This window comes from Cajanus cajan, chromosome 11, assembly GCF_000230855.2.
Source record: "Cajanus cajan strain Asha chromosome 11, NIPB_CcT2T_4, whole genome shotgun sequence".
Classification (NCBI taxonomy): domain Eukaryota; kingdom Viridiplantae; phylum Streptophyta; class Magnoliopsida; order Fabales; family Fabaceae; genus Cajanus; species Cajanus cajan.
In genome coordinates this window covers 8,060,069-8,204,247 of record NC_138527.1, presented here as the reverse complement: position 1 = coordinate 8,204,247, position 144,179 = coordinate 8,060,069, and the positions used below count along the sequence as shown (strand labels likewise).

The 144,179-nt window shown below is 34.9% G+C and overlaps 6 protein-coding genes, 4 long non-coding RNA genes and 1 pseudogene across 10 annotated transcripts; 7 read left to right on the top strand and 4 right to left on the bottom strand.

The window, feature by feature from the left end:
* Window positions 1-5,192: 5,192 nt before the first annotated feature.
* On the top strand, window positions 5,193-6,231 carry LOC145953330 (mitochondrial import inner membrane translocase subunit TIM17-2 pseudogene; annotated as a pseudogene).
* A 2,842-nt stretch (window positions 6,232-9,073) lies between these two features.
* LOC109803387 (uncharacterized) lies at window positions 9,074-10,262 on the top strand. The gene is made up of 2 exons (XR_002240167.3): window positions 9,074-9,582; window positions 9,985-10,262. It is a non-coding gene; the product is annotated as an uncharacterized LOC109803387 (long non-coding RNA).
* Window positions 10,263-19,284: 9,022 nt separating this feature from the next.
* LOC145953116 (uncharacterized) lies at window positions 19,285-21,849 on the bottom strand. The gene is made up of 3 exons (XR_014430666.1): window positions 20,131-21,849; window positions 19,937-20,036; window positions 19,285-19,846 (listed from the first exon to the last, which is right to left on the bottom strand). It is a non-coding gene; the product is annotated as an uncharacterized LOC145953116 (long non-coding RNA).
* A 2,212-nt stretch (window positions 21,850-24,061) lies between these two features.
* LOC145953092 (uncharacterized) lies at window positions 24,062-25,859 on the top strand. Its single transcript, XR_014430640.1, has 2 exons — window positions 24,062-24,610; window positions 25,600-25,859. It is a non-coding gene; the product is annotated as an uncharacterized LOC145953092 (long non-coding RNA).
* An 11,923-nt stretch (window positions 25,860-37,782) lies between these two features.
* Window positions 37,783-43,170, bottom strand: LOC109815217 (uncharacterized). The gene is made up of 2 exons (XM_083067042.1): window positions 42,991-43,170; window positions 37,783-40,104 (listed from the first exon to the last, which is right to left on the bottom strand). Exon 2 carries the CDS (start codon window positions 39,806-39,808, stop codon window positions 38,870-38,872), a length of 939 nt encoding a protein of 312 aa, XP_082923168.1. The 5' UTR covers window positions 39,809-40,104; window positions 42,991-43,170; the 3' UTR covers window positions 37,783-38,869.
* LOC114916974 (uncharacterized) lies at window positions 42,361-43,341 on the top strand. The gene is made up of 2 exons (XR_003805649.2): window positions 42,361-42,767; window positions 43,165-43,341. It is a non-coding gene; the product is annotated as an uncharacterized LOC114916974 (long non-coding RNA).
* Window positions 43,342-57,863: 14,522 nt separating this feature from the next.
* LOC109815216 (cationic amino acid transporter 1) lies at window positions 57,864-77,238 on the bottom strand. Its single transcript, XM_020379864.3, has 3 exons — window positions 77,061-77,238; window positions 60,505-60,917; window positions 57,864-59,489 (listed from the first exon to the last, which is right to left on the bottom strand). Exons 2-3 carry the CDS (start codon window positions 60,914-60,916, stop codon window positions 58,075-58,077), a joined length of 1,827 nt encoding a protein of 608 aa, XP_020235453.2. The 5' UTR covers window position 60,917; window positions 77,061-77,238; the 3' UTR covers window positions 57,864-58,074.
* A 10,226-nt stretch (window positions 77,239-87,464) lies between these two features.
* CSLD1 (cellulose synthase-like D1) lies at window positions 87,465-95,223 on the bottom strand. Its single transcript, XM_029274743.2, has 7 exons — window positions 94,812-95,223; window positions 94,261-94,675; window positions 92,723-93,152; window positions 91,738-92,121; window positions 90,569-90,944; window positions 89,672-90,083; window positions 87,465-88,873 (listed from the first exon to the last, which is right to left on the bottom strand). Exons 1-7 carry the CDS (start codon window positions 94,816-94,818, stop codon window positions 87,922-87,924), a joined length of 2,976 nt encoding a protein of 991 aa, XP_029130576.1. The 5' UTR covers window positions 94,819-95,223; the 3' UTR covers window positions 87,465-87,921.
* Window positions 95,224-97,857: 2,634 nt separating this feature from the next.
* Window positions 97,858-104,323, top strand: LOC145953329 (uncharacterized). The gene is made up of 5 exons (XM_083067270.1): window positions 97,858-98,293; window positions 98,342-98,469; window positions 98,575-98,997; window positions 103,331-103,753; window positions 103,889-104,323. Exons 1-5 carry the CDS (start codon window positions 97,858-97,860, stop codon window positions 104,321-104,323), a joined length of 1,845 nt encoding a protein of 614 aa, XP_082923396.1.
* A 13,970-nt stretch (window positions 104,324-118,293) lies between these two features.
* LOC109815221 (glycerol-3-phosphate acyltransferase 9) lies at window positions 118,294-128,933 on the top strand. The gene is made up of 14 exons (XM_020379870.3): window positions 118,294-118,449; window positions 119,519-119,596; window positions 121,552-121,743; window positions 121,904-121,961; window positions 122,314-122,432; window positions 122,947-123,046; window positions 126,128-126,223; window positions 126,325-126,421; window positions 126,806-126,893; window positions 126,972-127,068; window positions 127,237-127,322; window positions 127,406-127,525; window positions 127,623-127,721; window positions 128,728-128,933. Exons 3-14 carry the CDS (start codon window positions 121,622-121,624, stop codon window positions 128,774-128,776), a joined length of 1,131 nt encoding a protein of 376 aa, XP_020235459.1. The 5' UTR covers window positions 118,294-118,449; window positions 119,519-119,596; window positions 121,552-121,621; the 3' UTR covers window positions 128,777-128,933.
* A 2,864-nt stretch (window positions 128,934-131,797) lies between these two features.
* LOC145953328 (uncharacterized) lies at window positions 131,798-132,364 on the top strand. Its single transcript, XM_083067269.1, has one exon. The coding sequence runs from the start codon at window positions 131,798-131,800 to the stop codon at window positions 132,362-132,364; it is 567 nt and encodes a 188-aa protein (XP_082923395.1).
* Window positions 132,365-144,179: the final 11,815 nt, after the last annotated feature.

Sequence of the window (144,179 nt, the reverse complement as noted above, 5' to 3'; positions counted from 1 at the left end):
TTTTAATTTGTGGAGGAAGCCAACCCGAGTCACTCATGATCACAATTGGGTCACAAAAATTGCATTTGTCTCTTTAGACACGCGCGTTTTCGAACATACATTTATCTTATTTTATTGTTTACCTTAATTTTTATTTTACCCCAATTTAGGGAAAATGAAGATTTTGTAACATATCTAAACAATTGAATAGTACTTTAATTTATTTTAGTATATTCTATTTTATTTTATCTGTTTTAACCAATTCAACATAAGGCATTTGTTGCATGTGCAGTGAAATGGGTTGACTATTTCTTGCAGGTATATTTGAAGCACATTAAATTTCACCTGCAACGGAACTCTCCTCATTGTGAGTAGTTGAAAAGTGACTTAGGTTCAAATCAAACTTGCACAATTTTCAGTAAAGTGAAGTTGGAATTTTTGGGTAATGTGTAACATTTGTCAAAGTGAAGAAAGGTGAGACTAATATTGAAGAAATAATATAAAGAAATGGATTAAAGGTTGATAAGACACTAAAGTCCAAAGGTGAAGTCCAAATTGATCATCGGCTCATCAAATTGGAAGCAGTGCACTTTCAAACACTATATTTGGCCAAGGATGAAATTTTCACTTCAATTTGAAAACTTACATTCTCTTCCTTCTTTGCCTGACTCTGCCTCAAACAAACCTGTCTTTGGAACCTTCCAAAATGACCAAAAAACCCCTCTCTTCCCCACAACATGTAGGAAGAAATGAGTTCAAACACTATGCATCTGTTTGCTTTTCTTATTTTACACACATTTGTCAATAAATTAACGTCTAATAAAATAAAATAAAAATGCTGATATTGTTATTACTTAATTCATAAGTGCATCACGCTTAATCTACACCTTCAAATCTAAAAAGACATTCAGAATACCCCACCCACCTTCAAATCATCAAACTTTTAGCTTGCATTTTATTATAATATATATATATATATATATAAGAAGTCAAATTGTTTCAAAAATAATTTTTAGTAAAGTTATTTCACTTAATAACTTATAAATTTATGGTATATATTGAATTTTAATAATTTAATAGTTAAATAAAAAAATTTATGTATAGATTAAATTTATAATTTTTTTTAAAATTTTAAGATTCAAATCAATTATAAAATATTAATTTTTATTATTATCTATCCCTTTGAATTAATGAAATGAAGCATGAAATAGTTTTCAAAATTTTTAAAATTTTATAAAATTGATTCATATATTAAGAACTTTTAATTTAAAGGTTAAATTTTTTAAATTCAATATATATGTACCATAAGTTATTGATTGGAGTAATTTGATCACTTCCTACACACATTTAAAAATTTGCTGACTTGGTTTATAAATTTAGAACTTTTAATTTAATGGTTAAATATTTAAAATTTTATATTAAAAAGAGATAAACTTAAAAATACTTAATAACGAATAATTATAAAATTATTTTATACATTAACTTAAATATGCATAACAAGTATTATATAACTTTCAAAAAATTTAAAAAATTATGAATTTAATATATATTAAAAATTTTAATTTAGTAAATAGATGATTAAATATGATGTACAACCTAAGTTATATATATACAAACAGTCACATTTCTCTATCAGGTCTTCTCGATACACAACAACCGAATTCCACACCTCACCTGCTTAATTTGTTCTGTTCTTGATTTTTAATGTCATCAACACATCATAGGGTAATGATGGCGCTATTTAATCGCGAGGAATCGATTTTAATTAATAGTATTATAAGAATTATAAAAATTGTTAAAGGTATACTCAAAGGAAAAATAGTTAAATTAAGTATTTTAATTGAAATTATTACTAATAGAAAAATATTAAATATATATATATATATATATATATATATATATATATTTTTACGGATTCAGAGTATCTCTCAACTAAAAAATTAAAAATTAAATCTTTAAAATACTCACTATTAGAAAAACACCATTTAATGTTAGGACTTTTTACAGTAATTGTTAACAACCGATCATGTAGAAGATAAATCTGTGATAATTTTGTAATTAAGTACATATTTTCTAACTATCTTACATCAGTCCTAATTAGGATCGATATAAAATGAGAGTATTCAACATTTAGTCTTAATTAGTAAATCGAAGAAGTATTCACACTCTCATTCTTCTGCCATTCATAGATATATTTTTAAAGATTGAATCCTAATGTAAAATTGTCAACTATGTGAAACCATTGTGATTTAAAATTTTACAACTTTCGGTCATGCAAAATAAGGCAATTAATCATTGATGGAAAGAAGTTCGGCCATACGCATTTAAACAACCCATTTAAATTAGTATAAGGGCCACATTATAAAACTTTGACCATAACCATGACAAGTCACAACTTATCCATTTGCAATTCAATAATGGATTGCCTTTGATACTCCTTCTTCGGGGAAGTATATTATACTATGGAAGGATTCTAGTTACTCAAGCAATATTAATTATCGATAACCCTTCAATAATTTTATGTGTATATTAAATTTATTAAGTTAATTATTTAATAAATTAATGCAATCCTTATATGTATCAAAATTTAAATAAATTAGAAATTTATAGTTATATAATTTTACAATTAACATTTATTTATATTTTCAAAAATATATTATATGTTGAATTGAATTTATTTAATAAAATGTAATTTTAAAATTTTATGAAAACTTATAAATTTGATCTATCAAAAAAAAACTTTTTAATTCAAAGATTAATAAATTTTAATATATATATATATATATAAAGTTTTTGAAAAGAATATAATTTCACCAAAAATTAACTCCTAGAGTATTTTTTTTTTTTGTATATGAGAAATATGTGTGTGTAAGCATAGTGAATATATTGGTGAAATTAAAATATAATACATATAATTTTTAATTAATCATACAACAATTAATTATTTTAAATTTTAATCATTTATATATTATTTTAATTAATTTTAGTCTTCACGGTTCATTTAAATCATATGCTTTTATATATTCTCCATGCAAATTGAGCCACAAATTTTGGTTGGCGGGGTGAGAGAGTGACGTCGGGGTCATGAAATGCAGATAAGAAAGAAAGAAGAATGGTGGAGAGAATACGCATCTAATGAAGAGATACAAGAGAAGACCAAAAAGGTTACAACTTACAACTAGTGCAATTAAAAGCAAACTCTTCATATATAATTGTTAATTAATTCACTAACACCATTTGTAATCATGTAAACCAACTTAATTACTCTAACTATGGCTAGTTTGATTAAACTTCTTTTTCTAAGAAAAATAAGTACTTTTTTTCTTATAAAGTTAGTCATTGAAATTTTATAAAAATATTTGGATAAACTCTTTTCAAAGATCAGAAACAGAAAAAAAAAATAGAAGAAACTTTGTACTATATCTAAAAAGAAAACAATTCAAGTACTAATGGAGAGAAGGTTTTTTTTTTTTTTTAAAGTACATTTTAACGATGAAATAAAAAGCAAATCAACTTCTATTTCTAAAAAGCTTTCTTAAAAATAAATCACTTTTTTTTAAGTCTAAACCAACAATCCTATATAAATTTGAATTAATAATACTAGTAAGTCGATCATTAATTTAGTCCCTAAAATATAACGGTGAATGAAATTAGTATTTAAAAATAATAAAATGATAAAATAATTCTAAGATTTTAATATTGGTTCTGCAAATAAATAAAACGCCCTAAATTTGTAATTTATCAATTAATTTAGCTCTTAAATTTGTAATGATCAATCAAGTTGAAGGAAAGTAACACATGATGTATAAATTAAAGAAATCAATATATGGAAATTGTTTCTTTTGTTTTCTAATTCTATATATCGATGATAGGGAGTCGCTACCAATGTTATTTTTTACGAAAAACATTGAAAAATCATAAAAGAAAATAGTCTACGAAAATTAAATTTTTGAGTTTGAGAGTTGGTTACGTGTGAGGAAGGTATTAGTACCTTACAACGTTTGTCCTAAGACGATTACCTTTAATTAATTAAAAAAATTATTTATAATTTATAAAATATTTATCTCACTAAAATGATTAAATATATTTTATTTATCTAATTTAACTAATGCATTAAAAAAAGGTTAAAATTATTATTGTTATATAAAAAGGAAGATAATATATTTTTTTTTATTTTTTGGCTCGACAAGATTTATTTCTTGCTCCTACGTATCTCCATGTGTAATGAAGAATCAGAGTTACGTAATTCTTTGGTAGAAAATATTTGTGTGTTACTATTTTTTAATTAAATTTTATTTTTGTTAAATATATGATTCTTGAACTATCTCAGCTCATTCACCCTAAGAAAAAAAAATTGACTAAGGTGTACACCAAAGTCAATTCAATAAAATTTTAATTATAATTATTGTTACAGATATTATTGTTTTAAAATATTTTTTGGTTGGACATTTTGTTTTTGGAGAAAAAATTTAAAGATATCAAGTTGTCACAACTTGTATTTTAATTCAAAGGTTAAAAAGATGTCACATCTAATTAACCATTCCTCCAATAAAATATTTTTATATAATAATTTCAAATATTTATGTTGAATATGTGGTAATATTTTGATATTTAATTATACATTTTTGAATAAAAAAACTTTAAGAAAAAAAGTTGTCACAACTTACATCCTTAAGTTTTAGGATTAAAAGAATGTCACATTCAAATAATCTCCCTTAGATATAATTAATACTAATATTGATAAGAGAATATGACAGTAATTATTATTATTACTATTATTATTATTATTATTATTATTGTTTAAATGGATTAAAAAATTATGTAAATATCTAACACATTTGTATAAAGAAATAACTTAATCAAATAAGATCAATTAAGCTAATTTTGTTAAAACAAGAAACAAATACCATCATCTAATATTAAGGAAATGCCACATAAAAATAACTTTTTTTAAGAAGATAGATATTAATAATATTGATATTGATAAAAAGTATTGTTATCATTATTATTATAGTAACTATTATTATTATTATTATTATTATTATTATTATTATTATTATTAATAATAAGGTTACGTAATAACCTAATATAAAATTAATTAAGAATCTATTATATATATTAATTACGTATACTACTTGTTATATACATGTATATAACATTATTATAATTATAATTATAAAATATATTATTTTAGTAAAATATATTATCTGATTACTCTTTTTTTTAAAAAATAAAATAAAATAGTTTGTTAATTGTATGTTAAATGGGCTTAACTCATATGCTGGACCAAAATAATTAATTAATGGCAAATGATAAACATACCTCCACTCTCATATAAATACACCTCCTTTTTAAAAAAAAAATATAAAATGTCTATATTATCCTTAAAAAAAATTTCTAAATTTACACCCCCTTTCCCTGCACCCTCTTCCCCGCACCCCCTTCCCCTCACCCCACACCCTCCTTCTCCGCGCAATATATAATAAATAGGAGCAGTAATATATAGGTTTAATTACTGCTACATTTCATGGCTTCTCTCCTCGTCCTCACCACTGTCCAACCTGGAACTCATTGGAGCGGTGGTGCCGAGGTTGAGATACACCAACCTTGAATCCAAGTTGAGGTTACTTGTTGTTGTTGTTGCCGCTGCTGCTACTGTTGTTGTGGTCCTCGGTCATAGGTGGAGGGTAGATGGGTGCCGCGGAAGAAGGAGCATTGTTGTTGTTGTTGTTGACATTGCCTTCTTCTCGCGACATGACAAGAGCCGCGCGGGGGTCCGCCTTCCACTTCCTCAAGGGTCTCTACAACGCTCCCAAGGGCCACCGCCTCCTCGCCGCCTCCCAGGCCCTCCGCCTCAACGCCCCCCGCGTCGGCGGCAGCTTCGCCGTCTGGGGCGGCCTCTTCTCCACCTTCGACTGCACCATGGTCTACCTCCGCCAGAAGGAGGACCCCTGGAACTCCGGCGCCGGCGGCTTCCTCTCCATGCGCCAGGGCCTCCCCGCCTCCACCCGCTCCGCCGCGTTCGGCGGCGTTCTTCTCGCCCTCATCGAGGGCGCCGGCATCATGCTCAACAAGTTCCTCAGCGCCCAGCAGCCCATGCCCATCATCATCGACGAGCCTTTACCCCCCAGCGGGATGCCCGCTCCTCTGACTCCGCCATCTGACTCCGCTGTGCCGTCGTGGCTCGGCGGCTGGTTCGGCGGCGAGAAGAAGGACGAGCCTGTGGGTGCTGGAGGAAAGAGGTTTAGGTAGAAGAAGGGTGTGGGGTGCGAGAAAGGGAGGGTGTGGGATGCGAGGAAAGGAGGTGCGGAAAACGGGGGTACCGAGAAGAGAAGGGAATATAAATTTAGAAATTTTATTTTTTTTAAGGGTAATTTAGATATTTTATATATATTTTTTTAAAAAGAGGGTGTGTTCATAGGTGAGTGGAGGTGTGTTTATCATCTGCCTTAATTAATTGTTTGTTGAATTAATGGGCTTAACCAATATGCTGGCCCAAAATGGAAAGCAAAAAAAAAAGGAATCAGATGGCACTTGGCCATTTCACTAGAACCCTATAAATAGAAAAGGGTGAGGGGAGTGGGGGAGGCTTTGCTAGGGTTTTGCGCTTAGCCTCCCTCCACAGACGTCGACGGCGCGGCGGACGCTGCCGTGGCGTCGTCGCAGCTAAGGTGGTTGGTGGTCATGCGAAGGGAAGCAGAAGACGGCTAAAGAGAGGAACAGAGGACGACAAAAGGTTATGGCCGCCACCGGAAGTCGTTTCTGACGGTGGTGCGTAGTGGTGTTATGACAGTTTGTCTGTGTGGTGACTCCTCGTAAAGGCGCAACAAGGGTGAGAGGAAAAAGATAAAGGAGTGCAATCGCTGCCACCAGAAATCGTCTCCGGCGGGCGATTAATAAAATTAGTATTTAAAAATAATAAAATGATAAAATAATTCTAAGATTTTAATATTGGTTTTGCAAATAAATAAAACGCCCTAAATTTGTAATTTATCAATTAATTTAGCTCTTAAATTTGTAATGATCAATTAAGTTGAAGGAAAGTCACACATGATGTATAAATTAAAGAAATCAATATGTGGAAATTGTTTCTTTTGTTTTCTAATTCTATATCTCGATGATAGGGAGTCGCTACCAATGTTATTTTTTACGAAAAATATTGAAAAATCATAAAAGAAAATAGTCTACGAAAATTAAATTTTTGAGTTTGAGAGTTGGTTACGTGTGAGGAAGGTATTAGTACCTTACAACGTTTGTCCTAAGACGATTACCTTTAATTAATTAAAAAAATTATTTATAATTTATAAAATATTTATCTCACTAAAATGATTAAATATATTTTATTTATCTAATTTAACTAATGCATTAAAAAAAGGTTAAAATTATTATTGTTATATAAAAAGAAAGATAATATATATTTTTAATTTTTTGGCTCGACAAGATTTATTTCTTGCTCCTACGTATCTCCATGTGTAATGAAGAATTAGAGTTATGTAGTTCTTTGGTAGAAAATATTTGTGTGTTGATATTTTTTAATTAAATTTTATTTTTGTTAAATATAAGATTCTTGAACTGCCTAAAAAACATAAAATTGATTAAGGTGTACACCAAAGTCAATTCAATAAAAGTTTAATTATAATTATTGTTATAGATATTATTATTTTAAAAGATTTTTTGGTTGGACATTTTTTTTTTGGAGAAAAAATTTAAAGATATCAAGTTGTCACAACTTGTATTTTAAATTCAAAGGTTAAAAAGATGTCACATCTAATTAACCATTCCTCCAATAAAATCTTTTATATAATAATTTTGAATATTTATGTTGAATATTGTAGTAATATTTTGATATTTAATTATATATTTTTGAATAATTTTTTTTTAAGATAATAAGTTGTCACAACTTACATCCTTATGTTTAGGGGTGGACAAAACGAACTGAACTGAACTTATAAAAACTATACTGAACTTAAAAGTAGTTCATATGAACTGAACTAAACTAAATATTAGTTCAGACGAACTGAACTGAACTATTTTTTTGTGTCATTGAATTGAACTGAACTATACTATAAAAACTTGAACTGAACTGCAATTTAAACTGCACTAAACTGTTATGATATTTTGAATTGAACAATTTTGACTCATTTATCTATCAAAATAGGACACATTTGTCAACTTTACTTTATTTTCCATTTTATTTAAATTTTTCAAAGGAAAAAAAATATAAAATTAAGTCAAACAAACTCAGTGAATTTTAAGCCTAAAAATAAGTAGTTCAACATAGCTCAATTGATCTGTTAAGTTCAACAAAATTGATACAATTTTTTTTCAAATAACTTTTTTTCTAAAATTTTGGTTATTAAACTATCGAGTTAATCTATTAAGACATAACATGTTAAACACATTTAATTTTTATTTTTTTATAAAAATAGTTCAATTTTTATAATTCAGTTCAGTTTTTATAGTTCAGTACAGTTCAACTTTACGACAGTTCAGTTCAGTTCAGTTTTTTTTAAACAGTTCAGTTCAGTTTTTTTTACAAACAGTTCAATTTTTTATAGTACAGTTCACCACCAGTTTAGTTTAGTTTTTTTTGCCCACCCCTACTTATGTTTTAGGATTAAAAGAATGTCACATTCAAATAATCTCCCTTTAAATAGATATAATTAATACTAATATTGATAAGAGAATATGACAGTAATTATTATTATTATTGTTGTTGTTTAAATGGATTAAAAAATTATGTAAATATCTAACACATTTGTATAAAGAAATAACTTAACCAAATAAGATCAATTAAGCTAATTTTGTTAAAACAAGAAACAAATACCATCATCTAATATTAAGGGAATGCAACATAAAAATAATTTTTTTTAAGAAGATAAATATTAATAATATTAATATTGATAAAAAGTATTGTTATCATTATTATTATAGTAATTATTATTATTATTATTATTATTATTAAGGTTACGTAATAATCTAATATAAAATTACGTGAGAATCTATTATATATATTAATTGCGTATACTACTTGTTATATACATATATATAATATTATTATAATTATAATTATAAAATATATTATTTTAGTAAAATATATTATCTGATTACTCTTTTTTAAAAGAAATAAAATAAAATAGTTAGTTAATTGTATGTTAAATGGGCTTAACCCATATGCTGGCCCAAAATGGAAAGAAAAAAAAAGGAAATCAGATGGCACTTGGCCATTTCACTATAACCCTAAAAATAGAAAAGGGTGAGGGGAGTGGGAGAGGCTCTACTAGGGTTTTGCGCTCAGCCTCCCTCCACAGACATCGATGGCGCGGTCGCAGCTAAGGTGGTTGGCGGTCATGCGAAGGGAAGGAGAAGACGGCTAAAGAGAGGAACAGAGGACGGCAGAAGGTTATGGCCGCCACCGGAAGTCGTTTCCGACGGTGGTGCGTGGTGGTGTTATGACGGTTCGTCTGTGTGGTGACTCCTCGTAAAGGTGCAACAAGTGTGAGAGGAAGAAGATAAAGGAATGCAATCGCCGCCACCGAAAATTGTCTCCAGCGGCGGTGCACGACGGTGTTCACAGGAACCACCGTCTAGTCGCGTTTCCAAGTATATTTCACTCACAACTTTTTTTATTGTTTTTATTTTTTCATTGCGGCTGGATTTTTAGTTGCTGGGTGGAAAACCCTTGACTGAGGGTTTCAGTTGGTTCAAAGGGGAAGGGATTGATTCACAGCAAGATTAAATATTGAGTTGCATACGTATTATTTTCAAAAAAAAAAAGAGAAAAAAAATGACCCTATATAGAGAAAGATTAGAGAAAATACTGATACCCCAAATTTGATTGCACGTTGCTTCTTATTCTGCTTCCTTGTTCTACTTGCTTCTTGCTTGAGCTCTCTCTCTTGATCCTTGGTTCTCTTTGTTTTGAAAATTTTCTCTGCCCCCTTTTGTTCATGTTCTGTTCTATTATATATAGACTCACTATTGTTTTTAATTGTTCTTTGGCAGTTGGTCCAAGCTCATGCTTTTGGAAGCATATATGGAAGAAACATGCTCTTGGGGACATGTTGGTGGCTAGGGGAGAGGAGCTCAGCAAGCTTGTTGGAGGAGAAATAACCGTACAGAAAAGTGTAGGATGACAGAGATTTTGAGTGCAGAGGAAAAGATTATTTTGTTATTTTCTTGTCTTTTTCTGTTTTTCTTTTATTATTTATTTATTTATTATTTATGCTTATTCTGTGTAGTTTTTGAGTTTAAATCTAGTTTGTAAATTATTTGTTCTTGAATCATTAATTTGAAAATTTTGGGAAATAAATTAGTAGAAAAATTAGTGGCATAAAAATTGGTGTTTACAGTTGCCCCTCTTTACTTAAATTTTACTAAAGAATATGAATAATAATATTTTTCATATAATTGTAGTAAAAGATAAGTAAAGACTTAAACTCCAATTTTGTCTAGGACAAAAGTTACGTGTATTCGCCACTTAGAGGAAAGATAGTCATGAGGATTTAACATACATTGGAGAGTATAAGAATCTTAAAGTAATAACCATAGGGATCCTAAAATATCAAAAGAAAAAGAATAGTGGACTTTGGGATATAAAATATTGGAAGCAAAAAGCATGATGACTCAAATATGAAAATAGTGGACTTGGGGACCCAAAATATTAAAAGCTAAGAGCATGGGAACTTAAAATATGAAAAATAGTGAACTCAAAGATCCAAAATATTGAGAATTAAGAGCACATGGACTTCAAATATGAAAACAGTGGACTCAAGGATCCAAAATATTGAGAATTAAGAGCACGGGGACTTTAAATATGAAATAGTGGACTCAAGGATCCAAAATATTGAGAATTAAGAGCACGGAGACTCAAAGTATAAAAATAGTTGACTCGGGGATTTAAAATATTAAAAATTAAGAGCATTGGAACTCAAAATATGAAAAATAGTGGACTCGGAGATCCAAAATATTGAGAATGAAGAGCACAGGGACTTCAAATATGAAAATAGTGGACTCAGGGATCCAAAATATTGAGAATTAAGAGCACGAAGACTCAAAGTATAAAAATAATGGACTCGGAGATCCAAAATATCGAGAACTATGCGCATGGGAACTCAAAATATGAAAACAATGGACTCGGGGATCCAAAATATTGAGAGTTAAGAGTGCAAGGTCTGAAACATTAGTAGAGTGAGTGTAAAGGCTTGAAACATTAATAGAGTGACTATAGAGACTCAAAACATTAAAAGCGTGAGCTTAGAGGCTCAAAGCATTGACTAAGTGAGTGTGAAAGCTCAAAACATTAAAAGAATGAGCATGGGGACTTGAAACATTAAAAGAGTGAGCGCGGGGGCTTGGTGCATAAAAAGGGTGAGCATGAGGCTCGAAACATTAAACCGAGTGAGATAGTAGTCAAGTAAGTATAAGAAAATTTAAACTTAATGCTCGATTGGTTCATGATTAATGAAATGTATGCACGATATGCTATGCGAAATGATCTTAGTGAAAATAAATAATAATAATAATAAAATAAAATGAGTTTTGGCTTTTCATCCTTCTTTTGCATCGTTTTTCCGACCTTTGACCCCTTACGAGTGTGAGTGTTCAAGTCGACCTCTTTTCAAATTATGGCGTCGCCAAATAAGCTATCTTGCTTGATTAGAAGAGTACAATTCAATTCAAAGCTTTCAACATCCATAATCTTCTTCAGTAGAGTTAGCTAAAGATCTTTCATTTCTTTATGACTCTCAGAATCAAACATCGTAATTGAAATACTCTAATTTATTTTTAATTTTATTTGTTTGTTTTTCTTGCATCACATGTTGCACTTTTAGCATATAATAATGAAGTAAACACACAAAAATGACGAATGTGGGGAATATGGACTTTTATTGCTTCAAGGAAGAAAGTACAAGTACATGAGAGTAGAGATAACCAAAACAAGGGGAGAATAACAAATCATATTTTTAGGGAAGCAACACTAATTCCCCATATCAACAACTTTGAGAACCCTATTAATTGGCTTCTAAAGGTATCAAGTGCTTGCTGAGCATTTTGAACATTGCCTTGATCTTCCAATTTGCCCCAACTTCGTACTTTGGTTGTAATATCTATTTCCTCCTTCTTCACCTTCCTATAGAAAAGTTGCTCTAACATTTGCCTAAATTGCCCTTTCAAGTTTTCAGCCCAATGATCCTTTCTTTTTCTTTCATTTGTTTTTATTTTCTTTTTAGACCTTAACTTTTTGTCTAGGCCGCTCTTTTCGAGTTTTCAGCCTACCAAGTCGCTCTAAGTTTTACCTAAGCTGGCTTTTCAAGTTTTCAGCCTAGCGAGCTTTTCTTTTTGTTATTATTTGTTTTCATTTTTCTTTTTAGACCTTAACTTTTTCCTAGGCCGCTCTTTTCGAGTTTTCAACCTACCAAGTCGCTCTAAATTTTTCCTAAGCTGCCTTTTCAGGTTTTCAGCCTAGCGAGCTTTTTCTTTTTGTTATTATTTTGTGTTCTCCTTTATACATAATATTTCTTGACTGCATCAGAGTTTATTGGGTTCAATAGATCTTCCCCATCCATATTCGTGAGAATCAAAGCCCCTCCTGAGAAAACCTTTTTTACCACATAAGGCCCTTCATAATTCGGGGTCCATTTCCCTCTATGATCTCTTTGAGGTGGCAATATCTTTTTTAATACTAAATCTCCTTCTTGAAAATCTCGCGGATGAACCTTTTTGTCGAAAGCCCTCTTTATCCTTTTTTGATATAATTGACCATGACATAAGGCATTCAATCTTTTCTCTTCAATGAGGTTCAATTGATCATAGTGAGCCTGAACCCATTCCGCTTCCTCAAGTTTGGTTTCAGCCAATACTCTTAGAAAGGGTATCTCAACCTCAATGGGAAGCACTGCTTCCATACCATAAACCATAGAATATGGAGTTGCCCCAGTAGAGGTGCGAACAAAAGTTTGATATCCATGTAGGGCAAAAAAAAGCATTTCGTGCCAATCCTCGTAGGTGACCACCATTTTTTGAATAATCTTTTTAATATTCTTGTTTGCTGCTTTTATTGCCCCATTCATCTTAGGGTGATATGGTGAAGAATTGTGATGTTGAATCTTGAAACCTTCACACAACTCTTTCATCATCTTGTTGTTCAGATTGGTCCCATTGTCAGTAATGATACGACTTGGCAACCCATATCTACAAATTAAATTTCTTTTAATGAATTTGACCACCACATTTCTGGTCACACTAGCATAAGAAGCTGCTTCAACCCATTTAGTGAAGTAGTCGATAGCAACAAGAATGAATCGATGCCCATTAGATGCTTTTGGTTCTATTAGAACAACCATGTCTATTCCCCACATTGAAAAAGGCCATGGAGCAGCCAATACATTCAAAGATGTTGGGGGAACATGAATATTATATGCATAAATTTGGCACTTGTGACACTTCCTCACATGGATACAGTAATCAGCCTCTATGGTCAACCAATAATAACCAGATCTTAGGATCTTTCTTGCCATTACATGTCCACTTGCATGTGTTCCAAATGGACCTTCATGGATCTCTTCCATGATTTCCATAGCTTCTTTAGCATCAACACATCTAAGCAATACCATGTCATGATTTCTTTTATAAAGTACTTCTCCATTTAAGAAGAAACTCATTGCTAATCTCCTTAAAGTTTTCTTGCCATTTTTTGAAGCTCCGGGAGGGTACTCTCTGTCTTTTAGATAGCGCTTGATGTCATAGAACCATGGTTTTCCATCTGGTTCTCCCTCTATTGCTTGACAATATGCTGGTTGACCTCGATTCTGTATTCTTATCAATGGAACCTCTTTTCCTTGACTAATCTTGAACATCGAAGACAATGTAGCCAGAGCATCAGCCAATTGATTTTCCTCACGAGGGATGTGATGGAAAGTTATTTCCTCAAACTGTTCCATCAAAATTTTGATGTATGAGTGGTATAGAATTAATTTAGAATCCTGAGTTTCCCATTCATCTCTGAGTTGATGAACAACCAATGCTGAGTCTCCATAAACCTCTAACACTCTATCCTTAAACTCCAAAGCTACTAGAACCCCCATTGCACATGCTTCATACTCTGCCACATTGTTAGTGCAATCAAAACCCAACCTTGCAGTGAAAAGGATTAATCGGTTCTCTGGAGTAATCATCACTGCCCCAATTTCATGCCCTAGTGCATTAGAAGCTCCATTAAATAACAACGTCCACTTCTTTCCATTTATGGACTCTCCATCCTCAAATAAAGCCATGATATCTTCATCTGGAAAATCATATTGCATTGATTGATAATCTTGTATGGGTTGATGAGCGAAATACTCAGCCAATGCACTGCCTTTAACAACCTTTTGGGTTACATATACAATATCATACTCTAACAACAATATTTTTCAGCGAGCAATTCGACCAGTCAAAGCAGGCTTTTCAAATATATACTTGATCGGATCCATCTTAGACACTAACCATGTAGTATGACTTAACATGTATTGTCTCAAACGCCTAGTAGCCTAAGCCAAAACACAACAGGTTCGCTCTAGCAAAGAGTACCTTCTTTCACAATTTGTAAACTTTTTGCTCAAGTAATAGATTGCTTGTTCTTTTCTTCTATATGCATCATGTTGCCCCAGTGCACAACCCATAGATTCATCAAGTACCAAGATATTCAGAATGAGAGGTCTCCCTGAAATGGGAGGTACCAAAACTAGAGGGTCTTGCAGGTGGCAGTTAATTGAGATATGAACCTGGCAATGTAGTTCAACCTACCCAAGAAACTACGGACTTCTTTTTCTGTACTAGGAGCTAGCATTTCTAAAATTGCTCGCACTTTGTCAGGATCCACCTCTATACCTTTTTCATTAACTACAAATCCCAACAACTTGCTTGACTTCACACCAAAAGTACATTTGGCAGGATTAAGTCGGAGCTTATACTTCCTTAGCCGCACAAATAGCTTTTGTAGATTTGTGATATGCTCTACCTCTGTTCTTGACTTAACAATCATATCATCGACATAAACTTCAATCTCTTTGTGCATCATATCATGAAACAAAGTCACCATAGCTCATTGATAGGTTGCTCCAGCATTCTTCAATCCAAAGGGCATCACTTTGTAACAAAACGTTCCTCATGATGTAATAAATGTAGTTTTTTCCATATCTTCAGGAGCCATCCTTATTTGATTATATCCTGAAAAATCCATCCATGAACGAAAACAAAGCATGTCAGGCAGTGTTATCCACTAGAACATCTATATGTGGCAATGGGAAATCATCTTTGGGACTAACCCTGTTAAGGTCTCTGTAGTCAACACACATTCGAACTTTTCCGTCCTTCTTTGGAATAGGAACTATATTGGAAACCCATTGAGGGTACTTCGCCACTACAAGGAATCCAACATCAAATTGTTTCTTCACCTCTTCTTTTATCTTTAAAGAGACCTCTGGCTTCATGCGCCTCAATTTTTGCTTAACTGGTGTGTATTCAGGGTTCAATGGCAAGTGATGCTCAACTATGCTAGAATCCAACTCAGGCATGACTTGGTATGACCACGCGAAGACATCGACATAATCAAATAACAACATAAGCAACTTATTTATTTCTTCTCCTTTTATAACAACTCCTACTTTTATTTCTCTTTTATCATTTTCATTTCCCAAATTAATCACTTCAAGTTCTTCCTCATGGGGTTGGATTACCTGATCCTCTTGTTCCACCAACCTTTCCATTTCTGGTGGAGTGCTCAAGTCATCATCATCCTCCTCAGCTTTATTAATGGGGTGATCAAAATTGTAACATGGGATATTAGCGTTATTATTTTTGGCATGGTTATTATTGGATCTACAATTTAGGGTTGACAAAAGAAAATGAAGGTTTGAGCAATAAATGAAAGAAAAGAAAGATTAAAGGATAAAAAGGACACATGATAGAATATCAAAATGAATTTCATTCATATGATATACTGACAGACAACATGCACGTCTGTTAACAAAAAAGTCATACTAAAATCATGGGCATAATCATAGAGTTTGTGTTACAATTACTTTGAAATTGAATTAAGAGTCACATGAAATTCAACGATCTTTCAATTGTGGAGCTCTTCACATGGGTCACACGGATATACGAAGTTGGCATGATTATCATCATCATCTTCCTTAATCATAGCCACTTGATTTGCGTGCACCACCCCCCACTTTGAAAGCTTTGATAAAGGTGACAAATGAGAATCCTTTGAACTTTAGGCTCTCGATTCTCTAGACGAGCCAACCTTTTCTCTTTATTCTCCTCTACCATTCTTCTTTTATCGGTTTGAGTAGGTTTGTACCTATCCCCCATCGATTCTTGTTTTTTGGCAATTCTATCAATTTCGTAACTCCTTCCAAGCATTTTCCCAACCCAAGTCCTGGCTGGTACCCTTCATTCATCATGACCTTTGCAACCATCATGGATGCGTTTGATGGTTGTGGACTTCCCATTGGAGATTCAACATAAGCAGTACTAATTATTTCCAATGACTGAAATGAGGTTTCCAAAGCCTCCTCAGTTGCTTCAATATAACGAGTGGGAGTAGGACAACTCATCAACATGTCTTCCTCACCCGAGACAATCACTAGCTTGTCCTCCACAATGAATTTCAACTTCTGATGTAAAGAAGAGGGAACAACCCCAGCTGAATGGATCCATGGCCTTCCCAACAAACAACTGTATGCAGGTTTAATATCCATGACTTGAAAAGTCATGTTGAAAGTGAATGGGCCAATCTGGATAGGGATCTCAATCTCTCCCATAACTTCCCTTTGAGATCCATCAACGATCATGGAACTTGGTTTCATATATGTCCTGGCACAAGGCAATTGATCCAATGTTAACTTGGGCATCACATTCAATGAGGACCCATTATCGATAAGCACCCTAGCCAAAATGTGATTTGCGCATTTCACAGAGATGTGTAAAGCCTTGTTATGCCCTCTTCCCTCAACTAGGATTTCATCGTCTGTGAAAGTAAGGTGATTGTTAGTTGTAATGTTACCAATGATGCCACCAAATGTGTCTAGTGTGATGTCATTGGACACATGAGCTTCGTTTAAGATCTTCATCAACAAATTTCTATGACTATCAGAATTCATCAACACTGATAACACACTACAAGAAAAATCAGCATTATCTACGGAAAAAATCCGTAGATAATGATGAAAATCCGTAGATAACTGATAATTATCTACGGATTATCTACGGAAAAAAATCCGTAGATAATAAGGTCGTAGATAACGTTATCTATGGAAAATTTTCCGTAGATAACGTTATCTACGGATTTTATCTACGGATATAAAATTTATCTACGGATGCGTTTATCTACGGAATTTATCTACGGATGCGTTTATCTACGGAATTTATCTACGGATACGTTTATCTACGGAAATTTCTGTAGGTAAGTTATCTACAGAAATTTCCGTAGATAACTTACCTACGAAAATTTCCGTAGATAACTTACCTACGGAAATTTCCGTAGATAACTTATCTACGGAAATTTCCGTAGATAAGTTACCTACAGAAATTTCCGTAGATAAGTTATCTACGGAAATTTCCGTAGATAAAACATAAAATAAAAAAAATAAAAAAAAACAACAATTTCTCTTAGATTATCAACAGAACTACACAAGCACCAGCAACGCAACTCAAAAACAAGATCCAATCAGAAAAAAAAATGTAACAAAAAACTGCATAACAATAATTAAAAATGAAAACCAGCACCAAAATATCTAATAGCAACTCAAATTCAAAACAGTCAAACAATTCAAATCAAATAAAATAAAAGAAAATAAAATCCGCTTCAACAATCAACACAATTACACAAGCACCGGCAACAAAACTCGAAAACAAAATGCAATCAGAAAAAAAAATGCAGCAGAAAATTGCATAACAATAATGAAAAAAAAGTGTGTATATATGATCATGAGAAGATCATCAACTTTAAGATTTCATGCACTTAAGAAAAGAACACAGCAAATATTAGATAAAAATAAAAAATAAAAAACTACCTTGTGGATATTTCTATATGATTGCATACAAAACCATTACTGATAAAAAAAATATTAATTATCCAGATTTTTACGTAACATACAAGCCTTTTAAATTACAGAAAATATTGACAGGGTGAAAAGAATGAATGTACATCTGGGGAGGAGTAAAGAAGAGCCTGAATTTCTCCTTCTGTCAACTATCTCTTCTGCCTCTGATTGCAAGCGGGACAAAAGCTTATCTCTTCCATATATCTTTGTGTCTGGGTTATTAGTTCTCCCCACGTTATCATCCACATCCACCCATGATGAACCAAGCTTTCTGCCTTCTAGAGCTGCAGTAGCAGCTTTAGCTGACCAGAAGATAAAGAGAATATCATTGGCACGAAAATATTCTGCCCATTTCTCTCTGCAGGGAAAGATAAGACAGGACAAAATAATAAGCCATGATACAATAAAGGGCAATATTTGGTACAATATAAACCTCTTATGGGAATCAGACAACCAAACCTGATAGAAGCAGGTAAAAGATCGGCCTTGTTAACCAAAAGCAATGTGCGTTTGTGCTCATCAACCTCTCGTGCATAAGCCTGTCCCAAAGTAAAATTGGAGCAAAACTGGTCATGATTGGCATACACAATAGTGATTCTTAAAAAGAAATGAATGAAATATATACGAAAGATCCAAAGTACGCTACACAGATTAAAGATGTACAATGTCTGGTTAAATCTATCTCACTATTGCTTGTTACACTTTTTACAGAGATTAAAGTAAGTTACGATGTTTTAAAAAATAGAAGTAGGGACTCTGAATGGCTGCTGCGACTGTTTTGAACTTCATTGCATTAAAGCTGCCCTAAAAGAATATCCATGATCCCAAGTTCTCTACCAGAGCATCTCAAAGTTGAAAAATGAGATTGTTTTTAGGATTAGGATCACTTTTCAGTTTGCAGCTAATGATGCAGGTCCAACTTGTTTGGCCTTTTTCCTTTGTTTTTGTTTGAATAACAAGCCAAATTAAAAAAGGGCAGCTAATAATCTAATCAATGTGATCAATACAGTGAAACAGGAAACAATAACAAAAAACTGCACAGTATTGTGGAATTGTTGCTGTATCTATCAACATACTAGTAACAACCATCTAAAATGGAAAAGGGGGGCAAAAGAGTTGCAACAGGAGTATAAGTTCAAGCCAATAAAATAAAATTCTTTTATTACTTTCAAGAATGGAACAAAAGAACATCTTCTGTTCTATGTTTGTGGTAAGGGTAGATAAATCTGGAGCTCATTTAATTAATTTAATCTCAACTTGGTATCTTTGAGGCAACAAAAGGTTGAAGCAATTAGAAACCACCAACCACTATATGGTTCTTTGGATAAGCATAATTTGGGAGGGAAAAATAATATTTTTCATAAGTGTTGGATATAAGTTTCAAAAAAAATATATAAATTTCCTAAACAAGCATAGCACTACAAATAACCTTTTAAAAAAGTAGAACTAGAAAAGTTGTTTCCTACTACATTGCTAATTAAATTTAAAGACTTCAAGGTTGCTCAAACACTTTCAAATAAATTTAAACCAAAGAAAATATATTTGCTAACTCTAAAATATATGAAAAGCTAATATGCAACTAAATCAATTTTATTATAAACTTAATAACATTGAGGTGAAAATAAATACCTCCATCAGTGGAGTATCAATACTTTGGTGAAAGAAGTGAAAGAACTAACCAAAATATCAAAATCTAATTCTTTTGGTGATTTTTCATCCGTTATAGGAACACGTTCATAATCAACAAGATATCCCTCCACTTGCAATTCCTGATACACCTACAGCAAAGAAAACAACCTTGATGCATTTCTATCAGAAAATTGATTGAGAATTATGACACTCCCAAAGCAAACAAGTTTCAGCCATACCTCTAGTGGTGTCTTCACATAATTACTTGACACGGGCTCCCATTGGTCCACTATCTGCCCATCTGGCAGTTCATCAGTCACAAGGATCTTATTTCCATATCTGTTGCATCCACATGCAAATAAGATAAACAGTAATGAGTAAAGACAAGCACAAATTCAAAGGACAAGCTGCAGTTAACGCATCACATAAATACCTTGCAGCTTCCACCAGAATGTCTTCTTTCAAACGAGCTTCCATTTGCTCAACCCTCTCCCTATTAATTCCCTAATTAAGCACAGAATGCCACACAACTCAACAAACTCAATCATTCAACCAAATTATAAGCAAAGCATCACACTAAATTGACAGCCAGCACAACATACCGTATACTCAAGGTTGGAGAAGGGCCTCTCCACATCTCGCAAAACAAAGGGACGGCCATTAATGTACGCAAGCTGATTCCAACAAAGGAAGAAAATAAAAAAAAATAAAAAAAAAGTTAGGAAAGACCGAGTTAAAGTATTAAAGCTGAACTAACGAGTCCATGAATCGAGCGCCAATGTGGTTGAGAACGACAAATAGTTTCGAAAAAGCAGAACAGACCGGCTCCTCGCGAAGGCTAATCCAGAGAACTTTGAATCGAGCGCCAATGTGGTTGAGAACGTTCCGTATTCCATGAATCGTGGGAATGGCAACACCATGAACATGCAAGGAGTCGGATGCCTAAGAATAACGGCATTGAAATGAAATGAAGAGCAGAAAAAAAGCGAAGAAGAAGACCTACCTGGCGATAATTGGGAGCGCCTTCGATCTGAGGAGACAGACGCTTGTTCTGGCAACCAGGGAAATGCTCGGTCTTGAGAATGGTTTTCTTCCCCAAGACACAACCGCCTCTCATCTTCATCACCTGCTCCGGCTCCTTCGGTATCATCGACACCTTCTCACTCAAATTCCAATTCAAATTTTGAGCTTTCTGAAAGTGTCGTGCCTCTCTTCTCTGTATATTAGGGTTTAAAATCGTGCCTCTCACGAACCTCGTGCCTCTCTTCTCTGTATATTAGGTTTAAACTTTGCCTCTCTTCTCTTCTTTGTGACGTTTTGTGTTTTAAGAATATATTTTTTATTTAAAAAAAAAACTACCATTTTAACTCCTATAAATAATAGGAAATAAATATCTTTAAAATACAATTATTTTTAAAATTACTATATTATATTTTTTATTAATTAAATTAATATATAAATAATATTTTAATTTAAACTTGAAAATAATGATTAATATAATTTAATTTAAATGCAAAATAATAGTATTTCAAATTTAAAATAACAATATATTTATAATAACAATAATAATAGTTCAATTTTGAAATTTTAACAAAATCTTAAAGTTTTATGTATAACACTTTTTCTTTGAATATAAAAAAAATTATATTCTCTCTAAATAACTACGTAAAATCTTCTAATATTTTATCTACCTATCATTATTAGTGGCACAAAGTGATTTAACATCTCTAGTATTTATAAAAATATTTAATTTTTATTTTTTTTAAAAAAAAATTAGATAAAATCATTTTAATATTATTGTGATATAGAATGTCATTTTGAAAGTTATTTAGTTACTTTTTATATTTTTATTTTATTTTCAATCAAAATTTATTTTCATGATAAACAAGTATTATTTCTTAAAACATATCATTATTCATTGATCTTATTACATAAAAATTTATTATATAATATCTTAAATAAGTTATTTCTTTAAATATATCCTTATTTATCAGATGTTTAATAGTAATATAATTTGTTGAAATCTTTATTAATATGATTCGCTGAATATCTAATTAAAACTTACATCGTATAAAATCCAAATTAAAGAAAAAGGTAACAAACACATGTACGATGACAACTAATAAACTAAAAAACCATAAACAGAAAATGAAACACAAAAGGAAAGCAAATTATATATATATATATATATATATATATATATATATTAAAGAAGATGGATCTTTTTACTCTAAGAGTTACATAGACTTACTCCGTTCAATAACTCATTTTCTGTATGAAATTTCAATTATCTAACCGTTCAATTTAAAGTTCTTAATGCATAGATCAAATATGTAAATTGTTAGAAAATTTAAAAATCATTTGATACTTCGTTTTATTAATTTTAATCAATGTATAAAATGATTCTATGATTATCCGTCAATTTGAATTAATGAAATGAAGTATCAAATGATTTTTAAATTTTTTACAAATTTGTAAATTTGATCTATGCATTAAAATTTTTAAATTGAACAGTTTGATCATTAATAATAATTAAAAATTATTTATTTATTTAGGTTATCACATACCATTATACATTTCATGTCTTTAAATCTTTTAATAAAAAGTTAAATTAATAACTAAAAATTATTTATTTATTTCTTAAGAATTGAGGGTATATAATTATCCATTATTTTGGAGACAAAAATTAGTTACAAGATGACGTATATATATTTCCCTTTATCTATTACTATATACATATAATCAAACAACTATATATTTAACTATTTTTCTTCCATTCATTTCCTCAGTCTCTTTGTCTCTGTCTCTCTATATATATAGACAAACAGGTTATACTAACAGTAATACCGGGTGTAACTTTTATTAAGTATTACACACCACTCGATAATTAATTATTATATTATGAATAATAATAATATATATATTTAATTCATCTTTAAAAATAATTGAAGTTAAAAGGAAAAGAAATTTGATTAAATTAATATATTTTAAAAAATTAAAGACTCAATTGAGTATTTTCAAAATAAATTTAATATTTAAATAAGAAAATTAATTATTGAATCTTTTAAAAATAAGATAAACAAATTTAACTTAAAAAATATTAAATAAATTATATGAATTATTATATAATATAAGAAATATTTATAATTAATATAAATAGAAATATAAATTATTAATTGTTATATTAGTTTTTATTTGTTAAAAAAATTCAATCTTTAATTTGTTTCTTACGTTTAATAAAGTAAAACTGAATTCATCTTTTCTTTATGTTTTCCATTAAATATGGTACACAAAAGTTAAAGCTATTCATTATTCTAAATTATATTTTAATTAAAAATAATTTTTTAGTAAATAAAAAGTATTATAATAAATAATTAAACTAAAAAAAATAAATTTTATAATGATTATTTTTTTTAATGATGTTAAATTAAATATTTTAATTATTTTATAAAAAAAAATGTTTTACCTACGGAACTTATCTACGGAATTTTTTTCGTAGATAATTTCCAGTTATCTACGGAAATTTCCGTAGATAACTGGAAATTATCTACGAAAAAAATTCCGTAGATAATATTCCGTAGAAAATTAAATATTATCTACGGAAAATATTCCGTAGATAATTAAATGTTATCTACGGAAAAATTTCCATAGATAATATTCCGTAGATAATAACAATTTTTCTTGTAGTGGCAAAACCACACTAAAGTGAAACAATTGGAGCAGAAAGACGATAATTTCATTCATAATAGAACGTTACATAATCTTGAAAGAAACCGCATTAACAGCTAAACAACAACCAATGCTTGAAATTATCTATACAGACAAGCTAGGGGCTTAAGCACGCTCGCCCCTGATGCGCCTAGCTCTGTGAAACTCAAGGTGACCCTGGCACCGCAAGGTGTAGTTGCCTCTACTGGGCCGGTGCAAGGAGCAGCCATGGGCGACGAAGCCCGAGAAGAGAGAGAGGCCCATTTGGAGGAGCCAAGTGCCCTGGAGAATGAGGCCGAGGCCGAGGCCCAGTCTGGGGAAATGGGAGAGGGGAGATCTGACGTGGAGGAGAGTGCAGAAGAGGCAGAGGGCGATGGGGAGGAGGAAGAGGTCGTAGTAGCGATTCTCGACGCCGGTGGGGTCTTTGCGCTGAAGGTAGAAAAGGAGGAACTCTAGGGCGAAGGCGAAGGAGGCAACGAGGGAGAGCAAGGGGGAGGGGAGAGGGAGGAGGAGAGGTAGGAGGGAGTAGAAGAGGAAGAGCAGAGCGACGGGGAGGACCTGCAGCTGAAGGGCGGTATTCTTTGAGTTGAATGGGATTTTGAACTTGCGGTGTGTGCGAGAACGGTGAGAGAGATGAATGGGGAATATTTGTAACACCCAAATCTTTATTATTATTATTTTTGTTAATGGCATTTTCGTAATTTTAATAAAGTTATAGGGATATTTTGGGTTTCGGAACGGGCCGTTCCAAAAGTGGAACGGGCCGTTCCAAATGTTGAAAATGTGAGGTTTTTGTAGTCCCAGAACGGGCCTGGAACGGGCCGTTCTGGTATGGAGAACGGGCCGTTCCGGATGGAGAACGAGCCGTTCTGCTGAGATTAAGAACGGGCCGTTCTGGTTTTAGAACGGGCCGTTCTGCTTTTTGGGAACGGGCCGTTCCGATTTTGGAACGGGCCGTTCCAGTTGAGAAATTTGCACAAATTCGAAGGATCCGGAACGGGCCGTTCCGAATTCAATACGGGCCGTTCCGGGTACACCAGTTTGCCTATAAATAGGGCAGGGGGGGTGAAAATTTTTATACAGAGAAGAAGTGAAATCCTAGAGAGAGAAAGAGAAGAGAGAGAGAGAGAAAGAGAGAGAAAAGGAAAAGAAAGAGGGGATCCAGAGGAGGAGGTCCTGCCCAAGTTCCAACTCCGCCTATCCAGGTAAGGGGGGGAGTGAGAACCTCGCTCAGGGGTGTGGGGATAATTGTTGGATAGTTGTTTGTCGGATTGGCCCCCAATCCCTTGCCGTTGTTCTGTCTGATTTTCTATTTACTCTATTTTGTTCCCTGTTGAGGATGCCGTTGTTCTGTTTGATTTTCTATTTACTTTACTTTGTTGTTTGTTGAAGGTGCCGTTGTTCTGTTTGATTTTCTATTTACTCTACTCTGTTTTTGTTAAAGGTGCCGTTGTTCTGTCCGATTTTCTATTTATTATATTTTGTTCTTTGTTGAAAGTAATAAATGAGTATGAAATTAATGTTAATAATAAATGAGTTTTAATATGAACAAAAATGCTCTCTGTGAATACCTATGCGGACCTTATGAGGAGTATTGATGACATGACCATGTGAAATATGGACAAATGACATGAGACCTAAGAATGGACTATTGAGACAAACTATGATTATGAGACTATGACAAATGAGGACATGATGTACTAAATGAAATTATGTAACAAGTTAAATATTGAGTCAATGAGATTATGATGGTATGACATGCATCATACACATATATTATTCCAGGTGTGCCGCTGAGGCCGCATACCAGTGATGTAACTTGCTAACGAGGTGTACCTTTGGGTCACCAGCGATGTAACTTGCTAACCAGGTGTACCTTCGGGTCACCAGTGATGTAACCAGGTGTACCTTTGGGTCACCAGTGATGTAACCAGGTGTGCCTTAGGGTCACCAGTGATGATATGTGAAACTTCCTTATGGCGCCACATGCATGCATTTATAAGTCAAGATCATGACACCATTGCATGATAAATGAATATATATGTGATATTGATGATGTATGTGTATTATTTATAAGTGACTTATATTGGTTGTGTGTGTGGGTGCTATCTAACCTTTATTTCTGTATCTGAAACTGAGTGAGATGTTTCTCACTCCCTTGTTGTTTTTGTATATGTTTTAAATTGTGTTGCAGATGATCAGCATCATGAGGATGTTGGTGATGAGGCTTAAAGGCTTCAATTGGGCATGCTCTGATAGGATGTGACATCGGGGCATAGTTATTTTAGTTTAATATGTTATTGTTTTAATAACTTTAGTTTCTCTTCTTTGTAATTTCTAACGAAGAGATAACGTAGATAAAGTTTATAATTTAAGGAAAATGTATGTTAAGAATTGTAATTTGAACGTTCTTGATAAAAGACCAGAATGAATATCTTTATTTATATTTTATTACATGATTTGGAAAATATAAATTGATTCCTAACCAGGAGGCACTGCCACCTTTACTGGAGTTAATTTATATTTCCTTTATTATTATTTGTATATATATGATTTCTTGTTTTTCACTAAATTGTATTGAAAATCTTAACTTCTTTTCTTTTATAATTCTTTTACACTGTAGTTATGATTTATGAGTTACGAATGTGAATCTTCTACCTTGTGATATTTGAAATATTTGTCAACTATGAAAGATTTTATTTACCCAAAAAGAAGAAAAGAAATATTTTATTGTTACATTTGTTGTATATTAATAATGGGGTAGAGGGTGTCACATTTAGTGGTATCAGAGCAGGTCGATCTAATCGACCGTGTGTTATGAGTTTACTATGCTTACTTGATTTATTATGTTTATTTGGTACATGAATGATGGACTAAACTGATTGTTAAACTTGTTGGTATGCTAGTATGATGATTGATTATGTTTATTGATTGTATTATTTTCTTAGACTATGGCTGGTAGAAATGATCGTGCGATTGCCGATGCTCTTCAAGCATTAGCACAAGCTATGAATAATAACAATAGGACTGAAGTTACTCCTAACTGGTTGGAGCAATTTCAACGAAATCACCCACCTACCTTTAAAGGAGGATATGACCCAGATGCTGCTATGAATTGGCTAACAGAAATAGAGAAAATTTTCAATGTTATGGATTGTCCCATCGCTCAGAAGGTGAAGTTGGCCACATTCATGTTGACTGCTGATGCTCACTTTTGGTGGGAAGGAGCACTTCGGAGGATGATTGATGGAGGGGTGCACTTGAATTGGGACAACTTCAAGAAGGTCTTTCTTGAGAAGTATTTCCCGGATGATGTGAGAAGTCGGAAAGAAATGGAATTCCTTGAGCTGAATCAAGGGAACGACACAGTGGCTGTGTATGCTGCCAAATTTGATGCTTTGGTTCGTTATTGCACACACTACCATGGTGAGGGTGGTGAAAGAGCTAAATGCATAAAATTTGTAAATGGTCTGCGTCCGGAAGTGAAAACTGCAATTAACTATCAGGAGATATATCACTTTCCCACTCTGGTCAATAAGTGCAAGATTTATGATCATGACAACCGTGCTCGTGCTGCTTTTTATAAAGGAGTTGGAGGTCCTATCCGTGCTGTAAGTTCTAGTACTTCGGGAAGGAGTAAGCCTTACTTCGCTTCTAATAGATTTCAAGGGAGTAAAGCTGCTGCTAATAAAAGCAAGTTGCTTACTAGAGGATCCACTGTTAGTGCTACTGGAAGTGTTGGAGGGTCTGTGTCCACTCCTTCAGTAAGATGCTGGAAGTGTGGACTTGTTGGTCATAATCAGTCTGAGTGTCGTGACAGGGAAGTTACCTGCTTCAACTGCAATGGTAAAGGTCACATCAGTACCCAATGTCCTGAATCACAAAGAACACGTGTTATTGAATCGGGTTCGCAAATTGAGCGTCCAAAGACTGTAGGGAGAGTATTTGCTCTTAGTGGTGCTGAAGCTTCTCGGTCAGAAAATTTGATACAAGGTACTTGTTTCATAGCTGAGACTCCTTTTGTTGTACTATTTGATTCTGGTGCAACTCATTCCTTTATTTCTGTCTCTTGTGTCCAAAAATTGAATTTGCCTGTGTCTTTGTTAGATTTTGATCTAGTTGTTAAAACCCCTACTAATGGTCCTGTGACTACATCCCTAGTGTGTTTGAAATGTCCTTTGACAGTTTCTGATAAGCAGTTTCTAGTTGACTTAATTTGTTTGCCTCTTAGTCAATTAGATGTAATTCTTGGCATGGATTGGTTATCTTCTCACCATGTCCTTTTAAACTGCTTTGAGAAATCTATTTCCTTTGGTGAATGTAAGAGTACGGAATTTCTTAGTGCTGCTGACATTAAAACTTGTTTAAAAGACAATGAAAGAGTGTACATGATCTTAGCTTCTTTAACACTTGAGACTGATAGTAAGCTAGACGAGATTCCCTTAGTGAGAGAATTTCCAGAAGTATTTCCTAAGGATGTGTCTAGTTTACCACCTGAGAGAGAGATTGAGTTTAGCATAGACTTAGTACCAGGTACCCCACCTATATCTATAGCACCCTATAGGATGTCCCCAACAGAGTTAGTTGAGCTTAAGAAACAAATAGAGGAATTACAAGGAAAACAATTCATTAGGCCTAGTGTTTCGCCTTGGGGAGCGCCTGTTTTATTGGTTAAGAAGAAAGATGGGAGCATGAGGTTGTGCGTAGACTATAGGCAACTGAATAAAGTGACCATTAAGAATAAGTATCCTTTGCCTAGGATAGATGACCTTATGGATCAACTAGTTGGAGCTTGTGTGTTCAGTAAGATAGATTTAAGGTCAGGATACCATCAGATTAGAGTGAGAACTGAGGATGTTCCTAAGACTGCCTTTAGAACCCGCTATGGGCACTATGAGTATTTAGTTATGCCTTTTGGTGTGACTAATGCACCTGGTGTTTTTATGGACTACATGAATAGGATCTTTCACCCTTACTTGGATAGATTTGTAGTGGTCTTCATAGATGATATCCTAGTGTATTCCAAGACTAGGGAAGAGCATGTTGAGCACCTTAGGATCGTTCTTCAAACCCTTAAGGAGAAACAGTTGTATGCTAAATTGTCAAAATGTGAATTTTGGTTGGATAGTGTGAACTTTCTAGGACATGTGATATCCAAGGGTGGAATAGCTGTAGATCCTGCTAAGGTAGAAGCTGTGTTAGAGTGGAGAACACCTAAATCAGTATTTGAGATTAGGAGTTTCCTAGGACTAGCTGGTTATTACAGAAGGTTCATAGAGAATTTCTCTAGGCTAGCTCTTCCTTTGACTAAGCTGACGAAGAAAGACCAACCTTTTGTGTGGGATTCTAGGTGTCAGGAAAGTTTTCAAGAGCTTAAGAGGAGATTAACTAGTGCTCCTGTGTTAGTATTACCTGATCCTAGTAAGACTTTTGAGGTATTTTGTGATGCTTCTAAATTGGGTTTAGGAGGAGTGCTTATGCAAGAGGGTAAGGTAGTAGCCTATGCTTCAAGACAACTTAAAATTCATGAGCAAAACTATCCTACCCATGACCTTGAGTTAGCTGCAATAGTTTTTGTGCTCAAGTTGTGGAGACATTACTTGTTTGGGTCTAGATTTGAGGTTTTTAGTGACCATAAAAGCCTTAAGTACTTGTTTGACCAAAAGGAATTGAATATGAGGCAGAGGAGATGGTTAGAGTTTCTTAAGGATTATGACTTTCAATTAAATTATCACCCTGGCAAGGCTAATGTTGTAGCTGATGCTTTGAGTAGAAAATCTTTGAGAATGTCTTCCTTGATGATTAGGGAAATGCAAATGATTGAGGAGTTTAGGGATATGAGCTTAGGGTGTGAGTTGACCTCTAAGAGTATTAAGTTGGGAGCTTTAAGAGTGACTAATAGCTTGATAGATGAGATTAGAGAAGGTCAGAAGATGGATCCTTTCTTATTGAGTCGGGTAGAGAAGTTGAATCAAGGTGTGAAAAGTGAGTTTAGAATTGGAGTGGATGGAGTTTTGAGACTTAAGGATAGGTTGTGTATTCCTAATGTGTCAGAACTTAAGAGAGCAATCCTGGAAGAAGGTCATAAGAGTATCCTTAGTATCCATCCAGGAGCCACTAAGATGTACCAAGACCTTAAGAAGATGTTTTGGTGGCCTAAGATGAAGAGGGAAGTGGAGGAATTTGTGTATGCTTGCTTAGTATGTCAGAAAGCTAAGGTAGAACACCAAAAACCTTCAGGTTTGATGCAACCTCTAGATGTGCCTGTGTGGAAGTGGGATAGCATCTCTATGGATTTTGTAGTTGGGTTACCTAAGACTGTGAAGAACTTGGATGCTATATGGGTCATTGTGGATAGATTGACTAAGTCTGCCCATTTTATTCCCATTAATATTAGGTACTCTTTGGAGAGGTTAACCAAGTTGTACATCAGTGAGATCGTGAGGTTGCATGGAGTTCCTACTAGTATTGTGTCTGATAGAGATCCTAGGTTTACCTCTAGATTTTGGGAGAGTTTGCATAAGGCTTTAGGCACTAAACTTAGATTGAGTTCAGCTTACCATCCCCAAACAGATGGCCAAACTGAGAGAACCATACAATCTTTGGAAGACTTGTTGAGGGCTTGCATCTTAGAACGTGGGGGTAGTTGGGATAGTTTCCTACCTTTGATAGAATTTACCTACAATAATAGCTACCATTCTAGTATTGGGATGGCACCATATGAGGCTCTGTATGGTAGGAGATGTAGAACACCTTTATGTTGGGTAGAACCTGGAGAGAATGTCATGTTAGGACCTGAGATAGTTCAACAAACTACTGAACAGGTTAAGATGATCCAAGAGAAGATGAGAGCAACTCAGAGTAGGCAAAAGAGTTATAATGACAAGAGGAGAAAAGACCTTAAGTTTAAAGAAGGTGATCATGTATTCCTTAAAGTCACTCCTTGGACAGGAGTAGGCAGAGCACTGAAATCCCGTAAGCTTACTCCACGTTTCATTGGTCCTTATCAAATTCTTAAAAGAATCGGTGAAGTGGCCTATCAAATTGCTTTGCCTCAATCTCTTTCAAATCTCCATAGTGTCTTTCATGTTTCCCAACTCAGAAAGTATGTCCATGATCCTTCCCATATCATTGAGTCTGACAACATTCAGTTGAAGGATAATCTTACTTATGAAACGGTTCCTCTAAGGATTGATGACACGAGAGTGAAACAACTAAGAGGAAAGGAAATCCCTTTGGTTAAGGTCGTTTGGGGAGGAAATATTGAAGAAAGTGCTACATGGGAATTAGAAAGCAAGATGCGAGAAGCTCATCCATTTCTGTTTTCAGGTAAATTTCGGGGACGAAATTTCTAAAAGGAGGGGAGAATTGTAACACCCAAATCTTTATTATTATTATTTTTGTTAATGGCATTTTCGTAATTTTAATAAAGTTATAGGGATATTTTGGGTTTCGGAACGGGCCGTTCCAAAAGTGGAACGGGCCGTTCCAAATGTTGAAAATGTGAGGTTTTTGTAGTCCCAGAACGGGCCTGGAACGGGCCGTTCTGGTATGGAGAACGGGCCGTTCCGGATGGAGAACGAGCCGTTCTGCTGAGATTAAGAACGGGCCGTTCTGGTTTTAGAACGGGCCGTTCTGCTTTTTGGGAACGGGCCGTTCCGATTTTGGAACGGGCCGTTCCAGTTGAGAAATTTGCACAAATTCGAAGGATCCGGAACGGGCCGTTCCGAATTCAATACGGGCCGTTCCGGGTACACCAGTTTGCCTATAAATAGGACAGGGGGGGTGAAAATTTTTATACAGAGAAGAAGTGAAATCCTAGAGAGAGAAAGAGAAGAGAGAGAGAGAGAAAGAGAGAGAAAAGGAAAAGAAAGAGGGGATCCAGAGGAGGAGGTCCTGCCCAAGTTCCAACTCCGCCTATCCAGGTAAGGGGGGGAGTGAGAACCTCGCTCAGGGGTGTGGGGATAATTGTTGGATAGTTGTTTGTCGGATTGGCCCCCAATCCCTTGCCGTTGTTCTGTCTGATTTTCTATTTACTCTATTTTGTTCCCTGTTGAGGATGTCGTTGTTCTGTTTGATTTTCTATTTACTTTACTTTGTTGTTTGTTGAAGGTGCCGTTGTTCTGTTTGATTTTCTATTTACTCTACTCTGTTTTTGTTAAAGGTGCCGTTGTTCTGTCCGATTTTCTATTTATTATATTTTGTTCTTTGTTGAAAGTAATAAATGAGTATGAAATTAATGTTAATAATAAATGAGTTTTAATATGAACAAAAATGCTCTCTGTGAATACCTATGCGGACCTTATGAGGAGTATTGATGACATGACCATGTGAAATATGGACAAATGACATGAGACCTAAGAATGGACTATTGAGACAAACTATGATTATGAGACTATGACAAATGAGGACATGATGTACTAAATGAAATTATGTAACAAGTTAAATATTGAGTCAATGAGATTATGATGGTATGACATGCATCATACGCATATATTATTCCAGGTGTGCCGCTGAGGCCGCATACCAGTGATGTAACTTGCTAACGAGGTGTACCTTTGGGTCACCAGCGATGTAACTTGCTAACCAGGTGTACCTTCGGGTCACCAGTGATGTAACCAGGTGTACCTTTGGGTCACCAGTGATGTAACCAGGTGTGCCTTAGGGTCACCAGTGATGATATGTGAAACTTCCTTATGGCGCCACATGCATGCATTTATAAGTCAAGATCATGACACCATTGCATGATAAATGAATATATATGTGATATTGATGATGTATGTGTATTATTTATAAGTGACTTATATTGGTTGTGTGTGTGGGTGCTATCTAACCTTTATTTCTGTATCTGAAAGTGAGTGAGATGTTTCTCACTCCCTTGTTGTTTTTGTATATGTTTTAAATTGTGTTGCAGATGATCAGCATCATGAGGATGTTGGTGATGAGGCTTAAAGGCTTCAATTGGGCATGCTCTGATAGGATGTGACATCGGGGCATAGTTATTTTAGTTTAATATGTTATTGTTTTAATAACTTTAGTTTCTCTTCTTTGTAATTTCTAACGAAGAGATAACGTAGATAAAGTTTATAATTTAAGGAAAATGTATGTTAAGAATTGTAATTTGAACGTTCTTGATAAAAGACCAGAATGAATATCTTTATTTATATTTTATTACATGATTTGGAAAATATAAATTGATTCCTAACCAGGAGGCACTGCCACCTTTACTGGAGTTAATTTATATTTCCTTTATTATTATTTGTATATATATGATTTCTTGTTTTTCACTAAATTGTATTGAAAATCTTAACTTCTTTTCTTTTATAATTCTTTTACACTGTAGTTATGATTTATGAGTTACGAATGTGAATCTTCTACCTTGTGATATTTGAAATATTTGTCAACTATGAAAGATTTTATTTACCCAAAAAGAAGAAAAGAAATATTTTATTGTTACATTTGTTGTATATTAATAATGGGGTAGAGGGTGTCACAATATTGAGCGTTGATTTGTTGGGAAAATGAATGGGTGGTATTCGTTTGAGAGTGTGACAGTGCGCGGATCGGTGACGTGGCAGGGAGGAGTACGGAAGGCCGTTGATCTTGCGATAATGATGGGCGGAGATTGAATTACGTTACACGACGCGGATTGGTGTATTCTTGAAGAGGAAACGAAAAGAAATTTTGATATTTGGGCGGGTTCTGAAAATTGGGCTGCCAAATCAAAAACTTTGAAGTTTGAAACCCATGTCCTTAAACAACTATCCTACTCAATTAATATTAAATGAGATTAAACAATTATCCTACTCGATTAATATTAAATTTTGATATTTGAAGTTTGAAGTTTGAATTACGTACTCGATTTTGAATCCATTATTATAGTAGGTTCGATAATGATTTCCCACCCAATTATCCTGATGATTATTAAATGAGATTATTAATTTTTTTTAATTTAGTTATATATGTATTTTATTGATATAAATTGTCATTCAATCATAAATGATTTTATATAATGAGTTGATTAATACCTAAAATATTTTTTATTACGGCAATGTAATAAGCTTTGCAATGATCGTACATTAAATTAAATTAAATTAAATTTTATTATATTAAATATTTTCAGTTTTTTTGTTAATTATAAAATTTCAATAATTTTATAAAACATTAAGAAAGAAAAAAAATTAATAAATAATAGAAATAAAAATTATTAAAATTATAATATAGAAATTAAAAAATTTAAGACAAAAAAACAAAAATATTCTTAAAAAATAATTTAATTAAAATGAAAATATAATAAAATATGTTAACTGATATTTCAATAAAATACATTAAAATATTTTAATAAAAAAAAATTTAATATTAAATCAAAAGATTATATAAATCATAACTAAAATTATAATAAATATTCTGATATTAAATTTATTATATATCAAAATTAATTTTAGCTTTTATTTATTATATTTTATAATAAATAAAATCCAATATTAAATCAAAAGATTATAACAATCATAACTCAAATCCAGGTAAATATCTTTCATAATCAAAAGATATCCAATATTAAATCAAAAGATAATAAAAATTATAACTAAAATATTTATATATTTTCTAATATTAAATTTAGTATATATTAAAATTAATTAATTAAATATTTTTATTTAAGAAATTGTTATACGTTTTAAATATATATTTTAAAGTTTTTATTTTATTAAATTAATTAAAAATTAATTATATTTTATTACTTTTTAATCAAGAGTGAATGATAATGAATTATTTTTTTAATAATGCTAAATTAAATATTCTAATTATTTTACAATAAATTAAAATGAAAGATAATAAAATATGTTAATTGATGTTTCAAATAAAATGTATTACCTACGGAATTTATCTACGGGTAAAGTTATCTACGGAAATTTCCGTAGATAAGTTACCTACTGAAATTTCTGTAGATAAGTTACCTACGGAAATTTCCGTAGATAAGTTATCTATGGAAATTTTCGTAGATAACTTATCTACAGAAATTTCCATAGGTAACTTATCTACGGAAAAATCCGTAGATAAGTTACCTACGGAAAAATCCGTAGATAAGTTACCTATGGATTTTTCTGTAGGTAACTTATCTACGGAAATTTCCGTAAATAACTTATCTACGAAAATTTTCTTAAATAACTTATCTAATAACAATTTTAAAAATATTTATTTTAAAATATTATAATGAATTAACTAAATTTTAAAATATATTTTAATCAAAAATATATTTTTTGGTCGATACAGTAACTAAAAGTATTATAATAAATAATTAAATTTTAAAAAATTAAATTTTATAATGATTATTTTTTTAATGATGCTAAATTAAATATTTTAATTATTTTATAATAAATTAAAATGAAACGATAATAAAGTATGTTAATTGATATTTCAAATAAAATGTTTTACCTACGAAATTTATCTATGAGTGAAGTTATCCACGGAAATTTTCGTAGATAAATTATCTACGGAAAAATTCGTAGATAATTTATCTACGGAAATTTCCGTAGATAATTAAATATTATCTATGGAAATAATTCCGTAGGTAATATTCCGTAGATAACTAAAAATTATCTACAGAAAAAATTCCGTAGATAATATTCCGTAGATAACTAAAAATTATCTACGGAAAAAATTTCGTAGATAATATTCCGTAGATAATAATCATTTTTCTTGTAGTGAACAAAGATACCCTTGCAAGAGTTTGATTTAACTAATCAATGAGCTTGTATTCACTTTGTCGAATAAACTTAAGAAATTCTGAGACTTCTTCATCCGACACTTCCTTTTTCTTTTCATCCATGACTTTTTTATCGTCCCTCCTCTTAACACTCGTAACTCCATCATTGACGATTGTATTTTCCTTTTTCTCATAATTTTTTGTCAAGTTTCCTGCTCTCAACTCTTCTGGAGTATAGACTCTAGCACTATGGTTCATTCCACCTACCCCCGCGATATTTGTTACGTTGGTTCCTATAGTGTCAATGCCTTCTTTTTGTTGGGCATTCATGTAGTCACTCTCTACCTTCGCATCGTAACGCCATGGAACCGCCTTAGTGTCCTTGTAATGAAAAGGAGCTGGAATTTGCACAACAAGTGGCTTAAGGGTACTAGGTGTTGATGCGAAAGTGTTTTTGGTGAAGGTGATTACCAATGGTCTTGGAGTAGACATATTGGACTTCTCGTCTGATTGAATCATCAATACATCCTCTTTTGTTCGCACCTGGCTCACCTGAACCAAGTTTGAGTTAATCATGCCTTGTAATATTTGCTTGAACTTGCCACATTCCTCAATAGAATGTGCAGCTGTAGGGTGGAGATCGCACACTCCTACTTCGCGAGACTCTCCCTTAATCATCCCAAATTTGCACAATTATGAAAAAATGAATCTCATAGGGGTTTGGATCTTCTTTATTTCTGTCACTTGTGGAGTACATTCTTCTTCAATAGCATTAACCGATGAAGTCCCATGACCTAGAAGTGGATTGCTTCTTACATTCGGCTCGCTTTCCTTAAAGCTTAATAATCTCGCATCTATCAAGTCTTGTACCTTATGTTTCAAACCCCAACATTTTTCAGTTGAATGGCCTATCACTCCAGCATGATATTCATTTGGCATTTGAATCATAACCTCTTGGATATGGAGGTTGGACAGACTTTATAGGAAAAGGCACAATTAGAGCATTTTGAACCAGATGTGGTAGCAGTTCAGTGTAAGTCATAGGGATCGGAGCTAGAGTCCTTGGTTGATTGTTACCCCTTCTTTGAGCATTATTCACCATGGGAGGTGAAATTGCTGATTGATTTACTTGGGGTACTAAAAATTGTGGTGGCATTGTAGGTGGTCGATAAGGCATTATGGATGGATAAGGTTGTGGGTATGGTGGCAAAGAAACTGCTGCTATTTATGGGTTATACATATATCGGGGTCTATAATTGGGTACGAAAGAAATAGGATTGTAGTTGGTCTGACTAGTGCTATCATCACTGCGTTCGTTTCACCTCCTTTCCTCTTATTTGTGGTTTCTAAGGGTTTCTTGATGGTTGTGGATCCTGTTGTCATGTGGGCAATCTTCCCACTCCTAACTCCCATCTCAACCCTGTCTCCAATGATGACCAAATCTAAAAAATTTGATGATACATTTCCAATCATCTTGTCATAAAAGGGTGATTGGAGTGTATCAATGAACATCGTGACCATCTCTTTTTCCAATAATGGAGGTTGTACCTGAGCAGCTACCCCTCTCCATCATTGGGCATATTCTTTGAAGGTCTCATTCTCTTTCTTCATCATATTTTGTAACTGTGTGCGATCTGGGGTCATGTCCATAATGTACTTGTACTATTTTAAGGAATCCTCTGCCAAGTCTTTCCATGTGCGCACTCTTCTTCGCTCCAGGTTCATGTACAAACTTAGCGCTGCCCCAATAAGGATTTCTTGGAAAAAGTGAATTAACAGTTTGTCATCATGAGCGCAGGAAGCCTTCTGTCGACAATACATAGTGAGATGATTCCTTGGGCATGTATCCCCCTTGTATTTATCAAATTCTGGAACTTTAAACTTGGAAGGAATTACAACATCATGAACTAGACACAGATCTGCAGCATTGAAACCATAATTGTCAAATCCCTCTATGGCTCTTAATCTGTCTTCCAAAAATTAAAGTTTATCATCATGAGGAATATCTTCCGAATGACGATGGTGTACAATAATAGTTGGCGTAGGAACTACCCCTTGGTGATTAGGAGGCCCTTCACCATGAATTACATTAGGTGGTGCATAGATATGGGTAGATGGTGCATGAGAAAACGGGTGGGTTGGAATTTGTGGATCATTGACTTCAAGGGTTAGGTTTTGGGTTTGTGTTTGTTTTGGTGGGTTTAAGGTGGAGGTAGATGGATTACCCTCAAGAATATTAGCCACAGGTGGCGTGTGTCCTGGAGGTAAGCCATATGGAGGTAATGGGATTTGGCCTTGAAGGTTTGAAGTGGAAACATAATGGTTATTTTCTGAGGTCGTTAGGATGATAGGTGGTGTGTACCCTTGAACACTCGGGTTGGGTTGCGTGCATGGAGTAAACCCAGGAGGGTAATTAGGTGACTCATGAGGCTGTTTAGACGACTCTCCATTTGCCCCTTTAGATTCCATTGACTACAACAAGTCCAAAATCTTTCCCATTTGTTCCTTCAACTAATTTACATCTTCTCTCATCTCCTCATGCTGTTGCTCCAAGTCGTCTACCATCCCTTCCATGATTTTGGTCTATGCTCGTGTCCCGTAAGGGTGTCGAAGGGATGCTTTCTTTTCCTTAATAGTTGTTTTCTTTTTCAATTTTACAACTGTGTAAGAAAATCTGATGAGTATGTGGTGTTATGAAAATGTAATTATGCATCATGTATGTGCAAATGCTAAATTGTTAGAGAGCCATAAATCGCATGACTTGGGTGGAATCATCTTTCTTTAATTGTCTCTTAGATCGTCATGTTCTAGGCACTAGGTCATGGAATCAGTGGATCTTTCTGATCATTGTCAATTAAACTTTTCCTTTAGAACGTCACATTCTAAGTACTAAGCGTAATATGAAACGTGTAGTTTTCGCATGAACGTCCTCTCTTAGCATTCATTTTTAGAGTGTAGCATTACGACGAATAAGGAAGAGATATCAACGTAGAAACTGGCAAATTTCTTCATTAATAATAATAGTGCAATACATCAGGTGAAGCAATACATCATGATAACTCAGAGATAAAAGTACAAATCATTCACCACTAATAGCTATCTCTCTCATCTTAGTTATCATATCACTACAGTGTTCAAGGAGGTCATAAATTTCTTTGGGAGTGGAATGTGGGATCGCCATTCCTTCAGCTCGTTGTAGCAGGTGAGAGGTGTCATTGAACATGTTTTTAACTTGCTGAACTCGATTCACAAGATTATATGCCCAAATTCTTCGATTTTCTTCATGTATTCCAATGACATCCCTCAATTGCCTTACTTCTTCCTGTAGGCCCATAATTAACTTGATGATTTTTCTCCCCTAATGTGGCTTGATAGTCCATATTCAAATTGAAATTTAGTCTTTTTTTGCCATGAACTCTGCTTTCGTACTCAGCCACTACCCTTTTGAGTTGTTGCTTCAAATCCTCAAGTTGTTTTTGTGTCAATCCCTCAACTTTTTTGGATGTTTCCCATGCCTTTTTCCATCGTTCACCATCAACCCTAGCTTGGTCACGTTCACCTCTCTGCATCTTTAACTCTATGGAAGCAGCCTTTAAACAACTGTGGGTGTTCAACTTACCTTCTTCTTTAATTCTTGCTCGCTTATTGGATAGTTCAACATGTTGTCGTGCTTGGGAAATTTCTCTTTGCGTTGCTTGATACTTTTGGCGTGCCTGTATTAATTCCTTCTTCATATCTTCTTTTTCTTTCTCAGATTTGGCTAACTCTTCTTTAAGTTTTCGATCTCCTCCAGACTCATGGGTTCTTGAATTGGTGTTTCTTCAATAATTAGAATGGGACCCCGAAATGGTAACTTGACATGTTGGACCCACATTACAATTTCTTTTTCCCACATTACAACTTGACACTGTTGATAACTCCCCTCCATATTACAATTTCTTTTTCCCAATTCTCTCCCTTTCTTGATCACCCTGTCCCAAGAATGTCTAATCTTGTTAAGCAAATCCAACTCCTTAGTCATATCATAAACCATGAAAGGAGTAATCGAATCCTCAACCAGTGGACTTCTAATCGGATAACAGAGTTGCCTTATCGCAAGAGCGGGGTTGTAGTTTACGCATCCCTTAGTACCCATGAGTGGTACGTTCAGGAAATCTCCACATTGACAAACCACTTCATCAATGTTTTGCTCTCGCGAGTACCAAGAGATGGTCTTTTCACTAAGATTGGTTATGTTGTGATCCCATTCACTCTTATTTTTAATCTCAATTTGACCTCCTCTCTTGAACATGTAAGATGTGAACCACAAGTATAGTATAGGCAGACAACACAAAATCATCCCACCCCTTCTCTCATGGCACAAGGTAAGGGAATGATATTTATCAACAAGGATGGTCGGTACGTGACTCTTTCTTTCATGTTTGAAGGCCAAGAAGACGTCGATGGCAGCAAAGTCAATGAAGTTTTCAACATTTGGGAATAAGACAATCCCATAAATGATGAGGGCGAACACATCCATGAAGGCGTCCCATTTCTCACTCTGTGCTAAGTTCAACGCACACCGCTCAAGGTTAATTCTCGAGAAACCTTCAATCCCTCCCTTTATCTCTTTCTTGCTTGCTAGTTCTCTGGCATCAATCCCTAAGGATGTGGCAACTTTGGTTAGTGAAGGATAATGTCCCATGTACATATAATGCATTTTATTTCCTAAGCAAATTCCCAGTATCTGTTCGAATTCCTCAAGCAATGGTGCCAGTTAAGAATATTGAAAGAGAAAGGACCTCAAAAGAGGGTCACAGAATTGGGCTAGGGCGATTCTTCCATAACAAACAACAAAAGTTTGCCGCTAACCGCCTTTTAACATGTTACTGAGAGTCTTCAAACTACTCAAATCCGTTTGTATGACCTTTAACTTCAAAGTCTTCCTTAAACTTTATTACATGACTTCTCGAAAGGTGTTCGTAGCGACTTAAGTCTTTATGACTCTCCAACAACCTGGAAATGAATGCAACATGCTATTGATGAATTTATCTGTTTCATTTTATATGATTCTTTTCAAAATGCATGATATGATGTAAAATTTTATTTTTTCAATTTTTTTCATGAAATGAAATGCATGATACTTGTTATGGAATGGAATAAAATTTTCTCTCTGCTTTTTTTTTTTTTGCATCATTCAAACATAGAGGTAGAATATTGCTCCTGTGATACTTAATAAGGGCATCCCTAAATTGAAAAATCTATGGACTACTAAAATGTGTTCCTCTCAAAAGGGTGGGACTATAGTTCTAAAACAGGTTCCTAGAGTCAATAACCCTTCTTAGGATATTAGTCACAATAATAGGTAAACTATTAGAGGTGATAATATCGTTGAAAGGATCAAACTCTAGGTGAGGCCTTCATAATAACCAAACAAGATGTACATCAAGAAGGTTACCACTACTCAGCCTCTTACTTATCATAAGTTGCACTCAAGTCCGGGCATAGGACCCCACTCATAAACATGTGTGTGAAGTTGTGCAAGTGAAATGTGTGAAGGGAGCAACCCTACACTACCCAATCTACAAAACACAACACATATGATATAAAAATAAAATTCTTCTATCCTAAAGTTCAAATTACACAACACATATTTATATAATTCATGCAAATAAGACAAACAACAAATAAGGGACATAAATAAAAAAAATAAAATAAAAGAGATAAACATTATTAATTAGTTTAACTAATTATTATAGGCTTGACTCTCAAAAATAGTTCCCAGTGGAGCCGCCATCTGTTGCAACCGAAATCGCAACGGGACGACGGAAAATAAATTAAAAAATAGAGAGTCGCCACCAATGTTATTTTTTACGGAAAAACATTGGAAAAATCATAAAATAGAAAATAGTCTACGAAAATCAGATTTTTGAGTTCGGGAGTCGATTACGTGTGAGGAAGGTACTAGCACCTCACAATGTTCGTCCTAAGACGATTACCTTTAATTAATTAAACAAATTATTTATGATTTATAAAATATTTATCTCACTAAAATGATCAAATATATTTTATTTAACTATTTTAACTAATGCATTAAAATAAAGGTTAAAATTATTAGTGTTATATAAAAAGGAAGATAATATTTTTTTTTTGCTCGACAAGATTTATTTCTTGCTCCTACGTATCTCCATGTGTAATGAAGAATCAGAGTCACGTAGTTCTTTGGTAGAAAATATTTGTGTGTTGATATTTTTTAATTAAATTTTATTTTTGTTAAATAGAAGATTCTTGAACTGTCTCAGCTCATTCACCCTAAAAAACATAAAATTGACTAAGGTGTACACCAAAGTCAATTCAATAAAATTTTAATTATAATTATTGTTATAGATACTATTATTTTAAAAGATTTTTTGGTTGGACATTTTGTTTTTGGAGAAAAAATTTAAAGATATCAAGTTGTCACAACTTGTATCTTAAATTCAAAGGTTAAAAAGATGTCACATCTAATTAACCATTCCCCCAATAAAATTTTTTATATAATAATTTCGAATATTTATGTTGAATATTGTTGTAATATTTTGATATTTAATTATACATTTTTGAATAAAAAAAAACTTTAAGATAATAAGTTGTCACAACTTACATCCTTAAGTTTTAGGATTAAAAGAATGTCATATTCAAATAGTCTCCCTTTTGATAGATATAATTAATACTAATATTGATAAGAGAATATCACAGTAATTATTATTATTATTGTTGTTGTTTAAATAGATTAAAAAATTATGTAAATATCTAACACATTTGTATAAAGAAATAACTTAATCAAATAAGATCAATTAAGCTAATTTTGCTAAAACAAGAAACAAATACCATCATCTAATATTAAGGGAATGCCACATAAAAATAATTTTTTTTTAAGAAGATAGATATTAATAATATTAATATTGATAAAAAGTATTATTATCATTATTATTATAGTAACTATTATTATTATTATTATTATTATTATTATTATTATTATTATTATTATTAAGGATACGTAATAACCTAATATAAAATTACGTAAGAATCTATTATATATATTAATTACGTATAGTACTTGTTATATACATGTATATAATATTATTATTATTATTATAATTATAAAATATATTATTTTAATAAAATATATTATTTGATTACTCTTTTAAAAAAAAAAAAAGTTAGTTAATTGTATGTTAAATGGGCTTAACCCATATGCTGGACCAAAATAATTAATTAATTGTTTGTTGAATTAATGGGATTAACCCATATGCTGGCCCAAAATGGAAAGAAAAAAAAAGGGAATCAAATGGCACTTGACTATTGCGCCCAGCCTCCCTCCACGGACGTTGACGGCACGGCGGACGCCGCCATGGCGTCGTCGCAGCTAAGGTGGTTGGCGGTGATGCGAAGGGAAGGAGAAGACGGCTAAAGAGAGGAACAGAGGATGGCAAAAGGTTATGGCCGCCACCGGAAGTCGTTTTCGATGGTGGTGCGCGGTGATGTTATGACGGTTCGTCTGTGTGGTGACTTCTCGTAAAGGCACAACAAGGGTGAGAGGAAGACGATAAAGGAGTGGAATCGCCGCCACCGGAAATCGTCTCCAGCGATGGCGCACAGCGGCGTTCAAAGGAACCACCGTCTAGTCGCGTTTCCTGGTATATTTCACTCACTGTTTATTTTATTTTATTTTTATTTTTTCATTACGGCTGGATTTTTACTTGCTGGGCAAAAAACCCTTAACTGAGGGTTTCAATTGATTCAAAGGGGAAGGGATTGATTCACAGTAAGACTAAATATTGAGTTGCATACGTATTATCTTCAAAAGAAAGAGAAAAAAAATGACCCTAGATAGAAAAAGATTGGAGAAAATATTGATACCCCAAATTTGATTGCACGTTGCTTCTTATTCTGCTTCCTTGTTCTACTTGCTTCTTGCTTGAGCTCTCTCTCTTGATCCTTGGTTCTCTCTATTTTTAAAATTTTCTCTACCCCCTTTTCTTCATGTTCTGTTCTATTATATATAGACTCACTATTGTTTTTAATTGTTTTTAGGCAGTTGGTCCAAGCTCATGCTTTTGGAAGCATGTATGGAAGAAGCATGCTCTTGGGGACATGTTGGTGACTAGGGCAAAGGAGCTCAGCAAGCTTGTTGGAGGAGAAATAACCGTACAGAAAAGTGTAGGATGATAGAGATTTTGGGTGCAGAGGAAAAGATTGTTTTGTTATTTTCTTGTCTTTTCTGATTTTTTTTTATTATTTTATTATTTTATTATTTATTATTTATGCTTATTGTTTGTATTTTTTGAGTTTAAATCTAGTTTGTAAATTAACATAATCCGTTGAAAAAAAGGAATATCCGTTGGAAATTCTCTATTTTCGACAGATTTCCAACGAATGAAAATCCGTCGAAAAAAGGGGTATCGAAAAAAAAAATACGTTGGAAATTTTCGACGGATATATCCGTCGTATATCCGTCAAAAATTATTTAAAAATCTTTATATGATTCCAACGGATAAATTCGTCGAAATCTTTTTGTTTAATTTTAATAAATTTATTAATGTTACAACTCTCATATTTGGCCTCTCAAGGGTTCTATTTCATGACATTTTACTTTTTAGCGTGTTTTATCCTTACTTGTATAATTTCTAGGAAGCTTCTCAAAGGTCACTCATTCTTATATTACTCCAAGTTTAGCACGCTTAACTGTGGAGTTTTGATGAGATAAACTACCAAAATGTATATGCATGTTGTCAGTATAACTTGTACAAATAAATTCATTTAAGTCATCATCAACTATACAATCTCATATTTGTACTATCTTTGGATCCTTCTCATTCTAGTGTGTCCGGACTGTTATAAAAATATAATAATATATAATAATTATATTACGAAGAATAATAATAATAATATATTTAATTAATCTTTATTTATATATACTTACTTTTATAATTAACAATCAACTTATTTATATTTAAAATTATAAATATTTATTTATTACATACTTATAAATTAAATTTTAACATTTTAAATAAATTATTAATTAATTGAATATATTTATTTATCTGAAATCAATGATATAAAATTTAAAAAATATATTTATCTTTATTTTATTTTCTAATTATCAACCATTAATAAAATACTAACTTAAAATCTTATCTAATTATATCATAATATTTTCATATCAAATTTAAAACCAGATATTAATTATATAAAAATATCAAGATCATATAGTAAATTTTCAATAAGATTCTAGTTAAATAATTTAAAATAATTAATATTTTAATTATATTGTTAATTAGCAAATAATTTATTCCAAAACTAATTAATTTTTTTTCTATATTAATTATTAGTAAAATTTAATAACTTTTAATTTAATAATTTGAATCGATGAAATTTAACACACACCATGAGTTATTAAGCGGAATAACTTTACTAAGAGTTATTTTGTAAGTTATTTGATTCCTCCTCCTCTCTCTCTATCTCTCTATATATATAGAGAGAGAGAGGGGAGAGGAGGGTTATACTAATACGGGTGTAACTTTTACTAAGTATTACACACCGCTCAATAACTTTATATTAAATGTGAATTTTGTAAATTCAACCGTTAGATCAAACGTTCATATCACTTTATATGTTTATATCAAATTTTGTTAAACTTGAACAACGTGAAGGTAATCAAAATGTTCATATTTTAGTATATTTTGAAATGTATATATTACGTTAATTTTGTTTTATAAGAATGAAGAATGTATATATTTTGAAATGTTTTCATCTCAAAACTACAAGAAATTAAAAATGCAAATTATCGACGGATAATTTCCGTCAGATATGAACACTTTGACTACCTTCAAGTTGTTATTCAATTTTAACAAAATTTGATATAAACATATAAGTGATATGAACTTTCAATCTAACGATTGGATTTACGAAATTCACATTTAATATAAAGTTATTGAGCGGTGTAATACTTAGTAAAAGATATTATAAGTATGAGATTGTATAGTTGAGGATGACTTAAATGAATTAATTTGTACTACCTATACTAACAACATGCATCTGCCTTTCGGTAGCTTGTCTCATCAGAAGTCCACAGTTAATAGGGATGGGTGACCTTCATTAATAAATTTATGAAAATTAAACAAATTTTTTTTTGATGGATTTATCCGTCGGAATCATATATATATTTTCAAACAATTTTTTACGGATGTATCTGTCGGTAATTTTTTATGGATTAAATTTTTTTGACGTATTTTTTTTTCGACGCCCATTTTTTCAACGGATATTGGAAATACATAATTTTTGACAGATTTTCCTTCTTTTCGACGGATTATGTCCGTAAAAAATTTGCGTTTTTCTTGTAGTGTAATAAGGACTCGACTTTTCATGCAAGGTCGAAACACATTGATTTGAGGCATCACTGAATAGTGATGTTGATGGAAACCCCAAAGAGAGACTTGATTGATGTAATTCCTCCTTCAAGTTTCTAGAACGATCTTTTGCTTCTTGGTCTCCTTCTAGCTTTTTTAATGGCTTCCTAAGGTATTAGAAGTCATTCCAAATACACATGGAAGTGATGAAATCTCCCTTGGTGACACCACACTTATGTGAGTAATAAGTCCTTCCAATTCTTATCACATTCAAGAGAGGATAAAAGAAAAGGATTCAATGAGAGAAACAAGTTTTAAGAGTGAGAATTAGAGAAAAACTCATCCAATTCAATAATATGCTCAAAACTATTTGGCCAATACAAGAAAAAAACCATATATAGAATTTGGTTGGCTTATGGTGCAAGCTAGATTAACCATGGTCAAGTGTAACCATAGTTAGGTATCTCGTACTTAAGCTAACCAACACTAGTTAAGTCTCTCACTACTACAAAAACAATATTCTACGTTGAGCTTTCTACATCGGTTATTGAACAACCGATGTAAAAAAAAGCAACCGATGTAAAAAAAAGGACGGTGGCATTTTTATAATTATTTGATCATTCTACATCGGTTAACTAAAGGACCGATGTAGTATTGCCACTTCAAATGACAGAGTCCCTCATTCTCCATGACATTGAGCAATAACCCAAGCCCTCGTCACGCGGCTCTCCAAATGGATGCATCCTCCGTTGCCCTTATGTTGGCGGCGCTGACCTAATCTTGGACCTCATGACGACGGCAAAGTAGTCGTGGCTGAGTGCAAGCAAGACGCCAGCGGCGAAGGCATGGCCGTTGACAGCGGTGATGGTGGGCATGGGGAGGGAGATAAGGGCGGCGACGACGGGCTTAAGGGAGGCGACCATGGACTCGAGAAGATGGAGGGTGGCGGAGGGGGAGGCCGCAGATTGGGCCTAGGCGAGGTCGAAGCCGTTGGAGAAGAACTTGCCGTGGGCGGTGGTGAAGAGGACAGACCCAGGAGTGGCTTGGGTGGTGAGGCGCGTTAGGGCTGAGAGGAGGGAATCGATTAGGGTTGGACTCAACCGGTTTTGGCCGTTGACTGCGGCGATGGTGGGCATGGGGAGGGCGATGAGAGCGGCGACAACGGGCTTGAGGGAGGTGACCATGGATTCTAGGTGATGGAGGGAGGTAGAGGGGGAGGCAGTGGATTGGGGCCAAGCGTGGTCGAAGCCGTTGGAGAAGAACTTGTCGTGGGCGGTGATAAGGAGGACGGACCCAGGAGTGGCTTGTGTGGTGAGACGCGTTAGGGTTTTTGCCGTCGCCGGCGAGGAGTTACCGGTTTTACTTCAGTTATTGAACAACGGATGTAGAATGTCTTATACTTTCTACATCTCCTTAATCTACATCGATTCCAAAATCGATATAAAATGGCTAGAAAAACCGATGTAAAATATGGCTCTTGTAGTAGTGTCTAGAAACTTATGGAGTAAGCTAAGCTAATCCTAGTTTAAAAGTATTCTTACAAGAAATCTGCTGTAGAGCTGATCCGCCAAGTAAGATCGGTGAGCCTCCTTCATTGGTACGCTTGATGCTCCAATATGGGGGTGGTACCTGCAAAAGAGACTCCGATGCTAAAGTTAGTGTTTGTGGGAGTATCAGTCTCGTATAAGTAATGCACGTACCTTAGTGTGAATTAGGGTTGCTTTGGGCCCTGGGCCTGAGATAAGATATGATAAGATTAGATGATGGATCTCGTCTGGAGCGAGATCCCTTGAGATCAGTTATTATCTACTTAAATGCTGAGCTGACGTCGCATAGCGCGTGCCCGAGGTCATCTTGCGCTGTGGTGCCGAGCTCCCGAGCTCGGAGCTCAGCTTCGCAGTACGGACAGTACACTAGCCCCCCGAACTCCAAAGACCGTAGGTCGAGGAGTTAAGACTGAGCTCGTTGGGGAAAGTGACCTTTCATATGCGCTGGCCTGTCAAGGTGTCGTGTTTCGTAACTGTCATTTCTGAAAACGTGCAAGTGGCGCGTTAATGGGGGTGACGGTTATGTACTGATGATTTGCGCTTGTCATGATGGTTTTTCATTAATGTGTCGTCAGACGTGTCCCTAGGCTAACACGTGGCGCAACCGTTTTGAATTTGGGGAAAACCTTTTCTTTCCCTCGCGCCTCTTCCTCTTTTCACTTTATCCTTTTTTCGCTTTTCGGCTTGTCGAGTACGATAGCTCTTCTTGCTTTCTTGCCTCCGTTCATTTTTCGTCTCTGTTTTCACAGTTCCTCTTCGAGTCTTGTTGCTCCTCTTGATGGCTGGTGGATGTGGCGCCGGTTCTTCTGCGCCTGCCAGGGGCAAGGCGCGCGGCAAGGCGGTGGCTATCGGGAGGGGCGCCGCCGAGAGGAAGGACCTGCCTCAGCCCAAGGACCTGGAGTTGGGCGTTCCTGGCTACGACTGGGTTAAGCGCAAAATGGGGGGGTCCAAAGTGTGTTCAGATCGCCTCTGGAGTTCAATGCGGTTTGGAAGACGCACCGGATTTGCGACCCTTCCATTTCCCGGATGATTCGACTCGAGCCCTGTTCGGCCGGTGAGGGTGTGTACATGGGGAGGTCTACTGACCCTCCTCATTTCTGTGTCTATCAGTGTTTCTTCAGGGACTTGGGCGTTTGTCTTCCTTTCACTCAGTTTGAGTGTGATTTCTTGAACTACATCAACGCGGCTCCTTGCCAGCTACACCCCAATAGCTGGGGTTTTTTGAGGGCGTTTCAAGTCTTGTGTGCGGTCTTAGGGATAGAGTTGTCCCTTCGCGTTTTCCTTCACTTTTATCAGTTGAAGCTGGGTGTTCTGCCTTATGGCGTTCTTTCTTTGAACGGGAGTAAAGAGGGGGGTTTATTCACTCTTTACTCCCAGTCTTATAAAAATTTCAAAACCAAGTTCTTCTGGGTTTCCCTCGTGGATGTTGACCCTTTAGAGGATGGGGGCTTCTACTTCGGTGGATTGGCGAAGTTCCCTTTCTACTGGTGCCCCAAATCGTTTAGGTTCCACGGGGTGGACCCTTCGCAATTGACGGCCTCGGAGGCTACCGCCATTGGGAATCTTTCGGCACTTCCTCGCCCGTTGGACTACAAGTCGATCTTGTCGCTGGCGAACTCGGCGCATAGGGAGAGGGGCCTCGAGGGTGAGTATCTTATGTTTTGGTAGCTTGTTGAGGTTTGTGTAATTCTTTTTTGCTGATGTGCCCTATTTTCTGTCTACAGGAATTATAGGGGAGGATTTGTGGCTTGAACTGAAGCACTGCTTCAACGTGACCGAGCTCGAGGTCTCCGAGCCTCCAGAAGAGGAGGTTTCCCCCCTGAAAGTGAACCGAAAAAGAAAGAGGGGCGGGAGAGAGGTCGGGGGGACCTCTACCCCTCGTGGAATAGGGGAGGTTGCCTCCGAGGCTGCTGGAGCCGGTGTGGTGGACCTTGCTGGAAGTTCGCCGTCGGAGGGGGTCGTTTGTGTGGCCGCCGAAGAGGTGGCGTCGGTTGTTGAGCCTATCGCTCAGCCTGGCGAGGTGCTGGCCCAAGCTGTTGGGCGAGTTGTCCAAGCCGTCGCGGTGAGTATTTTTCTTTTCTTAGTCTTGTTTCTATTTTCTTCATTTTATGTTGTTTTTCTACATTTTGACTTGAGGTTGTTTCCTGTAGGCAGGGGATGCTGCCGAGGAAGTGGTCCTTGCTGCCGGGCGGGTCACCTCGGCTGTTGAGGAGGCTATTTGGGGTGTTGTACCTGCTGCTCCAGTTGGCGAGGTAAGCGGTTGGCCTTTCTGTGGCATTGTCGTTTTACCCTTCTGTTTACCTTTTATTCTTAGAAAAGTGTCCTTGTTTCTTGCAGGCGGGGAACGACACCGGGGTCTCGGGCCCTCTGAGTTCAGGGGTGTCAGAAGGGAATCCTTCCGTGGTCGCGCAGGGGGTACCTGCATCTACTTCTGATGAGGCTCACAGGGAGGGGCTGAGCTCCGGGTTTCCCACCCCTGGTCCAGTGCCAAAGCTGAAGCGACCGTATCTTGCATACCGCTATGCGCAAGAGGGTGCGCCCATGCGGTTAGAGCATTTGAGCGCATCGGAGGAGGTTGACTCTCTGTGGAGCGCCGCGGTGACGCCGGAGAAGTTTTTCCCAAAGGGGTCACTGAGCACGGCTGATCAAGCGATGATCGAGTCGGCCGGGCCGATGGGGAGTTTCGATGCCGCCCAGATCTTCCTGCAAAGAGGCACGACCATTGTGGATTATTGGAAACACAAGTGGTCGAGGCAGCAGGAGGACATGGCAAAGCTGAGAAGTCTTGTTCAGCCTCTGAAGGATGAAAATAGAGTCCTGAGGGAGGAGAACGGGGTTCTGACTGCCGCCCTTGGCGAAGCAAAGATGCAGGGAGCCGAGCTCCAGGCGGCGAGGGGGGGCCTCGCCAGGGCCCAGGAGTCATTGGAGATCACCTTGCGTTCCAATGAAAACTATGCCTCCCGAGTGGGTGAGTTGCGGGGGCTTGTTACCTCGTCCCGAGGCGAGGTGATGTCTTCTCGGGAGCAGGTTCGCTCTTTGGAAGATGAGGTCGCATTTTTGAAGAGTGAACTGGTGTCGGTAACCGAGGAGCGTCTTCGCGATGAGGTCATCATTGGTAGCAAAAAGGAGGAGATTGCTACCCAGAGAGTAGACCTTTCGTCGCTGGAGGCCGAGAAGGCAGCGCTGGAGAGGAGACTTGAGGAGGTAGAGCGCTCCATCGTGGTGGAGCATAAGAGGGGCTTCCTCAAGGCTGCTCGCCAGGTCAGGCTCTTTGCGCCCGGGTTTGACTTCTCCAGCATGCACGTGGAGAAGGTCGTTCGCTTTGGGAAGCTGGTCAAGGAGGATGATGTCGAGGACAGCTCCAGCGAGAATGCCTCTGTGTAGGCCGTTTTTTGTGATAGTTTAGTTTTCTTGTTTTCTCTTTACTTTCCTTTGAATTCATGTATTGAACTTGGTAAGCATAGCTCTGTATATACGTATTTTGCTTTGTTTATTTGCGCTTGGTTTTTACTGTTTTGCGCGTTTTGAGACACGTTTGGTGTCTGTTGTGTGTTTTTATGGATCCGAGGTGGTCATGCCGGGGTTAGACCTCGACCTCGGTTTTTCATAAATGAATCTTTGCGGGGGGTTCGAATCTGACCTAAGGTTCGGATTCGACCTCGAATTAAAGTGAGCTGAGTTGTACAAAAGTTCGGATTCGGCCTTGTATTTTTGTTGAGTGACACGTTGCGAAGGTTCGGGCTCGACCTTAATCATACCGAGGTTCGAACTTGACCTCGGATTAACGTTTTAGGGTTCGCACTCGACCTCGAATTTGTGTAAAGCGTGTTAGGGTTCGTATTAGACCCTACATCAGAGTAAAATGAATCATGCCAAAGTTCGGACTCGACTTCGGACGGGCGTTTCTAAGGTTCGTTCTCGACCTCGAATTTGTGGAAAGCGTGTTGGGGTTCGTATTGGACCCTACATCAGAGTAAAATGAATCATGCCAAAGTTCGGACTCGACTTCAGACGGGCGTTTCTAAGGTTCGTTCTCGACCTCGAATTTGTGAAAAGCGTGTTGGGGTTCGTATTCGACCCTAAGTCGGTGTAGAATGGATCATGCCGAGGTTCGGACTCGACCTCGGACGTTTGTATCGAAGGTTCGTTCTCGACCTCGAGTTTAGAGTAATATGTGCTTCATCAAGGTTCGAATTCGACCTTGGATAAGTGGTTCGTACTCGACCTCAGATTTAAAGTAATATGTGTTTTATCAAGGTTCGGCTTCGACCTCGGATAAGTGTGTTAAACGTAGGGCATTTTATAGTAAAACGGTGAAGGTAAAAGAGTGTGAATGAAAGGGAATGAGTTATCTTATTGATGGAAATATGTGCCTCGTTAAAAACCCTCTTAGCCAAAACCCATTTTCTTGTTTTTTGGGATAAAAGACTGAGGTGGGAAAAGAGTGCACAACTCATTCATACAAAATTTAGCTGAAGTAGAACTTGAGATGCGTAGCATTCCATGTCCGCGGTATGGGCTTCCCGCTGAGTTCTTCCAGCCTATACGCTCCATTTTCCAAGTCTTCTATAACTCGGAATGGGCCACCCCAAGTAGGTGCAAGCTTTCCATCCGACGTGTCCTTTCCGGCTTCGCCTAGCAATCGCCAGACCAAGTCACCAGTCCGGAAAGAACGAGGTCGTACTCGGGTGTTGTATCTACGGGAAGCTCGGAGTTTTCATGCTTCTTCGTGGATTTGAGCTTTGTCTCTAAGCTCATCCACCAAGTCGAGGTCAGCTGCCAACTCTTGAGCGTTCTACTCGGTATCGAAAACCTGCCGTCGGTGGGACGTCTCTCCGACTTCTACTGGGATCATTGCATTGACTCCATAAGTTAGCCTGTAGGGTGTTTCTTGCGTGGTTGATTGGGGGGTGCAAAGATATGCCCAGAGGATGCTGGGAAGTTTGTCGGGCCACTGTCCCTTGGCGTTTCCCAGCTGTTTCTTTAGTTCTCGGAGGATGACTTTGTTGGCTGCTTCGGCTTGGCCGTTGGTTTGGGGGTGTTCCACCGAGGTCGGGAGATGCTTGATACCGAGCTCTCGGAGGAAGTCCTCGAATCCCTGCGCGATGAACTGTCGGCCGTTATCGATTACGAGAGTGTGAGGGATTCTGAACCTTCAAATGATGTTCTTCCATGTGAATTTTTGCACGTTCTCAGTGGTAATTTTGGCGAGTGAACATGCTTCAATCCACTTGGTGAAATAATCGATTGCCACCAGGAGGAATTTCAGTTGACCTTTCGCAGGGGGGAATGGTCCGAGAATGTCCATTCCCCACTGGGAAAAAGGCCATGCCGACATCATGTGGTGGAGAGTTCCGGGTGGTTGTCGGTGTGTGTCGCTGAATTGCTAGCACTCTTTACATTTTTGAATATAGCTTTGGCAGTTCGACTTCAGAGTGGGCTAGTAGTACCCAGCTCAGAGTACCCTGGTCACCATTGAGCGCGTCCCGGAGTGCATGTCGCATATCCCCTGGTGAATTTCCCTGATGACATAGGCTGCCTGAGACGCGGTCAAGCATTTGAGTAGTGGAGAAGAAACTCCACGTTTGAATAACTCATCTCAACTTAGCCGATCTCATCCTTATCTTCCGAGCTTCGTCTTTGGCCTCGGGCAGGGTTCCTTCTTTCAAGTAGTTCCAGATGCCTGCAATCCATCCCAGGTCTTCATTGTTACTGACGTTGATGACTTTGTCGTCTAAGCTGGGTGAGTGCAAGGTTTCCTGAATGATGGTTTGGTGTTGTCCAGGCCTTTTGGTGTTGGCGAGCTTTGATAGGAGGTCAGCTCAGGCGTTTTGTTCTCGCGGCACATGCTTTATGGTGAATTCGTCGAAGGACGAGATCTGGTGGGACGCAGTGTGAAAGTACCGCTGCAGCAGAGTGTCTTTTGCTTGGTACGTTCCGCTGAGCTGCTCTACCATGAGTTTTGAGTCGCTGTTACAACTCACCTTCCGGGCTCCGAGGTCGCGGGCTAGCCTTAATCCCGCGAGAAGTGCCTCGTACTCCGCCTGGTTGTTGGTCACTTTGAAGCCAAACTTAAGGGATTGTTCCAGAGTGACTTGGTTTGGTCCCTCCAATATGATGCCTGCACTACCACCCTTAGAGTTGGAGGATCCGTCCACATGTAAGGTCCACACCTGAGGTTCTTTGGTAGTGGTAGGCGTGAGCTCGGCTACAAAGTCAGCCAGGCACTGGGCTTTCAGGGGTCCGCAACTTTCATACTGGATGCCGAACTCAGACAATTCTACTGATCACGCAATCATCCGTCCGGCAAGCTCGGGCTTTCGCAGAATTTGCTTGATGGGGTAGTCGGTTTTGACTACCACCTGGTGACTCTGGAAGTAGGGTCGGAGACGCTAAGCTGCGGTGACGAGTGCTAGTGCCAGCTTCTCGATCATCTGGTATCGCTTCTCCGCATCTTGGAGGACTCGGATGATGAAATAGATTGGTGTTTGCACTTTCTGGTGCTCTTGTACTATTATTGCGCTGATACCGCCTTCTGCTACGGCCAAGTAAAGGAGGAGGTCGGTTTTGTGATCCGGCCTCTGTAGGATCGGCGGGGTTGTGAGGAAGGTTTTGAAGCTTCGGAAAGCTTCTTCGCACCGATCCGTCCATTGGAAGTCTTTTGGTTTTCGCAGCAGGGTGAAAATGGGCCCTGCCTTTTCCGCGAGTTTGGGGATGAAACGGGATAATGAGACCAGCCGTCCAGCTAGGTGTTGGACCTCTTTCACCGTTTGTGGGCTTTGCATCTGTATGATTGCTTTACAACTCTCGGGATTTGCCTCAATTCCTCTGCTAGTGATCATGAAGCCGAGGAACTTGTCTCCCTGGACGCTGAAGACACATTTCTCCGGGTTGAGGCACATGTTGTGCTTCCTGACTTGGGCGAATACTTCGGCGAGGTCGGCAGCATGGTCTGCTGCCGAGGTGGTCTTGACTACCATGTCGTCGACGTAGACTTCCATGTTCCTCCCGATCTGTTGTTGGAAAACCTTATCCATCAGCCGTTGGTAGGTTGCGCCTGCATTTTTGAGGCCGAAGGGTATCACCCGGTATCAGTACTTGGCGTGGTCGGTGATGAAGGATGTATGCACTTCGTCAGGTGGGTGCATCATTATCTGGTTGTACCCGGAGTAGGCATCGAGGAAGCTGAGGAGGGCGTGTCCGGAGGCTTCGTCGACCAACCTGTCAATGCTCGGCAAGGGGTATGAGTCCTTGGGGCATGCTTTGTTCAAATCGGTGTAGTCGACGAACATCCGCCACTTCCCCAAGTTCTTCTTTACCAGGACCACGTTCGCCAGCCATGTGGTGTACCTGACCTCACGGATGAAGCCAGCATTCAGCAGTTTTTGCGTTTCGACGACGATGGCCTCCCGCCTTTCACCGCCTACCTTCCTCTTCCGCTGGGTGACTGGTTTTGCCTCCTTGTGTATTGCTAGCTTGTGGCAGATGAAATCAGCGTCTATGCCCGGCATATCAGCGCTGGACCAGGCGAAGAGGTCGGCGTTTTTGAGGATTTCCGCTTCGAGTTGCTGTCGCAACTCTGGGGTCAACTGTCTGCTGATCTTCGTGGATTGCCCAGGGAGTTTCCCGATCTGAAGGTCATCGAGCTCATCAACGGGGCTAGGTCGTTCGTCGTGAGAGTCGGATCTTTGATCGAGATCGGTGATTTCTTCGTGGTTGGCGTGAGCCACGGAGGTGGGGTCGCTCTTGCACTGTTCACCGAGTGAGGCGATTTCCAGGCTTTCGGTGTAGCATTTTCGTGCCGTCTTCTGGTTCGCCTTGACGGAGATAACTTTCCCATCATGCCCTAGGAATTTCATGGTGTGGTGTGGGGTGGATACCACCGCTTCGAGCTGGTTCAAGGTTGGCCTCCTGATGATGATGTTATAGGAGGTGTCGGCTTCCACGAGGAGGTATCGAACCACGATCCGTCTTGTATTCGGAGGTGCTCCAAAAGTTGTCAGTAGGTCCACGTACCCCCGCGTGTGAACGCTTCTTCCTGCAAAACCGACTAGGGGCTCTGTGTGAGGTTGTATGAGAGAGTAGGGGATGTCTAACCTGAGGAACGTTGGCCAATACAGGATGTCGGCCGAGCTCCCTTGGTCAATCAGCATTTTGTGAACCTCCCAATTGGCTAACGCTACGGCTATAACCATGGGATCGTCTTGGTTGGGGTTGACCCCGGCATAGTCGTCATTTGTGAAAGTAATCATCGGTGCACTCTGGTGCGAAGCTGAGGTGGTGAAGTGTATGTGGTTGACGTTGCGCAAGTGTCTTTTCCGGGCCGAGCTGCTGGCGCCCCCTCCTGCGAAACCACCCGCGATTGTACTGATTACTCCCTGTATGGGAGTTGGTCCTTTTTCCTGGCTTACCTCGGCTCGCATTGCTTCGCCGGGGTTAAGTTGGGAGGCAGAGGGCTGTTCCGTGCGAGCTCCTGAATCATGACCTCTGTCTCGTCCTTGTCCTTTTCCTCGACCTTGGTCGGGGAGAGTGGAGTGTTCCTCTTCCTCATTGTGGTTGTTTGTATGAGGGGGGTGATCAGAGTGTCGCCGTGGGAGTTGAGCGCGAATCCTTTTATTTTTCGTGCGTAGAGTCGCTAGGTCAGCCTCATTGGCGGTCCGCATCGCGGCTAGGTCGGTTTCGTGCTTGGCACGCATACTTTGTAGATCTGCGGTGTGCTGTTGCCGCATCTGCTCGACCTGCTCGATCAGTAGTCTTAATGCTGCTTCGTTTTTCATGTTAGTGGTGTGATCTAGGTCATCTGTTACGCGTCTGCTATGGCTTCTGGTGAAAACCACAAGCGTGGCCGATAAGAGCTATCTTGATCGGCCCCACGGTGGGCGCCAAATGTTCTTACCAGAAATCTGCTGTAGAGCTGATCCGCCAGGTAAGATCGGTGAGCCTCCTTCACTGGTACGCTTGATGCTCCAATATGGGGGTGGTACCTGCAAAAGAGTCTCCGATGCTAAAGTTAGTGTTTGTGGGAGTATCAGTCTCGTATAAGTAATGCACGTACCTTAGTGTGAATTAGGGTTGCTTTGGGCCCTAGGCCTGAGATACGATATGATAAGATTAGATGATGGATCTCGTCTGGAGCGAGATCCCTTGAAATCAGTTATGATCTACTTAAATGCCGAGTTGACGTCGCATAGCGCGTGCCGGAGGTCATCTTGCGCTGTGGTGCCGAGCTCCCAAGCTCGGAGCTCGGCTTCGCAGTACGGACAGTACAAGAAGTAACTTAGGTTAGGTTAAGTTAACTCCAACTACCTAACCTAATCATGATAACTAACTAATTAATGATTACTTTTAACAAGTTTGTTGAGATGTCACTATCAAAGTCATGTGACTTATTTAACAACTTAGATGACTAATTTGGCTAGGTTTGGACGTCCAAACCACTTGCTTAAGCAAGTGAACATCCAAAACTATGGGTCGTAGAAGAAGTTTGGGTCATCCAAGCCCAAATAAGCTTATGGCTTATGCTAATTATATCTCCCCTACACTACTAATTACACACTTAAAGAAAAATTATACAAAGATAAAAATTCATATACTATTTGACTTAAAATACAAAGTCAAAAATAATCTATACAATTACTATTATGAAAAATGTAAAACAATAATAAAAGTTCTTTAAGGTAAAATATACCTTTAATAGTAGGATACCCTAAAAAAATAAGGATAACTAAACTAGTGCAAGTTGAAAAAATAGACACCAAAGATAATAGTGTAGCTACAATGACGAAAGCACTAATGAAAAAGAAGTTAGAATTTTGTAAAGAAGCTGTATTTTGCACCAACCCCGAATTGATCCAAAGATATTTTCTTGTAGCTAGAGGGAGAAAAATGTGGGATCCAACCAATGATGCAACGATTTTGAATTTATCACCCCGATGCAAAATGTGAAACCTTGAAAATGCTACAGGTTTCATTCGGTACCTTAAATGTAAAGAAGAAAATTGCATTTTACTTGTAAAAGCCAATGTGGAAACATGCAGGAAAATTGTTTTTCTTTCAATCTCAATTGCCCCATTCGGTGCATTAATTGCACCAAGTGCAAATCTCTCCATATAAATAGAGGAAGAGAAGCCACGAATGAAGCATCAAGAAGTGAGAAACACTCACTTAGAGACAAAAAGAGTGAGAAAAATAAATAGTCTTTTAGAGAGTTTTATCAAAGAGAAAAATTATTAAACTAATACGTGAGTGTTATTCACAAATTGAGGTTACATTGTGTTATGTTTTGTATTCTCATTTTTTAGGTTCGTTCCTGGAGTATCCACCGCCGACAGCAGTGACTAATCTCCTCGCTACGTTGGAGGCACCTCAAAGGGTGGGATAGCTGGCCCCAAGATTTAACGCGGCTGCATACACAAGGCAGGATTCGAACCCCTGACCTTGCTTAAGCGTGGATCAACCCCTACCGCTGAACCACACGCTTGGGGTTATGTTTTGTATTCTCATTATTGTTATAATGAAAATTTAAATGACTTATTGTGGTTTTTCCTTACTTATATTAAGGAAAATTTTCACACTAAAAATATTGTGTTATTATTCCACATCACTTAGTACATGCCAATTTTGATTTTTGAGTACAAAGAGGAGAGAAATTATGATAGCATCTTCCAACATATCTCTCTAAGTGTTACATGATAATAACTTATTCATGATTCATATTCTTCACAACATTTTAATATTATATTCATAAGATTAATATTTGAGAATTAACGAGCTAGTAAATTAATTAGCAACAAATTTTGGGAATTATGGAACCATATACACATATGTAGACCATATCAAAATGAAACATTAATTGTATTATCAATTAAGGTGGTCTTTTTCAGTAGAACCTTCCATGAACGGATTTTTTTTCACAGAGAAAATAAATGAAGAGAAATAGCATCTATACAAACAAACCCTATTGCTCAAAGCATCAGTTCACACAAACAATAATCACATGCAACGTGGAACATAAACAACCATCACACAACCATCAACAATCAGTTAAATCAAACTCCCGCTGCATATGATTTTTCACTTTTTGTAATAGACTCCGTCACGGTCACAACACCATCTTCCTCATCCACCGTCGACTCAGTCTTGGTCTCTAGCCTCTCCTTCTTCTGCAGCCGCGCCATGTCATAAGACGCATGCAACCCCACAAAGAGGTAATACACCAGCAAAATCCCAGTCCAAACCCCAAATCTCCTAAACGAAGCCTTATCCAACGACCCCAGAAGGAAAACATTGATGCCAATCGACGCCGAAGGCAGAAACGGCACCAAAGGCACACCCCAAACCTTCGGCTTCTTCGCAAGCGGAACCAACATCCAAATCCCCACCGTTCCCACAAACCAAATAGGCACAAACACAGTGTAACCAACCCATTTCTCGGTATTCGCCCAATAAACCGCTGAAGCAACGGAAGAGCCCAAAATAAGAACAACACACACAACGAATTTCACCACGTTCACCCTTGTAGTAACCCCTCTAACATTGTATCGCCGAACCAACAAAGCCAAGGCCACAAGAGAGAACAAGAACAAAGTCGAAATCGAAAGAAGGTTGGCAAGAACATCGAGGCTGGTAAAGAATGCAACAACAGCAGTTGCACCAAGCATAGTAATAGTTGCATTGATGGGTGTCCCAGTTTTTTCATTAACCCTAGCGAACCACGGTGGCAACAAGTGCGTTCTAGCAATATGTGTGAGGTACCTCGCTTGACCCACAGCTCCAACAAGTAACACACTCGTCATTCCCTTCAACGCGCCAAAAGCAACAATGTACTTAGCCCAACTCATCCCAACAGCCTCAAACGCAACCGAAAAAGCGGCATTCTCGTCGACATCGCTGTACCTCTGCATCAAACAAAGTGTGACCGACAACATGCAGTACAAAAAGGTGACACACGTCATGGAGCCGATGAGGCCAAGGGGAATGTCTCTCCCGGGGTTCTTGGTCTCCTCCGCCATGGTGGAAACGGCGTCGAAGCCGACGTAGGCGAAGAACAGGACCGCGGCGGCTTGGAAGATTCCGCGGGGGCCGAAGGGGAGAAAGTCGTCGGTGTAGTTGCGGGCCTGGGCCTTGGTGAGGCCCGCGACGATGATGAAGAGGAGGACAATGACATGGATTATGGAGGCGACGTAGTTGAAGCGCGAGGAGCCCTTGGTGCTGAAGACGGCGAAGAGGCCCACGATGGCGAGGACGAGGACGGCGATGAGGTCGAGGTGGCTGTAGTCTTGTGAGAGGCGGTGGGCGTGGATGAGGAACTTGTCGGAGGGTTGGTTGCAGAGAGTGGCGAAGTAGGAGGTCCAGGAGCGTGCCACTGCGGCACCACCAACCACGTACTCTAGAAGGATGTTGCCCGATGCTATGTACGCCACGAAATCGCCTAGCTCCACTCGAAGGTACGCAAACGAACCACCTATTTATATATGTGCATCAAATATGTTTAGCATAATTTCAGTTAGCCAAACGATTGCAACAAGTATTGAATCACAGTGACCAACACATTTCAAATAGATTTTTTAGTTTATATAGTTGCAACAAGTTTTGAATTGAAGTGCTACCCACATATTTCACATAGATTTTTTAGTTCACATTGCAGTTTCTTAATTTTTTTTTAGATTTTTTTTTTGTAATGATGGTTTTGTATTAATATAGAAGAGGTAAGGGTACAAAAGAAGTAATTAATATTTCTGTTACATCGAAAGAGATAATATTACACAAAAATTAACCATAAGAACTACAAATATTAAAAAGTTACAAGTATAGAAGACTAAAAATATTTATCTTAAATATAAGGATTAAAAAAATAAATAAATATAAAAATTAAAAAATGTTTATGTTAATTATCAAGATTAAAAAATAATATAAGTGAAATTATAAAGACTAAAAAAAATATTTTAATCTAACAACAAAATTATATTTCTTAAGTTATTAACCCTAAAAACCCTAAGTTATTAACTCAAATATTTTTGCATTTATATTTCTTAATCAAGAATCATAATTTAATCCCTGACTTAAACATAGAATTATAGATAAAAATACCACTTATTAATAATAAAAATGAGTTGTGCAATTCTTTATTAAATAAACAAAATAATAATATCAATATCAACAAATATTTATTAATTTGTCCTCGTTTTAGGTAAACTTACTAATTCTGAAAAGCATTTTAAAAAGTATAGAATATAATTTTTCTAAGCTAAACATATTTATTATGATCTATTTTTTATAAAAGTATGGCTTAACCTAAGTGTGACATAAGCTAGACTATATGCTTTTATTGAGGCGCCTGACTTATTCCCACGTAATTATAACATTTTGGTTTCCTTTAATAGTATTTAGACTAGATTATATTTTTATTTCTATAAAAGTGATAAAAAAAAATATTTGACTTGCAAAAAGTGGCTGGAGTAGCAGAAAAGCAAGCATACCGGCAACGGGAATTTCGACGGCAAATTCAGTGTAACAGAAAACGGAGAGCATGGCGGAGATCCCAGAGATAACATAGGACAAAACAACAGCGGGTCCCACATGGCTCTTGACCTCGAATCCCGTGAGCACAAAGATGCCCGAACCTATGACACTGCCTAATCCGAACCATATGAGGTCCCACCACGTGAGCGTTTTCTTCATCTCGTGCTGGCTTCGCCTCTTCACTTCCACCAACTCCACCTCATCCATCGACCGACTCGTCACCCGATCCACTAGCCTTAACGGCGTCTCCAACACCGCTCTACCGTACTTTGACACACTCGCAAATGACTCTAACTTTATTGCCTCATCAGCCTCAGCAACAACGTTGTTCACTGTGTAGGAGCTTGTGTTGTTGTCTTTCCCCTCCATTCTGCAAACATGCACATGAATTAAATGGATTCGAGCTTTAACGTAACATACAGGCTGACTTAGCTCAAGTACTCATAAATCTATTTAATAAAAGGACAATTATTTATATATGGTTGGTGGTTATTTAATTACAATTTGAGTTTAACTACAATAATTTACATTAAAGGTCAACCTAGGTTATGGAAAATGAAGTCTTAATTTTAATATTTTTTATTCATCAAAATTATTATGATGTCATTATAGAACTCTAATTTATGGAGTATTATAGTTGTTTTAATTATATGATTGGTCGATGTGTTGAAGTTTTATTTGATGTTGATGAATTCTAGAATCTGAAGATTCTTTATAAGTTAAAATAGTGTTGGAGAGTTTCTTTGAATAGAGGTTTAGTTTGACCCTAAATAGAGGAGTACATAAGGTTTTTATTTATAATTGAACTCCATAAGTTCAAGTCTTCAAAAACTTAGAAAGAAAAATTCTAGAGAGAAGGGTTTTTACTCTGTAAGCTTCCTTTCCTTCTAAATCTTCTTCGATTCTTCCTTTAATCTCATATGTATTGTTGATTCAGGTTATCAGAACCTAGAATTGAGCTAGTGTATCTGTGTGGAGCTTCTTAAAGTCGTGTGGGATCTTTTTCTTCTCTTTCTCATCTTTTGGATTGATCTTAAGGTACAAGAAGCTAGATTTTTGGTTTTGATTGAGTAGCTAAGTTGTGTAGTGATGTATGAGTTGTATGTTGTACGAATTCCCTTAAGATTCATGGTTGTGTTGATCAAATCGGAGTGGGTTAAAAATGAGAGTTGGATTTTTGGGTTCATAAGGAAAATTTTGATAATTTGTTATGAATTGTTGTTGCATGTTGGTTTCCAAGTTGGATTTGAGTTGCTTGAATTATTGTTGTATAGAAAACTATGTTGCATGTGTAAAATTGCTAAGTTTCAGGTCCTTTAAGGTAGATTTGTGTTCTACATAGGTGTAGATTGCTCACCATGTCAGGCGCGCCTTCAAGGCATTGGACGTGGTTTCAACTTGAGGCTCTCTGTCTTATCACACTAGATGTAGGGTTGGCAGCGTTGGGCGAAGGGGGAGAGACTCATCTTGGGTTAGAATGATGTTGAGCATGGATTGAATAGCATGGGACGTGAAAACACAAGAAGGTCTCTAACTTGGTGACGTCAAGTCCTGATAGAGTGGCACCTAGCATGGCCAAGCCATAACTCTTTGCTAAGAAACTCTCTACCTGAAATGAGTTGGACCTCTACCTTATCCACGTCAAGAATAGGTTTGTATATTATTAGGCTTGGGTCAGGCAGAGTGTTCTCTGCTTGGATGGCGTCAAGTGTTGGGTGTGTGGCACTAGGAATTGATTGCTGAATAAAAACTTGTTTGGTTGATTAATTTTTGAATATAAGTAGAGTAGATTATTCTATTGTTTGTTTTAAGTTGCTTGACATTGATTATATATATATATATATATATATATATATATATATATATATATATATATATATATATATATATATATATGGTAACTAAAGATGATGGACGATTGAGAGTTGAAAGTGAGTTGAAATGTATGTTGTGTGTTGGTAGTGTACTTGTGTTGAATATGCTTTAAGCATGATATTGTTGTGTTGCTGAGATGATGAATGCTAAAAATGCTTTGCATTTAGGCATGATGTTGAAAATTGTGTTGGTCAACTTAGGAATAGAGAAAAGATTGTTTTAAAGGTTGCATATGCGGTGCTCCAAGAGCCCAATTTGTTGAAAGCCCTTCTTGGAAAGTTAACACTTGAAAAAGATAGTTGAGTTTCCTCTAGAACCTTAATTAATATTGTATGTGAGTAAGTTGAGGCATATATGTATAAAACGACCACAATATAGGGGCAAGGTCAAGCTACTAATTAAAAGTGACAAATTTAGTAAATTATGAAGTTGGGAACTTAGTTCCTAATTGATTATTAGAAAGATGTAGTATTTAGAGGGTAGTTAATGGACTTATTCCATAAGAGGCTTAGTTAAGCTAGGCACCAATGTCGTGGTAGACTGATCATACAAACTTTTCTACCTTAATAAAAATACTAGACTTCCTTGTTAAAGTGGGGACACCGAGAAACTAAGTTGTTGTGTTGTAGATTGATATCCAATTTGTTGTTGATCTAGCAAGCCCAAAAAAATCACCCTATGTTGTTGGTTCAATAGGGTCAAACCACTTAAACTGCTCACCCTCTATTGTAAGAGATCTCTCAACTAAATATGAAGATGCATATAGTTGCTATGTTGTATATATTCTGTTGTTGTGTTGAAAATTCTGAGTTGTTGACGTAGTGATGTTCAAGTTGATCTTCTGTTGTAGTAGATTGAGTTGTTCATGTTAAAAGTGTTAGTTATGTTGTAATGTTATATGTCAAAAGTGTTGTAAAATGTTGATGCTGTAAAATATGAGATGTGTCATTATACCTTGTTGCTAAGAGATTTTGTTGTATATGTTGTTTCTTTAAACTCTAGCTTATCCTTATGTGTTTACATGTGGATGAACTAGGATGATCATACTTGGAATGGGAGGAAAGTAGGGATAGGTTTCTATTCGAGCTGTTTTGAAGGCTACATTGAGATTGGAGATGTTGTTATTTTTACTACCTTTGAGTAACTAGTTAATAGTAGAAGTTGTTTGACCGACAACTTAGGTTATATATATAGTTTACTTTTATTAGATTATTGTATTTGTATCATATATGTTTATATAGTTATTTCACTTTCACATGAATTAATGATATATAGTACATCTTCAAACAACAATATACACATAACTCTAACTTATTAGTCATCTTTCGCAGTTAATCATTAAGTCATTTAGTATAAGAATCAAGATAAATGTTATAGACATCATAATTTGGACTTAAAATCATATGTATACTAATTTAACTCATCACCACTAGATTAACCCTCATATATTCTATTTTAATTATAAAGCACACTCTATGAATAGGTCGTATATCAAGTTGAACTATTTCAAATCTTTTTTAAAAGCTAAAAAAAACTTAATTAGGTTTTCTGTACCGGAAGGTCCCTATCGGTCACGTTGACCAACACGTGCCATTTCGTCAAACACCCATGCATAGCCACGTACAAGCATCATCATCAACATCGGCTCGGCATGAGGCCGAGAACCTACATCAGTCTGGTTAATGCAAATATGGACCATCATCATTCATCGAGTCGGCTCGGTCAGGTGCCGTGCCGACATAGAACATACCGGAAGTATACAGGCTGCCGTGTACGGACTGGACGGTTCGGTCATTTGCCGCTCCGACTAGTATTGATTAGACGGCTCGGCCTCTTGCCGAAGGGTTAGGCGAGTCATAACAAGTAATCACAGTCAAGAAAGGTAAGTACATGATTAAAGCCTAAACGACCAATTAGTACCGTATTACCTAATTTGGTAAACATCTGATAGGGCCCATCACGCTCAGGCCCATGTCAGATGCTATAAATAGGTCACACGTAACAAGGTATGTCACTGTTCATTTTTAACCTAGATACTCGCGCATATACTAACTTGAGCGTCGGAGTACCTTTTGCAGGTACCTCCCCCCCCTTTTGAAGACATCGTTGGAGCTCTTATTCGGTCCCCTTTCACCAGGAAGAACAGGAGTGTGCCCTCAGACAGGTACATTTTGGCGCCCACCGTGGGGCCGAACCGAGAGCAAATTCGAGATTTATTGTTAGAAGAAAGCATGGTGAAAACGAGGAAGAATAACGTGGAAGAACACCAGTCCGAAGACGAGCATCAGTCAGGGGCCGAGACGACAGAAGAAACAAACTTGAATAGTATGGTGCGACAGATGAAGGAGGAGATGGCCGCCATGAAGCAACAACGGGAGAGAGACGCGGCCGAAATGGCTGCACTACGGGCGGAAAACATCGCCCTCAAGAACCAGTACCGTGATCCTACGTGGAAGCCCTCCGAGACAACCCATACTCAAGGATCGTTCCATTCGCATGGCCAGCACACCTCGGTCCCTTACACCTCTGTTGCCCCTGCCGCCCATGCCTCGGCTAGCCGACCGTTACAGCCCATGCCGACAGCATCCCACCGGCACCCCTTTACACCCAATATCATGCAATCCGCCCTCCTTGACAACTGGAAGTCCTTGTCTCTCGACAAGTACGATGGAACCACCGATCCAGATGAACACGTTGACGTGTTCCTGACTCAGGTCACCTTAAACACCACCGACGACGCCGCCCTGTGCCGAATCTTCCCGACGTCGCTGAAAGGACGAGCGTTGAGCTGGTTCACCCGGCTCCCGGCCAACTCGATCGACTCGTTTGGCACCCTAGCTTCCCAGTTTACCATCCAGTTCGCTACAAGTCGACCACACCAGTTGACTTCTCTATCACTGGTTAGTATCCGTCAGGAGAGGAAGGAATCACTTCGGGCGTTCATGACCCGTTTCAACAAAGCAGCACTGGAAATTCGCGATCTGAACCCTGCGGTTGCTCTTCATCATCTAACTACTGCCCTAAAACCAGGCCCCTTTGCCAATAGCATCTGTAAAAAACCGCCGACAGACATGGATGACTTGCGCCGACGCGCTGACAAATATATGCAAATGGAAGAATTGGCGGAATTCCGAAGCCAAGCCCGAGCGGAAACGTCAGCAAAACCTGAGAAAACGACCGAGACGACCTTTCGAAGCTGTCCTAAAGAACCTCTTCCTCGTGAGAAACATCCCCGAGGGCCGAGGTACTCCCAGTATACACCGCTCAATACGAGCAGGACAGCTGTGTTGGAACAAGCACTCGCTTCGGAAATACTCACAGTTCCGAAACAGGCGTCCACCCCCCCGAGGGCCGATACGACCAAATCCTGCAGATACCATCGCAACAGAGGACATTCGACAGAGGAGTGTGCAGCCTTGAGAGATAAGATCGAGGATTTAATCAAACAGGGGCAACTCCAAGGGTTCGTAGGCCAACCCAACTCGACCAGGCATGTTGATCGTCCTAGGCAGTATGAACAATCCAGCCAAAGGAGGGCCGAAACACGTTCGTACCGCGAACGTAGCCGGTCTAGAGAACGGAGAGAGCGAAGAGAGGAAGAACCCTCGACACAGCCTAGACGGGTAATCAATACCATAGCTGGTGGTTTCGCAGGCGGAGGCTCCACCTCATCGGCGCGACGCAGACATCTACGAGCCGTTCGGCATGTACACTCGGTTGAGACATCCCGACCCCACCTACCAACTATCACTTTCACAAAAGATGATTTTAAAGGTATTGATCCAGACCAGGATGATCCAATGGTCATTAGCGTTGAAATTCACAACTGTATTGTACGTAAAACGCTAGTGGACCAGGGCAGTTCAGCCGACATTCTTTATTGGAATACATTCAAGCAGTTGGGGATTCCGGAATCCGAGCTGTTCCCCTATGACGAACCTCTGGTTGGGTTCTCTGGCGAACGAGTACACACGAAGGGATACATCAAGCTGACAACACGGTTCGGGTTTGATGGGGATGAGTACAGTGATATCCCGGTTAAATATGTGGTGGTGCATGCCAATACATCATATAACATCCTGCTTGGTAGGCCGTCACTGAACCGACTCGGCGCAATTGTATCCACACCACATCTGGCAATGAAATTCCCAGGCCGGTCCGGACAAATAGTCACCATCCATGCCGATCAAAAAACCGCCCGAGAATGTTACTTTACCAGCTTACGTTTGCCAAAAATACAGGAAGAAGAGTCAAAGGAGCCGAGAAGAGTGCATTCGGTCTCGCAGCAATCGGTTATGGACCTCGACCCCCGAATCAACCAGGATGAAAGGGTAGAGCCCACGGAAGAAAAGCAACCATTTCGAGTCGGCACATCTGATCTTCAAGTCACTTACCTAGGCGCCAACCTGTCTCACAAGGTGCAGCTTGCCATTAAACAAGTGGTCTTGGAAAACAATGACTTATTCGCATGGCAGCCATCCGACATGCCTGGCATCGACCCCAATTTCCTGTGCCACAAACTATCCGTCAGTAAGGAAGCTAGACCGATTGCTCAGCGGCGTCGAAAAACTGGTGAAGAGCGTAAAGCAGCTATCGAAGAGGAGGTGTCAAAATTACTTGATGCTCGGTTCATCCGAGAAGTGCACTATACAACATGGTTAGCCAATGTTGTTATGGTCCGCAAGCCGAATGGGAAGTGGCGCATGTGTACCGACTACACTAACCTGAATAAAGCCTGCCCAAAAGATGCCTACCCACTGCCAAACATTGACCGACTTGTTGATGGAGCGTCGGGACACCAGTTCTTGTCTTTCTTAGACGCATACTCCGGATATAATCAAATCCGGATGCACCCCCAAGATGAAGACAAGACGGCCTTCATCACTGAATCGGCCAATTATTGCTACCGGGTCATGCCGTTCGGGTTGAAAAATGCCGGAGCAACTTATCAACGTTTGATGAATAAAGTTTTTCATGACCAGATTGGTCGAAGCATGGAGGTGTATGTCGATGACATGGTGGTAAAATCAAGTACCGTGTCGGCACATACCCGAGATCTGACCGACGTTTTTAGAGCCCTTCGGCAACATCAAATGCGATTGAACCCCGAAAAATGTGTATTTGGGGTCTCAGGCGGCAAATTTTTAGGGTTCATGCTGTCCAGTCGAGGCATTGAAGCAAACCCCGACAAGTGCCAAGCCATTTTGAATATGAAGAGCCCAAGCACTTTAAAGGATGTACAAAAATTAGCCGGCCGCCTCACCTCCCTGTCCCGGTTCCTTCCATGTATGGCCGAAATAGCCAAGCCTATTCTCGTTTTGCTCAAAAAGACTGAAAAATTTAAATGGACTCAGGAGTGTGAGGAGTCATTCCAGCAGTTCAAGACACGCCTTGGGGCTCCTCCAATCTTGTCTAAACCAATCGGTCAACTAGATATGATTGTGTATTTGGCTATCTCGAGCAGTTCCATCAGTGCCGTTCTGGTACAAGAAAATCAGGAGCAGCAACAGCTGGTATATTTTATCAGTCGGACTCTTCAGGATGCCGAACGACGCTACCAGCTGATAGAAAAGGTAGCCCTGGGCCTCATCTACACGGCTCGTCGACTTCGGCAATATTTTCAGAGCCACAAGATCATTATCCGAACCGACTGCCCAGTAGCCAGAATCTTACGCAAACCAGAGATCGCCGGCCGAATGGTAGCATGGTCGGTCGAACTCTCAGAGTTTGATTTGTCCTTCGAACCGAGAGGTCCCGTCAAATCACAGCATCTGGCAGATTTTGTTAACGAGCTTACCCCCCCAGGACATTTTGAAGATGAGCCGTGGACTATGCACGTCGACGGCTCCTCTAATGCTCAAGGTAGTGGAGCAGGGATAATTCTGGCTAGTCTGTCGGGCATCACAGTCGAACAGTCTCTTCGGTTCGGTTTTCGGGCCTCTAATAACCAAGCAGAGTACGAAGCGTTGCTGGCCAGAATGCGGTTGGCAACCGAAATGGGCATAAAAAGAATTATATGCTGCACTGATTCAAAGATTGTGGCCGAGCAAGTTAATGACAATTTTCAAGTCAAGGACTCAAACCTACTGCAATATTACCATCTATTTCAAAGGCTAAAAGACAACTTCAGCGAAGTACAGGTTCGGCATATCTTGCGCAATAATAATGAACGAGCTGATCAGTTGGCTCGACTCGCCAGTAGCCGAAAACCGGGACAATTGCGAACCACCATTCACCTTGAGGTTCCTTCCCCAAGTGTAACCACCGAATGCATGACAGTAGATGAAGCACCCTCATGGATCACACCCATTCGGAAATACATCACTCACGGCGAATTACCAACCGACCCGGTGGAAGCAAAGAAGTTGCGCATTCGCGCGGCTAGATACTCCATGATTGCCGAGGATCTCTACAGGCGAGGTTTCTCATCCCCGATGCTCAAATGTATAGATAGCCACCAAGCTGACTATGTAATGCGAGAAATCCACGAGGGCATTTGTGGATCTCATTCCGGAGGACGAACGCTAGCAGTCAAGGTTCTGCGTGCAGGTTACTTCTGGCCGACCCTGAAGGGGGATTGTGCAGATTTTGCAAAAAAATGCATTCAATGTCAGAAGTATGGGAACCTCATTCATGCATCGGCCACCGAGCTGCACACCATCAGCTCTCCTTGGCCGTTTGCCATATGGGGAATTGACGTATTGGGACCATTTCCGGTTGCAAAGGGGCAAGTTAAGTTCCTCCTCGTAGCAGTAGACTATTTCACAAAGTGGATAGAGGCTGAGCCGCTTGCTTGCATCTCTGCTGCCAACGTCCAGAAGTTCGTCTGGAAAAACATGGTTACTCGGTTCGGCATTCCATATGCCATAATCTCCGACAACGGTTTACAGTTCACGGATAAAAAATTCAACTCTTTCCTGCAAAACCTTGGCATTCGGCACAGATTCACATCAGTTGAACATCCTCAGTCGAATGGACAGGCCGAAGCTGCTAACAAAGTCATACTCACAGAATTGAAGAAACGACTCGGATCAGCAAAGGGAGCGTGGGCTGAAGAGTTGCCGGAAGTTTTGTGGGCATATCGGTGCACACCTCAGTCTACTACTAAAGAAACCCCTTTTCGCCTAACATACGGTGCCGACGCAATGATACCGGTTGAAATAGGGGAACCATCATTCAGACGGCAACATTTTCAGGAGGACTTCAATGACACATCTCTTCGGGCTGAACTAGATGTTCTTGATGAGGTGCGGAACAAGTCGCAGGTAGTAGCCGAAGCATGCAAGCAACGCATGAGTCGGCGCTTCAATTCTAACCTCAAACCAAGAATATTTCATGAAGGAGACCTTGTATGGAGAGCAACCGGATCGGCAAGGCGCAAACCGTCTGAAGGCAAACTGGCAGCTAATTGGGACGGCCCGTTTCGAGTACGACACGCTCTAGACAACGGAGCATATAAGTTGGAAGAGCTATCCGGCAAAGTTCTCCTGCGAACATGGAACTCTACACACTTGAAGACTTACTATAGCTAGTTGTCTATTTCACAAATTTGTAAACGTTTTAAGGGTGCACTCTTTTCCTTGAACTGGTCTTTTTCCCTCTTAAAAAATAGTGAAAAGAGGTTTTGGCCGGCAAGGTTTTTAACGAGGCGTCCATTTATCAATGACAACACGATTCAATCATACTTTATTTTTACAATCATGCTTTAAATTATTCAAGTCTTCCCTCCCGAGATGTCTCTCGGCTAAGGATGTGACTTCCAATTATTTAACAAGTCTTCCCTCCCGAGATGTCTCTCGGCTAAGGATGTGACTTCCAATTATTTAACAAGTCTTCCCTCCCGAGATGTCTCTCGGCTAAGGATGTGACTTCCAATTATTTAACAAGTCTTCCCTCCCGAGATGTCTCTCGGCTAAGGATGTGACTTCCAATTATTTAACAAGTCTTCCCTCCCGAGATGTCTCTCGGCTAAGGATGTGACTTCCAATTATTTAACAAGTCTCCCTTCCCGAGACACCTCTCGGTCTGGGACAACAAATTTTATCAATTCAATAGTACACAAGATAAATTGGAAAATTAAAAGATGATTTCATTCAGGCGCTATCGGCCTCAGAAAGTACATTCATTGGAGGGCACTACTGGCCCATTCATACAACAAAAACATTCAAAGAAAATCCTACTAGCCCATCATTCAAGATTGCACCTCAACCTCCCCCTGCACTGGACCATCTTCCGGGGCACCTTCCTCGCACACCGTCTCCTCGTTCGGTCCGGCAACCCGTGCTGGGGCCTCCTCATCCGGTTGCTGGTCCGGGGGGATGGCAGTCATGTCCACTAACTTCCCCTCAAAGAAATCCTTGGACATATCTAGGTGGAAGTCAGGAGGAAAATCGCCGAAGTAGCAGGCTTGACGAGCACATTGGGCGAAACCGGCCTGATGCTGACTGAGAACCTTGGCACGTGCCTTTTCCTGATAAGCTCCAAAGGCAATCTTCTCAGCTTCCAGCTCCTTGCGCAGAACTGTCACCTTCTCAGTCTCGCCCTTTAGAGCAAGTTCGAGACGCTGTACCTTTAAAGCCAAGTCATCGGCGGTCCTTCCGCGGCGGTCCATCTCGGCCTGGTACTTACTGTTAGCCGTTTGGGCGTCAGTCAAAGCAGCCAATGTCTCTTGAAGAGACTTTTCCTGATCAGCTAGCTGTTTGCGCAGCTCATCAGCCTCACCGTTTGGCTGCATGACAATGCTTTGTGCCATGGCCACAGCACGCACTTGGAACTCACAAAAGAAGCTCCATTTTTGCGCCGAACTCATCCGGCTCAGCAGCCCCTGGCCTGCCTCAGAGGTCAGGTCTTGACTCAGGAAATCCTGAGCGTTCACATTGCCAGCCAAGAAACTTGGTGCCGACAAGCTTTCGGGAACAGGGAGGCTGGCCACTCGGCGCTGTTTCGCCCGGCGACTCTCCTCCTCGGCCCTAGAATCAGGCCTTCTTTTTTCTGGTTGGGGCCGGGTGGTCTTCTTTGGCCGAGGCGCAGGCCCGACCCCGCTACCTTGACCAGCTGGATTCACGGGCGCGGCGGGCGTAGGCCTATTCGCGGTATTCGACGCCAAGTGGTTTCGAAGCAAATTGCGAATATCCAAATCATCATGACCCGCCATTATACCTGCACATCATTAGTCAAAATCAATGATAACACTTGAATTCAAACAAGTAGGAAAAATACCATACCAATTAATTCTTCGACTACGTCAGCCGAATCAAACAATCGGACAAGAGGACGGCATGGGAGAGGCCGAGGCAACTTGTCTAAAAATTCAAGACTTCGTCTCTCCTCCGGAGACAGGCGTGATTTGGAAACCGTGTCATATTTGCGCGGCTTCCGGGTCCAGTAGAAGGGAAACAGTGGATTCCCCTCAGTGTCAAAAAAATATTTCTTTCCTGGTTCCGGCCGAATCATCACCTTCATAAATCCCACTTTAAATTTTTTGTAGGAAGTGGTAAAAGGTTGTAGCAGACAGTCACTGTGGCGAATCAAAGACAGCCACTTGGCCTTCCTTGTCGGCCGAGAAGTGTAGAAACGCAAAAATAGATGTGGAGTGGGAGAAAGGCCGAGACCCAGACACAAATGCCTGAACCCTTGCATAGCGGCCCAGGTGTTCGGATGAAGTTGACTTGGCGCCACATTCAGAAGCCGAAGTATACCCATGAAGTAATCGTCAAACGGGAGAGATATCTTCAAATCCCGGAACATATAATCATAAACATAGAAAAAGGGGTACTTAGAAGTCCCCTGACCCAAATAAACAAAGTCTGGATTTGACACCCCGTCGCCTCGGCACGGTTGAAAGAAGATGGCAGAAGGTTCCTCATCTTCAGGAAAATCTAAAAACTTCACAGCTGATACAAAATCCACAAGAGATTTCTTACTCGTATACCGAGAGTATACACTGCCAACCTCACCATGCACCCATGAGTACCCCGGAGTTGATATGGACGGGAACGTTCTTGACGATTCTCCACCCCGGCTCGGCTGCTCATCAGAACCTACAGCCGATGCAGAACCACTCCCACTTTGAGAATGACCGGACCCAGAAGCCGACCCCACGGAGTTGTCCCCATTAGATGCTGAAGCCGAAGGCATATCCTGGTTCGGCGTCGCCCTTAACCTAGATTCCCCTTCGTCCCCAGAAGAGTCAATGTTAACAACGTCTAAATTAGCCATTACGTACCTGATGGTTGAGCTTGACCTATCGTTGAGAACACTCGCAAACAGCTTCGGCTGAGAGCAACTAATAAACTTGCACGAAAAAACCCTCCTCTTTGCACCTATTTATAGGCGCCTTTAATAAGCACCTGAAACGACACCCCCTTGTGCATACCGTTGGATCATTTAAATCCAACGGTCCAAAGATATGAAACTCTTCGCATGCGTCAATAAAGCCCAACGGATACAACTTTTCGTGTTCCACACCTCCTAGCATGCGCCATTAAACGCATAATGATGGCAACCCTTCACATCCCATCAGCAGTTGTAACCCCTCACGCGTAATTAATGTGTCAGTTATGCACCAGAGCAATCAATGCTTACCAGCTACGCCTCAGAGAGGCACTTTAATCATAACCCTACACATTCCTGAGTCTTTCGTTGTACCCCATTCAGATCAATTAACCCTTTGCGTCGCTTCCCTCCTCAAGGCTGGGGGGCTTGTGTACCGGAAGGTCCCTATCGGTCACGTTGACCAACACGTGCCATTTCGTCAGACACCCATGCATAGCCACGTACAAGCATCATCATCAACATCGGCTCGGCATGAGGCCGAGAACCTACATCAGTCTGGTTAATGCAAATATGGACCATCATCATTCATCGAGTCGGCTCGGTCAGGTGCCGTGCCGACATAGAACATACCGGAAGTATACAGGCTGCCGTGTACGGACTGGACGGTTCGGTCATTTGCCGCTCCGACTAGTATTGATTAGACGGCTCGGCCTCTTGCCGAAGGGTTAGGCGAGTCATAACAAGTAATCACAGTCAAGAAAGGTAAGTACATGATTAAAGCCTAAACGACCAATTAGTACCGTATTACCTAATTTGGTAAACATCTGATAGGGCCCATCACGCTCAGGCCCATGTCAGATGCTATAAATAGGTCACACGTAACAAGGTATGTCACTGTTCATTTTTAACCTAGATACTCGCGCATATACTAACTTGAGCGTCGGAGTACCTTTTGCAGGTACCTCCCCCCCCTTTTGAAGACATCGTTGGAGCTCTTATTCGGTCCCCTTTCACCAGGAAGAACAGGAGTGTGCCCTCAGACAGATTGGAGATGTTGTTATTTTTACTACCTTTGAGTAACTAGTTAATAGTAGAAGTTGTTTGACCGACAACTTAGGTTATATATATAGTTTACTTTTATTAGATTATTGTATTTGTATCATATATGTTTATATAGTTATTTCACTTTCACATGAATTAATGATATATAGTACATCTTCAAACAACAATATACACATAACTCTAACTTATTAGTCATCTTTCGCAGTTAATCATTAAGTCATTTAGTATAAGAATCAAGATAAATGTTATAGACATCATAATTTGGACTTAAAATCATATGTATACTAATTTAACTCATCACCACTAGATTAACCCTCATATATTCTATTTTAATTATAAAGCACACTCTATGAATAGGTCGTATATCAAGTTGAACTATTTCAAATCTTTTTTAAAAGCTAAAAAAAACTTAATTAGGCTTTCCATCATCTATGTTTCATGATTTCATGAATTTTGTTAACCAATTTATGAAATTGTTCATTTTGTTATCCGAATATTTAAAGTTTCACATATATTATCATCATGTTAGTTAAGTGTTAAACGACGTCAAATTTAAACATTAAATTTAGTTTTGCATAAATTATTTCATATGTTATTTTGTAGTAATAAAATAATAATGTTTTGATATTTTAGGATTAAAAGTAAAAAAAAAATTAAAGACAAAAAAAATATATACCTCAAATTTAGAAGAGTAAAAATATAATTCAACCGTTATAAAATATCAAACATTGATGGCAAAAGTGCGATTAAACAAAAAAAAATACATTTATATAATTTTCTATTAATTATATTAGTGGGTCATCGTAATGTAAATGATAACAAAATGCACGTGTTTATATAATTAAACATATACAAATATACCGCATAATATCCTACTTCCTTTAGGAAATAAGAAAATTAAAGGAACTCTCAATATATAATTAGTAAAACTATAACTATTATTAAAAATATATATATTTTAGTTACCGATATTTAATAAATAATACAAAATTTAGATATTAAGGACCAAATTGTTCATGAGAGAAAAAATTGAAGGACTAAAAGAATAAATGGACAAAAATTTAAGGAGTAAAATTAGTAAAAATTTTATCCAAAGAATAAAAATAAAAATTTAATGACTAAAATTATATTCAATTTAGTGTAAAAAAAATTTAATCATTAAACAAAATAATTCGTCATAAGATTAAGATATATCTATAACATAGTGTGGACACAAAAGCAAATCATTTATATTCTAATAAATTATATTTTAGTTTTTTTTAAGATTTAATTTAATTACATCATTTTTTTAATGATTTAATTTGACCATCTATTTTTTAAAAAAAGAATAAATATTATCCTTTCATCTAAATTAAGACAATATTAAATATTATTTAAAAATTAAATTTAAAATTTATTTTATTTAATTATTAGATAAATTAATCTTACATCACACATTTATTATAAGTCTTTCAATTATTAGATATAATCACACAAATTAAACAATAATCGAAAATATTCTAATTGATTTATTGAAAGACTTATAATAATGGGTGATATGACATTAATTTATTTTTAAAACTTTATAATTATATTTAATATTTTTGATAATATTTATTTACTTATATTTATTTAAATGATACTATAAATTAAAAATTAATACATTATTACAATATTATTTTTAGAAATTATTATTATAGATAAAATAGTATTTTTTTGTCTCAATGTCGTTCTTTATAAATTCTCTTTCAAAATTTAATCTTGTATTAAATAAAAAAAATATACATAAAAAAATATACTTTTTCATCTTTAATTGTGTTTCAAAATTGAAGTTTCCCATAAAGTAAAAGAATGATATATGAAAAATATATAGAACTATAGAATGAGACTTAAGGTAAGTAAACATTGATATATGATTTAAATTTGATAATAACTAACTTAAGATATCTTCTTTTTTAAAAAAAAATCTTAAGATATCTTAAATTTTAGAGGATTTGTAGAAAAAAATCATAAATATAAATAATAGTATAATTTAATTGTCATTTTATAAAATTTATAAAAATTTGATAACATTATTAAAATATTACAAAATACCACTTTGGTGACCTTTAAAAAATATTGTTATTAATATGTAAAATATTGTTAATTTTTTTTTAACAACATAGACTTTATCTTACATTTAATAAAATATTACAAAATTATATTAATAACATTTATTCATAATTTAATAATATTTTTCTAATGTTCCTAAAAAACACATTTTATTATAGGAAATATTATGTTACGAATGCAATGTATTTACCAACAATAGTTGCCACTAATTAATCTTCACTTAAAAAAATATAATTGACTACATTTAATAGTATTTTTTTTCTTACCTAACCACATTTTTTTTTTGAAAAAGCTGAAACTCTACGTATTAAGAACATATTGGTGAAATTATTTAAATTATAATCATAAATCACTATAAGAAAACTGACTTATATTAATGGTTATAAGTTGTTATTAAAAATAAAAAATTGATACGTAAATATTTATTTTATATTAATTAATCTCACAAATAATTTATCTGTCTATCATGTGAATTATATAGTAACAATTTTGTAAACTTTACCTATATCAAACAATTATAAAAATAACTGTTTGAATTTTACCTACATTAAATATTTATACATAGAAATAATTTTTAATTTTATCTACACTCATCATATCATCTCTGTAAAATAAAAAAAACACGTGTAAGTAAAAATACAAGAGTTAGAATTGTAAATCACCTAAAATCAAAACAAAAAATTATATTCATAAAACAATTCCCTAATCAATTTTTTTTTTTCAAAATATCATAATTGTCAAATTAATTTTAAACATGTTTTTCTCTGTGTGCAGTTCATTATATTAATTATTTTTATTATTAATAATCTATTTGTTTTAGAACAAACTTTTTATCGTTGTATTTTTTCTACCTTTAACACTTACCAGTACCTAACAATTAACAAAGAAAACTAAAATTATTTATTTATAATTTAGAATCATGAAAATTGAAAAGTATTATTAATGAGAAGTCTTATGTTATTTGTTTGCTCCAGGGTTTGTTTAGACGAAGGGAAAATTATACCTATTCCTTGAACAGTAAACATTAAACCAGTAAATACCATCCAATGATTCTAAATCCCATCTCCAAACACAATTCAGGTGAATTCTCTCAGTACGTAGTTCAGTTTTTATAGTCTACCAATTACATTTTCCCTCAGAACAACAGAATATATAATAAAATAGCATGATATATAATTATATATAGATTCATAAAAACACGAATACTTACCTCTTATTTTTGTGACTTTGGACCCAAAGATGAAATAAAAACCAGCAAAGCTTCTTCGATATCACGTTTATTCTGAATTCAGAAAGAAAGAATGTAGAAAATCAATCAAAACCTTTCTGTATCACAAATTTAGTAAATATAGAATATATAGATAAAACCTTATCAATATATAATAAAATAGTCTCTTTTAACTTATATGTTCGGCGCCGGCAATAAGACACCAACATTCCAAAGGACCGTAACAAATCTTCCGATGGAAACAATTTTGCATACTAATATATTCATCTAGCAAAAGTGATAGATTGAATTATATATATATATATATATATATATATATATATATATATATATATATATATATAAAGTAAGCAATACTCCCTCTAACACTTTTTTTTAATATTCTCTCTATTATGTTGTAAAAAATAACACTCTATTATTGATTGAAATTTATTAAAATTACAAATTTTGTGACACAAATTATTTTACCAATTATTCAATAAATTAATTTCATGATTTAATGATAGAACCTATTAAAATTTATTATTTTTAACTAATAACAGAAAAAAAATTATTAACAAGAGAGTGTCGGTGATAATTTTAAAGATGAAAATGAAAAATGCCGATTAAAACCACTTGATTTTATCTAATGATACAATTGGGATAATATATATAAAATTGTATATTCAGTTGTTGTCGATGTAATTGGAAGGATAAGAGGAAAAATAAAAATAAATAAATAAAAAAGCAACAGCCACACTTGATGGAAACTAAGTCAAATGCATGGAGCCAAAGGATGCGTCTTAATTCTGATATTTCAAACCAAGATACAGTTGTATCCCTAAGAAAACAGTAGAAGTAGAGGAAGATAGTATATATAAATTACAAATAAAGTCATAGGAGAAAGGGACATGAAAGAAAGTGAAAATAATTAAGAGGTATATGAGACTTTAACTACACGTATATATATTTTTGTTTAAGGTCAGCAAGTAACAGGTCCTTTTCTTGTTAAGTTGAGGCCTCCTTTATATTTGGACATATTCTTTGCTGTATCTCTCCCAAGGATTATTCATACGTACAATTATGTTCATAGATAAACTATTTGTTTACATATCCGTCTAATGATTATTTTAAAAAATTAAAACAAATCCTCATTCTAGATTTCTATTGACTAGATTTTGAGTTATTTGGTTTTCTTATTTATTTTAGTCTTTTAGGGTTTTTTATGGATTAGAAAGAAACGTACATATAGGAATGCTGTGCGAGCATTGAATTCAATGACGGAGCTATAATTTCGATTTAAAGGGAATCAATAACAAAAAGAAATCACTTAATAAAGAAAAAAATAATTTTTGGCATACAAACATGTGCCTAATTTTTTTTTTTTTGAAGCAAATGTGCCTAATTTTTAATACTACTAAACTAATATTTTATGAATAAAAAATATATAAATATGTTGAGTACAAAAGTAATATACGAGAAAATATATAGATTATATAGATTTAATTTAAATATATTAATATTGTATGAGGTTAATACTTATACTTTATATTGTTAATTAATTAAATATCATTGTTAGAATGAATTTTTCCTTATTTATTATAAAATTTAATATGTAATCATAAATGAAAATTTGTGATTGAATTCAATAGTGTAAAACTACTTTATACTATCTGTGACACCCTCTACCCCAACATACATATATAGTAATTATAAAAAATATAAAAATTTTCATCATTAAAAATCAAATTTCCAGCCACGTAAGGGTAAAGAGTTCATATTCATAAACTTAATCCAAATAACATGCCGGTAAAATTACAAAGAAATAAAACTGAATTTTCTAAAATAATTTAATAAGAACATCTTTAAACTAATTTTATCTATGTCCCGATGTCACATGTCCTATCAGAGCAAAACCCAACATAGAAGCCTAAGCTTCATCACCAACATCTTCAGCCTCATGCTGATGATCACCTATATAACAGTCAAAACAAAACAACACGAGAAAAGGGAGTGAGAAACATCTCACTCTAGCTCACAGTGTAGAAATACACACCGGATAGTCAAACACAAACAAGACATATATAGCATAGATATATTAATAACAATATTTGATCTCACTCATCCAAGACATAAAAATATCAATTTATTATATAACATTGAAAATGCACATGTATGGACACGGACAACATATTATCATGCATGTGGCGCCAGTAAAACATCACATGGCATATTGCCGCTAGCAATACACGAAGAGTAGTCTAGGAGTACATGTCGGGTCACACCCTCTGCGCACTCTCACTAGAAGGATATACTACCAGAGTCTCGTCGGGATAGCTAAGCCGCGCAAGATACATCCCATGCACACAATGGGCGAGACTGGGACTTCTAAACCGAGCTATCCCCAAGGACTAATTCCCAAAGCTTTTACACTAGGGGGCCTTCTCTGGCGGTGTATTCCATATTGTACCCTTAAAACACTTATGTAAATGATGAATGTCAATCAAGACTCTATGCATTCTCATATCACATTATCATGTCTCATTATCACTTTCACATCATCTCATCATATCATCATATTACATTACGACATTTTCATATCTCGTGCCTCAATCACATTTCACATAACCTCTATAGAGCACTTTAATTTATATCAAAACTCGTTTATTTATAAAACTAAATACATATTTTTACATCTCATCAAACAGGGAATATAACAGAACAATCAGAAATCAAAACAGAAAATATTCATATTTTGCCTATTTCTCATAGGGTTTCCCGCAAGAACCCATAGAGCACTCTAAATCATATCAAAACATATTTAATTTCAAAATCAAATACATATTTACACTATACATCACACAAGGAATGTAACAGAACATTCAAAAAGCAAAACAGAAAACATTTGTATTTTGCCTGTTTTCTCATAGGGTTTCCGTAGAAACCCACAGAACACTCTAATTCATATCAAAACTTTTCTATTTTCAAAATTAATCACATATTCATACATCTCATTCAATAAGAAGTACAACAGAAGAATCAGAAATTAAAACAGAAAACATTTGTATTTTGTCTGATTCTCATAGGGTTTCCTATAAGAACCCATAGAGATCTCAAATCATACAATTAATTGCATATAAGAAAATAATAAGTACAACAGATACAATTGGGAGAAACCCGTCATACATGAGCATACAAAAATACAACAAACACAGGATCGGGGGCCAATCCCACTACCCAACATATATTCCCACACCCAAAGCGAGATTCCTCACTCCCCCCTTACCTCGATAAGCAGGAGCTGAATCTTGTTGGTCGCCCCCTCTAGGTTCCCCTTCGTCTTCAGAGAGAAAGGAGGAAAAAGATAAGAAAATGAAGAAAATGAATTTTAAAGAGTGCAAAACGCTCTATTTATAGGCACCAGGCCGCGGCCAGAACGGCCCGTTCCGAATCCGGAACGGCCCGTTCTGGGCACATAGAACAAGTACAAAAATCTCTCCCAGAATGGCCAGTTCCAAAACCAGAACAGTCCGTTTTGAGTCAACACTTTGTCCTTTAAAAAAACATTCGGAACGGCCCGTTCCCAAAGTGGAACGGCCCGTTCTGGGTTAAAATTTTACCCATGCATGCTTGATTTGGAACGGCCCGTTCCCAAAGTGGAACGGCCCGTTCCAGAGCTACAAAAATCCAAGACTGTTAATTAATAAATAAATAATTAACATATATATATATATCAAATTAAAATAAAATATCAAAACAATTTAAAACATGATTTTCTTCAAATAATAATTATAACAAAATATCATAATTAATAATATTATACAAAATAATTTTCATAAATAATTATTATTAAAAACCTTTAAAACTTCAATCAAACCCATTTAATTAATCAAAATAATTATAAGAAAATAATCTTCATAAATACAAAAATAAATAATAATTATTCATTGTATTAGTAAAAAAATTCGGGGTGTTACACTATCAGCATTACATCACCCATTTTCTTATAAAGCAAATGATTAACAAACTCGTATAATAAAATTGTTGATAAAATAATTTTTTTTTAATATCTAAGTTTTTAATCATTAAAACTTATAGTCTAAAAGATCTAAGAAAATCTTTTAAGCTAAAAATCTCCCATTTTTATGGTGACAAATATGTTTTTGAAAAGAGAAAAATTTTAAGCGCAACAAATCTGGTCGATTTCAATTTTTGATGAATATTACTTATTAGAGTATGAGTATCCATTCGGGGCAAATTAATTTTCTTGATAGGCCCCCATCTTGTCATAGGAGCTTAAGAAGAAGTGACAATTTTAAAATTGGAATGACAAGTTATTTTACCCTTTAAGTGTTTAGTCTTAAAAATGGTTTGAGAAGCCTATGGTCAAGAAGGAAAGAAAAAATGAAAGGGAATATTTGTGAATGATTTATGATGAAGATACCAAATTATGTCTATAAGTAAAGCATGTATGCAATATAAGATGTTTCTATGTAATGTGCATGATATAAAATATTTATGTGCATGTGCCTTGTGATGTGTGTAAGAGTAATTCCCCTTTGTTGTTGTTGTTGTTGTTGTTGTTTTGTTCCTATGTGTTTTACAAGTGAGGATAATGATAATGATGATGAGGTTGGTAAAGAGGCATGTGTGCCTTGTGATGTGTTATGAGTCAAGCTTTGATAACATGACATCGAGGGTCCTAAGATTAGGATCTTTATTACTACTTAGAGTTCTTTATCATGTTTATGGATAATGTAATTACTTTTGGAGCTGTAGTTTCTTATTAGCCAAAAAGTTATTTTGTTAAATTATGTATTTCTTTTGTTTAAGTATTGTGGAAATACTAGAAGGGGGTTGAATAGTGTGTGTATAAAAAACTTGAACATTTTTTGTAGTGAATTAGTAATGCTAGTCAGATGAAGTGTGAAGAACAATCAAATGAAACACTAGGTATTTTTATATTGATTCATCTCATCCACCAAAATTACGTCCAATTCTCAATCCAACCAAATTAAGTTTCACTATCTTTAAACAAAGATCACTACAAAAAATATGCAATTTACCGACCACCAAAATCGGTCACTAAATTGCAAAAATCGGTCGCCATTTACCTTAGCGACCGAATTAGCGACCAAATTTAATCAGTCGCTAAAACCCTAGTCGCTAAGCTATTTAGCGACTGAAAAATTTTCGGTCGCTAAATGGTTGAAATGATTTTGATCGCTGAAGTGTATGGGGCCAAATTAGTGACCGAATAAATTGGTCGCTAAATATTTATTTTTTATTTTATTAAATTTTATAGACGTCGCAAATTTGGTCGCTATGAACCACTCATATTTGGCCTCTTAAGGATTTTATTTCACAATACTTAAGTTTTTAGCATGTTTTGTCCTTAATTACACAATTTTGGAAACTTCCCAAAAGGTCACTCATCCCTACATTACTCCAAGTCAAGCACGCTTAACTGTGAAGTTCTTATGAGATAAGCTACTGAAAAGCAAATGCATGTTGTTAGTATAAGTAGTACAAATTAATTCATTTAAGTCATCCTCAACTATCCAATCTCATATTTATATTATTTTTGGATCCTTATCATTTTGGTATATCCGGACCGTTATAAATATATAATAATATATATAATAATTATATTACTAATAATAATTATTATATTATATTATATTTAATTAATCTTTATTTATATATATACTTATTTTTATAATTAACAATCTACTTATTTCTATTTAAAATTAATTTTATGATACAATTTAAATTATTTATTATAAATTTAAAAGTTTAAGTAATAATTTATATATTTTAAAATGAGAAGGGTTATAATAACACTGGTATAACTTTTATACTAAGTATTATCATCAATTTTAAGCAATTTATAAATTTTTTTAAATTTTACTTAGTGACCGAATAAAATTTTGTCGCTAACTTTAACTAATATTTAGCTACTGAATAGAATTTCGTTGCTAATTTTACCATTTATACCATTTAAAATCGGTTAAAATTTAACCAATTTTAAAAGTAGTGATTTTAATTACAAAAATGCCACCGCCTCCCATTTAAAATCGATTCCCCCTTAACCGATTTTAAAACCCCGATCTTAAAAGCTATTTTTGCACTAGTGCTAATTGTAACTAATATTTAGCGATTGAATTAAATTCTGTCGCTAAAAAATCAAAATTTCTGATTTAGAGACCAAATTCAATTCCGTCACCAATTTAACTAAAGTTTAGCGACCGAATTTAATTTCGTCGCTAAAAAAATCAAAATTTCTGGTTTAGTGACCGAATTAAATTCTGTCGCTAAAGTTAACTACTATTTAGCGACTGAATTCAATTCCGTCGCTAAAAAATCAAAATTTCTAATTTAGCGACCGAAATAGCGACCGAATTGAATTCGATCGCTAATTTTAACTAATACTTAGCGACCGAATTCAATTCCGTCGCTAAATTTAACTACTATTTAGTGATATTATTTAGCGACCGAATTAAATTCCGTCGCTAATTTTAACTATTATTTAGCGACCGAATTAAATTTTGTCGCTAAAAAAAATCAAAATTTATAATTTAGCGACCAAAGTAGCGACCGAATTTAATTTTGTCGCTAAATTTAACTACTATTTAGCGACCGAATTCAATTCCTTCGCTACTTTTAACTATTATTTAGCGACTGAATTAAATTCCGTTGCTAAAAAAAATCAATTTATAATTTAGCGATTGAAATAGCGACCGAATTCAATTCTGTCACTAAATTTTACTACTATTTAGCGACCGAATTAAATTCCGTCACTAATTTTAACTATTATTTAGCGATTGAATTAAATTCCGTTGCTAAAAAAATCAAAATTTATAATTTAGCGACCAACATAGCAACCGAATTTAATTTCGTCGCTAAATTTAACTACTATTTAGCGACCGAATTCAATTCCGTCGCTAATTTTAACTACTATTTAGCGACCGAATTAAATTTTGTCGCTAAAAAAAATAAAAATTTATAATTTAGCGACCGAAATAGCGACCTAATTCAATTCTGTCGCTAAATTTAACTACTATTTAGCGACCGAATTAAATTCCGTCACTAATTTTAACTGTTATTTAGCGACTGAATTAAATTCCATCGCTAAAAAAATCAAAATTTATAATTTAGCGACCAAAATAGCGACCGAATTTAATTTCGTCGCTAAATTTAACTACTATTTAGTGACCGAATTCAATTCCGTCGCTAATTTTAACTACTATTTAGCGACCAAATTAAATTTCGTCGCTAAAAAATCAAAATTTATAATTTAGCGACCGAAATAGCGATCTAATTCAATTCTGTCGCTAAATTTAACTACTATTTAGCGACCGAATTCAATTCTGTCGCTAATTTTAACTAATATTTAGCGACCAAATTAAATTTCGCCGCTAAAAAAATCAAAATTTATAATTTAGCGATCGAAATAGCGACCGAATTTAATTTCGTTGCTAAAAAATCAAAAAAATTTATTTAGCGACCGAAATAGCGACCGATTTTCTAGCGACGACTTATTTTGGTCGCTAAATCGGTCACTATTTTTATTTTTCATAATTTATCGCTAAATCAGTTGCTAAATAACGACTGATAAATTTTGGTCGCTATTTTGCAATTTTCTAGTAGTGGATACATGTATTCTTTCAACAAGTCACTTATGGCTTAACCTTAAGTATTCTTTGGCTTGTCTTTGCAAGCAACTATCAAGTATTCTTTTCACAATAAGCCACTCCAAGCTTAACAATCAAGTATTCTTTTATAGTCAAGTCTTTCTAGGATTAAAATAAGTATATATTTTTTTACAAATAAGTCTCTTCAAGCTCAAAATAAATATTTTTTTTTCAAACAAATCTCTCAAGGCTTAACCTTATAACAATGGTTATAAAGGTTACAAAGATGTTATTTCGTCTCACTTAGATGTTATACAACCAATACAATACAATAAGCTTTGTACGAGAAATAATGAAGTATATACACACGTAAAATTTACAAAGTATGTCTTTATTGAATATGTTTCTTATGTTCTTCTTTTTGAGCTTCAAAGCTTCTTATATAGTAGCTTGGAGAAGATGATGTTGCAACACTTTGAGTCTAGCTCACAAGTTTACTTTGTTTGTCTTCATCACTTTTTCTTGTGAACATTAAATGCATTTCACCAAATGGTATCTCTTATCTGATCAAGGAGAATATTGATCAACTTTCCATACCAAACGGAGCCTATAGAAGCAATGCCAGTGCAAATCAGTTATAGTAGTGACTTTATTTGCTTTTCTTCTTGATTTCAGGGATCTTGGTTATGACGGAAAACATGATTTTTCTTTTTAACAGATTTATGAGTTCCAAAATGGATTTTTTGTTCAATCTTTTAAGGAATGAAACATTCAATACAAACTTTGTCATTAGTCTTAATAAATAATAAGAATTTAATATATATGAGACATATTATATGCTTCATATGATTTATATCGTCTTATAGACGATCTGTGTCTCATACTTCATTTGATAAGTATTTTCAAAGATATTTTTTATAATGTTTTTGAAGACATTTTCTCCTATAAAAGTGTTCTGTTTGTTGACATTAAAACTCTAAAGCTTAAGGGATCCAAGATTATCTTTTGACTTAAAAAGTATTTGTTTTCAATTTTGAATAGATGTGACTTCCTTTATCCTTAGAGGTGAATTGCAAACTATCTTCGTTTTATGTTAAGGTTTCTTTAGATCTATCAAAGATTTATTTTACTTATTTAATTATGAGTATTGGTGTACAGGATAGAGGGTGTTACAATTTCTAAGTTAGATATTGAGTTGATAAGATGTGTATTTAGATTTGAAATTGTTCGGTAGTTAAAATGTTGCGTTATAAAACTGTTGATTGTGAATAATGTTGTGAAGTTAATTGATGAATTGATTACCTATGTTATCTGAGTTGAGCATATGGCTCTTGTTGAGTTATTGATGTGTAGTGGTTTATATAATTAGCTTATTGCTTTCTATATTATATGTTGATTCCTTTTAAACAAGCTTACCCTTGCTTTTTTTATGTGTTAGACTGTAATAATCATACTTGTTATAGGAGCAAGTCAGGGTTAAGTTGGAGGAAAAGTGTGATATTTTGGCCATACAGGAGATGTTTTCATTTTGTGCAGGTTGTCTATTATAGCTTTGTGTAGATGCTTGACTGAAAACTTAAGGTTTAATTGCTTTCTAGAATTGGAATTTGTGTGTGTGTATGTATACACACACATTCACACAAGATTTTGTTATAATCCGAATGAGGGACTTTATGTTTTGAGTTGTTATAAGTAGGGATTGTTTATGTTTTCTACTACTATACATATATTGTTGCATGAATACTCAGGTGCTATTTGTATGAGAATCCTAGTTTAGAAGATGTTTATGTTTTTCGTCGCTTAGTGTTGTGTTGTGTTAAGTGTAGTAACCTGTTGAATCATTACATTAGGAGGCAAAATTGAAATAAAAAGTTAATATTTTTTTAAGACATGGAAATATTAATTAATTTTTTTCTAAAATTAAAACATCAATAAATATATATTGGATGAAGTATACCAACATTAGTTGGCACAAGTGGTTAGCAACTTGTATCCTTAACCAAGTTATCTAGGTTTGAATCTTGGCCTCAAGTATAAGTAGACTATGTTGAGAGAAAAATACCTACTTTATGTGCACTCATAGTCTTCGACAAAGATTAATCACTACTTTCAGTAATAGATATTTCATTCTAATATCATAATTAAAAAAATGTATGAAATATGTTTTCAATATCTTTTTATTTTAATTTTATTGGGTAAGAATAGTTGTTCATGTAATTAAAAGTGAAACTAATAAGATGACTATTATTTAGAAGTGACAAATTATATTTTTCTTACTAGATGCATTTAAGTTCAATATAAACCAATTTTGGTGTACGTTCATAGGAGTCTTATACTCTTTTCATTCTATTGTGTTTAACGTTTATTAAAGTTTTGGCATAAATTAAGAAATACAATAAATATGTTTGATTTTATAAAATAAATTATATAACTTCTCAATTTATCTTTATTTTATAAAATAAATTATATAACTTCTCAATATATTCGTAAATTTTTTGAATTCTCACCAATAATTAAAGAATGGATAAGTAATGATTAAGATATAATATGAGGAAAAGAATGTTAATACAACATTAATATTGTAAAGTGACAATCAAATTAAAATAAACAAAGAATTGTTAAAATGTCACACAAAATAGAATGGAGTGAAAATAATCTTAAAACATTGATTTATATAGTGAATAATAGTCTTGCAACACAATATTTAATGTTGGTTAAAACTTATTAAAACTTATAAAATTATGAATAAAACTCATTAAATAAGAATCAAGACTTACAAAATTTATAATTTTTTATTAAATTTTACTCAATAATAAAGTGTATCATAATGTATTGTTAGCATTTATCAATACAAAAATATTTCTAGACCCTGAGCAATTACTAAAAAACTTCTCTATTACACACTTCTCAGCTTCACAGGAATAGGAGTATGCTTCCTTTTGCATTTCTATCTGTAAAAGTTGAAGAAAAAGGCGCCATCTATCCCTGATTTCTGTCTACTTTCTCAAAGAAAATTTACAGATTTATAAATAAACATAAAAACATTTATACAGATCATGAGCAATTTTTAAAGAACTTCTCTATTGTACACTTCTTATCACCTTCATAAGCCAGCTATCTCTTCCTTTGCATTTCCATTTAGTCCTTTATTTTTGCTTAGTTTGTCACAATGCATGTTTTGTTCAAAACTCTTTGCAGCACATATCTTCATGCTTCCAACTGCACACTTTTCATACATCAATACTTCCTGATTGGAGAGTGTCACTTGGAGGATCAATTGTGATCCAAAGCAGTGCAATGGTAATGGAGAGAATCCCTGACCACACATAAATAATTGTGGGCACCCTTCCTCTCTTACCCATCAACCCTTTGGCAAAAGGGTACATATGAGACAGCACCCAGAAGCTAAAGAACATGTTCCCCAGGAGCTTGTTCCACTCAGGTATCACACTATACACTGTCCTTAGAATCCCCATGATCAAGGCAATGCAGTTAATGAGGAGAATTGTGAGTGGCATGATGAAGAGACTGGTCCATTTCACAATGTAGAGATCAGCATAGACATCCTCTTCATCCTCTCCAGCTGACTTAGATGTCAAGGTAAATGAAATCTCTATGCCTGCCACTACCTTTAGCAAGCCTTGTATGACAGCAACAAGGTGAGCACTAGTTCCACCAATGACCCAAAATTGTTCATTGCGCCACCATTCCTCAAGGGCAATCCCTGACCACTTCACTTCAAGGAGGGATATAAGTGTGAGGCAAATTGTGATGAGCAAAAGATAGATGAGGAAAGCTGTATTCAAGCCTGAGACTATGAACTGTCCTGAGAAAAGGGAGAGGGCAGGTATGAAGCAATATACAACCAGAAACACTGAGGTGAAGGGGTAGATTCCAACGTTGAGGTAGGAAATTCTCTGCAAGAACTTGAGGCGCCGGCTCGCGAAAAAGGCGTTGTTTCTTGAGAAGAAGATCTCCACAGAGCCTGTGGCCCATCTCAGCACTTGGTGGAGGCGATCAGTGAGGTTTATAGGTGCTGTGCCGCGGAAAGCGTCTCTTCTTGTGATGCAGTATATTGATCTCCACCCACGGTTGTGCATCCTGTAACCTGTCACCACATCCTCTGTCACTGACCCGTAAATCCAACCTATTCTGTCCCCCCATTCTGTCTTGTCCTCATACCTGCATTCAAATGATTCATACATCATCCATAACCCCCAAGTTTTCTTTCTATATGCTAAATAACCAAAATGAAGAAAGACTTTGCTACAAATTGTGACATGGTTCAGTAGTCCTGTCACATGATTCTATTAATCAAGTCATGGATGCTAGCTAGCTAGCTAAAAGTGTTTGATGAAAGGAAAATTCTACTATGCTAGATTGCCAAAACAGCAAATATATCTTTGCTACAAAGTGTGACAAATTTAATTTAGTTGACTTGGTTATCAAGACTGCAATGGATGAATAGTCCTGTCACATTATTCTATTCAACAACTCTTAAATGCTAGACAGAATATTGGCTAAAGAGTAAGGCTACTAAAGCGAAGTCTTAAGCCCACCAATACTTATCTGGTATTAGTTTTTATAAAGTAAAAAGGTCATGAATATCGATAAAAATAAAAAAATAAAAAAATAAAAAAAAGGCCTCATATGTTAACAAAAAGACTAATATATATCTTTCTCATTTAAGTTTTTTCTATCTCGCTTTAGGTTTCATTTATCGTTGGGTCCACCCTGCTAGATAGCTAAAAGGAAAGTGTTTGATGAAAGGAAATGTTAGATTGCCAAAAGAACAAATAGTTTTGCTGCAAATTGTGATAAATTTAGTTGACCTAGTCTTCAAGTCTGGGATGGATTAGTTCAGTCACTTGATTTTACTCAACAAAAACTCTTGAGTCTAGCTGAATTTATTAAAATTATGACTAATATTTTTGGCGGCATAACACTTCTAAATAGAGAGGCAATAGCCAAGGAAATTACCAGCATGAGATGACAGCAATTGCCTCTGCAACAGTGGGGGCATCCAACGGTGGACGTGGTGCGATCAAAGCTCCAGGTGGTCTTCCATTCTTCACAGATTTGTGATCAGCAAGTGGCCTTGCTTGGAACTCAGCCACAGCTATGGATTCTGTGAACATAGTTGAGCTTCCAAACTTTTGTGGATAACCCATTTCTGAATCAGATGTCAGGGGTTGCATAGCTTCATCATCATCATCATTGCGGTCTCTTATCTGTGGTGCATTACGGTTCACCTTGGTTTTCACTCTTCCAAACATGCCTGTGTGTTCAATAAATCTTGGTGGTTCAAATCCATAGAGTGCATACCTCCTAAACATGCAACCTGTCCCCACATACATTGGACCTTGGAGACCATCCAATGCTCTCATATTTCCTAGTGAATTACACATTGTCAAATACAAGTAGGCCATAACAAAATGTAGAAAATCATAGAAACGTAACAAACCAGTATCCACTGTCTACCATTAGATTTTAATCGTAATGTACTATATATATCAATGTAAAAAAAATTATTTGGTCAATCAATAAAAAAAAAATTGCTTGTATGACTTTTAAGGTAGATATTATGAAAATTAACAAACTTACTGATCATGATAGTTTGTGTGGATGTCAGTATACAAAGTTTTACACAGCCAACTAATAAAAAAACACCATTTTACAAAATTTTGCATAATATTTAATATAATTATCGTAAAAGTCAATAAACTTATTATTTATGATAATTTATAATCGGAAAACAATGTAAAACTATTTTAAACTTCGTGTATACATAGCCTATTTCTCTTAATCTAATTTGGTTTTGCTTCAAATGAATAATGGCTAACTAGATATATGTGACAACTTGAATTTCGTTTTTACCATCAAAGAAGACTGTGTTATGATTTGCATATCGGTCAGACGGATCAATCCCTTCAAATCTTTGTGGAAACTGTATGTAGCAAACGCGATCACCACCACGGTCCATCATGAAGCACATTCCCTCCCTCATAGCAAGGGAATTGTAGATGTAGTGGTCACAATCCAAATTGAGTATAAATGGTCCATTGGACAAAATAGCCGAGGCTCGAACCATAGCATTCATTGCTCCTGCTTTCTTGTTGTGATCATACCCTGGTCTCTTCTCTCTGGATACATATGCAAACATTGGAACCCTGATGTCTATGCCTGTGAAATCTAGCTTTTTCTCATCTGCAAAGCCCATTACTGGGTCATGATCTGGGACCTTACTCATTATCTGTAGGTAACAAACATGGACATTCAATATTCTCTATGACCAACTCCATGTAATCAAGTTAATCTGAATGCAAATTACGCTAAAGAAAGGAGAAGATTTAACTAAGTTTTTACTTAGTTTTTCTCAAATTTGGTTTTTGTGCCTATACTTAAAAATTTAGTATTGATTCCGTACAGTTTCTTTCTATTAAGGAATTGATCCCTACCATGATATCATCATGCTTACATTTTGGTTTTGGTTCCCAAGTCTACAACCAATTCCTTTACTGTTAGACTCTATAAAAACTAAAATTCAAACTTCTAACTCTAAAGTATAGAGATCAACACTATAAAAAAAAAAACAAAAACAAAAACAAAAACAAAAAAAAAAAAAACTGTTTTTGATCTATGGAAATATGAAAAATTTTCCTTTTATTTGTTTAAGAAATTGTTAAATAATCCCTATCATTATTTAATGATACTGTGATGTGCATTTAAAAATGTTATGTTAGGAAAACTTTCTAATAAGACATATGATGTAATATGTTTAGATACATCATTTCTTCATAGGGACCATTTTTAAAACATTTAAATTTATAAAAATAAAATCTAACAAAAAAAACTTAATACACTAAAAGTAAATAGTGTATGCATTTACAGTTTAATTGATTTTTATGTTGTTAGAAACTCGCATGCATAATAAGTTATAATCACCGCAAAGAAATTAAACAAAACTAGTAAAATTAAAGTCCATCATATTTACATGGTATTAAACCAAAAGAAAAAAAAAATTAAAGTGAGAAAGTAGGTAATACCTGCAAGATTCCAGCATGGTCACCCTTAGAGTGATCAGGTGTAGGGCTGTACCAGGTCCCTGGCCAGTGAGTGCCATCAGCCATCCATGTAGCCTTAGGTACTTCACTGGTATAATCTGTTGGTAGAGTTCCACCATTTTTCTCCTTAGCTAATTGCTTTGCTTTCTTCTCCTCCTTAGAGTTGTGCATTTTACTTCTTTTACGTATTAACTCAGGAAGTCCATTGATTCTCACCTTGAATTCATCATACTCTCTCTTGATCCATCTGCGATCCTTCACAAAATCTGGCCTTTTCTTGTTCTTTGTGGGGTCTTTCTTCAAGTTGAAGTAAGCATCAGGATTCCTTGGCTCAATGTTGTGTTTCCGACAAAAGGGTACCCATACCTGAATGTTCATATCAACAACTTAGTGATTGCTATGTCATAATCAATCTAAATTGAATAAAACTTGTTTCATGTTTGATGCAGCATCCCTTAGTTCAAAGGAAATTCAAATTTGTATGGCCTTATGCTATGCTTGTCAGAAAATAATTATAAATTCAAAATACATGTATATAATATATATATATATAGAGGTTATCCACCACTACATTGTAATCAAAATTGCAATCACAACGGCTATATTTGTTAGCAAGAGAATGTTATCTATATTTTTTTCTAATACACTCTTTTGAACACATTTTTCTCTTTATTTAATGAGTCTCATCCATAATTTTATAGTTTTTCATAAATTTTAACCAATCCATGAGAGTGTTTTACAAAAATTGAGTTGCGAGCATTCATCTTCTCTACAATAATAATACCAAGAATTGTGACGATACTGCCATCGCAACCACAATTTAAAACATTGATGTAAAAGTAAGAAAGTAAGTTTACTTCACCCTTAATTAAATGACCTATCTTTACACATTTTCTACATTTAGAGAAGTCAATTATTTTTTAATCATTGTTTGCATTAGTTGCTCGTTTTAAGATTGTAAACAGACCTCAGCAAATTTGACAGCTTCAGCCATGGCTTCAAATGTGAGTATGGCACCACCATCATCTGAAATATAGCATGCAAGTTTTTCAATTGGATAGTCTGCACAAAGAATGGAAAGAATGGTGTTGGCAGTGACAAGAGGTGGCTCCTTCTCAGGATCAGCAGTGGACACGAACACATCAATGCCAGGCAAGTCTGAGCGACCAGTAGGGTTGGTAGAAGATGGTTGATCAAACTTGTCATGCAATGCAGCAAGGTCTGTGCTTCTGTTTATTGGGTTCAGTTTTGGGAGGATGTCAAGAAGCCAAGAGAATGCAAACCAAATCTCACAAACTATTGATATTCCCCACAACCACATTGCATCATAGTTGGGGTTCCGAATTCGCCATGCTAGAAAGAAAGCTAGGATTACTATACGGATAACCACCAACAACCTGTTCACAGAAAAAACTAATTCATAAATGATGCACAAAATTGTTATAAACTCCAAACTCTAATTAATCTTGTAATCATGGTCTTAATATTGTGCATTTATCATCAGCAATTGCAGCAACTAAAATGCAGCATGTAGATAAGATGACCTAGAAACTAGAAGGCCTTTTGCAAATAAATGTTCCTGTACAAATGAAAAATCAAAAGGAGGTTACTTAAACAAGGTTGAATAAGTAGTTTTCTCAATTTGTAGTTATGGGATTTCTTAATAGTGGTAACTAATATTTCACTATGCCACTAAGTTGATGTAGTTGGGTAGAATATAGAATAGTCTACAGCAAAGACAAAAGATATGTACACACTATTGAAAAGGAAAAAAATAAAAATAAAAAATAAAAAATAAAAAATAAAATAAAATAAAAGAGTAGAGAATAAAGAACAATAACATCATGATGAAATTTGACATATAAAGTTGGAAAAACAAAATGTTGGATTTTAAATTGGAATCGGATGTCACAAGAGGTTATTTAACAGAACCAGACATAGCCACGAGCCCTTTTAAGATTATATTTATGCAAAAGAGAAAGCAAAAAAGCAAAGTGCTTGGAACCATAGATACCTGAGATGTGTAGATACGCAAATCGTCATTTGTTATTATCACTAAACTTCATTTAAGGAAAACTCAGAATGCAGTACAATATAAATTTAATAGGCACTAGGATGATGCTCTTACTAATTAGATAAAATTTATTAAAAATTATAAATTAGTTAATAGCACTTCTGATGTGTAATTATATTTCAAACAAAAGGAAACTTAACATGTACACAGGCCCCAATTTAATTATTTTTTTTAAGGATGTCCCCCACCAAGCGTATAGGGCCTAATCTCCTTAAGAATTCCCAACAAGATTTGCCCCATTCATAAAATTGAATCCCCCCACCCCAACCTCTTGTTCAAGGGGTGAGAGCCCTTGGCACTCATACAACCTAAGTTGTTACATGTATGTACCTCAGATATTGTAACAACACAACATGGTGGGGGGACACAATGAGGCATGATTAGTTATCTGAATAGGAAAATTGGTACATATATATATATATAGTGCATACCTGTAAGGGCTAAGTATAGCCCCTGGAATTTTAATTTTCCTAGTTAGAGGTTTCCAAGGTTTGTCCATGAAATCTGACATGTTGACTCCCTCATCGCCAAAATAATTGTGATCATCCTGCCAAAAAGCATTCCCAACCCCATAAGTCCCTTTGGTCTCAAACAACCAGCGGTTGTGATCAAAATCCTGGGTCTGGCTCCTCAACAACATGGACTTGTTATTCACTGAACTCAACACAGAAGACATCCTTCTTTCCATCTTGGGGCCACCACCTTCTTGTTGTGACTCGGAGGCAAACCTTGTTGTTCCGTACGTTGTCCCACCTGCACCATCATGTTTGGAGTCCGAGGTTCCGGGTTGGTTATCCGGCGTGGGAGGCATCATCACAGTGTAATTGGTGTAGTCATTTTGATGGCCTGCAAAATCACCACACAAATCCATGTCATGTCATCATCATCATCTCTTGAAAAACTCAAAACCCTGCCACTTGCATTAGGTCTTGAAAATTTCACCCCTTGGGGTGGTATGATTTTGATGGAGAATTTGATGAACCTGTCATCTCTGCCGATGCTGATTAATGTTCCTTCCTCTTTCACATTCATGTGGTTGATCACGTGCTGGAATTCATGCGATTAATGCATGCACAACTTGTACGTCTCTTCCTTTGTTGTTGTTAGAGGAGGAGGAGAAAATTAATTCTATAGTAGCATGCATGCATTTCCATGCAGCGTTAGATTAGATTGGTTGAGAAAATCGAAAGCATGAAATTAAGAACATTATTGCTTTTGGATGAGAGAAATTCAATTGCTCGAAAATGGGTTCTGTGAGATCTTTGCATTTTGGAATTCTAACTCCGCGGATGTCACACCCCCTTAATTTGTGCTCAGCCTCTCTCCTACTGGTTAGGTTGTTGAGCACAAATACATGGTTTTAGGGAAATTTTGCACTATGCCGCTTACAATCACCTTCACAAAAAATATAACATTTTTTAATAAAGTAAATTGACCAAACAAAAAGCTATAGCTGCTTATAATAAGATATAATATATTGTGTAACCGATCTACAAATTGCTAGTGAGTAGAAAACTATAAATTCTTTGGGTGATTCTAGAGAAAGACGTTATTATTAACTAATATATGTCTCAATATTATTTAAAACTTATTAGTGTTCGTTGAAGTAAATGATGTTATACTTGATTTTTAAATTTGAAAATTTTGAGTTTAATTGATAAAAATAGTTAATTTTTAATATTATTTTTTATTATTTAAAAATTTAAGAGTAAAATCATCTAAAATCTTGTATCTTCTTTATATATAAATATAAATAATTAATATTGACACAGATATTTTTTAATTTTAAAAAATTATAATAAAAATAAGTTAAAGGAAATAAAAAACTTTTCATTATTAATTACAGATATTTTATTGTAGTAAATATGATGGAAACCTTCGAAGCAAACCGAATGGCTTACAATCACGTTCACAAAAAATATAACATTTTTTAATAGAGTAAATTGACTAAACAAAAAAATATAGCTGCTTATAATAAGATATAATATATTATTTAACCGATGTAGAAAATGCTAGTGAGTAGAAAACTATAAATTCTTTGGGTGATTTTAGAGAAAGATAACTAATAAAATTGAGATATTTTTTATTTTTATATTGTTTAAAAATTATTAATGCTCGTTAAAGTAAATGGTGTTGTATTTAATTTTTAAGCCTCAAAATCTTGAGTTTGATAAGTATAGTTAATTTTCAATATTATTTTTTATTATTTAAAAATTCAAAAATAAAATCATTTAAAATTATGGAGACGAAAAAGTAATTATAATCTCGTATCCCTTTATATATAGATAATTAACATTGACACATATATATTTAAAATTTTAAAAATTATTATAAAATAAGTTAAAGGAAATAAAAGACTTTTCATTATTAATTACAGGTATTTTATCGTTGTAAATAAGTATGAGTTTCAAACACGAGAGATAAATTATAGGAATAAATTATTAAAATCAAGATACATTTTTATTTATTTATTTATATATATATATATATATATATGTCAAAATTTAGGTTTTAAAATATAATTAGTTGATTTACAATAATTTTAAATTTTAGTTTATCTATAAAAAAAAACATAACTTTAACTAGGAAAAAATGAAAAAATTATATAAAAATGAGAATAAAATTAAAAATAGTATTTGAAAGAAATAATATATATATATATATATATATATATATATATATATATATATATATATATATATATAAATTTAATAGAAAATGAATTTTTCTATGCAAGATCGAGAAATCTTGTGGCTTATCGAGGATGAAAATAACTTTTACAATACTTCCGTTTGAGAATAAAAGTTGAATTCTATAATATATATATATATATATATATATATATATATATATATATATATATAGATAGATAGATAGATAGATAGATAGATAGATAGAGAGAGAGAGAAGGGTGATTTTTGTAAGTTTCATTGTTAAGTGATAGAATCGGAATGTGAAAGTACTCAGATAGACAAAGAATAAGCTCATCCTCCTTTAACACCAGCGGTGGAGGCACTTGTAAAAAAAAGTTTCCATGTTCAAGTTTAGGCTTTAGGGTCATTCTCATGAGTAATAGGATAATATAAAATCAAATATTGAGTACGTATATTACGAGTACGTACATTGCGGCAATAATTATGGAAACACGGGAAAATCAATCTCAACCAATCATCATTATCGTTTGCAGCCAATCTAGGAGATATGGTTGTTTCTTTATCAAATTAGGATTCTTTCTTATATATACAGATGTACCTTTCTTGATCAATACACACGAATTTCAAATGCCAATTTTATTATGGCATCAGAGCACACCTAAAGGGCTAAAACGCTACTACGTTTTTGCTTGGCGCATGACGGCTCTACAATGGCAGAAAAATAGGATCGTGGGAAGCGAGTTGTTTCCCTGTATGATCTAAACACAAGTGATAATCCTGGGAATGTAATCACCCAAGTGCAGCTCAAAGGAGAAAATTACGAGGAGTGGGCACGAGCCATGCGTGTCTCCCTACATGCGTAAAGAAAATGGGGCTTCATAGATGGGACCGTAGAATAGCCAAAGAAGGAAACAATTGAGATAGAAGACTGGTGGACTGTCCAATCCATGCTTGTGTCATGGATTTTGAACACTATAGAGCCTAATTTGCGCTCTACGATCTCTTATACGGAGAATGTCAAAGACTTGTGGGAAGACATCAAAGAGAGATTCTCCATTGTTAATGGTCCAATGATTCATCAATTGAAGTCTGAACTTGCAAATTGTTGCAAATTGCAAGCAAAGTGGTCTAACGGTCACTGCATACTATGGTAAACTTAAATCCTTATGGGATGAACTTGACAACTATGAGCAGACACCGATGTGCCAGTGTGGAAGCTGCACATGTGATATCACCTCTCAACTGGACAAGCGAAGAGAAGAAGAAAGGTTACATCAATTTCTTATGGGTTTAGATGATGTTGTTTATGGAACAGTGCGTTCCAATCTACTAGCCAACGATCCGCTGCCTTCTCTAAATTGAGTATACTTAACCATGATCCAAGAAGAGCGTGTGAGAACCATTACTAGAGCTAAAGAAGAAAGAAGTGAAGTCATGGGACTGGCCGCACAAGTCAAAGGAAGAGGACGAGGGGATTCGAAAGACAAGTTGCAGGTTTGTACCAACTACAATAAAGCGGGACATGTTGCAAGTAACTGTTTTCAATTGATTGGGTACCTTGAATGGTGGGGGGACCGGTTGAAGGGAGAAGGAAAATTTGGTGTAAAAAGCAAGCCACAACAACAGAAAATTACTAGAAGAGGGAAGACAGTTGGAATACGTGCAAATGCTACACAAGTAGGAGCAAGTGGAGCTACCTCCTCATCCATCACAGACGTTGACAGAACTGGTCTTGCTGAATTAACCTCGGACCAATGGCGGAAACTCATGGAGTTGTTGAACAAAATAGAGGCTAATGAAAAAATGACAAGTAAATCATTATAGATCATTGACACTAGTGCCTCCAATCATATGACAGGTAATCTAAAAGAAATGCAGGAGGTGCATGATATTGTGGCATGTCCTGTTGGGTTGCCAAATGGAGCAAAAACAAATGTTGTAAAGGAAGGAACAATTTTTCTGGAAGGGGGGTTGAAACTCACAAGTGTTCTTTATGTTCCAAAACTGAGTTGCAATCTAATATCAATCTCACAATTACTAGATGAATGTAATTGCACTATACAGTTCACTAATAAGTTATGTGTAATGCAGGACCGCTCTTCGAAGATGTTGATTGGTGCGGGTAAATGTCGAGATGGACTCTATTATTTTCATGGAACACAGGTGGTGAAAGCATGCAGTGCAAAAGGAGTAAATCAATTGGAATTATGGCATAGGCGTTTGGGGCATCCATCCTTCAAGGTCACACGGTCACTTCTTGATCTTGGTAAAAATAAGTATGAGGCAGTATCAAATAAAGTTTGCAATGTCTGCCTTAGAGAAAAACAATCAAGGGACAAGTTTTCTTTGAGTGAACACAATGCAAGTGACATTTTTGAATTGATTCACTGTGATCTATGGGGACCATATAGAAACTCTTCTTCTTGTGGTGCTTTTTATTTTATGACAATAGTAGACGATTATTCTCGTAATGTGTATGGATTTATTTACTTGTTGACAAAAGGGAAGTGTCATGTATGCTCACAAAATTTTTTGCATTAGTAAAAAGGCAATTTGATAAACACATCAAAGTATTTAGAAGCAATAATGGTACTTAATTTCTCTGCATGAAAAATTACTTCATTAAGCAAGGTATCATTTTTCAAACCTCTTGCATTAGAACCCCACAACAAAATGGAAGGGTTGAAAGAAAACATAGGCATATTCTCAACGTTGCTCGAGCCCTTAGATTTCAGGGAAATCTTCCTATTAGCTTCTGGGGAGAATGTGTGCTAACAACGGGTTATTTAATTAATAGAATACCTTCTGAGGTACTCAATGGGAAAACACCTTATGATGTATTACATGGCCAATCCCCACCGCTTAACCACTTAAGAGTGTTTGGGTGCCTATGTTATGCACATGATAATAATAGGAAAGGAGACAAATTTGCTAGTAGAAGTCGAAAGAGTGTTTTTGTTGGATACCCTTACGGTAAAAAGGGCTGGAAACTCTTTGACTTAGAGGCAAAGGAATATTTTATTTCTCAAGACGTGGTGTTTGACGAGTCCGACTATCCTTTTCAACAAGTAGGCAATTGCATGAATGACATCAAGCCTTTTCCCAATGGTCACAGTATACCTGATTGTGTAGGCAATGATGAAGGTCAAAACTTATCTATTGACCACATGTTACAAGGGACCAATGACAGGGGGGCACTGACAATGTTTTTTTTTTTGTTTGAAACAGCAAATATGAATTAATATTAATTAAGGCACTAGGGGTGCCATAACCCTGTTTACAAAGATTTTGGTTAGATATAATATAGTAAGATAACTATATTACTAACTAACCAATTAAATTGTCAATGATGGTAATCAAATACTCGTGAAGCCCAATACCATCTACCTACAGTTTTGATCCATTCCCCATATCTACATATTATAGTATTCCTTCGTGGCCCAATGTGGTGCTTTCCATGATTACTTCCAGTTGTCCCAAATTTGGTGAGACACTTGAATGGCATTAAAAGCCTCGTCACGCATCCGGAAAGACCCTTTCATTTCCATTAGACCCTGGATGCTTGCGGGTCGTTTCTTCCTCAATAGACCTAGTTAGTGTTGCCATTTCTCCTCTCCCAAAAACTGGTACCTCAAATGTTCTCACCCACAAGGTTCCTCTTTGTTGAAACATATGTCACCTTCGTTTTCCTATTAATGCTTTATTAAAAAGGTTCATATCTTTAATCCCCATTCCTCCTTAATCCTTTTGTCCGCATTTTTTCACCTTTCCAATTTATTTTTGTTCCCCCATTTTCATCCCATAAGGAGTTTCTCCTATTTTTCTCCACACACTCTAGCTTAACCTTTACATAAGGCACTCACCTGGGTTTATGGACCACTGCACAAAGTTGTAGTTAAATTTCTTGTCCAGACTTAGCCAATTTCATGCAGTGACATGAATATCCTTTATCAAATTTTGTGGCTGGAATGCTTTTTCCCTAAACACACACTACAAGGAAAATGATGAATTGTGACGGGTAAATTGCGACGATTATCCTGAAACCGTCGTCGCTTTGATATTGCAACCCTTCATACGACGGTTTATACCAACCGTCGCAACATTTTTCAACATTACGACCGTTTCTCCCAAAACCATCGCAAAATTTTCCAACATTGCGACGGTTTCTCCTAACCGTCGCAAAATTTTTCAACATTGCGACGGTTGGGAGAAACCGTTGCAAAATTTTCCAACATTGCGACGATTCGTCCTAATCGTTGCAATTTACAAGACAAAAATTGAAATAAAAATTCACACAAAGTCATGCACACTCCAAAATTATATAATTTTACTTTCAATAAAAAATAAAAAATAAAAATAATAATGACATGTAATTACATTTAGAAATGTTAAAAAGGAAAAAATACTTTAATATACTATATTAATTTTATTTCTCTATCTTTTAAATTATTTTAGAATAAAAAAGTTTTATGTTAATCCTAGGAAGCTAAAAATTAAAAAAAATATATATATGTTACATTTTTTTATGTGTTAGTGAAATTAATAATACATCTTAATTGTGGATTAAATCGAGAATATTGAAAAAATAATAAATAATTTATGAAATTTATTATTTTAATAGTTAATTAAATATGAGATATTTGATAAATTAATTATCTTTTCACAAATAATAACTTAAAAATCACTTCTAGGTTTGAATATAATACACACACACACACACATATATATATATAACCCCTATTTAATTAGAATTTAAAAGTTATTTTTAGTACAAACTAAATATTATTTTGTTCAAAAATTACGGTAAAATTTGATAAAATTTAGAATTAAAAATACATTTAATAGTAGATTAGACCAAAAGTAATATTTTTCTTTTGGAAGTATTATATTATCTTAATAAACTTATATTTTATTAACAATTTTATATATATTTTGTTTAATATAAGATACACAATTATCATCAAAAAAAATTATATATATATATATATAGAGAGAGAGAGAAGAGGAATCAAATGACTCACAAAGTAACTCTTAATAAAGTTATTCCGCTCAATAACTCATGGTATAAGTTAAATTTTATCGATCCAATTATTAAATTAAAAGTTATTAAATTTTACGAATAATGAATATAGAAAAAATTGATTAGAAAATAAAATAAGGATAAATACATTTTTTGAATTTTATATCTTAGATTTAAGATGAATAAATAAATTAAGTTAATTAATAATTTATTTAAAATGTTAAAATTTAATTTATAAAAATAATATTTTAAAAGAGAAAGGTTATAATAACACCAATGTAACTTTTACTTACACCGCTCAATAACTTTATATTAAATGTGAATTTTATAAATTCAATCGTTAGATTGAAAATTTTTTACTCTTAGATCATATATACAAAATTTTATATTAATTCAAGATGATTTGATACTTCATTCTTGTAAAAAAAATTGATGTAATATATATATATTTTAAAATATACTAAAATATGAACCCTTTGATTACCTTCAAGTTGTTCAATTTTAACAAAATTTGATATAAACATATAAAGTGATATGAACTTTCAATCCAACGGTTAGATTTACAAAATTAACATTTAATATAAGATTATTAAGCGGTGTAATACTTAGTAAAAGTTACACCAGTGTTATTATAACCTTTCTCATTTTAAAATATGTAAATTATTTTTTAAACTTTTAAATTTATAATAAATAATTTAAATTATATCATATTATTAATTTTAAATAGAAATAAGTAGATTGTTAATTATAAAAGTAAGTATATATATAAATAAAGATTAATTAAATATAATATAATTATTATTAGTAATATAATTATTATTAGTAATATAATTATTATTAGTAATATAATTATTATATATTTATAACGATTTGGACACACCGGAATGAGAGGGATCCAAAGATAATATAAGTATGAGATTGTATAGTTGAGAATGACTTAAATGAATTAATTTGTACTACTTATACTGACAACATGTATCTGCTTTTCTGTAGCTTATCTCATCAGAACTCCACAGTTAAGTGTGCTTGACTTGGAGTAATACAGGGATGGGTGACCTTTTGGAAAGTTTCCCAGAAATTGTGTAAGTAAGGACAAAACATGCTAAAAAGTAAAGTATTGTGAAATAGAATCCTTGAGAAGAATAGCAACCGAATTTGAGACGTCTAAAAAATTTAATAAAATAAAAAATAAATATTTAGCGACTGATTTAGAGGCAGTTGGTGTGACGGGTGTTGTAAGGGTCGCAATTCTAATTTTGCGACGGTTTGTGCAACAGTTTCAGTAACCGTCGCAAAATTCACTCGTGACGGACATTTCTACGACGGTTGGTGAACTGTTGCAATTGTGTCTTTGCGGCAGTTTTAACCGTCGCAATGTAAGTCATATAACCGTCGCAATGTAAGTCATATAACTGTCGCAAAATCGTCATTTTCTTGTAGTGACACAGTTATTCCTAGTTTGCCATATGTTCCAGATTGTTGCACACCAAATAACCCTCTAATTTTTTGTGACTTCCTTTGAGGGGCTTTTGAGAGGTATCTAACAACGTGGTAGAAGCACATGCAAAAAATTTGTCTCCACATACTGATACATGCAATGCACCCAATGTACAATATGAGCAGGAACAGATGGGACGGGGGTGTTGAACCAAGATCTTTTCTTCACGACTACGAGATTATGTGATTCATGTCATCCAACATTTGAGCCCATCTATACGTTTGCCTTCATCATCTCCATCTTCAGGTGAACCTTATCCCATTGCTCATTATGTGAACCATCGTAATTTTCCTTTAGCACATCGGCTTTTTCTTGCTTCTCTTGAACAGGAAAGGGAGCCTATGACTTACAGTGAAGTTGTAAAGGACCGTAGGTGGCAAAGGGCAATGCAAGATGAAATTGAAGCTTTGGAACGTAACCAAACATGGAAGGTGATGTCTTTACCCCCTGGAAAGAAGTTTCTTGGATCCAAATGGGTCTACAAAATTAAAAGAAAGTTTGATGGTGCTATTGAGAGACTCAAAGCACGCTTAGTTATCCTGGGAAATCATCAGGTTGAAGGAATTGATTATACTGAGACATTTGCTCTGGTCGCCAAGATGGTGACGGTACGTGTTGTGCTTGCGGTTGCCGCTGCAAAGAAGTGGGAACTACACCAAATGGATGTACACAATGCCTTCTTACACGGGGACTTACATGAAGAGGTGTTTATGAAACCCCCACCCGGCTTTCAAGTGCACTCCCCTAGCATGGTATGTAGGCTCACAAAATCTCTCTACGTACTCAAGCAAGCTCCTCGATGCTGGTTTTCCAAGTTATCTCATGTTTTAAAAAAATTTGGCTTCCAACAATCACTGTCTGACTATTCTTTGTTTGTCCTATGAAAGCCAGGAGTTCATCTTATTATTCTTGTCTATGTCAATGATTTCAATATCGTTGGAGATAATCCCGCGACCATTAGGCAATTCAAGACTTATATGCATACCTGTTTTCATATGAAGGACTTGGGGATACTTAGATACTTTCTTGGGGTTGAGGTGGCCCAAACAGATATAGGCATTTTTCTGTGTCAACGAAAATATGTCTTGGATATTCTTCAAGAAACAGGCTTACTTAGGGCCAAACCAATGCCCACACCCTTAGAACAGAACATTCGTTTGGCTCTCACCACTAGGCAGCCATTCTCTACTCCAGAACGGTATCGACGCCTAATCTACCTTTGTTTTACTAGACCTGAGATCTCCTACTATGTGCACACCTTGTCTCAATTCATGCAACAACCACAACAAGCACATTGGGAAGCTACCTTAAGAGTTGTGTGATATCTGAAGGGAAACCCAGGACAAGGCATCATGTTGTGAAAAGATAACAACTTAACTCTTTATGGGTGGTGTGACTCAAATTGGGTAGGTTGTCCATTAACTAGGCGGTCTCTCACTGGCTAGTTTGTTCTCCTAGGTGACTCACCTATCTCTTGGAAAACCAAGAAACAATCTACTGTGTCACGTTCCTCTGCTGAAGCTGAATATCATTCCATGGCAACATCAACTTGTGAACTAAAATGGTTGAAGAGTATCTTGAGCTCCCTCGGAATTTCTTATCCTCAACCTATGAGACTCTACTGTGATAGTCAAGCGGCACTCCATATAGCGAAAAATCCAGTATTCCATGAATGAACCAAACACATTGAAGTAGACTGTCATTTTGTTCAAAATGAAATTCTTGTTGAGCGCATTCGACCTTCCTATGTTTCTACCCATGTGCAATTGGCTGATTTACTAACCAAGGCTCTCGGACGTACTCAATTTTATGCTTTATTAACCAAGTTGGGTATCCATTCTCTTCCTACCCAGCTTGAGGGGGGGTAATAGGATAATAGGAAACCAAATATTGAGTATGTATATTATGAGTACGTACATTACGGAAATAATTATGGAAACACGGGAAAATCAATCTCAACCAATCATCATTATCGTTTGCAGCCAATCTAGGAGATATGGTTGTTTCTTTATCAAATTAGGATTCTTTTTTGTATATATACAGATGTACCTTTCTTAATCAATACACACGAATTTCAAATGCCAATTTTATTAGTAACATATGAATAGAATAATTCAAAAATGATACATGTGTCTCCTTCACATGGACAGATCTATGACTGTTAGCAGGAGCAAACAAGATATACATGTAAGAGCAAGAGTGACTAAGGCATTGTGTACATCATAAATCTCGAAAGAACTCTGTTATTCGAAGATGCAGTTATGAAGCGGTTACACATGATGCTAGGGAGTTACCCATATAGGAAGGATATAGGCCATGAAGATAATGCACGCAATAACTACCTCTCAATTAAAGAAGTATTATTTTTCGATAAGTCAAAAGGTAGGCAGTTACAAGTAGTTCAAGGAAGTTACTCACATGCGCGGTTATCAGGGCAGTTATATATCATAAGGAGTTGATATATTAACTGTTTCTCGAAAATAAAAGAGAGAACCTAGAAAGAAGTATTCAAGGAATCAGGAGGTGTACCAGGTAGTTACCAACAGCTAAGAACAGTTGAGAAGTTACTCACGTTGCGTAATGGAGGCAGTTACACATACCACGTCGAACCCATACAAAATTAACCACTCCCTCTTAACCTCTATAAATAGGCGAGGTAGTCTCATTCCAAGGGGTCGAAAAATCATGCTTAAGAACTCTCACAAACACTCATTGCCTAGTATATGGCTCCCGTGTACGAGATTGCTGAGTATGACTTCTTGGTCACACTTTTTTTCTTTTCTTTCCTTAGGATTATCTTAGCTTAGTGTAATATAGTTTTGTAGTTCCTTTGCCATCTCAGAAACGAAAACTTTGCTAGTTCGAATAAAAAGGATCTGCAAACAAAAATCCCTACAAACAATGACTAACCCTTAAAATTCCAATTTTCCTTAACACAATATATAAATACTAGTACACAGACAGAACTAAAACTGACTTATGAGAATAATTGCTCCTACTAAAATTTCAATTTTTCTTAATATAATATATAGATATTAGTATATTATATTATTTCCAATCATAATAGATATTTTAATATTATAAAAATTTAAGTTACGAATATTCTAGTTTTGGTAATTTCTACTCACTTTTCAATTTTCTTGTTAACTTTTTATATCTCCGCCCTCTTAAATAATATTATAATAATATTTTAAATATTAGATTGTTTCTTTGTATAACATGTTTTATATATAATATATTATTTTTATATGTAATAAGGAGAAGTCGATTATTTTGCTTAATTTTGCCTTTTCAAATTTTTTTATAAGCTTTTGGCTTTAGATAGTTAATATTATTTGGTTTAATTTTATTTTTCTAATATTTTTCTTACTAAATTTTTGACATTAGATAGTCAGGTTGAAAAATATTTCATAGATGTATATTTTAACAGTGTATTTTTAGAAGGATTTAATAGTTATGCATTATTAGTATAAAAAGTTTTCCACAATGAAATAATCAAATTAATTTTTTTATGCAAGATCAAGAAATCATGTGACTTAACTAACATGAAAATAATTTTTACAAATATATACTTCTATTCGAGAATAAAAGTTCACTTCTGTAATTAAGATATGTCTTGACATTTCATAATTCCTGAGTAAAATAATAAGTTTGGGACCTTATATATAAATAATAATATTTGAAATGTAAATATTTATAATATAAAAATAGATACATTATTTAATTGAAGCTTAATATATTATTTGGTTTATGAATTCATTTGAAAAATTTTAATTAGGTCTTAAATTAAAAAAAAAAAACTTATAATTTAGTATTTCATAATTTTATAATTTAGGCCTTATGATTAGAAATAAGTTTATAATTCATGATATTTAATTTGACATAATACTTTTTATTTCCTAGTACTTAGACAACTATATTTGATTATCATTCAATATTAGCATTTAATTGTATTAGGTTTTAAATTCTACTTGTTAAAATTTTATATTATTCTATAATTTTTATGATTAAAGAGATTACAAATTTTTATGGGTAGATTAAAATCCATTATACATAAAATAAAAAAATTGAAGTGACTATATATAAATATAAAGATATAAAAAAATGTCATATTTCATAAAATGTAAACAGATCTTTAATCCTAAGGACTAAATTACAAAAAAAAAATGACTCAATTAATTTTTTTTTAGTTTATAGACCTAATAAAAATTTTCAAAAACTTCGTAAACCAAATAATCTATTAATCTTTTAATCGAATATATATATATAACATGTTTTATTACGTTAAAGAAATAACAAAGTTAACAAATCTAAAATATATATATTAATATATTTTTATTTAATTTATTTTTATAGAATAATTTATTATGAAATATTATATAAATAACTTTAAGGACCAAAAGTAATGAATCGCCAAATTAAAAGGACAAAAATAAATTGAGAAACTAGAATCAAACTTGTTAGAGGAATCAAAAATATAATCTACAATTTTATAAATGTAATTAATAAAAAAATAACAATAAAGATAACAAGATATTATAATTGTATCACTGGGCAATTGGCCATGCAATCAAGGTCTAAGGTCAACCCTTATATATAAGTGAATTAGTAAGTGACATTGTTAAGTGTTCTTATCATAATGTGAAAGTACTCTAATAGACAATGAATAGGCCCCTACCTCTTAATGTAGGTTTGATGATCCTTACAAAAGAGATTTTGATGTTTAAGTGGGACATGGTCTCATGAGTGAAGTGTGAATTAATGGAATGAATTAAAAATAATACATGTGTCTTTTTTATACATGTGTCTTATAGAAGAACTTATGAATAATATATTTGTACTTATCTTATTTGAAATATAAGTATTTATGGAAATGTTTGAATAAATGTATAAAATATCTTTATGAGTAACTCATAAAATGTTTTGAGCTTATTTTGATAAGTTGTCCAATAAAATTTATTACTTAACTTACGTGAGAACTTATTAAAAAAATCCAAATTTGAATTTTGTCACTAATGTAAATAATCTTTTTTTTTTATTTTTTTATTCTTTCACTAAAATCTAGTTTTATATATTTTTCATTATTCCTTCTAAAAGTTTTTGTTTCTTTCTTCAAAAGTTTTTATTTCTTGTTATTTTTCTCTTTTCCTCCAATTTATTTTTTCTATTTCTTTCCCCAAAATCCACAATGCCCTAATATAAAAAATAAACATCATCCTCTCAAAAAAAAAAAAAACTAAACATCATAACTTTATTTTATTTTTCTAAAATAGGAGATCTAGAACAATTTTGTTGTTAATATTCATACAATATTTTTTAATCACCATTTTATAAAATATATAGAATTGATTTTAAATTTTTAAAATTTATAACTCTTAATTTTTAATCATTATATATATAATTGATTTCTCATATTTTATTATTAATTTTATTTTTTTATATAAACTTAAATTAAGTAAATGATGACTAGCAACCTTTAATTATCATTTTTAATATTATTTTGATGTACAATGTCCTTTTTAAAAATTATTTAGTTAATTTTATAAAAAAAATTATTTTCAGTTAAAATTTAATTTTTAAAATAAGATAACATCTTATAAGTGTTTGAATATGATATATCTAAATACTTTAAAATTATATAAATACTTGTTAATATATATATATATATATATATATATATATATATATATATATTCAAATGTAACAATTTCTTGAATTTTAAACACTTATAATATAAGTTCTTATTATATAAAAATTTATTATTACATAAGTTGTTTTTTCAAATAGATCCAAAATATTTAATGATATATAAGTAATATATATATATATATATATATATATAATAGCTAAAAAAAATTTAATGGTGTGTAACAATTTGTAACATCAAATAAAAAATTCAAAAATTATCATAACTATATATCCATTCATATATGGGCTAACTAGTTATTGAACAAATGTTTAATTTATTTTCCTTTCCTCTTCTAGTCAAACAAATAGAAGGTTACGACCTTTTGGACAATAGTTGGTTAGCTACAATTTCAATATTGGCAGGAGCTTAGCATCTATAACTATTATAAACATTCCAAGATTCAGAAATTTTAAGTTATGAAAACATTAAAAATTGCATCACTTTATAAATATGTTACAATTATTTCTTATGAGTTTTCAAATTCATTACTACCACTAAAATCAATATAATTATAATTAATTTCATCAACACCTATCATATACTTTTTTTTTATTTAAAAGAGTGGAATTAAATAGAAAAATATATATTTACAATTAAAAAAAAGTATTTTAACTTTCACTTATTTTAAGGGAATGTTTGTTTTAGATTATCAACTTTTATTTTCGAAATCAGTATTCCCAGAAATGAAAAGAATGACATTCTTGGGTGTTTAAAAAAATATGTTTGGTTAATGATAAAAATATTTTTTTATAAAAGTAGGTGAGAAAGAAGATAAAATGAATAAATGTAACAATTTTAATTGCCACATCTTGAGAACTCACATACCCACCATATTCTTTAAAAATAAAAATATGAGAATTTGGAGGTTCTTTCATTTTCAGGAATGTTCTATGCACAGAAATACAATTCGTAAGCTTAAAACAAATATGAAAAAACATATTTTCCATCTATATATTACTAGAAATATTAAAAGACTACTAGAAACAAACACACTCTAGAAATTAACCCAATTAAAAGCAGCAAAAATAATTTTTTATGTTAAGAAAAGCAGAAAAGCTCCTTCATATATATATCATGCTATTAAGTATTCACAAGTTTATTTTTATCGAATTTGACTTTTACATTTTAATTATTATCTATAGAGACATTTTTTTTTTCCTAGGATAACCAATTGGCCCAATTCCCTAAACATTAAAGCAGAAGCATCATGATATATACATCTCTTTTTTTTTTTTTATAAGTACACCTCCTTCTTTTAAAAAAAATATAAAATATTATAATTTTTTAAAAAAATTTTAATTTTACACTTTCAACTTTCAATTTGCTACTTTCTTCTTCTTATTTACACACTTTTTTTTTCTTTCAATTTTCACATGCTATCAAAATAGGTGGGGTGAAGAAAAAATAAAGAAGTGCATGTAAAAATTGAAAAAAGGAGAAAATATATGTGAAAGAAAAATACTAAATTAAATGTTGTGAATGTAAAATTAAAAAATTTAAAACAAAAAATTAAAAATATTTTAAAATTTTAATTATTTTCTTTAAAAAAAGATGTACTTATGAAAAAAGGAGGTGTATATATCATAAACCAAAGCAGAATTGTCAAAATAGGTCTTGTTTAGTTTTTGCTTACATGTATAGAATCAAAGTAAAAGAAAAAAGAAAAAAGAAGCATAATATCACAAGAAAGCCCATAGAGCCCAATGGACAAGGGGTGGGGATTTCTTCTCCACGTATCATGCAGATGATCAAAATCTGCACCCGTCGGACACATTCTGCATTACAAAATCTGGAACACATACTTCCGTTCCAAAAGTTGAAAAAATACTTCCTCTTAAATGGCAACTATAAATTATCAAACAATAAGATAAATTTTGTTGTAATACTAATTATTTATCATAAATTTAAAATATAATTTATATTTAATTATATTTATGTATGCTAATTTTATATAACTAACATAATATTTATTTATATACATAATTAATTATAAATTTTAATTATATATAATAACTATGTATCTACATTACATACACTAAAATATTAGTTTATATTAACTACATTCAATATAAATTCAACACTCATAATATCTCTTATCATATTGCTACCCAACCCAAAAGTGTAAAAGTGTTGACTTTTGAAACTCATTTAAATAATCAAGTTATATATATATATATATATATATATATATATATATATTATTGAAATATATTTTTACTCTCTATAAAATAAATAATTTTAATTTTGATTCTTATAAATTTTTCTTTATTTTTTGTTAAAAAATTAAAATTATCTTTTTTAATTCGTATTATTATGTAATTGTTTTTAACTATTAATGTGTTTATTAAAAGATTAAGTGAACATCATAAATGTTATTCACAACTGCCAATAATACCATGTATTTAATCTATTAACGTTAGTTGGTGAACCTTCATACGATTGAATCGGTATATAGCAGAGCCCATGACATTACTAATGGGCAAAATGTGTAGTTTGGCTTTAGTAGGTGTAGTTCTTGGAGTCTTTAGTGTAAGACTCTTCGTGTCCTCACATTTGAGCCCAAGTGGTTGTGTATCGGTAAGGTTGGCATGTGATCAACCCATGTATCTCAACAATGGTTGAACTTTTCATTGTAAGACTCTTCGACCTCTCGCACTTGAGCCTATAAGGCCGTGTACCATTCAAGTTGTCACACCATTGACTTTTTGGTAGGTCAACAATGGTCAATGATGTGTCTCAGCATGATCAGACTCTTTTGCATGTGCACTTTAGTTTGAGGGACTATGTCCCGTTCAAGTCGTCTCAACACTGACTCAGCGATAGATCGACAATTTTATGACTAGTGATGTGTCTCAGCACGACCAAGTTCTTTGTGATTGTGCACTCGAGCCTGATAGATTATGTACTATTTAGATTGTTACATCACTGATTCAAAGGTAAGTTGGCAAATTTATGGCCAGTGATGTGTCTTAACACGACTAGGCTTTTTGTGCTTGTGCACTCGAGCCCTGAGAAAATGTGTACTATTAGATTATCACATCATTGATTCAAATGTAGGTCGACAATTTTATGGCCAGTGATGTGTCTCAACATGACCAAGGTCTTCATGGTTGTGCACTCAAACTTGAGGAACTGTGTGTACTATAAGGGTCATCTCGATGTTGACCCACTGGTAGGTTGGCAATTCTATGTCAAAGCTATGTCTTGACATTTGGAGAACACTTCACAGCATGCATTATGAAGACGTTGCAATTTGCGAGATCGTGTAATATCATTAATATGTACCTGCTAGTTGTTCTACCATGAGCTTGGAGTCGCTGTTGCAACGAATGTTCCTAGCGCCGATGTCGTGTGCCAATCTCAGTCTGGCTAGGAGTGCTTCATATTCGACCTGGTTATTGGTGGCTTGGAAGTCAAGCTTCAGAGATTGCTCGACAAGGATGTCGTTGGGTCTTTCCAGGATGATGCTAGTGCCCCCTCCTTTTGGGTTGGAGGAGCCATCTACGTGCAGTGTCCAAGTTTCTTGATCTCCTGATGTGACCGGGGTCAGTTCGGCTACAAAATCTGCCAAACATTGGGACTTGAGCGTTCCCGTACTTTCGCACCGAATTCCAAATTTGGAATGCTTGACCGACCATGCAATCATACGTCCGACAAGTTCGGGTTTTCAGAGTATCTGTCTGATGGGGTAGTCGGTCTTGACGACAATTTGGTGACTCTATAAGTATGGTCGGAGTTGTCGGGTGGCGGTGACAAGCGCTAGGGCTAGCTTCTCGATCGTTTGGTACCTCGTCTCGGTATCTTGGAGGACGCGATTGATGAAGTATATTGGGTCTTGTTTCGCATCGTCCTCCTGCACGAGGGCTGCATTGATCGCGTTGTCGGTAGCTGCAATGTACAGAAGTAATTCACCTTGTTCCTTTGGTCGAGTTAAGATTGGTGGGGTGGCGAGGAATTGCTTGAAGGTTGAGAATGCGGCTTCACATTGCTCAGTCCAGGCGAATTCCTTGGGTTTTCACAGCAGGTTGAAGATCGGCTTTGCCTTCTCTGCTAGCTTTGGTATGAAGCGTGAGAGAGAGGCTAACCAACATGCCAATCTTTGCACTTCCTTTAATGTCTGGGGGACTTCATGTTAATGATGGCTTCACATTTCTCGGGGTTTTCCTCAATTCCCCTATTGGTGATCATGAAGCCTAGGAACTTTCTGCCTTACACCCCAAATGCACACTTCTCAGGGTTCAATCTCATGTTATGCCTCTTAATCTCTCCAAACACCTCGGCCAAGTCGGCTATGTGTGATCCAGTCGAGGTGTTTTTTATGATCATGTCGTCGACATAGATCTCCATGTTTTTACCGATCTGCTGATGAAAGACTTTGTCCATTAACCTTTAGTAGGTGGCGCCGGCGTTTTTGAGGCCAAAAGGCATTACTCGGTAACAAAAGTTGGCGCGCTCGGTGATGAATGCTGTTTTGTCCTCGTCTGGAGGGAACATCGGGATTTGGTTGTATCCCGAGTAGGCATCTAAGAAGATGAGGAGAGCGTGGCTGGAGACGCCATCCACCAACCTATCTATGCTTGGTAGTGGGTAAGCATCTTTTGGACACGCCTTGTTGAGGTCGGTGTAGTCGACACACATTCTCCACTTTCCTGAGCTGTTCTTTACTAGCACCACGTTGGCGAGCCAGGTGGTGTAGACGATTTCCCGAATGAACCCCGCGGCTAGTAGCTTCTATGTCTCCTTGTGTACGGCGTCGCGTCGCTCGCCTCCAACCTTACGTCGGCGCTGTGCTACAGGTTTTGCTTCTTTATGGATGGCTAGCCTGTGGCATATAAGGTTGGGACTAATCCTTGGCATGTTAGCACTTGACCAAGCAAATAGATAAGTGTTTTTACGTACCTCGGCGATTATTTGCTGGCGCAGCTCCGGGCTTATGTTTTAGCTTACCCTAATGCAATGATCTGGTTTTTGACCGACCTTGAATTCCAAGAGCTCATCGATAGGGCTTGGCCTTTGATCGATGCAATCGGATTGGGGGTTTAGGTCGACTAGTGTTTGGCTGGCAATGTGGGCTACTGTTGCTTAGGTTGGCTTGTCAATGCGTGGGGTGGAGACCTTGAGACTTTCTGCATAGCATTGACGGATAGTTTTTTGGTTTGCCTTGACGGAGATAATGTCACCGTTGAGTTCAGGGAATTTCATGGTAAGGTGTGGGGTTGACACTAGTGCCCCTAATTGGTTCAAAGTCGGCCGACCGATGATGATATTATAAGAGGTGTAGGCATCAACGAGGAGGTATTTGACCATGACCCTCCTGGTAGAGGGTGGGGTTCCAAAGGTGGTCAATAGCTCAATGTATCCCCTGGTGTGGACGCGTTCCCCGGTGAAGCCAACCAGGGGCTCGTTGTGAGGTTGAATAAGCGAGTGTGGTATGTCTAGTCGTAGGAAAATGGGTTAGTAGAGGACGTTTGCTGAACTGCCCTGGTCAATTAGTGTTTTTTGAACTGTCTAGTTTGTGACCTCGACAGAAATGACAATTAGGTCGTCCTGGTTGGGGTTGATGTCGGCATAATCCTCATCGGTGAAGGTGATGGGTGGATTTTGTGGCCTGGGGTGTGTTGTCCGACCTTGGACATGGTTGACGTCCGCAGGTGTCGTTTGCGAGTGAAGTTGCTAGCACCGCCTCCCGTGAATCCCCCAGCGATGGTATTGATTACCCCTCGTAGGGGGGTTTGGTTGTGTTCTGAGTTAGGTCCTGGCTGCTCGGCATGCTCAGTGCTAGGTTTGGACCCGGTAGCTTGGTCATTGCGGGAGTGGTGTCCTCGCCCTCTTCCACGTCCTTGCCCGACGTGTCCTCCTCTAGAAGCTTAGGACCTTTGGACATATTGTCCGAGGTGGCCTGCCTGTATCAGCTCCTCGATCTTGTCTCGGAGCGTCCAACATTCTTCAGTGGTGTGGTCGAAGTTGCGGTGGTAGCAGCAATGTTTGGACTTGTCGACGTTTGTCGGGGTGTGTGTCGGAGGTGGCAGGGAGATAAGGTCGGTATTTTCTACCTCGTCGAGGATGTGCACGCGAAGTGTGTTTAGTGGGGTATAGAAATCGTACCTTGGTCCCCTACCTTGGCGCGATCGTTTGAAGTTAGCCTCGTTGGAGACTTTGAGCTTCTCCTTGTGTGCTCTGTTGCTGCCATTGCCTAGTTTTGTGCGCATTTGTTCGCAAAACTCGGCGTTCTCCTCCATCTGTATGTAGCCGGCGGCCCGTGCCCGTAGGTCATCCATGTCGTTGGGTGGTCTTCGGTAGAGACTATCAACGAAGGGGCCCGGCTTGAGTGCCATGAGCATGGAGTGTAGTGCGACCTCGGGGTTGAGATTTCGAATCTTCACGGACACGTTGGCGAAACGTTCCATGAATTTCTGGAGGGGCTCCGTGTCGTCTTGTCGGAGGTTGGCCAAGGCGTCCGAGGTGATGTGATGTAGGCGGCTGGTGGCATATTGAGTTGTGAATCACCGTGAGAGCTCGTCGAAGTTGTTTATTGATCGTGGAGGCAGTTGGGTGTACCAGTTTAGAGCGGGGCCTTTCAAGGAGGTAGGGAACACACGGCACATGATGGCATCGTCGTCGGTGTATAAGTTCATCTGGGTGATGTACGCGCCCAAATGCTCATCCGGGTCCGAGGTGCCTTCATATCGGTCAATATTCAATGGCTTCCATCCATGTGGGAGGGTGTTTCCATGATGCCATCGGCGAAAGGGTGTCGTCTCGTGCCGATCCTTGGACCCGAGGTCTGGAATGACCTTTGGTTAATGTTCGCGGTTCTACGCGGTGTTAAGGCATGTGACCGATTCTTCCAAGGTGGGGAGGGCGATTGGTGCTCGTCTTCAGGGGGATCATCTAATGGTGGCCGTCGTGGAATCTGCGCTCGGATGCGCTCGTTCTCAACTCGCAAAGCTGCGATGTCAGCTTCGTGTTGCGTGCGCATGGCGACTATGGCGACGACGTTTTGCTGTCGTAGGATTTCGATTTGTTCGGCCAGGGTCTCAGCGGCGGTGGCTCCGTCCATGTTGGGCCCGTTGTTTAGAGCGTTGGTGGGCAGCCTGTTGTTGCTATGGGTGGAAACCATTGTTGCGGTTGAAGGGAATTTTTTCTTCGGCCCCACGGTGGGCGCCAAACTGTTCTTACCTAAGATCGGTGGGTGAGACGATCTCTGGATAAGATCGGTGAGCGTCCTCTGCTCGGTACGCTTGCTGCTCCGAGATGGGGTTGGTACCTGCTAAAGAGACTCCAATGCTTAAGTTAGTTTTTGTGGGTATGTAAGTCTCATATATATACTGCACGTACCTTGGTGTAGATTAGAGTTTTTCGTATAAGTGATAATGGGTTTGGTTACGATTTGATAAGATTGTGATCTTATCAGTTTATCTTATTGGTTAGGGAGCGGTCTGATTTGATAATTCGATGTGGCCCGACCTCCAAGGTGCTGAGGTGGGCCCTAGTACCGATGTGGGTAGTACACTTCTCAACATGCATTATAAAGACACTGCAATTTGCGAGATCGTGTAATATCATTAATATGTACTCGATAATGGTCATAAATGTGGAATTATTTGAGAGTAATAAGGACATAACATCACTTATAAATTTGGGCATGGGGTTATGGATTTTGACCCCTAACACAAGCTTAATATATAGGAAACTCTAAGATTTGGGGTTTAGGTTACACTCACTAAATATTTTGGGCCAAGATAGTAGTTAGGATTCTTTAGAAGCGGTCCCACATATTAGAACAAATATAAACTCAAAACTCATAAAATCTTTGATCATATTGCTATTTGCTGTACAAAAGTGTAAAAATATTTTTGTCTTTTGAACTCATTGTTAAATAATCAAGTTACAAATATATATATATATATATATATATATACACACACATATATATATATATATATATATATATATAAATTTTCAACTTAAATAATTTTTAGTCTTTATAAAATAAATAATTTTTAATTTTAGTTCTTATAAAAAATTTTCTTTATTTTTTGTCGTAAAAAAATAAAAACTAATATTTTTAATCGTTACAATATATTATCTAAATATGTTTATTAGAAGATGAAGTGAACATCATAGATGTTATCAACAATGGTCAATAATATATCATGTTAGCACATAATATCCCTAAACTTTTCTACAAACCCTAAAAATAAATGTTATTATTTACCTTAAAATGATTATTAAAGATCAAAATAGTAATTTTAGATTTTACAGGATGAAAAATAAAATAAAAATAATTTATATGAATCAAAATCAAAATTTACTCATTTTATAAAGATTATATTTTAAAAGGATTAAAATATTTTTTTTACTGAATCAAAGTAACCTTATTTTACATGAATTAAAAATATATTTAAATTTAAATTTAAAATAATCATATATTAATAATTTTTAATTTTAATTAGCCATGTATTTGTATACTCCAAATTTATAACTTTCTCATTCTTAAATTGGAAACTTTGTTTACAACAATAATATAAAATTGCTTTTCCTTATATCAAATGCAACTGTCTTAATCACAGATACAAATAGTACCAGTACGATCCTTAAACATAAAATAAAAATAAAAATAATTAGTAGCAGAGTTCATTTGGCTTCACTCGACTTAAAAGGTAAAAACTAAGGTGTAAGTTAAGGTGGAGGACTTACCGTGTCTCCCAAAGATTTTTACCGTTGATTTAGCTAGTTTTAAATCAATGGTTGAAATATTTTATTCTTTATTTTATTTTCTTTCTTTTTCTCATTTTATCTCTTATTCTCACTTCCCTCTCTTTCCTTTTCAGAATCACAGAGAAAAATGATGCGTTTAGAATTACTTGAATTAAACTTATTTACTTTCACAAGTTTTGTTTTGTTTTGATGTGCTTTTTTTTTTTTAATTGAATGACTTATTTTTCTTTTAAACGTAATTTAAAAACCGGTATTTAAATATGGTAAGAAAAGAGGTACAGTTGACGATATTTTAGGAAAAAAGATAAAAAGAAAAGGAAAATAAAAATAAATAATTAAATTATTTTTTTGATTCCTCTATTTTTTATTAATTTATAATTTTGATCATTTTATTTTAAAATAAAGATATTTAGTCTCTTTAATTTTAAAAATATAAAATTTTGATCTATCTTATTAATTATTAAAATTTAATATTTATACATACTTAATTAAAATAATATTTAATAACATAATATTTAAAAATAAAAAATAAATTAATTATATATATAATTTATTAATTAATAAAATAAATATTAATCACTCGATTAAATATATACAAATAAGGATATTTTGTAAATTATTTTTAAAAAATGTTACTTTTACATGTCATTTCATGAAATATCATATTACTTAAATAATGAAAAATTATAAAAAAATAATTTTTAAATATTAAATTATTAATAGGATCAAAATTTTTATTTTAAAAAATAAAAAATTCAAAATAAAATTATAAATTAACAAAAATAAACCCACTGACATTATAATTTAGCCAAATAAATAAAAATCTTACCCTTTGTTTATATACTTACAAAATTCTCACAAAAAAAAGATATGCTTTGAAATCTTACCCTTCATTTACATAGTTACAGATCCTACGGTGCAAAAATAACTTTCCATGGTGGGAGACCAAGCCTGCAACAAAACTAAACAGGGAACAGAAAGTGGTGGATTCGATCCATTGCTGCGCAAACAAACCCAATCCCCAACTTCTGCTCATAGGTAAACTTTCCTCTTCTCTTCTTCATGCGCTCTGATTTTCAGTCTTCCTTAACTCATCATTGATATTCATCTGCGATTTTCTTCAACTCTGTGATTGCCATCTTTACCATTCATTTTCTCCTGTCACAACTACTCGAATCTTGATACCTCTGGGTTAGATCAACCATTCAACAAATAAAAGAGCCTTTTCAAGCAGAGCTTTTCGTATTGCAAATTTTCGTAAATCAAGAGAGGGATATACTTATTCTCAAGTTACAATAAGAGTTTACTTAGTAGTTAATAGGAAAATAATAATAACATTTAAAGAAGAAATAGTAGTGTCCAAACAGAGTCTGTTGCATCTAAATAAGTGTTTCCTGCACTATGATTAACAATAAAAATGATCATGGCAACAAACCTTGTTTGGATAAACTTCTGTGCCGGCGCTTATAAGATAAGAAAATAAGCAGGTAAAATGAATTAAACCTCTTTTGTAAGTAGAACTAACTTATGCACTTCAATTTTTATAGAAGTTTCCTGATCTAACTTCTCCAAAAGTCGAAATGCATGTTAATTTTGAATTCTGGAAAATTTGATTATTATTTTTTGTTTCTTATATTATTAGTACTTATAGAGAAGTTTTTTCAAACAAAGCCTTATTGGATTATATAGTGGAAGCTCTTTATGACTTGTTTCTTTGTGTTTAGCATTTGCTCCGTGAACCATTGCTCTTTGTTAATTTGTGTGGAAGATGTAATTGAGTAAGTGATTCTTGTGTAGCATTTAATTTAGTCAAGTTCTGATAGAGAAAGCATCATAACATGGCACTTTGCTGTTTTGTTATATTAATTGATTCTTGGGGAAAATGACATGAGACTAGTACCTAGTGTTGTTGTGTAAGCTTTGAGTTTATCACAACAGTCTTCTTAGTAATGGTTTGATGCAGTGTGCTTTCTTTCCTACATTTCAGGTTAAGTGCTTAAAATTTCTGATGTAGTGTAGTTCTTCATTCACAGTTATCACTTTTTAGTAGATCTTGTACAACCTATGAGACAGGAATTTCCGTTACTTATGGCTGTTGCATATGCAGATTCTAAAGAGAAAAGTCATCTTTCTATTGCGGGATACTGATTGCAATCTTGTGGTTCGATTTGAGCAACTAAAACAGGTTTGCATTGTTAAATGTTCTAGACCGCTAATATGTTATCAATTGAATTTGTTAATGTTGTTTAAATAGCTTTCTTATATTTAGTTACGTGGCATTTGCTTTTCACCTGGTTTATGGAAGTCAACATAAGCTAAGTGATGATAAATGATAAATACAGCATTGGCTAGCATATCATAATATTAGCTAATGGTAAGTGTTTTACTCATGTTGTTTTATGATCTTAGGGATATTACTTTTGGTGAGGGTTATTTTATATTTGATTTGATATAACTGCCTTCACTAGGATCGAGCTGGCTGACTGTGAGGGAACACTTGCACAACATTCTGTTTTAAGTACTGGGGACAACTATGGAGAGAGAGACCAACGAGTGTTTTTTGGCATTTTGGGAAGTAGGAGCTTTTTGCACAGGATATAGGAGGTTAATTCCTCTAGTTTTTTTGCGCTGTAACTGAGAGGAATGCCTTCTGATAGAGGGATCTTCTCTTTTAATTAATAAATAACACCTTACAGTTTGCATAATGCATTTTCACCTTTGACTTCAAATGAAATGTTTGTTGCTTTTTTAAAGAGTCCATAAATTATCATGCACAATATCACATTAAAAATAAAAATAATCAGGCCTAAGAATCCAATCAAGACTGTGGCTCATGGTTATAAAATTCCAATCATTCTCACCAAGTCACCAATTAATCATCATTAATCAGAGGTTAAGCATGTATCAAGTATCATCAAGCATAATAAGCTCTCTTTTAATTAGCACAATTGCAACAGGGAAAATGAATGTATAAGGCGCTCCCAAAACTAACAAATTGTGTTAACCATTGTTTCAAGGAGTAATTGCATGAATTAAAGGCTAAAACTGGGACAAATTTTAAGAGAGAAACCTATCTCAGACCAGCCATGGATGAGCATTATATATATGTATATATAGCTAAGAGAAAAGAGGGTACAACTGAAAAAATGAAAAAGATTCAGGTCTTAAGTTGAATATTCATATAACAAGAGTGTTCTAAATAGTTGAAATCAAATCATCCAACTGTTTACCACTCAAACAATTTTTAAACCAAGTATCCTTGCAATTCAGATTTCACTCACAAAAGATCAAAATATACATGATACATGTCCGTGGGACTGATATTCCTGTTGAGTGAGGGATCTTGTGCCAAATTTTGACAGGTTGTCCATGTACCAACAGTGAATAAGAGAGTCAACTAACACACATGATATGATACTTGATTCCATAAAATAGCAAAATATAGAAACATCTTGATAAGAAAAACACAGTCAGGATTTCAGCATGGGTTCACAACTCATGGGAGATAAAATGGCATGATGAACAGTAGGGCAAGTTTCTTTCTGTGAAACTCAAAAAGAAAACAACAAATAGCCATGAAATTTTAGTACAAAAATGGGTGGGTTATCATCAGAGTGCTGACTGGTAAGAACTTTATGCCCCTATCTTCTTCCTTCAATTATTCTTATTCCTTTCTCAAGTTTTTCACTTGCTTCAACAGAGAATAAGGCATGAGCTTAAAGTTTTTTTTTTTTTTTCTTCCAAATATTAGAAAATTTAAATGGAAATAAGTTAATAATTAAATTATGTTCCTAATTTTTTTTTTTAATTCTACAAACATACTTAATATTTTACAGGGTGTTACATATTCCAGATTATGTCCCAACTTTCCTGTTTTGTAGGATATATCTCATGCCCATAATTATTGTCTAATAATACAAAAAAAAGAAAAAAAGTTTACATCGGAAATTGTTTTGCTATGTAATCACAACTTGGTGCAATAGTAATTGGCAACTTTTTCTGAATGTCAGAAATTACCAACCAACCAACCAACTATTTCATTTGGAACTAGACCTGATTGAAATTTCTGAATTGTTTTGAGGATTCAATTGAATTAATTAATTCCTTAGTAACTAAAATGGACACTGGATAAATGTTCAGGATTGAAGTCTATATTAACTTCACTCAATCCCTTCAAGAAGTCACTGGAAGAAGTGATAGCACCGCTCGGATGAATAACGTAGGGACACTCAAGTCTTCAAGTTCTGAATTGGATCTTGATCGACCCAACATTGAGGATTACCTCCCTTCTGGATCCACCATTCAACAAGAACCTCATGGAAAGCTTCTCCTGTATGACCTATTCTTTTCCTTGTCTTGCTTGCACTGTTATTTGGATACTGAATATAAGTTCGAAATGAAAAAGCAGTATTTTCTTCACTTGATCTATTCAAGAATGAAATTTCAGTCATCATTTTAATATTACTTGTTTTCTTTCTGATACTTTTTTCAGGCATGATTTGCTTGACATTTCTCCTACTTTGTCTGAGGCAGCAGGTGCTATTGTAGATGTAAGCTTTTGTGCAAATCTTTTATTTGTCATTTCCTTGTTTTGTGGTTTTGATGTGTCAGTATTTTCTTTTAGAGAGCCAATAATGTTGATATTATTATAGAGAAAACTTAAATATCAAACATAATGAGTTCTGCATCTTTTAAATGCTGAATACTGTTCTGCTTCTATGAATATCCTTCTCTGCAGATCTTATGTTTCATTGTCATGTTGTTTTAGGTCATTGCTGAGATCAGTAAATTCTATATTAAAATCTCAATCTTGGGATAGAATATATGTGTATGTGTGCATGTTGCACCTTGGCTAGGCTTTGGTGGTTTGTTCATTGGTTTTGAACTTTTAATGTTGGGCAGGACTCATTTACAAGATGCTTCAAGTCAAATCCTCCCGAACCATGGAATTGGAATGTTTATTTGTTCCCTTTATGGTGTTTTGGAGTTGTGATTCGATACTTGATTCTGTTCCCTATCAGGTTAGCTTATTCCTAAATCCCAATGCTATGTGTCATGTTCATATAATTATTATGAAATCTTGCTATTTTAGAGTCTACCTAGCAAATTTTAACTGCTTTTTATATTTTTTCCCGTTGTAGAATTAGGTACCGAGATTAACAGTGTTTTTAGAAAATATGATTCTTAGGATATAATTAATGATTTGAACTTCACCTTTCACCACATCGAGTTACACCTTTTGTGTTTGGTCTATTTGTCTGTCTCTACTCCTTTTCATGTTGAGACTTGAGATAGTGAAAAAGGTTTTCTGAATTCTGAATTGCTTGAGGAAATCCCCAACATGATTAATTATATGCAGATGGTTTACGGTATCTAATATTAGGGAATAAGGATATAAATCTCTAATATTAGAAAACTAGGAAAATATACAGTCCCTGAATAGGAGATATTTTCCCTAAATAGGATATACAATTAATTGGTTGCTTTACAATCATTTTTTATGTCTAAGTGATGCCATCCTAATTGACGCTGCAGGGTTCTAGGGTTAACATTAGGATGGATAATATTTCTTTCATCCTTCATTCCGGTGCACTTCCTATTGAAAGGACATGACAAGTTACGGAGAAGTATTGAGGTGCATATTTAACTTATTCTTCATTCCATCTTTTTCTATTTAAATATTTTGCTTAAAATTGGTCTCTTTGTCTTACTACTAATACCACAGTTGATGACCATTCCAGCAGCTGAGCAGCATGAAATAAAAATAAGCTCTCGACATTTTAATTTTTTGATTCAGATTACCTTTTGTAGGATAATACATTTCTGGTTTAGTTGTCAAGTTATACATAGTTTTTGGTAACAACCCTATAGCGGTGCTAGGAACATATATTTGGAAGAGTAGAGCTATGACAACCTCTAGGAGATGGCGATTCTTTATTTCTGCAATCCCATTTTATTGGGGGTATTAACACATGTTAGTTTATGAACAATGCCACATTATTGGTGATAAATATAATAACTCACAATTTATATATTTAGTATCATTATTAGATTTGATTACAAACTGATTTTGGACTAGATGGAAAAAAATTAATGAATATTTGACCAACCGCATATTTATTTTTCATAAGATACGTCCATGTTACCCGTGTTTAGTCATTAATATAGGTCATAAACCATTTAGCACTAGATATAGATTCCAAAACAGGTCCCCACACATCAAAATGTGTCAAGTCAAAGGGAGAAGAACTTTTATTACCACTAATTGGAAAAGAAGAATGATGGTGATTAGACAACTAACAAACATCACAACTAAACAAACAATAAACACTTTTGTAAACAAATAATGAAATAAAGATTTAAGAAGGCCAAACAAAGGATGTCCAAGTCTTTTACGGTGAATCCATATTTGAGAGGTAGCCCAAGTGTTTGTCTTTGCATATTGGCTTGAGGTTGACTCCATGTTCTTGGGATTGATATTCTTTTGCTCTAGGAAATAGAACCCACCATGTTCTTTAGAAATTAAAATGGTCTTTCCTCTTGAAAGTAACAATGAGAATAAAAAATTGTCACTGAACAATCAAGTCTGCAATGAACTTTTTGTTATAGAAATAAGACTATTGGCCAATTTTGAGACATGTAAGACATTATTATGTAATAAAAGAGAGGGCTCTAGTTGAATGTTGTTGAATCCAACAATAGGCGCATTATCTCCATTAATAACCGGGATGAATTGTTTGTTGTTTGGTTGGAATGAGGCAAAGAGTGAAGGAAAGGGAGTCATGTTATTTGTTGTTCCAAAATCAAGAATCCAAACTCCTTGAGAACTCTTACCCTTCATACCGAAGCCAAAAGTCTTACTCAGATTCAATCATTGTTATAAGGCGATGAATCTCTTCCTTAAAGGCTTTAATATCCTGTTCAGGTTGGGATTGGATAGCTGGTGGATTTGCCTCCTCGTGCTATGAGATTGTATGATTGACCCAATTTTTTGCAACTCCTTTGTTTCCATCCATTTGTCTCTATTGTGAAGCTTGAAGCATGTCTCCTTAGTATGCCTTGGCTTTTTGTAGTACTGGCAATATTCCCCACAATTACCTTTTGCTAAAGGCTTTCCTTCAGAAGCTGTCCTTCTCCAGCAATGGATCCCTTGTAAGATACTTTCCCTGTTCCCATAGTTGAACCAACAGAACCATAAAAAATGGGAAAAGAGGAGACTTAGATCCAAGACAGATGGTGTAGAACTAGACGACACCACTCCCTGTGATGGATTGGGGTTGCCGCCAAGCCTATCTGGGTGGTTGCTGGCAAGTGGGTCTTACTAAAGATGGGCGCATGACCTACACTCACAAAAAATGGGGCGATGGGTGGTGGCATGTTAAGAAGAGTTTTGATCTAGGTCTCATGGTGTTGTGATCACCAGCGAAGGGTGCACCTTCCTGGTGCACCACCAACCTCAATGGTGGCATCAGCAACGGTAGGAAGGGAAGTAGCAATTCTCTTGGGCAAGGCAGCAGAAGTAGAGCTTCCAAGAGTGGAAGATCTGATACCAAGCTGAAAGGGCTGATTATATTAATTTGTATCACACTAATTACATTTGGTTATCTCTCTATTACAGGGATACAACACTCCCTAAATAAGGAAACTATAAAAAATAAGGAAATAAGGAAAGAATACAAAATAAAACATAATCCCCTAAAATACTCCTTTTTTACAATACTTTCTAAAACCTATTTTTGCCTGAGTCGTTTTGGGGGCCAAGTTGACTTTTCCCTCCCCCATTTTCAGATCTTAACAAAACTCTTGTTGGATGTAGTTTCCCATGCTCCTCTCTTCTTTGGACCAACATCCACCCACCTTTGGCAGTATCTCCGATCAATACCTAAACTGTGATGTGACACATTTACCTGAGTGTTTTGCTTAAGACCTATGACTTTAATTGTCAATTATAAATATATCATAAATTGAGTAATTATTTAATTTCTGAGCATTTATTCATATAAAAAAAAAATTCAAAATGGTGACCATCCTTCTGTACTGCTTTTGGGGTTGGTTGCTACAGATACTGCTACTATTCAAGATTGATAACTGTATATACTTCAGCCTGTGTCCAAATTTTGGTATCTCCTTGTGCACTTCATTTTCAGCATTGTAAATTTTAAGATTCATTTCACATTTGTTTCAAGTATCTATATCTAGCTTCAACATTTTGCCTCACCTATTGGATGAAACATGGCCTTTGCCTTATTTCTACTTTTATTTTTACTATAAATGATGGTTTTTTTTTTTTTTTTTTTTTTCTCTTGAAAGAAGAATATTGATATCCAATTAATAGTTGGGTTTGTTGGAAAATAAAATATTCTTGAATGGCCACTATTTAAAATTTAAATAATTAAAGATTAAATAGACTAAAGGGACAGTTAGTAGATGTTAAATAGACTGGTGAACCAGTTTTTTTTATTTTTTATTTTTTTTGTTGAAGTTCCATAAAACTAATTTTGGCCTTGTTATTTAAAGATGTCCTCCATGTATTGATTTACTGAATTGACGATGCTGTATGCAGTGGAGTGCTCAGTACATGTTATTTTCCTATTCTTGTTTGTCATGGCATGAATTGTGTAGTCTCTAACGTAATCACTCTTTTCTCCTTTGCCGAGTATTAACTTTGTGACATTTTTCATCAAATTATGTGTCGTAAATTGTTCATTTCCTTCAGAGGTCTTTGGTAGAAATGATGTGCAGTTTCTTTGTTGCATCTTGGACTGGGGTTGTTAAGTATCATGGACCAAGGCCAAGTAGGCGACCAAAGCAGGTTTGTTTACTATTGATGTATTATCCTTATTTACATATTCAACAAAGAGTAAATGTTATTATTAATTACTAATTGGAGCTTCCTGTTCATTTGTTGAGCAGGTTTTTGTGGCCAACCATACTTCCATGATTGATTTCATTATCTTAGAACAGATGACTGCTTTTGCTGTTATTATGCAGAAGCATCCTGGATGGGTTGGTAAGCATATGTGATACACAAAACTTGCGTCTTCATTATCCATAACAAGCTTTATTTCTAACTTCTAAGCTTTAGTATGTTGATGTTTATATGCAATTACACAGATTTCTAACTACTAAGAGAATGTGAATAGTTCACCCCAAAGGCCCAAATATGTGAAAAAAGAAAAGAAGAAAAACTTAGGTTTAAGCCCTCTATTCTTATGCATTCTATATTTTGCTGTTGGGTGGTAGTCTAAATGACTGTCTGGAAGAATAGAGTACGTGAATGTGAAGAACAATTAGTGGTGATTTTATACAAACTTATAGCTTGGTAATCTTGAACTGTATCATAATTTATTTTGTAAAAAAGGATAAATTTTAAAAGAAAATAGCTATTGTGCAGGATTATTGCAAAGTACCATTTTGGAGAGTCTAGGATGCATCTGGTTCAACCGCACAGAGTCAAAGGATCGGGAAATTGTAGCAAAGAAGTGAGTATAAATAAAGATTTTAGAAAATTTATTTTGGATCTAATTCTTTATTACTCAAGGAGATTTTTCATGTTTCAGATTGAGGGACCATGTCCAGGGAGCTGATAACAACCCCCTTCTCATATTTCCTGAAGGAACTTGTGTAAATAATCATTATACAGTCATGTTCAAGAAGGTATGTGAATTGTTTGCAATTGCAGTCAATGTAAAATGCTGTTATGTTCTCCTATCATATTTGTGGAATAGATTTTTCATTTTTTTCTTTTGTACCTGTTGACTTATATTCCCGTTCCTGTACTCAGGAAACTTTTATTTAAGCTTTCTAATTTTCCGTGGTGTTTAGGGTGCATTTGAACTTGGCTGCACAGTTTGCCCGGTTGCAATCAAGTACAATAAAATTTTTGTAGATGCTTTTTGGAATAGTCGAAAGTAAGAACATGCTTCTTATGTTAATTGTTTCTGTAACACTTTTTATTGCTGTGATAGAAACGTTGCATTTTGTGCATTTGCAGGCAATCATTCACTACGCATCTGTTGCAGCTAATGACATCTTGGGCTGTTGTTTGTGATGTATGGTACTTGGAACCGCAAAATTTGAAGCCAGGAGAGACGCCTATTGAGTTTGCAGAGAGGTAAATAATGTTGATCCTGATTGTATGTTGAGGGATCTATGTTTGGCTTTCTCTTGGTCTTTGAGATAGTCGCTATTCTATATAATTAATTATGCAGGGTGAGAGGCATAATCTCAGTTCGTGCTGGCCTTAAAAAGGTTCCTTGGGATGGATATCTGAAGTATTCTCGTCCTAGCCCAAAGCACAGGGAAAGGAAGTAAGTTAAATTTCTGGATTTTTCGTGGTGTCCAATTTGCTGTCATATGGTCTATGGCATAGGTGTTATAATTGAAATTATGAATTGTGTTATTTTGCTTTCCTAGTAGTGTGGTGGATCTTATTATTGGTCAATGGTCAGTTGGTCATCCAGTTGTTTGGTTAAATACTAAAATACAATATTTGTTTATGTTGCAAGTTGCAACAAATTCCGTTGAATACACCCAAAATCTAATCTAAAAAGTGTTATCCTTTCTCCTTTTCTTGTTCCATGGTCCGCAGGGTTTCAAATTAAAAAAATCATATAAATAATCTTCCAAGTATTAGAAAACATACTAAAGTAGTCTCTCAAATATTAAAAGATTCTTCAAATTGGTCCCCTTAACTTTACGTAGTATTTGGTTGGAAGGGAATGAAGAGGAGAAATTATTTTTTAAAATTTGTCTTGTTTGATTCAAATTTTAGGAGAGGAGAGTAGCAAAATCTCTAAATCCAATTTTATCTCCCCTCCAATATTGGGAGGATTAGGAGGGGAAGGAAGAGGTTCTAAACATTTGTAGTATAATGTCTAAAATATTTTTATTTATGTTTTAAAATATAAAATTATAAAGATATAAAGGTAAGTTGGCTTTTAAAATCCCCTCCTCCCTTTGTGAATCAAATAGGAAAAGAGTTACTTCTTTCCTCCACACAACCAAACAAATTTTCTAACTCTTCTCCTCCATTGTCTTCTCTTCCCCTTCCTTCTTTTGAACCAAATAGACCCTTAGTAAAATATATTAAAATACAGATTAAACCTATGGATCTTTAATACTTTTAAGAGATTACTTGTGTAATTTTATTAGGCTACTTAGTAGCGAGAGTAATGGAACCAAATTGCTGGTTTATTCAAATTTCATTTGTTAGAATTTACATGAACCATTCATGTTATATATATATATATATATAATTTGTTGATTATTAGATGTGTGACGTTACTTAATTTGTTGATTATCATGCTTTTGTAGGCAACAGAACTTTGCCGAGTCAGTGCTGCGGCGATTGGAGGAAAAGTGATGTGTACCTCTGTGTATATCGTTCTTAGTTATGCTATTCTCCAACACCTCCTCCCCCCCTGTTTTTTTTCAATGCTGCTATTTATGTTTACATTTATTCAGACATGCATATATCACTCATTAACAAAGTTGTCCAATAAATTTTTCCTTGGATGGTCGCTGTCTTGTACTAACTGGTGAGAGCAAGATTTTTTTAGGATGAAAATTTTTGCAGTGGTTCCGAATCTGAATATTTACTAGGTCATTCAAATTCATGTTAGATAAGTAATTGTACATTCCAAAACACGGTTGACGGATACCGAAATAAAACACATGGTTAGGAATTAAGATCATTGCTACCAGGAAGGAATACTCGGCGTATGGAAGGCTACCTCCCTCAGTATGTGATATCTACGGGTATACATTATCAGAATGCTATTTGTGTTCGTGCTAATATATTTAGTATATGATAATTACTAGATTAATGAACTTTTTAACTTTCTAATATAAAAATATAGCTCGGTTCAATTTGGAGGTAATTTTACTTTTTTAAAATTAAAAATATTTTAATTATTTATATATCTTACAAAACTTTTTTTTTTTTTTTTATCTCCTTTATCAATACATGTAAGTTTCATAATCTTTTATTCTCTATTTTTTTCTTCTATTTCCTTCTTGCATCGCACATTTGTTTTTTTCCTCAAAGGGTTAAAATATGTATTCTTATCATTTTAATTTTTTTAGTTAAGAGAACTAAATACACCAATTTAATTCATTTAGTCTACTATGTGGATTATGTATAAGATAATTATGATCACTGTATTAAGTATATTTTTATAATTAACTAGTATATATATCTATAGAGAGAGAGGAGAGATCCGTTTACTCCAAGAGTAAGTTTACCTAAATTTACTCTATTCAATAATTTATATTCTATCTCAAATTTTAATGATCTAATCGTTGAATTTAATTAATATATAGATCAAATATGTAAATTTTTAAAAAATTTGAAAACAATTTAAAATTTCATTTCATTTTCAAATCAATGTATAAAATGATTTTATGATTATTCGTCAATTTGAATTAATGAAATAAAGTATCAAATGATTTTCAAATTTTTTAAAAATTTGTAAACTTGATCTATGCATTAAGAATTTTAAGTTTAATTGTTAGATTATTAGAATTTGATGTAGAACATTAGTTATTGAACGGAGTAAGTGCAGGTAGATTTACTCCTTGAGTAAATGGATCTTTTCTTTATATATATATATATATATATATATATATATATATATATATATATATATATATATATATATATATATATATATATATATATATATATATATATATATATATATATGGAGCACATATGAATGGAAAAATTAGTCAATCAAATTTATCATTACACCAACATTTTATTGCTAATAATATATGAGAAAAATAATATTTAAACTCTATCAATAATATAAAATAATATAATTAATATTATACTGTTTCATGCAATTCAACTAATTACATGTTGATTCAATTCGTGATTTACTGACCTAATATTTTGACTGTTATTCAAACCAGCTAGATACTAATAATATTAATTGATTGCATTAATTTGAAATTAAGAGATTGAATCTGATTAAAATATCAGTTTCAAAAAAATAAATAGTAATCATTATTAATTATAAACTAAAAAGAAAATAATATGTAATTATAATTATATCAATTTTTAACAAAACTTTAATATTTGTTATTATTAGTATCGAGTAATATGAAATTATATATAGTTAGTATATATATATATTAATGTATAATTAAGAGATTGAATTTGTTTAGAATGTCAATTATAATTATTTATTTATATTTTTATTTATAATATATAAATTATAAGCTATGGAACAATACTTTATCACGTTAGTATGGTATTTATCGTTACATTAGACTATTTCTTCGTTTTTTAATGACATTGCCAATTATGTTATGCAATATTTTCCTTCTTTCTATTATCTCTCTTGCCCTTCATTTATAGTTACAACTCTACTATTTACAAAATTTTTAATTGACCATTTCAAAAAAAGAAACATTTATTAAATAATTACTAATGGTTAACAACTATTTGTAACCTTCCATTTATAAATTTAAAAAAGAATGTTAAAAATGTTATGAATAATAATTAGTGGCTTAATTAGTGGATGTCAATATTCATTATCAATCATTACCATTTATATGTTCGTTATGTATTATTCCCTTTATTGTGTAATTGTTCAATTACCACATGTACTTATAAATAGGTTACTCCTCTCCCTAAGATAATAGACAAGTCAGATTCTATTCTCCATCTTATATTGTCTTGTTTCTTCTCTCTACTTTTTCTCTCTTTTATAACACGTTATCAGGACGATAGTCTTTTATCTATTGGTGTTACAACTACAAGATAAAGTTGTGAAGAATTTTCTTCAAGAAGATCATCTTTATCAAGACAAATATTTTAAGGTTAGTTTTTCATCTTTCATAATAAGAACTTTATCAAATATTTATATTATTTACATTATTATGAATCAAAGTAGTCCTGAAGACATTATAGTAGTCCCGAAGACATTATAGTAGTCCCGAAGACATTATAGTAGTCCCGAAGACATTATAGTAGTCCCGAAGACACTATGAAATAAAGAAATTCTTCATACATTTTTGAAATGTCTAGAAGACATTATCAAAGAAGAATGTTCAAATTCTATTATTTTATTAATTTATTTTTTTCACCAGAAGTGAGAAAAATCTATGTTTTTACATATTACATACATTTTGCCTAATATATATGGAATGATGAATATATTTATTCAGCCTAATAATAATATTATTATGACACATATTTTCTGCTCATGTTATCAATTTAAATATTCTGCAATAATATATATATTAAATTAGAGACAATTTTTTTTCCATAATTAAAGAAGTATTAATTTATAAATTTATGGCTATTTATGATTCCTTTATTATTATTATTATTATTTTCCCCTAATTTTGTCTCTCTTTTATGATAGTATTGAACATGTTAAATATTGCGAAACTCGAATTTGTTGCTCTTGACATTACGGGAAAGAATTATTTATCTTGGATATTAGATGCTGAAATACATTTAGATGCAATGGGTCTTGGAGACTCTATTAAAGAAGAAAACAAAGCATCTAACCAAGATAAGGCTAAAGCTATGATTTTTCTTTGTCATCACCTTCATGAAGGGTTAAAAGCTGAATATCTTACCATAAAAGACCCACTTGTTCTTTGGAATAATTTAAAAGAAAGATATGACCACCAAAAAACTGTGATTCTCCCAAAAGCTCGTTATGATTGGATGCATTTACGGTTACAAGATTTTAAATCTGTAAGTGAATATAATTCTGCAATATTTAGAATTACTTCTAAATTGGAATTGTGTGGAGAAAAAATTACTGATGAAGATATGTTAGAAAAAACATTCTCCACTTTTCATGCATCGAATCTGCTCCTGCAGCAACAATATCGAGAAAAAGGGTTTAAGAAATATGCTGAATTAATTTCCTGCCTCCTTGTGGCTGAGCAAAATAATGAGCTTTTATTAAAAAATCATGAGGCTTGACCAACTGGCTCTGCTCCATTCCCATAAGTGAATGTTGCAACCCATGATAAAGAAACTAGTGGTCAAGGCTATGGTCACAACCGTGGAAATAATCGTGGTCGTGGTCATGGTCGTGGTCGTGGTAGTAAAGGCGGTCGTGGTCATGGTTATGAGGTAAAAAACAATTTTTCACACCAGAAGTGAAAAAATAATGGGAAAAATAAGAAGGAAATGGATGGACATGGTAACAAACACGAGAAAAACAAATGTTATCGTTGTGGTGCCAAGGGTCATTGGTCACGTAATTGTCATACACCAAAGCATCTTGTTGAACTTTACCAAGAATCCATTAATAAGAAGAAAAAGATAGAGACACATTTTGCTTACGAAGATGGTGATCAAATTATGGTCATATGGATGTTACTCACTTGGATATTGCTTATTTCTTTGCTAATCCAAATGGAAAAATTGATCACCTTATTGGTGATGGGAGTGTTCAGAAATAATTTTTTTTCCATATTTTATTTATTGGATTTTGGGTATTTCTTATGTTTTGATGTTATTGGATTATGAATTTTTTTTATACAAATTATCGTTAAAATTTTTTTTTCCAGAAATTATTGTCTTCTTGTCTTTTATCATATTGTTTATTTACAATTTTTTTTTTAATTTTATGAAGAATGGATATTGACCATAGCATCAATATTGAAGATATGTGTCTCGCTGATAATGCAACGACTCACACAATTCTCAAGAATAATAAATTCTTTTTAAATTTAGTGATGCAAGAAATCAAAGTTAGTACCATATCTGGTACTAAAAATATAATTGAAGGCTCCGGAAGAGCTAATATATTGTTACCGGGAGGAACGAAGTTGCATAATAAAAATGCATTATATTCTCCTAAGTCTTATAGAAACTTATTAAGTTTCAAAAATATTCGTACATTTAAATGGGTTTCATATTGAAACAAACAATGAAGGGAATGTAGAATATCTTTATATCACGAAAATCCACTTGAATAAAAAGGAAGTATTGGAAAAATTACCTGCTTTCTCTTATGGACTGTATTGCACGTATGTTAATACAGTTGAAACAAATATTATTGTAAACCAGAAGTTTACAAATCAAAATAAATTTGAGGTTTGACATGATCGATTGGGTCATCCTGGGACTATCATGATGCGAAAAATAATTGAAAATTCATGCGGACATTTATTGAAGAGCCGAGAGATTCTTCAATCAAATATTTTTTCATGTACCGCTTGTTCCCAAGGAAAGTTAATAATTAGACCATCACCAGCAAAAATTGGGCATGAATCTATCTTATTTTTAGAACGAATACAAGGTGATATTTGTGGACCAATACACCCCCCATGTGGACCATTTAGATATTTTATGGTTTTAATTGATGCATCAACAAGATGGTCACATGTTTGTTTATTATCAACTCGCAACCAGGCGTTTGCGAGATTATTAGCTCAACTAATTAGATTAAGAGCTCATTTTCCTGATTATCCAATTAAGAAAATTCGTTTGGATAATGCTGGTGAATTCACATCTTATGCTTTTAATGAGTATTGTATATCCATTGGAATTGATATCTAACATCCGGTAGCATATGTTCATACACAAAATGGACTTGCAGAATCATATATCAAACGTTTAAAACTAATTGCAAGATCATTACTCATGAGATCAAAACTTCCAATGTCAACTTGGGGGCATGCAATCTTACATGCCGCAATATTAATTCGCATCAGGCCAACAAGTTATCACAAATTCTCTCCTTTACAGTTGGTTTTTGGTGAGCAACCTAATATTTCTCATTTGAGAATCTTTGGGTGTGATGTATATGTTCCAATTGCCCCTCCTCAAAGAACCAAAATGGGTCCTCAAAGAAGGTTGAGAATATATGTTGGATATGAATCCCCATCTATAATGAAATATCTTGAACCATTAACAGGCGATTTATTTACGGCTAGGTTTGCCGATTGCCATTTTAATGAGTTGATTTTCCCAACATTAGGGGGAGAACAAAAACAGTTGGAAAAAGATATTAGTTGGAATGAATTATCACTATCTCATCTTGATCCTCGTACAAAACAATGTGAACTAGAAGTTCAAAAGATAATTCATTTGCAAAATCTAGCCAACCAATTACCAAATGTATTCACAGATCCAAAAAGGGTGACTAAGTCATATGTACCAGCGGCTAATGCTCCAATAAGAGTCGAAGTCCCTGTTGGACAAGTTAATACTACAAACGAGTCACAAATACGCCTGAAGCGTGGTAGACCAATTGGTTGCAAGGATAAGAATCCTTGAATAAAAAAAGGAGCTAAAGAGCAAAATGACCAAATTGAGGATGTAAAAACTCAAAAAGATTCCTCTGACATAACTCATATTCCAGTTCCAGAAGAAACTCAGGTACCTGAAACTATTGAAAATGAAGAGATCTCAATAAATTATGTCATGAATGGAATACGATGAAATCGAAACAATGTCAATATTGATGACGTGTTTGCATATAATATAGTGCTAAATGAAATAAATGATATTGAGGATCAAGAACCAAAGTCCATCAACGATTGTCTACAAAGAAATGATTGGCCAAAATGGAAAGATGCAATTGAGGCAGAATTAGACTCGCTTGCTAATCGAAAAGTTTTTGGACCAGTGCTACGTACACCAAAAGGTGTAAAAACCAATTGGATACAAATGGGTTTTTGTGCGAAAACGAAATGAAAATGGTGAAATTGTGAGATACAAAGCAAGACTAGTTGCTCAAGGTTTTTCACAAAGACCCGGTATTGATTTTGAAGAGACATATTCACCTGTAGTGGATGCAAACACTTTTCGTTATTTAATTAGTCTGGTTGTACATGAAAAACTTAATTTACATCTAATGGATGTAGTTACAGCATATTTATATGGCTCTCTTGGTGCTGACATTTATATGAAACTCCCAGAAGGATTTAATTTGCCTGACGATGCAATTTCTAGAGAAGATTATTCGATTAAATTAAATAAGTCCCTAAAGCAATCAGGTCGTATGTGGTATAATCGACTAAGTGAATACTTGTTACAAGAAGGATATAAAAATGATCCAATTTGTCCGTGTATATTTATTAAAAGATCTCAAAATGGATTTTCCATAATTGTAGTTTATGTAGATGACATAAACATTATTGGAACTCCTGAAGAGCTTTCAAAAGCAATAGATTGCTTAAAGAAAGAATTTGAAATGAAGGATCTAGGAAGGACAAAGTTTTTTCTAGGATTGCAAGTTGAATACTTAGAAAATGGAATTCTTGTGCATCAAGAAGCTTATATAATAAAGGTGCTTAAAAGGTTTTATATGGACAAATCACATCCATTGTGCACACCCATGGTTGTAAGATCTTTAGATGTTAATAAAGATCCATTTAGACCCCAAGAAAAGGATGAAGAAATACTTGGTCTTGAAGTACCATATCTTAGTGCTATAGGAGCACTAATGTACCTTGCTAATTATACACGACCTGATATAGCGTTTGCTGTTAACTTGTTAGCAAGATATAGTTCTTCACTTACACGAAGACATTGGAATGAAGTTAAACAAATACTTCGTTATCTTAGAGGTACAATGGATATGGGGTTATTATATTCAAATGTTTCTAAACCAGAACTAAATGGTTATGCAGACGCAGGTTATTTGTCGGATCCTCATAATGGTAAATCACAAACAGGATATTTGTTTACAAGTGGTGGTACAGCCATTTCATGGCGATCTGTAAAACAAACTATATCAGCCACATCATCTAATCATGCTGAAATTTTAGCATTACATGAGGCAAGTCGTGAATGTGTTTGGCTAAGATCTGTGATTCAACACATACGGGAAACTTGTGGTTTATCTTCTGGAAAAATGACATTGACAGTTATATATGAAGATAATGCTGCATGTATTGCACAATTGAAAAATGGATACATAAAGGGAGATAGAACAAAACATATTCTACCAAAATTCTTTTTTACTCATGATCTTCAAAGGAATGGTGATATAAATGTTCAACAAGTCCGCTCAAGTGACAACCTAGCAGATCTCTTTACAAAGTCACTTCCAAGAAAAGTTTTTGAACAGTTGATACACAAGATTGGACTCCGTCGTCTTAAAGATTGTATGCATGAGGGGGAGAAATAAATATTTATGAATGATGTACTTTTTTTCCTTCACTAGGTTTTTATCCCACAGGGTTTTTCCTAGTAAGGTTTTAACGAGGCACATTCTAAATATTGGACATCCAAGGGGGAGTGTTATGAATAATAATTAGTGGCTTAATTAGTGGATGCCAATATTCATTATCAATCATTACCATTTATATGTCCGTTATGTATTATTCCCTTTATTGTGTAATTGTTCAATTACCACATGTACTTATAAATAGGTTACTCCTCTCCCTAAGATAATAGACAAGTCAGATTCTATTCTCCATCTTATATTGTCTTGTTTCTTCTCTCTACTTTTTCTCTCTTTTATAACAAAAAATGTTTTATTATAGTCAGACTCATTTATTAGATAACTACCTATAATTAAAAGGTATTAGTAAAATTTTATTTAATATGTTTAAAAATAAGGTTAAATAGATTCCCTTAAAACTTGATAATTATATAATTAAATAATGTTTAACTACAAGAGTTGTTTTTTTTTTTTTTTGTAAAACAAGAGTTGTTTGATGAGGTCAACATGACAGGGAGTTTGTTCGACTAACATTATAGAAAATTCACTAAAAGTAAATTTAGTTTCCAATAACATTTATTTATTATAAATTTTTCTTCTCAATCTTATTTCTTTTTTACTTTTATTTTACAGGTTGGATTGGAAAAGATCGTTGAACTTAACACAAAAATATATAGTTGAGTTTAAATTAAATCATTTCAATAAATGTGCAAATGAATCTTACATTATAAGAATGACGTAATTCTTATCTTTTTAACTAAATTATTTGTAAGTTAGTTTGGAAAGAATTATTGCACAATTGTAAAGTGAGAATAATAATGTTTCATCTCAAATATAATAATGTCATGTTAATAAATTTTAAGACATTTTTTTTGTACTATATGTTCATTTTTTTTATTTGTAGCTTCAATTATTACTTTTATATATTTTAATTTCAATTATCTTTCAATGCATTTTATATTTGAGTTTAATTTCAAAATAAGTGCATTAAGAATTTAAAGCAAAAATATAATGTATTTCTTCCTTAATATATATCACAAGAATATGAAAATTTTTTCTAGCTCATGAATCTTGTTAATAACATAGTGGACTTAGAAAAAAAATATCACAACAAACATTCAATGTCATAACAATCTCATTCTCCTAATTTATGACTATTAGATCAAAGGACGATCTTGGATCCCTTAAGATAAAAGTTTTAATGTTAATAAACTTGATGGAGGACCACCTTTGAAGCTTTATGTAGAACCTATTACTAGGTCCATGACCAGGAGAATGGAAGAGGATAAGGGAGCTAACACCCCTAGAGACATGCTCCATATGCTTATAGAAAATTCTCCTAAACCTTGTTAGTGTAGGATTTATTTTATTCCTATTTTTCCCTTATTTCTAATTTTCCTATTTTGCCCTTGTATTTTGGGTACCTTAGACATATGATTTATTTTACTTGTATTTTGGGATACCTTAGACATAAGATTTATTTTTACTTGTATTCTTATTTTACCCTTGTATTATGAGGTGCCTTAAATTATAGGATTTTGTTTTGTAACTAGGTTATTTTATTAGAGTTGGAAACTAGGCCTAAACGTGTTTTTTGGTGAACATTGGATTTATTTTGGACTTGGCAAGGTTTAGGCCCAAGAGGAGGGCACCTAGGTTGCATGGTCTTATCATGCACCTAGTTGTTGCTTAACCAAATCCAAAGATTCCATCATTGGCCACCAAGTAGCATCTAGGATTAATTTAGGGAGCATTAGAAGTGCATTTGGCTTGCATTACTCGGTCATGCACTCCCAAATTCAACCCTAAATGCTTCCTCCCTTCTATAAATACCCTAGGCTATCCATCTTGTAAATACTTTGCAATTTATGATATTGAGAGAGCCTTTGTGCCTTAATATCTTCCTTAGTCCCCTCAGGTCATTTTCGCCCACCTCCATCCTATCTCCCCTTGAGTGCATAAACCCTAGGAGTGGCCTTCATCATCTTTGAAGTGAGAAAAACCCTAGAGTGCTTCTCAAACCATTCATCAAACACCTTGTCTCCGTCATCCATTTTCAGTCACCACCATCATCCAAGGCTAGGCCTTTGAAGAACTTTGATCCAAGGAGTCTAGGAGGCCTCCCATTGATACTCATTCTTCCATCAATGCTAGGAGGGCTTCCATCAAAACTTAAACATTTTTGTTAAATAAATAATTTTTTAGATTATATAGAAAGACAAATTTAGAAAGATGATTGGTTACTATGATGTGTAGTTTTTCAGATGAAATACTTTGTTTGTTTAAGACAAATGCATTAATTATGTCATTTATGATGTTTGATAACCAAATTATCTTTGTTTATGTTATTTCTTAATAGATTGAAAGAAGAAAAACTTCTTTGGTACTTGAACTTCAAAAAGGAATGTAGATTTGTTTTTCATCAAAGAAAATACAAATATATATTTTGGATTGTGCAAAATCTTTCATAAAATCATTTTTGGTTAACACACACAACAATTTTTTCCATTTTGTATCATGAAGGTGATTAGTCTTATTGTCTACAAGAAGTGACAATTTAGTGAAATGCATTTAAAACACCAATGGGCATCTTATTCTACAACGAAGGAAGACGAAAAAAGACAAAGAAAACCTGTGAGAGAAACTCAAAGATTTCCAACAATCATCTTCATGAAAAACCTATATAAAAGAAGCTTAAAGATTAGAAAAGAAATAAAAGAATAAATTTTGTAAAAAGTCGTTTCATTCTTTTTGTGTAACTTTGTACTTAGTTGTATAACTTCTTGTGAGTTAGACGAGACAATAGTAATTATCCAACATTAACTTTGTATTTTAGCTTAAAGCCTGAAGAGACTTTTTTGTAAAAAATACTTGGTTATTGAAATCTAGAGAGACTCTGTTGTTCAAAAAATATTTGGATAGTTTCTTGAAGAGGCGGGTCAAAAAATACTTAGGTTGAGCCAAAAGTGCCTTTGTAGAGATTGTGGAACTTGATTTTATTGATTAAGAATTGGATGTAGTTTGGGTAATTGAGACGAATCAGTATAAAAAATACTTTGTATTCTTTGCTCTTAAACTCTTTGTTTGCACTCTTAAGGTTTAGATACTACTTCACTATTTCAAAAACTTTTGAGTTTTTGATTAACACTATTCAACCCCTCTTTTAGTGTCTTTCTTTTCTCCATAGTTTGGTATAAGAGCTCAACCTTTGATGGGGTTGAGAATCTAACCGTGCTAAAGGAAAAAAATATCCTAAAATGGGAAGTAGTGAAAGATAATACCTACATGAAGGAGCTTCTCTTACAACGTCTTCAACCTTTAATGAAGAAGACTAACCATATTGGAAGAATAGAATGGAGATGTTTATTAAGTCCACCCAATATCACCTTTGGAAGATCATCACAAGTGATGATGTTCTTATGAGCAAGCCAAATAAGGAGTACATGCAGTAAGATTACAACATCTTGAAACTCAACACAGAAGAAAAATATATTTTAACTTGCTCATTGTCACGAAGTGAGTACAACAAGTTTTGCAGTTGCAAGAACGGTAAGAAAATATAGGAAACCATCAAAGTAACTCATGAAGGAATTGAAGGTATAAGGCTTAGGCAAGTTGTTACTCTTTAGAGATACTATGAGTTATTTTCTATGAAGGGGAACAAAACCATCGATGAGATATTTGGTAGATTCCAAACCATTGTCAATGGGTTAAAATCCTTGGGAACTAGGTTATCTAAAGCTTAGAATAACTTGAATATCTTGTATAGCCTTCAAAAGATTTGGGAGACATAGGCCATCGCCATATCAGAGACTTATGACCTTAAAACTTTTACGCTGAATGATGAGATATCTCTCTTGTCCAAAATGTTCAAGAAAATTCTGAAGAAGAAAGGAAGACTGAGAAGCTTCCATAGAAAGAAGGATAGGTTCAAGAAACCTACCAAGGAAGAAAACAACAAGGTCATCTATTATGAGTGTAAGAAGCTTGGACACCTGAAGGTTGAATGTCTTACACCTAGAAAGTTATGGACCAACAAAAAGAAAGCCAAAAAGAGTTTGATAACCACATGAGCAAATCTGGATAGTAACAACAGGTCAAATGCTTAAAAGACAAACATCTATCTCATGACAAACACAAATGAATGTGAGTGCTATATCCTCAACACTAAGATCAACTTGAAAGGTTTGACTCCAAAGTGGATAAAGGTATTTTTCTTCGATATTCTAATACATCAAAGGCATTCAAAATCTTTAATTCTAGAACCACTTTTGTTGAAGAATCAATCCATGTAAAGTTCAATGATGCTATAATGACTAAGAAACTGTCAAATCTGAAAGGAGATTTTGAAAATTTGTTGATTGGACCATTGAAGACTACTAAGATAGACACAAAGGAGCAGACAATTGCTCAGTCTGAAAAATAGACGAACCAATTAGACAACTTATCCAAAACTCATAGGGATTGGAAGTTCATCAACTATCAATCAAAAGATCAGATCCTTGGTGATAGGAATGAGGGAATTAGAAATAAAAATCTATGTTTAGAGATAATGTATCCTATACTCTAGTCTCAGGAATTGAGCCAAAAACGATTGATAAAGTTTTCAAAGACAACAATTGGATTCTTACTATGCAAGAATAACTTCATCAGTTTGAGAGAAATGACGTTTGGACATTCGTTCCTAAGCCTGAACATCAAAGTATCATTGGAACTAGACGAGTCTTCAGAAAGAAACTAAATGAGCAAGGTAAAATGGTAATAAATAAAACTAGATTAAAAGCTCAAGGCTATAATCAACAATAGGTATGAATTTTATTTAAACCTTTTGCACATGTTGCTAGACTTGAAACTATTAAAATTATGTTAGCTTTGAAACTCATAAGGACATAACTTTTTTAAATGGACGTAAAGAACACCTTTTAAATGGAATCATTGAAGAAGAATTCTATGTTATACAATCTCCAGGTCTTGAAAATCCATATTTTGAAGATCATATTTTCAAACTAAAGAAATCTCTTTATGGTCTTAAGCAAACACTTAGAGCTTGATATGATAGATCAAGTAATTTCTTAGTTAATAATTACTTTGTGAGAGACAAAGTTGACACAACATTATTTAGAAAATAATCTGAATGGTAAATTTTCCATCCTTTGTGTGTAGCCAAAGCAAACAACATTTTGTTTGTATCAAGGTGTGCAATAAGGCAAACATTTTTGAAAATTCTACCCCAAACACATGAGCATATCCTTTCACTACTAGTCTAGCCTTGTATTTGTTCATAAAACCATCTGCATTAAGTTTGGTTCTTTAAACACATTTGACTCCTATGGGTTGTTTGTGTTGTGGACTGTCCACCATTTCCCATGTGTCATTTTTTCAATCATCTTGAGCTATTCTTTCATAGCTTTAATCCATTGTTCATCCTTCACAACTTTGTTGAATTCTCCGAGTTCTAGGACAACAATATTGCACCTTTGATAAATCTTAGATAAAGATCTTGTGCCTCTAATAGGAATGTCATCTACATCATCATCAAGGAATTGTGGGTTTTTGGCAGTTGCTTCCTTATTGATTCCTCCCAACTCCATTGTTAATCTTCCATGAATTTGACATCTATACTCATAAGAATTTTTCCATTTTGTGGTTGGAAAATTCTATAAGCTTTAGAAGTGTTATTGTATCCAATGAAAACCTTGGGTTCAATTTTCTTGTCATGTTTGTCTCTTTTAACCCATGGAACATAAGAGAAACAAACACAACCAAAGATTCTCAAATTTTTAAAATCTGGTTTGTACCCAAACCAACCTTCAAATGGAGTTATTTTGTTCAAAACTCTGGTTGGCATTTAGCAAAAATACAGTAGTGCTTATAGCCTCTACCCACAACTTCTTTGGCAACTCTTTTTCATGTAGCATACACCTTGTCATCTCCATGATACTTTAATTTTTTCTTTAACTCACACCATTTTGTGGTGGAGTGTAAGGTATAGTGAGTTGTTTCTCAATTCCATTTTCTTCATAGAATTTATCAAAAATAACATTTGTGTATTCTTTTCCATTGTCAGACCTTACTATTTGTAACTTGCAACCACTTTGATTCTCCACCAATATTTCTAGAAAATGTTAACAGCCTTAGTTTTGGATTTAAAGAAAAAAAATCCAACAAAATATGGTATAATCATCAATAAATGTAATATAGTATTTATTATCATTTAGAGATGATACTCTCTAAGGTCCATCAACATTTGTGTGTACAAGTTAAAACTTGTATCTTGCTTTCCATGTTGTTTGAGAAAATGGTCTTTTAACTAACTTGACATATTAGCAAGCCAGAAAATCAACCATCTTATCTTTAAGTATTGTCACACCTTTCACCAAGGCATGTTTTTACATGTACAACAGTCCATCAAGATGAAAATGCTTGAGTCTCTTGTGCCATAATTCGACATTGTTGGTTGTACTTGAAAAAGTGATTTTCTCCTCCTCTATCAAATTTAGAGCATAGCTTTTAGATCTCATTTTCACCTTGAATACATCTTTGCCTTTTGCATCTTTGGTCAAACACTAGTTGTCTTCAAATATAACTTTGAAACTCTTTTCCACAAGTTGTGCAACATTGAGAAAATTTTGGTCAATGTTAGGCACATATAACACATCAAAGATATACTTCAAACCTATTAAGCTTTCAATATCAATGGTCCGTTTCTGTTTGACTGAGATAAAATCACCATTTCCAAATTTTACTTTGAAAATAATGGTTTTGTCTAGCTCTTTAAAAAGCTTCAAGTCGTTGGTCATATGGTTCGTGCAACCGCTGATTATTAGCCATGAGTCACTAGAACTGTTGCTTGTAGCAAAGCATGTTGCAACAAAAAGTTGCTTATCTTCTTGTTCCTCCATTGTCACCTTTGCCTCCTTTGCTAAATGTGACACCCATTCTACCCCAACATATAATAGATTATATAAAATATATATATAACTCCTTCAATACGGGTAAAATGATTCACATATCAAAATACTTCCAACTATCTAAATAATTTAAACCAAAAATTAGAAAATATAAGTTCGTAAATTTAACTAACAAAAAAATATAAGACCCAATTACAATAAAATTAACATTCTAAAGTCCCTTGTCCGATGTCACATTATCAGAGCAATCCTTCAACTCAATAGTTGGCACCTTGAATGCCACTCATATCCTAATCTTCCTCACCTAAAAATAACCACAAAACATGTGGTGCGAAAAGAAGACATTCATATGAAATCACAATCGAAAATTTTCACCAAAACAATTTCAAATTAAAACAAAATATAAATACAATATCCATCATCCAAACATACTTAATATCATCAACTCTATAATCATTCCATTTCACTACCATATCACAAATTAGATATACGTGATGTCACACATCCAACACTGTATCACTCACATGTTCATGTTGACGTATCACACGTCCAACACACTTTCACGCACATGACTGTGTCGATGCATTCCACTATTAGCATCGTATTACGCACATGCCCATACCAATGCATCACACATCCAATATCATGTCATGCACACGACCGTGCTAAAACATCACACAACCAGCACCGTATCACGCACACG

Excerpts from the sequence above, each read along its gene's own strand:
- LOC109815221 (XM_020379870.3), top strand. The coding sequence starts at position 121,622 with ATGAATAACGTAGGGACACTCAAGTCTTCAAGTTCTGAATTGGATCTT. Across the intron at positions 122,433-122,946 it reads TTGATTCTGTTCCCTATCAG|GGTTCTAGGGTTAACATTAG; the intron begins GTTAGCTTATTC and ends TTGACGCTGCAG. Across the intron at positions 123,047-126,127 it reads AGTTACGGAGAAGTATTGAG|AGGTCTTTGGTAGAAATGAT; the intron begins GTGCATATTTAA and ends CATTTCCTTCAG.
- CSLD1 (XM_029274743.2), bottom strand. Across the intron at positions 90,084-90,568 it reads TAACACAGTCTTCTTTGATG|GAAATATGAGAGCATTGGAT; the intron begins GTAAAAACGAAA and ends GTAATTCACTAG. Across the intron at positions 88,874-89,671 it reads ATTGCTGTCATCTCATGCTG|GTATGAGGACAAGACAGAAT; the intron begins GTAATTTCCTTG and ends ATTTGAATGCAG.
- LOC109815217 (XM_083067042.1), bottom strand. The coding sequence starts at position 39,808 with ATGCATTATATGTACATGGGACATTATCCTTCACTAACCAAAGTTGCC.
- LOC145953328 (XM_083067269.1), top strand. The coding sequence starts at position 131,798 with ATGTTAAATATTGCGAAACTCGAATTTGTTGCTCTTGACATTACGGGA.
- LOC145953329 (XM_083067270.1), top strand. The coding sequence starts at position 97,858 with ATGATCCAAGAAGAGCGTGTGAGAACCATTACTAGAGCTAAAGAAGAA. Across the intron at positions 98,470-98,574 it reads GGGGGTTGAAACTCACAAGT|GACCGCTCTTCGAAGATGTT; the intron begins GTTCTTTATGTT and ends TGTGTAATGCAG. Across the intron at positions 98,998-103,330 it reads TGACAAAAGGGAAGTGTCAT|GAAAGGGAGCCTATGACTTA; the intron begins GTATGCTCACAA and ends TCTCTTGAACAG.
- LOC109815216 (XM_020379864.3), bottom strand. The coding sequence starts at position 60,916 with ATGGAGGGGAAAGACAACAACACAAGCTCCTACACAGTGAACAACGTT. Across the intron at positions 59,490-60,504 it reads CGTCGAAATTCCCGTTGCCG|GTGGTTCGTTTGCGTACCTT; the intron begins GTATGCTTGCTT and ends ATATATAAATAG.